The sequence below is a fragment of the Paralichthys olivaceus genome, chromosome 14 (genome assembly GCF_024713975.1).
Source record: "Paralichthys olivaceus isolate ysfri-2021 chromosome 14, ASM2471397v2, whole genome shotgun sequence".
Classification (NCBI taxonomy): Eukaryota; Metazoa; Chordata; class Actinopteri; order Pleuronectiformes; family Paralichthyidae; genus Paralichthys; species Paralichthys olivaceus.
The window spans coordinates 14,713,231-14,836,239 of NC_091106.1; the positions used below are offsets into that span (position 1 = coordinate 14,713,231).

Consider the following 123,009-nt stretch of genomic DNA (forward strand, 5'->3'; position numbering starts at 1 on the left):
TTGGGACTTTGGTTTTGTATATTTGGATTTTTGGATTTATATTTGTTTGCACCTCAAGTTTGTTATATCCTGTTTTACTTTGACACTTCTTTCCTTGTGTCTCTGTCACTTTTTCTCAAGCATAATATTTGTGTATAAATAAATGGACAAAAACTCAAGTCAAAGAAAAAATACCACATTCGCTTTTTCTACTAGGGTAAGTATACTTGCTTTTAAATGTACTTTAAGTATTATAAGTAAAAGTACTTGCAGAGTGTATCCTATTCCCTGATGCAACAGTGTACTACATCATGATGACTCGGCCATGACCTCAAACAATAATGTGATGCAAATTTGCATTGTAAAAATGTAGTGGAGTAGAAAGAAAATATTTGCTTATATATGGAGGGTAGTAATAGTGATAAGTACCAGAAAATAAAACATGTTTGTGAAGTAGAGATGCATTAAAAATGTTCTTGAGTAGAGTAACAAAGTAAATGTACTTCATAACCTTCCACCACTGGTGGTTTCGCTCCTTCGTCGATTACCTGCCCCGACTTAATTAGCGTCTCCTCTAGTTCCTTTGTGTATTTAGTCCCTGTGTGTTTCTCTTACCTCAGGGCCACTTCGTCTCGTCAGTGTCTCTGTCAGTGTTCCAGCATTTTCCTAATGTTTATTCCTTCATGACCAAGTTTTGTTTTTCAATATCGCCCAAGCTTCAGAGTGTAATTTTGGAACCATTTGCCACCAACCTACTATACCTGTAGGTCAGAGTGAAAAACCTATTTCAAGACATGACAGACAGTTACTGTTTAAAACATAAGCTCAGAGTGGCTGTCATTTCATGTTTCATGCCTCAATCCGACAGAAAGCCGACCACCAGTACGAACTTTAGGTCAAGACCCACAAATCTATTTCATGAGCCCAAGTCCGGCACAACTCCTGAGCTAGACATATGTCGATGTGATTGGCATTGCTATGCATACAAATAGTCAATTTGCATGTTTTACATTATATCCTACTGTGAAATGAATGACCCTGAAGAAAATGTAGCCCCTGCAATAAATATTAAATGATTCTTTCTCACTGATTTGAATAGGTTGCCAGTCTAACACCACAGATGCCAGATTCTCCTGTATTCACAGTAAAACCAGGTGAAAAATGGGTCAGCCTCTAATCTCATAAGGAGAAGTTACACCTCAGAAAGCCCATGTCAGTATTTCAAGTTGTGTAGATGGATTAGACTACGTGTCGAGAGGCCCATCAATAATTAAGAGGAACCCAGAATATAAGCTGCTCCCTGTTGTGTAGTCAACTGTACTGGCACGAAGAAGAGGAGCCGGGATGTAGAGGAGAAGGGGATGAATGGTGAGAAGTGCTAATGAAATATGGATACCAGGGAGAAAAAGCAGTCAGGGAAGGTTAACAGGGAAATGCTCATTTTTTAATGATGCAATGAAAAACCTGACGTCAAGAATCAACATGGATTTTCCTCAGGAACCATATGCATTTCTTATATCTGGTCAAGGTCAGGTGTAGATACAATTACTGCATACTCTCTTCCTCTGTGGTGTCATTGCACAGTAAAGACAGCAGTATCATCTATCTATGCAGGGCTCATCATCATTCATTACGGGAGGAACGATTACATAAAGTCCTTCCCTGTGTGTGTATTTGTCGGAGAAGTAGAACACCTATGTAATCCCTGATGGCTGCTGTAACGTATGCATGATTTCACGCCTGCTGGGGCAGCTATTCCAAGAGCTGCAGCTATGATTAGCGTCCCAGCGGTGATGTTTCTTCCCGGCGCGGCTCAGCCCACAATCTAAAGACATCTGATGTGAAGACTTAACATAAAACCTGATCAAATACAGTCAGAGAGAATTGTGTTGTGAGTGCAGTGCTGGAGTTTACTGACCTCTACGACTTCCTGGGATACATCTGCTTTTTTGTAGTGTAGAGCAAGTCTGATCTTGAACGTGAACCCGTGCAATGATGAATATTTACTCAGTACTTCAGAAGACTAAAGGCACAAAGATACTCTTTGACTTTGCTTATATTAACTTGATATGAGTGCATTATAAGCCGCTCGAGTTGCTTTATGCCAAATGTTACATGCTCCGCCGAGCAAATGGCGGCGAAATTTCCACCGGCCTCCGTTGAAGCCCGGGCCACGATATTAAGATTTAACATCACTGCTGACATAGGTTGGAGGGGGGGGGGGGGGGAGAAGCTGTTTTGTATTCCCTCCAGCCCGGCTGAAAAACCAGCATCATACAAACTAGTGAAGAGAGTAGCACACTATCAATGGGCTGACTGGCCGACTGGCTCTGGCGTTCAGCTTCAAAGAACCGCCTGCAGGCATTGTTTCTAATATTGTCTCAGAGTCTGTGTTTTTCACAAAACTATTGATGCATGAGTGTCCTGGAAAAACAGAAGGGAAACATCAAAAGTGCTTTTGAAGTGCAGGGGTTTTTTGTCAGACCACAACTAAACGTTTCCATCTGAATCCTGTTTGGTACACAGCCGTCGTCTGAAGGAGATAAACATGCTTTTTATTTGGGATTATGCTTCTGTCTGGATGTTGTTTGGTATGATTGATTGGGCAGATACATGTAGAGATACGCTCTCCGTGCACATGTGCAAACCGGTACAATGTGTGAGAAAGATGGGGCAGAGCACCTCCTTCAGCGGCGGGATGAAACAGTCCACGTCTGGCACGTTAATCCTCAACCAAAACAACAGTGAAAAGTGGAGGAGATTTCTGGTTGTGTCACCACAGCTCGAGCAGTATGTGTATATTTCTCTCTCCTCCTACCTCTCCTTTCTTTTTCACATACTACCCTCATGCATGTATGCGTAGCATTATGTAACCCAGGGGCTGGGTGTTGCAATGAGGGTGTAAACAGCTGCAATGTCAGCGCTCACGTTATCAACACAACACAACACAACACAACAAAAGACCTGAGGCCCGTTGTGCATCAAAGACAGTGAGTGTGAGCAGGACTTGCATGGAAACATCTCAGTGAACCTTTCATACTCGACCTTTTCTGGTGGAGTTCCTATCACTGAATGCTTTTGATTTCTGTTTATTCTGACAAATGGGCCAAACAACAAAATTCTCCTCTCAATTTTGTACGTAAGTGAATTCCCTATACACAAATTAAACAGCAGAATATTATATTTTCATGAGAGAAACCACCCACCTAAAGTTCCTCTCTAGTTTTATTTTGGTTGTATGTTGAAACATTGGGAGATTTTCGTGTCTTTAAGTAATTAAAGGATTTCAAACTACGTCATTAATTAAGAAAAACCGAGCACATTTTTTCTTCAAGTGAATGCAGTACTATCCTGTATATTGAACTATAACTTTAACCCATTAACATAATAAAGATAAAATAAAAGATTTGCAATATTTCCAAATGGAGGAGAGTCTGTAGGCCTCCTACACGTGTCAGATAATAACTGTTTACACAGCTTCTGTGTAATTAAAACAATAACTAGAGAGGCACTCAGCAGAGAGCGTATCATAGTCAAGGCCCTGTAAATTCAATCAAGATGCACCAAATTTCACACATTCTTAAAAATATTCCATTAAAGTGCCTGTTTTTTTCATCAGGATGCCTGAATGATTTCCTTGGAAAGTGGCAAAAATGTTGAAAAAGTGATAATAAAATTCTGGATCTGCGCCCTGATGTGGATCTGCACCAAAATTAAATGGATTCTTCCCTGATCCACACCATTTCACTAAGTTACGTGGAAATCCGTTTTGTATGTTGTGTAATCTGTCTCACAAACAGACCAACAAACAAAAGGACATGGGTGAAAACAGAACCTCCTTGATGGAGGTAAATACCACAAATGCACATTAAACCCTGTTACACATATTACTGCTGTAGAAGACATTGTTAAACCCACATCATAGAGTTTAGATGATGCATCTGTAACTGTATAATCTGAGGCTTTTCTGATTAAAATAACTACAGCCAACCGCTGTTGCTGTGTTGTTTTTGTCGGCCTAATGCTCACAGAGAGAGGTAGACATGAGTGTCAGTGTTGCACTCTGGGAAATGACTGGTCTGTCACGCTCCGGTCGACTTCCATCTTTCATCCCCTCAGTCCACGCCATGTTGTTTTCTGACTGTCACTTCAGATTGGCCTCACAGCACAATAAGCCTCTGCTCATATCTAATTGGAGAGATGAGAGAGACCCATCTCGAGCCCCGTGGTGTCTCCGAATGCAGCTACTTAAGCACTTAGGAACTCATTAAACTCTCTGACACGCTCCTTTAGCTCCACCTGACATTTTCATATCAAGTATCATTAACAGAGCGAAGACAACAGTGTGTTACCAAAGGTAACAGGCCTGTTTCCTCCAGTGCACAAAGTCAGGTTCATAAAGAGGCCACGTCTCAGCTTAAATCTTTAAAAAATAAAATGCAACAAAGTGCAATGGAAACCTAAATAATACCTCAGGATGTAGTTTGAAGTTTCATTCTTTTAATTACCTTCACCAAGGAGGTTATGTTTTTCGTCTCTTTATTTGTTTGATAGTAAGTTTATGGAAAAGCTACTTGACGGATTATCATGAAACTTAGTGGAAAGATGTGGTATGGTCAGGGAAGAAGTGTTTTCTTTCTTTTAATACCTCCACTAAGGAGGTGACGTTTACATCTGCATTTGTTTGTTTGTTTGGAGGATTTTGCAAAAACCACTCAACTGACTTCTGCAAACATTTTGTGGAGGGGTAGGGAATGACCCAAGAAAGAACTCATCATGTATTTGGTTGCGGATCTGAATCAGGAGGCGGATTGCTTGATGCCTCAGGGAATGATTAATGGATTATGATGAAAGACAAGTTTTTGGGACTGAAATATACAAGTGCAGATCCAAATAAATGTGGTTTCATAAGACGACTGTTGGGCCTTGGCGGATGTATTATGTCATCTTGTCCACACCCTGATGACCATGTAGTGTCTCAGGAGTCTTTATGAATGGAAACAAAACTCAGTTAGATGAATTGAAGTATCTGTCTTTCCTCATTACTGCCACGTCTGAGATGGTTCAGGGAGATAGACGCTCCTTAGTGATCGACCTGTAAAGACTCACAGCTCCTCACTCTGCTTGTGTGCTGCCTTACCCCCCTTCGCTCTGTTTATCTTCTCTGGCTATGATGCTACAGTGAAGCTCAGAAAAAAATGCATATTCTTGAAAACCAGCTTTATTTCACTGTATTAAGGCCACATCTATACATCTGTTATTTGTCGAGTTGCTTTATTTTGAGCCCTGCAGCACCTCTTACCCTTTATTTGTCATGTCACAACGGGGCGTACCCACACACCACTCACACAAGAGGAGGCAGTTAGTGGGCTCCGGACACATTTGTCACTCTGGCAGGCAGGCTACCCGTTCTCTGGCCTGGTTTCTGCACTGGGGCCGGGGCATCTCCCCGTGTGTGCTGCCTAGTAACTGCCAGATCTAGACTGGGATTTATGCAAATTGGCAGGCAAGGGCTTGTGGGTCAGCAGCGATATGTGGAAGGACCATCACTGGCACACTGACAAAGGCAGTCAGCAGAACCAGGAACAATGTAAACACAATGATGACACTGAGAGAATGTATGGAAGATGCAATGAATTTTTGATATCAACACATAAATTACATTGAAATACACGCTGCAAGTACACTTACAATATACACTTGCAATAAGATGTAATGATGAAATAAATAATACATACTATTCATCTAAAAGTATCACACTGTAGGAATTTCTCTGAAGATTTGCAAGTAATCTATGCATTCATTTAAAATAAAATACTATGACGTGAAATGACATTAAAGCATCATTGAAAATTTAATTTTTAGCACTAAATACAAAGCAATATGAAATAAAATACATTTGTGCTTAACAAAATAAAACACAACCATATAAATGAAATGATAAAAGCAAAGTTAAAGCATTAAATAAAACTCACATATCATAAAGAACTGGCATGGGTCATTACTTTACTACATCAAATTTGTCATAACATTAAATTTCAACATAAACCAGTACAATCTCCAAACGTCCATAACTGCAGTATAAATTCTGAATATTACAAGTTAACCATCATGGCCAGACCTTTTTTCTCATTTCTCTCCGGAGCAAAACATCGAAGAAATATCAATCAATCACGGCTTCTGCCAACCTCTAGACTTGACTCTGTCCCAAGTGGATGTGTCACAATTGAACACCTGCTCACTGTCCCCCCCCCCCCCACACACACACACACTTTACATGATTACTTGTGTGCAATCTGGCCCCGTCCACCTGAACTTCTGGAGAGATATCACCAATCTGCAATCAAACATATTGGACGGCTGCATTCAGCGATCGTCGTGTCTGTCCCAGTGTCGCCAAGAAGAGCAGCATCCTCTCAGACAAGAAAACAAAGAAATAAACCACACACGTAACTCATCTCTGGGGATTAAAAGATATATGGATTAGTACATTTCATGGGACCCAAACATCACAGTTCTTCCTTTTATGGTTATGGGAGTGGTGCATGATGGGGCAGCTGTTTCTCATGGAGACATGGAGAGTCTGCAGGACACATACATGATGCACAAGCACATATCAGCAGTTACCCGTGATGTGCTTCCACACAGCCATGGTTTGGAATAAACTGTATGGGTTGTCAGGTTTGCAGCTGCTCTGTGTCCTCCTTCCCATCCACCCCCTGCTCTTCATCCCTTGCTACTACCACCGCCATCGCTCCCTTTACATCTTGCGCAGACCTCAAATTGTTCTTCTGTAGCTTTTTACTGCCTTCAGCCTTTAACCAGCGAGGAAACAATTTGTAGAAATGTGCGTTCCTTTCTGCTCACACATCTGCATCATATAAATCAAGGCATTCTTAGGATACTGCATTCATAAGAGTTTTGTGAGGTTACAGTGACATTGACATTTGGACTTCTGATTTGAATCATGGTGAATGTTTGTGCTGGATGTAATCAAATTCTACATGGGTGTTCCCGATATATCACGTCCATGAGAACATGAGGTCACTGTGACCTTGACTTTTGACCGCCAAAATCAGTTCAACTTTTGAGATCTCACGTTCACAAGAAGGGGATGTAAGGACAGATGGAAGTACAACCCAAAAACATAAACCCGAAGAAATGAAAAGGGACTCAAAAAAAGATTTACTCTATTGTCAAAAACTCCACTTGCCTCTAAGGAAATTCTTGTCTTATAATATCCATGGGTGAAAATAAACCAATATCAAATTTATTTTATATTTTTTCATGTTTAAAATGTATATAATGATTTTTAAAAAACTTTAGGAAGGCTTCCTGGTGGCCCATGAGCTAAGACGCCTCCGGCTCAATAATGACCAGCTTCCTTTGTGGCATGTCGTCCTTCATCTCACTCCCCTCTTTTCTGGTCAGCTCCCTGCTGTCCGTGAAACCTTTGGTGGAAAATATTTCAAAAAGAAAGTGTTTGTTGATATTTAAAAGGAGGCTGGTGCTCTGTGGTCTCTCAGATCCAGATGATCCAGGTGGTACGAAGTGCGAGGATGTGACATTGCCATCCGGTAACACAAACAGTTGGTCTTTCTATTTTAACGGCTGGGTGCTCGTGCTGCCTGGCTCAGTTTAATTAGTGTGAATACATTAGGTTCTGTGTGAGATCTCGCTACCTGGCAGGGACCGGAGCTGGGCAGGGACTGCACCAGCGGGCCCTGCTGTAATGACCCTGCCAGGCTGACACAACGCTCCCACCTGGGGGACCGCTGCGGCCTTCCAGTGACAGATGGAGGGCTGCTGAGACAGGGGAGCTGGGCTGGATTACTGGAGGCTAGCAGAGCGACCATTAGAGCAGCCCGTCTGCCAGCAAGCCAACATGCTTCTGTGTTGGCTCCACCTTCGCCTCATAAGTAATGTAATGGTCGACCAGACAAACTGCCAAATCACTAAGTACATGTTTACTCTGTCATCATTTTGCATCATTGGTTATGTTTGGAATTAGTTACATGTTGGGTAACTCAGGTTCAGTTATTGAGTCTGTGAAAACTTTTGCATCTGCACAAATATAGAATTTGACATTTTTATTTCATGGATCAAAAAAAGTAGCATGGATTACTAGTGGGCGATAACGGGGCATGTGGAGTAAATAAAATAATCCAGGATACGATGGCTGCCGTTTTGTGCATTTGGACCTGGAGTCTGCGTAGTAGTGATCAGAGGGAGGGAGGCGACACACATGCTGACCAATCAAAGAGTCAGTCTCAGCTGTCAATCATGACATCTCATTTCAGCCTATTTTATAGCATCATATAAATGAACTAAAATGAGCACATACATTAGTTTGATAAGAACTAATTCAAATGACAGAAACCATCTTTGACAAAAAATTGTTTAATGTGTGTTTTGATCCATGTCCCATCCTCAAACATGGAGTGGGGAGGGTTTATGACCTGTACTGCAGGCAGCCACCAGGTGGTGATCAAGACTCTTTGGCTTCACTTCTGGTGAGCTGTTTTGCATCTTTATTTACAGTGTACTGTTGCAACTGATCCACATGAAGACAGGATTTTGTAGTGAAAAAAAACTGATGGAAATATGCTTTAATGTCTATTTAATATGGTTCTGAAACACTGTAACAGCAGGGAAATACATTGTTCCACGAGACCTTTGAGATTTCACATCAGACTGGTTTTATATCCATCAAAACAAAAGAAGACATCTGACACATTCTGCGTCAGGAAACCAGTGACTTTTGACTTTGGACACGAGGGTGCGAGGCTGAATGGGATGGCTCTCTGTTCTGTTCTGACACGTCGATCAGAGGATTCATTTGAAGCCATCAGATCTCAGCCACGTGGGAAACTTTCCACCGTTGCCTCTGATGACCAGCGCTGCTCCTGAGGATCAGCAGGAAAACGAGCTCTTTGGTCTGGTTTGTGTTAGCGATATAATCGTTAATAAATGAAAGCTCTTCTATCGCACACCCCCAAGGCAAAGACTGGCGGCTGGCTGGGACTTCACTTGCGGTAGGAGAGCAAGGGGGAATGAATGTGACTGTTCTCATAAAAAAAAAGAGGGGGAAGAGGGATGGAGAGATTGGAAAGAGGGATTAAAGGCGGGAAGGAGGAGAAGAGAGGGAGAAGACACCACCCTTAATGTGCCTCGTCCATGTGCTGCACAGAAATGCTTGAATCTGACGTGGGACGATCGTGCTCAACCTCCTGAAGGTTGTACAAGCAATTACACCACTTAGGAGTCTTTGACGGGCAAGGTCGTATTGGCAAACAGACACGAGGAGCATTGTAATATATTCTATCCAACATGGACACTCTTAGCTGAGACTGTATCAATCTTATGAGTGTCACTCACCACCCTGCGTCCACAATGACCTGAAACCTGTGCAGGAATTCACGTTGTGCTAAATAGTTCAATTGATTTTACTTCTTTTTTCTTTACGTGTCAGTGATAGCATCCTCGCACGTACCATCGCAACTCCTTTATTCTTACCCTGAGGATGAGGGGGAAGCAAAAAAGCCAAATTTCAGCCAAACCCTCACCCAACAGAAGGGAGCTCCTCTGAGCCGATAACAAAAGCAGATGTGATGGGAGGACTCTGCCAGAAAGGGTTGATGTAACAGTTTGCTGGGTGTTTCTGGTATTCATTTCATTCACTCCATGCAAGCTGTGCTCTGTTGTCAGGGGAGCCGTTAGCTTGTGTGTGTGTGTGTGTGTGTGTGTGTGTGTGTGTGTGTGTGTGTGTGTGTGTGTGTGTGTGTGTGTGCATGTGCATGTGCAGAATGTGTGGAGGAACAGCGTGCACCTGAGCTCTTGGGTACCAAAAATGTGGTTGCCATGGACACAGGAGATTATTATAGGATGCACAACAGTTTCATCTGCGAGCATGCAGAAAACGGCCAAGTTAACATTAGTGGGAAGGAAAACTGTGCTCAAATTGAAGCCATTAAACTGCACTCATAGAAATGTTCTTCAATCAGTCAACGTGTATTCCCTGTTACCCTGGAATATCATTACTATACTTCTTCTAAATAAACTCAGTTCTACATAACAGACGTTCTCAATTTTTTCTAGGAGCCCCTACAAGACAGGAAATGTTCAGGGACCCCCCCCTCAAATATGCCGATGGCGCAGGTGAAAATACGAAATTTTGGATGTCTTGGCTTCATTTCTAGATTGTGACCCATCGTCCATCTTTATGGACAGTCTATGTGTGCAGCATGTTGCATGTGTTCTTGGGTGCAGCAAAAATCTGCCATTCATTTGTAAAGTGCGCTACACTTGTAATAAGATGAATGGGAGCAGGTTTGCATGTGACAGAGGGAAGATTATAAGCCTCAAATCACATGTTTACACTGATAAAGCCTCCTTCTGGTGTTCGGTCTCTGAGGATGCAGTGTAAGAGTGAGTGCTTCTGTAGCTTGATACACTTTTTGTTTCAATTGGATCCCCCTCTTCTCCCCCCCTCTTCCTCCTCCACAGCCAGTCGGCTTCAGAGAGGTGACAAACTATCCAGCTTGGCGCCAGAGTACAGAGTGTGTTCAGACGCTCTGCACCGTGGGGACAGATATATTAAAGTTAATGGCGTCAAATCTGGAACCTCTCCACTTTCCATACGGACCACTGACTCCCAAGTAAACACCCAGCAAGACCAAGAGAAGACGAGGTTCTTCCAGCCAACAGAGGGCGCTGTGTGATGTGTTTGGACGGTACAATATGTAGCTCTGAGGTCTGGAGGTGGAAGATACAGAGAGGGGGATAATTATATCTAATTAAACTTGATGCCATCTTTATCCACGGCCTCCCACACAATCCAGTGATGACTATAGGTGATCACAAGGCGTCTGGTGGGGAGGAATGACAGAAAATGTAGAATCAAAGCAACGTTTATGTTCATTCCAGAGATTATCTGGAGTCCATAAGCTTTGTGCTGCGTTGTCTTTTAAGTGATGTTCTCCAGTTTGAATTAGAAAATTGGCAGAGTTAATGTTCCACCTCAGCCTCAACAAGACACCTCCTTTATCCCCATCGTGGGTTTTACCTCCGTGCAGTCATTCCACTCAATCATCAGCCACTGGTTTCTAACAACCTTGCTCTTTCTCTCCGCGCCTCCATCCATCTCCTGCCTTCACCCCACCACCACCACCTCCCTCTCTTCATACACCTTCTCTCTGCTGGTACACACAGTGTAAGCGTGGGATGAGATTAGCCCAGTGTGTTAGACTCATGGGAGAACCTGCGAATATGCAGCAAAGACTCTTTCTTTCTTTCTTTCTTTCTTTCTTTTCTTTGTCCTGTTTGTAAGCAAGATTACAAAAATCAACTGAAGCTACTTCAGTAGTCACAGAGCATCTCTTGGGAGGTCGTCTTTAATTCTTGCATATTCAGTTTTGTGTGTTAGCTGCCCGCTGTGCAACACCGATATTAAAACTGCAGTAGTTTAAATGACTCGAAATATAGTTTTGCTGGGTCTCATCCACCGGACACTCAATATTGACATTCAGAGAAAGAGGTTCTCTGTCCTGAGCTCTCAGATGCAGATTCACAGGCTTTATTTGTGCCTGTGACACTTGACCACATGTTTTCATCTGTTTCTCTGTCCGTTAGTTAGCAGGATCACGCAATGCTACCTGACGGATTCCTATGTAACTTGGTGGAAGGTGGTGTGTGTGAGGGAAGAACCCATAAAAGCTTGGTGCTGCCATAGATCCAGGAATGTATTTTTCACCTTCTGTGAAGTTGCGAGAATGTTAACAGTTGTTGGTTGTCTCTATGAGATACATGATACACTGCTGACCGGTCCAGGGTGTACCCCTCCTCTTGCAGAATGTCAGCTGGGATTGGCACCAGCTCCCCCGTGACCCTCAAAAAAGGATAAGGGTTATAATAGATAGATGGATGGCTGGATATTTGAAGATGTGATCAGATTATTTCCCAAAACACTTGATAAATACATCACAGGCATAGATTGCTGCAACCGCACAGATCACATCATACTATAGATTGCTTGACACGTATCTTAAGTGTGTGTGTGTGTGTGTGTGTGTGTGTGTGTGTCTGTGGTTCATTCATTTTTCTGTAAACAGTGAGTACTACCTCCTCCCCACACTCTTAAACTCACAATCTAAAGCCATGAGGTCCCACTTCATGCTCACATAGAGCAGCTGGATGTAGGACAACAAGCTACTGCATGTACCTTCAGGGAACTATGCAGCTGTAGTAGCTCTGGTATCACAATGTCTGCCCCGGCCTTATTTGCACATTAATTGCCTGCTCTTAGTCCGTTGGTCTCATATTGTGTGGTAGACCCTGCCTGCATGCCCGTCCTGTTGTCTCCCTGCCCTCAAGACGTCCTTGGCGGAAAGTGTCTGCTCCGTGTGGATGTAATCCTGATGATACATGGTAAACTCCTGACCCGACTGTGCTGTGGCCTCTCTGTTAGATGCTATTACGTGGGCCTCTAATTGCTACTGACATTCATTTACCCACTAAGGCTATCACCTTCCCCATTACAGGACCGACTTCTGTCTCTGGGTTTTAGTGGACGCTGCAGAGGAGGGGTGGGTGGCTGGCGTTTGTGCATGTGTGGCGTACCAGAATCCATGCAAATGCCAACAACTGAGTGTAGGGTAAAGATAAATGGTGAGTGCAATTCTGCTGCTGTAACCAGCTCCACAGATACAGTTCATATACAGTAATCAAAGCAGGTTTTAAATTCCCTTCCACAAAGCCCCGCAGCTCCGTCCCCTGTGTGTTGTAAAGCAGGCACTGTTGTATAGGCAACCACTCACAATGACATGTATTCACTATATGTACAAGAGGGCCACAGCTTGATTACACAGGGACTTATCATCCCAGAACATGCCACAGACCCACCTGCACTCATTTATTAAAGCCGTGTAATATTGTTGTGTGTGTTAGAAGCACAGCAGCTATCACCGTGATGGGTTCATTCTTCATTATTATTGCCCAAGCCTTCCAAACACATTCTGCCATTTTCTTTGTGATTCCACGTTTTTGGAACCTGATCAAATCATAATGGGGAGCAGAAATATTACGGTTCCAGCATCTCCCAACTCGCCTATGTCATCATTGTTTTTAGCGGGGTTATTTAGGTTGGGTGGGGAGGGGGGGGTGGTCTTCTTAATGTTTGTGGGATATTAGGAAATGAGAATTAGAGCTGCTATCCGCTCAGGGTCAGCCCATGTCTGTTTGTGATCAAGGAAGAGGAGGATCTGCACAGCTTATCTGATGCTCTGATAAGGCAGCACGCAGGATGCAGGAACAAAAGAAAGAAATGAAGAAAGAGAGGGCGCATGCTACCGAACAGTGATCATGTCATAGATATGTACACCTCTTTGTAATTTTAATAATATCAATATTCTTTGAACATGGCTCATCCTTGCTAGAAATTGCTATAATGATGGTCACGGCATTGTTTATTGATTCTTTTACCTTTACTCCTCATGGCTTTACACCATTATTAAGACTAATGTTGAGGTAGAGTAGTTCTCTCTGGCTGGTGTTTATCCTCCTCCACCAGAAAAAAAAAATATTAGCCCCTAAACAGCAAGATATTTCCCTCAAGAGTTGATGGATACCAGAGCTAAAAGGAAGATGTGCAAGACTTGCTTTCATCAGGTGGCCAGACCTCATCTCCAAAACGAATGCTAGGTTGTTTGTATCTGTTGAATGTGTACATAACCAAGCGAGCTGGTGAAAACAAAAGAGCTTTTAAACAGCAGTATGTGTCCACCAGGATTTGGTGGAGACCAAAACAGAGCTGAAAGCAGGTAAAATACTTTTATTCAATGCAATGAAGCTATGAACAAGTTCACCAACTTAATATTTATATGTCAGTGCTGCTGTATATTAAGCTTGTTCCTTATTGATGTGTAAATATTGAGGATGACTTTTAATGTTAGTTTATTAGAAGGTGCCCTGAATTAATCACTGACTGACCAATTTTACAGACATGACAGCCCAGATGTTGATCTAATTTGTGACTTATAACTGATCTATGAACCATTAGTGAAACCATAAGTCACAGGTTATAAAGTCTTCATAAAAGTGCCATATAATAAAAGCTGTTCCTGTCTGATATAGGAACGCTCTAAAGAAAGCCTTCATCGCTGCTGAGCTTTGTCAGCATTTGATGCAATACTACACACATGAGAGCCTATGTATGTGCACTTCTCTAAGAGGGCTGTTTGAAGAGCAGCAGGTCAATACACATTCATAGGGAGTGCATTTCCCTGAATGCTTCAACAGTCCGCAAAGCCTCAGTGCCACTTTCCACCATATTCTATTTACCGCATTAATCCATCCCACGAAAGCGCCATTCTTCTGCTTGGAGAGAGAGGACACACACACACACACACACAGGAGAGGCCCACGCAGACACACATTTTCACAGCTTCAATGGCAGAAAATCCATAGCCCTTTCTGGGAGGAGGAATTCCATTAGATAATAGATATGGAATCCATCTCGATTCCCCACCTTATCTTCTCCCAGGGTGAGGGATCAATACTGGGGCTTCAGCTCAACTGCCAACAATAGCAGGAAATTGATGGGACAGAGTAAACAGCGCGCAGGGCCAGTAATGGCACTTTCTTGGCCACCTCTGCAATGCAAATAAGAGTTAATTGGGGAAAGGCTGCTTATAGTAATGAGGAAGAATGGGAGCCCATGTTGGGAGTTCATGAACTAACACATTGAGATTAAAGGGCATTGGTAGTTTTGGAAAATAATTGTAGAAATATACAATAATATTCATGTACAGTGATCCAGTTATCTGAACAAGTGGGTGTGTGCACATACAAAGTAATGGCATCTGATTTTCCAGAGTGACCGAGGTTTCCTGTTGGAGTTGTCAGGTGCTGTGTTTATGGAGCCTGTCGCCCGGCAACACATTCTAAACAGAATTAGGATATGAGGACAAGGGAGCAGCGACGAGGTGAGCGCAGGGTCAGGTGCTCCACAAGCTGTATAGATTCTGGCGTGCTGCTGACACCGCTTGCCGAGGGACAAGGGTGGTTCCTTCCTTGCACAAGGATGAGTCATTTTTTGTGTTTGTGCACCGCAGGTCCCGTGTGTGGCAACATGTGGGTGGGTGGTGGCTGGGAGGTTTACAGCTCACTGATCGCCGAGGTGCAGAGTCCAGTTCTTTCCTGAAATGTTTGCACAGCTAAAACACCAACCAGTGCGTCATAGCACACAGGGGTTTCAGAGTGGGAGCATGGAATGCATGAATGAAACTGCAAATATTTTCAACCTGTTTGGGAAAGTTGGGCTGAACACGAACGTCCTTATGTCTCCAGCAACTGGACCGTTAACTCAAACTAGACTTGGAAGCATTAAACTCTCTCTTTTTGTTGGGAGTAAAGTGACGTCTATCTTTCTTTATCAGCATCTACAGCCTTTGGGCTCCATGACTCTAGTTACTTATTCACTTACAGAGCACTTAGAGTAACTGTGAGTGACATGATGTTGAGCAGCATCTATGTAATTGCTTCGCATTCCCTAAGTAACCCTGTGTTCAGTGATTTCTACATGTGCTCGTACCCCCAACCCTCCTACCCCCACACCAGTACCCGTACGCAGCCAGCAGGTGGTGCTGTCTTCTGAGGTATCACCAATGTTTTCTTGGCTTTAAATTGTTTTAATCCATCCATCAGTAGTGGACACCTACACTGTCTGTCCAGCACAGAGATTAAAAAAGTAAACACTCACACATCACTGCTCTCGGCAAACCTCTCCGTGATTCGACGCTGCTCCACAATCAGCGGAGATGAAGTAGATGAATAGATGAGACCATTTTAGATAATTGTGATACACATGATTACAAGTTGTGAGCGACACGCCTTTCTCTCTGATCTCTGTGGTTGTCGACTGGTGCATTATCTGCGGGTAATAGAGTCAGATCTTCACAGACAAATCCCTTTAATGTCATCCCCAGCACCCAGGGGAGACCACCCTCATTGGGAGCAGGGTGGTGGGAGATAATTTCAACCCACACAATAGACCCATCTCCAAGACTGCCTTGTTAGATCCCTCCATTTCTTCATCTAAAAGACTTTCTCACTGTGTATGCGTGTGTGTATGTGTGAACATATTAAATGGACAATTGTACTATGTCTGAGCATTGCCACTCTGGGGAATTAAGGTCATGCTGTCATGCCTCTTGAATACTAACAACTCAAGATTGAAGCTTTCTTCTTTATGAACACATAATGGTGTAATCAGGCTCCTGATCAGACGGAGACGCAGCCAAACCCTCTGACAGAGACAGAATGTTCTCACAGACACAATTGCACAGTAAAACAAAAAAAAGGTCAGGATGTGATCTTTGCTTTTGATTGAGTGTTGGGCCTTTGTGGCGGGAGTCATCCCTGGCTTGCTCTGCGCCTCGCCGTCCTGCACGATGATGTCATCTGTGGGAAGGTATTTCTCTCAGACACAACCTGTCTGCTCCTGTCAGGGGGCCGCAGTAACTCGAGCCGCCTTGAAAGTCTGGGAGTGAGCGCCGGTCACTTGCAGACAAGGGCGTTATTTATTTTTTCTGGAAGAGATTCAATACCTCCTCCTGACGCTCTGAGCTCTGTCCTGAACTCTGAGGCACAAAACACTTGCACCCCCCCCCACCCCTCAAGAGACACACAGAAGGTTGTGATCTCAGTCACAGGAGTGCTTTGGAAAACTGGAGAGTGGTAGGTTGTATAACATGATTAGTGAATGTCTATAATCACAGAGATTATACAAGGATGTGTTTCTCTTGTTAAATTGCTAATAAGCAGACGTTGTTAGCATTATCTTGCAGTGCGATGGTGTTATGAATGTCCTCTTCCACTCTGCTGCCCTTCAGTTCTACTGTATGCATATGAAAGAAGTTAATTTAATTTTAACATGCCGTTCACTGAAAAAAGAAAATTGTTGGACCAACTTAACTTTAATTACTTCAGTTGGTTGCATACTAATTAATTAAGTTTATTTATATGAACACAATTGATAACTGTAACTTGGAACAACTTTTAATTGTAATTTGGTAAACAATTTTCTTTTTCTATTTATGCTCTGAAATTCACAATTGTAAACACGTAATGTTTTATCATGGTTATGATGCTCTCTGGATGTGTTTTTTTTCATGTTTTGAATATGAAGAACAGCAGATTTCTAGTTAAATTTGTCTGGTTACATATTCCAAACAATTACACAGAAAAAATATAGTAAAGTATAAAGTATTACATTTACATGTTTGTTTACAACATCCATCCATCATTCTTTGAGGGTCACAGGGGAGGGAAACTGGAGCCAATCCTAGTTGACATTGGACAAGAGGCAGAAACCCACCCACCCTGTGAGTTTAGGGTCTCAAATTAACCTAAACCCAATCTGCATATTTTTGCACTGTGGGAGGAAGCTGGAAAGAACCAGAAAACCTGTACAATACAAGATAAAATAACTTTTTATTAGTCCCACAATGGGGAAATTGGACATGTTACAGCAGCAAGACTCAAAATTTGTATCAGTAAGTAATAAGTAACATGCAATAAGTGTAAGGAATATGAAAAATATAGAAGAATATGAATGGAATTAAAACTAATATGTGCATTGTAAAAACAAGAAATAGATGTGCAGTGCGAGAATATGTACAGTGAATGGATTGAACATGAACCATTGTACACCAAGCGAGATCCATCCAGCTATGAGGCGACTGCACCACTCTACCTCCATGTTTACAACATACGTGACTCAGATTAGGTTGCATCAGAGGGTTAAAACCTGAGGAAACGATTGCTCCCAAAGCCCCACAAGTACATTTTATAACCCACAAATAATTATTTTATTCAGCTACAGTTTAACAAAAGGATTCAAGTACTTCAGTACAAGCAACAACGTCAACCATATCATGCTCAGAGTGTGCACAGTCTCCATGATCACTGAAAATGTTTTAATGCAGGAAACATTAAAACATACACAACAAAGGTTCAACCCCTTATTACTGTAAAAAAAAAAATCCAGATGCTGTTCACACCTGCAGCCATACACAACTGCAGTGAGCTTTCCATACAACTGCAACAACCCACAGTGTCTTTGGCCATTCAGCTTTTTTTCATATGATCTCTCTCCCCAAGATCAGCAAATACTGCTCAAGAATGTGTGTTTAAGAAATGAGTCACCTCGATCAGCATGTTGGGAGGCAGCAAGCCTGTTTAAAAAGCAGGAGAGCATGAGTCAGCATGGCAAGGATCAACACACATGAGAGCAGATGTCATAACAAAGTATTTCTATCTTTAAGAACCATCCAAACTTCGAGGGGGCTGCGATATCAAAATCCCTGTGCAGAAGGTTAAAGACACACTTTTAACTTATTTACTGCATCTTTATAGGAATGAGTTCAAAAAAAGGTTGAATGAAGATGAGTAACGTGCACATGAGCAGAAAACACTCCATGAGAGGTGATATTTAACATGCAACACTGCAAGAACTCATTCGCCTGAAAACATGCCTGTGCCAAAGCGTTCTGAGTTAGTGTGCAGCGATCGATTGGCTTAAAAGGTTATGCGAATCAATACAAAGTTGTTTTGGGCACCAGTGCTATTATATTAATGTCATCCTGAGAAATAGGCACTAGCTTAGGTGGCTTGTCGGGCGGCTTGTTTTCCTCTTTAACTCCAGTCTCAAGATCCTTGTTACAGTGCAACAGAAAGCTGTTTTATATGGCAGGTTTTGAAAAGGAATGTCACTTTCATCCTTGTATCAAGCTTTAAAGCAGTGGCAGGTAACATATTTTTGGCTTATTTTAGCAAAATTCAATAATAATCTTTCAGCATAATCTAAATCAAGTGATCTGAGAGAAAACTACTTCCTCTCAGCTCTCTTTTCAGTCTTAATGGTGGAAATGTGGCTTGTGACAGGAGACTTTGACTGATTGCAGGGGTGTTAGGAGAGAATGTGCTCGATTGGTTGTTCTACTCTTCAGTGGCGCGTGCACGTCATTAAGTCGAAAAGCCTGCAATGAATCAATTGAAGAAAATCCTTAAGGAAATGTGCCACAGTCCCCTTAGGAAACCATATTTAAATTCATTGGATTTATATTGAGATCTGCACCAAATTACCAGCACTCATTTCATCAAGATCCATGAAATACAATGTTAAAGGTTCAGTGTGTAAGATTTAGGTGAAAGGGAAACTTTTGGCAGAAATTTAATATAAAATAATCCTAGTGATGTTTTCACTAGTGTGTAAAAATCAAAATTGTATGAACTGTGTCTTTACCCTAAAATGGGCCGTTAACATTTAAATACTTTATATTTACATCCGGAGCAGGCAATCTCTATGGAGGCCGCCATGTTTTTAAAGTCATCAAAACTCGACAAACTAAACAACTTTTGAGTTTTTATGACAACTGAAGGCTCCCACAGGTTCTCTCTCATGTTTGGAAGGGGAGGGTGAGGTGAGGGGTGTTCAGCTGCAACATGAAACTTCACCACTAAATCCTAAACACTGACCCTTTAAAGAAAGTGAAAAAATGCTCTGAGATCAAGATGCACACTAATAACCTAATGGTTCTTTTCCGATCCATATTACATCCCTCCATTAAGTGTTTGCGTAATCCTACTAACAAACAAATGCAGACAAAACAGGAGCTCCATAGAAGACGTAAAAAGAGTCCAAAAGAAAAGTGAGACAATAAATGCAATGAAACATGGGTATTTTGTCACATGTGCAGATGAAGCCTGTGCATCTGTGTGGGAGAGGCCTCCTTCCCAAAGCGTTAGTACTAAGTGACCTGGGGATGAGACCCTGCAGCACAACGGGAAGCTAACCTGCAGAACTGAATAATGCGAGATGCTCTGTGACTAGTGAAGTAGCTCGTTGTGCAGTCAAGGATGACACAGAGGTTGAAGTGGTCACATATTTACTCGCCTCTCTCTCTCTCTCTCCCCATCCCTCTGGCACACGCTCCTCCCAAGGTCAGACACTGTGTTGCATAATAATCTGTTAAAACAAACAAAAAACCCCCAAAAAGAATCACACATATGCATCCACACTAACACGCAAACCGTGCCACAATGAGGCCAAGAAGAACCCAACTAAAAATAGCAGCATCACTGCAGCCATCACCCCCAAGCATCAGAACACCACTCCGCACTTCACATCTCATAACCGGAGAGTCCTGCGTCAGATGCAGCCAAGACTTCCTCAACTCAACGTTGACCCAGAGTTACACATGCTTTACTGAGCATAAGCAGCTATGAAGAAATGTGCGCTTTATATCTTCTTTATTTCTACCAGTGGCATGGAAACATCCTGTGACACCCATGTGTTAAAGCACGAAATCTCCTCAGCCTGCACCTTCCCCTGGCTTTTCTCTCCTTTCTTCCTTTCTTCCCTTCCTTCACTACCCCTCCACCACCCTCTTCTTCACCTCCCTCCCATGGCCTCGGGGAGCTGTTAGCTATCTGAATGCTGGCACTCTATTGTGAGCACTCATTGATTGCCTCTGTGCTCCCCACAGCCAGTCGGGCCAGTCAGCATGGGGGCCCGGCTGTCTGCGTTATCTGCCACCGCTCCGTCGACATACGCTGCAGAAAAAACAGAAGAAAAATGGAGAAAACATTCAAGAGAGAGAAACAGTGTGTGTGTGTGAGAGAGAGAGCGAGAGAGCACTTATAAAAGGCTGTCCGAGCTTCCACAAGCCAGCAGTCCTCTCATCTGTTTTCTGTCCCTCTCTCCGTCTCTCTCACTCTCAGCTCCTTGTTCTTCTCGCAGCCAGAGACAATCAATGGTGTACTCAAGCAGACTTCTCTCGTCCTCTTTTAAAATAGTGCTCTTCTGGCTTTTCTCTGCAGGAGGTGATCCATTTACTGCCCCACATCTTCTCCGCCTGTCCCAAATATTAACTCTCCCATCAGTCACCCGCTCAATCAGTTTGATCAGCTCGCACACACAAAAGTCACTGTTTTTTGGGGGGGGGTAGATTCAGTGTTCATTTAACTCAATCACAACAAGCTATTGATCATGTGCTCATACTGCAGTTGGGCCATCAACTCATGGTTAGGGCTGGAATGATACGTCTATTAAGCAATTTGTCAATTGAAAGAAAATGGTCAAAACCCCTTTTTATTTTGTCACATTATAGATCTCTAATAGTTTGTTTTTACACAATGCAACCACTTATATCATCACATTAGTTTCTAAATAAAAATGAAGAGGTCACCGTGTTAATCCTTGTTTGCCATTGTAGTCATTAACTTAACAGTCTTGTTGAGCAGGGTCAGAAAAGAGAATTGCACCAAATGAAATTGGGTTTTTCTTTCTTTTTTCAGTTTTTCTTGGTCCTTGGTCTTTTTTTCTTCTTTAGTAGACTCAAAAGAAATCACTGAATCAAAAACCGATCTTTCCAAAGATATTGTGAACGTCATTAAAGATGGTGGCTGCAGCTACATTTTCTGATTCATTCTGGTCAACGAGGGATGATACGGTGTAGCTTCTTAACATTAGATTTTTTGGTCACATCATAAATCTTAAACTTAAGATGGTTTCTATGTTTATCTTTGATCACCATTATATTCACCACTGTCCTGCCCAGGGTCAGAAAAACCTATATACACAAAATGAAATGTTCTTTTCCTCTTCCTGATCCTTCCCTCAGTGTGAGAGAAGAATCAGTCAGTGGCTCAGTCACTCTCTGTTTGATGTTGGAACTAGTAAACAAGCATCACACCTCGGTGTGAATGGGAGAGCTGATGTCAGCACTACTGAAAGTCTCCCTCCATCATGTAGCTACATGAAGCCCCAGCAGCATCCATCACTCCCCCTGCTGCCTCTGCAGAGAGAAGCCTTGTCACAAGCAGAAAGCCCACAGCAAGGTGGCCGAGAGAAACACACATCATCCCGTGTTCCAACACAAGTTGTGAGCCAAGTCTAGCCTTCATCATCCCTGATGTTTTAATGGTCTGAACAAACAAATCATATGTTAATTTGATCCAGTCCAACACAATGCAATATGTATTAACCTTGTCAGAACACGCTTTACTGAGACTTTTCTTTGTTCTCTCTGATGCATACACTCAGCTCTTTGAAATACTACTCGTATGAAATCATACACAGAGCCAATTCAAGCAGAAGTCACCTCACCTACAATCCATCCATCTTGTTGGCAGCCATCTGGCCGTATTATTTTGGAGAAGCTCGCCATGAAAACGATGACTTCTGACCACGAGCCATTCTTTGAACTGGAGAGTGTCAGAATGACCCGACACAGCTGCAGGACCCTGTGACTGCATCAACAGGCCTTGTCACCTTTAGATGGTATTAAACAATAACTTGATGGATGATGCGGAACAGATTAATATTATGATCAGGCTGAAACCTAAACGGCAAAATGCAACCGTAGATCTGCCTCTTGTTGACCCCAAGCTCGAACAGGGAACAGAAACCTACTTGGGTTCTGTTTAGTTGAAACAACTGACAAGAAGCCCTGAGGATTTTAGGAAGTCCCTGCATATCGGACGAGTCTCAAGTGAATCCCAGTGTCAACATCAGTAACAGAAGCAGTGTCAGGACAAAGACACGGGTCATCTCAACAAAATATTTTCAGAAAATAAAAAGAAAGAAAGTCAGATCATGAGCTACAGTTAACAGCTTTGGGACATTGACTGCTCACCCAATCTCCATCTAAGAAACGGGCCCCCTCGAAAATAAAAATGAGTGACTGCCAGAGCTGGGGATGTCACTAGTCACAATTGTCCCCATCAGTGTGGTTAGCTGCTTCAACCAGGGGGCTGGGGTGTCCTTGAGACACAGTGATAGAGACACACACACACCCCACCCACCCCCACGCTGCTGATACCCTGTTCAGGCTCCCACTGCATCAGTGTCAGGAGCCCTGCAGGCAGGAAGCTAAAAGGATGGCAGCCCCTTCCTTCCCATCATACAGGGAGAGAGGCCGGCTGGGCCAGGAGCCACTGACAGGAATTTGACCCCTGGACTGACGACATTGTGTGAAGGGAAATTGTGAATTACCTGTCAGCAGACCTGATCTTGTCACCTCTACTGACAATCCTATAGGCCTATCTAAAATGATAAGCCACAGGAAGTAAGGTACTGTATCTGTAAAGTGCACACACGAAGGTTTGTTTTTCCTGTCTTTTATTACGCTTTATTTATAGTGGCTTTATGTAATTATTTAATTTAATTTGATTTTCATGGTTGCACAAAATAAAAACAGTGTAGACATGGTGTGTGCAGCCACAGCATGAGGAGTGAGTGATTCTATCTGATGCACTGAGAGCTGAGCTGAGCCGCCCTCCCTCTGGGCAGTTCAGCCTTGCCTGACTAGGAAGAGAGAGGGGAGTGTGTGTGTGTGTGTGTGTGTGTGTGTGTGTGTGTGTGTGTGTGTGTGTGTGTGTGTGTGTGTGTGTGTGTGTGTGTGTGTGTGTGTGTGTGTGTGTCGGGAGGAGAGACATTGTTCCTTGACGTCACCGCTCAGCCCAGCCTGCTCTCAAACACGTCTTTGTTATTCCGAGGCTTCCACCGGAGACCGGCCACCCGCAAAACACGGAGCACCTCTGCCGGAGCTGCTGGAGCGGAGCGGGGTGGTGGAGGGGGAGGGCAGGCTGCACAGGTTCAGAGACACACACACACACACACACACACACACACACACACACACGCACGCACACAAGAATAATATTAAGAGTTGAATCAGAATGACAATAATCATATATAATCCATAATCTAATACAAATAACCAGCCACAATTTGCATTAGGTGTTGCATTAGAAAGAATTTGCAATATTGTAATAACACTAGATAGATAAACTTAAAGATATGTAATCAAATACTTTGGAAGCATTTTAATAACAATTTTGAAAAGTGAAAATCTGTGAAAATTGTATTTTCACCGTTTTCAGATATTATAAATTACTACATAAATATTAAAACATCTTCATTAACATAATGAAAATAATACCTTTGTGGCCCTTTATTATTGCCACTGTGTTAATACTGTAAACCTACTCATAATGTATTTTATATTTTACAATAAATATGTTTTACTATATATACTCACACAATATATATTTATTATATTGTTATAATGTATTTATAACACATCTAACTGTACTGTTGAATTCATTTAATGTTTACACTCCCTGTAACCAGCAAGTAAACTCAACAATAAGCTGCTGCTGAATGAACCGGTATAACTACTGGTTCTACTACACTGAGACAACACCTCTGTGATGATGACATAGAACCAGACAATAGTCGGGGCCTCTGCTGTTGCCGTTAGCAGCCAATTAGCGCGCAGTTCCACCTTTCACGCTCCGGCGTCCTTCCGCTTCCGCGTTCCTGGAGCTCCGGTGCGTGTTTTGTGCGCGGCCCCGCAGCTCCGCTCTCCGTGGTAAGTGAATAGCCAGTGTAATCTGACACTTCAACTTGCGGAGCTCCACGGTAGTTGATTCAGTCACTGACTCGCACCGTCTCCGGGGCTCTCGCGTCGGTCTTTGTGGAGTGGAGGCAGCGGCGGAGCAGAGGAGCGCAGCAGCGGCGGAAACACGAGGCTCTCTGGAGGAACAATACGCGGATTTTGCCACCGAGGTCCGAGCTGAAAGTAAGTTTGGAGAGCGGTTATGTGGCTGTGTTGTCGCTGTTGTGAAGCGGGGTTCGGACGCTGCTCGATGACTGGGGGGGGGGGGGGTGGACACACACATACACACACACACACACACACTACCTGCTAACAATAGGCTGACCCCTGAGGAACCTCCAGCAGCCGCTGGTGAACTCGTGTCCGGGGCTGGCTGGCTGGTTGGTCGCTGGAGGTGGAGGCTCAGATTCCGGCTGCCCGAGCGGTAGCGCAGCGTAATATCCCGCCGTGTGTGTGTGCGGCACATCCCGCGGCTCTGGAGCCGAGAGTCGGTGCGCGTGTGTGCAGGTTCACTTCCACAGGGGTATGTCCGCATGTCGTGGAGACACCGGGCGGGATTGTGGTGATCGTGTTTGTGCGTGGATGTGGAACAGCTGATGGAACAGCCTCCACACGGAGCGCTAAACTGAGAATGTATGTCACTTAGCTAACAGTCAGCAGTGTGTCTGGGCTTGTTGACTCCCCTCCAAGCCTGTTACCTACCTGTTGTAATGCAATTAGCAGGCACGTCCATTTGTTGCCCTGTCAGACAACACCATGCAGCACCGCTTCAATGACATTCCCCTCCTGGCTGATGACTGATAACACTCGATTGTGTTGATTGGATCCTCTCAGAGATCAGTGGCTCCCCCAATGAATGGGAGTCAAGTAAAGTTTTGCTTTCTCAATGCATATGTGGATATTTCTGTCAATGCTGCAGCAGTGTACCTGCAGGGTAACCTCCACTGCATCCCTGCAAACATTCCAGCTCACACATCTGGATTCTTTGACATGAAACGCTCCCCCCTGATGGAGTCCAGCAGTGCCACATTGGAGTCTCCCTGCAGCTGAGGGGTGGTGGTGAGCTGCTCCACTCAACTGCAGCCTACTTCTGCCATTAAGAAAGTCTGGCAGACCATCCCCGTTAAATTCCTCCCGTCTGGATGTGAGGCCAGTCGGGGCAGAGCACACCAGAAAAGGGGGCTCCTGGCGGGACGAGGAGGTGGAGAAGGAGGAGGAGGAGGCTGTCATTTTTTTGTGCCCTGCACCAGGAAACTTCTGGAGGGGGCGAAGAAGAGCCTCGTAAGGTGCTGAAGTGCGAAGAAGCCGTGATTAGGTGCAGATCAGCAATGCTTTGTTATTGTTTATTTGATTTTTCTGAATCCTAAAAAATGTTCAACAACATCAATAACCTGTCCCCAATCTCTCTTTATGTGTTGCGCTATGCTGTTAACTTCAGGTGAGCAATAAGAAAAAGGACATTTTGGCATCAGCCACCCTAAAAATCCCCATTCCCTAAGAGACATGACACATTCTCAACTCAAATTAAACATCACAGGCTCAACACAGTAAGTATTTATTGCAGTAGTATTGCATTGGATTGCAGGTGTCCATGTTTTTGTGTCCACTCCCTATATGGGATGTATTGGGTGCACCCTCCAATGTCTCCTTTCTCGGTAATTTAAAACGGTGATGTAATGAAATTGTTTCAGCAGCAACACTTGTCAGCCGCGCCACATTAATTAGTGCTCTTCGACTATTTTTTTTTCTCCCTCGTTCCTCCCCCCCCTTTCTAAAGAACCAGAGCAAATGTGAAGTCATCTCAGCAAAGCATGAAAAGAAGGCACGCATGTTCAGAGTAGGTTACCTGATAAATTGTGAAAGAAGGAGGGCGAGGAATTAAAGCCATCTGCAACTGTTAGAAACTTGGAAGTGTGTGTTGTTTGTGTGCATGTGTGTGTATGTGTGTGAGTTTTCTTTCCTTCTGTTGTCCCTCCTGGGGCCTCTCTGCAAAAAAAGCCAGCCGGCCAGCCGGCCGGGCTGTGAGACAAGACAGAAAGAGTGTCTGATTCACTAAACAGGCTAAAGGCTCTGGTAGACACACATTGAAATCAAATTTGGGTGATTTCAAAGGCTGTCTAACACGGTGCTGGGTGCAAATGAGAGTGCACATTCACAGAGACAGGGTTGTCTAAGGCCTCTGTGCCATAATGTGGAGGGGATGATGCCGGTAAAGTGAAATCTCAAACAGAGACAGACGCCGTTTTCAGACATGAACTCCGGAGAATGTCTGCACAACTGTTCCAACTTTCTTTGGCGTTTGCCTTTCACATATAAAGAAGGCAGCAGAAGATTCTCCGCTCAGACGTGCACAACAACACAGACATTTCTGGAGCATCCAGGTGAAGGATGGCACAGCATAAAGGAGACAGCACATGACGTATGAATTCCTATGAGGAGATCACGTTTTTTTGTTTACAGCCTCACCAGCGTGGGCCCAAATCACAAAAATCTTGTTGTCTTTCCAAGTCAACATCTTTTTTTTCTGCATCCTCTACATTTCTGGCACCTCTTTTTCCTCCTGAAATATTTGTTTTCTTGTTGTACCTTTCAGTTTTGTGTCTGTCGAGTTTTACAAAGGTCATCAACGTGCCCATTCCTGCTTTACGCTGGCTCACTCGGATATTATTCTGACGTTTTACCTGGGGGCAGGCAGGAGAAACTCTGGATAATGTCCACAGCAACTGACACAGACACTTACGTTCTCACATACCTCAGGAGAAAGTCAGGAGAATATCTGGAGTTCATTGCATGTCTGAAAACAGCGACAGCACATCCTTTGGCAGTCGTACAAGCTGCACCTAAACATGAGGAAGAATATACTTAAGTTTCTTAAAGCCAACACTTATTGAAACAGAAAGGACAATGGACCTTATTGGGTATTTGAATCTGTTTTCTCATAACTTCCCATCTCTCTCTCACTATTCAGTCATTGTTAAAAGGATCAGGCTGCAACAAGTTATATGAAAAATTCTGTTTCTAACACCTGCAGCTATTATTCCCAGACAGCGGAGAGGTGGCGATGTTCACCTTAACTCTGCACCTCTGAACCTCTGCAAGATGCAGCGAGCTAAGACTGATTAAAAGTATGGAAACAACTAATTACTGGTGTCTGAGTAATTAGCTTTTTGTTACTCAGCAATTTAACAAGTTGCCGCTGTTTACTGTGTGCTGGCACAGCTGCAGCCTGCTAAGTGTTTAAAACCTGGCGAACACTAATCAATGTTATGACAGCCCTGACATTTCATCTAACTGTTGGTTTGAGAAGTGCTGGGAAACACTTCTTGCCGCCTGTTCGCCTGACAAGGATTCTTGTAGACTGGTGTCTCGCCGTCAGCCCGAGCCCACCTACTCATGTCCCGAGCAAAAGTCAGCCTTTCTTTCTCTCTCTTGCTCTCTCCGTCTCACTTGCGGTTCGACTTGGCAGCACATCTCATCTAGACTGAGCCTTTGTTTTTCAAAGTGCCTATTTTAGTCTTTTAATAAGGAAAACTTGTGTTGCCTCGGAGCATTTTAAAGCCTAATTTTTGAGAGTCGGGGCTTAGAGGGAGTTACATCTTAAACGGTACAGTTTGAGCTGAGGTTGTGCCCTCGTGTCAGACATATAACTACTTCCTAAACGGTGTTGTAATTCTACCCATAAGTCTTCAGCTAAAACTCTCTTCAAGTTAAAACCTGGTAATTGCAGTGTAAGTAATACAGAGAAAATGAAGCGCGCAGCAGATGTAACTCATCCTGCATGCTGGATGACTGTGCATGACATCAGTTTTGGTGTGGAGAGCCAAAAGTGGACCAACATGAGGCGCAGGGATAAGAAAACCTCAATACCACACGCTTCTCACCGCCGTCCTTCATGCTGCAAACCTTAGGCGCTGCGGTTCTGGTTGCGGTTGAAGCACGGCTCGTTTTAAACTCCATAGGTGGCTGAGACTGTCAGGAGACTCACTGCTGAGTCTTTAGCGCACGTCTTTCAAAACTCTGAACTCTGGATATTCTTCTGAAAATATCTGGAGGTGCTGTGTGTGAGAACTGTCCGAGTCAGTATCTCCGGGGGTTTTCCCGCCGGCCACTAAAATTCCATATAATGCCTGAGTGAGCCCATGTGAGAACACAGCATGAAAATGTCAGGAGAATTCACCACCAAAAATTGAAAAAATAAAGAATAGAAATATCTCCGTTTGGGGAAAAAAATGGTCCCATACGTGTAAAAGACTCAGGGGAAGATGTGAACTTGGAAAGCCAACGAGATTCTAGAGGTTTTGGTGACAAATTATGACGCTGTAAATAAAAAAGGTAATTTACGTAGTGGAATGTACGTCATGACTTGCCTCCTCTATGCTCTACCAAGGCGCCACTCCTCATTTGAACACTTTGGAGATTTTCCTGTTGCTGTGACCACGTCTCACCTGGACAATCTACGACTGCGTTTTTCATGCGTGTACGGCAAAGTCAGGAGTATGTCCAGAACCATATGAGTTTGTCTGAAAAATGCTTTAAAGTGAGGCATCTAACCTCAAGTAGCAACAGACAGTGTTGTTTGGCAACCCACAGTAGCTAAAGCTGTGGTGTGTGAAACAGGTTGGCACTGTCAAGGTTTTGCATTCACTGCCAGTTGTTGTGTTGTTGACAATAATCTGGTTAAATTGTGTAAAACAGGCCAAACATCAGCTTAGTTCCTGTTTCCGTGGAGCTCTTTCTTTAACCTTGAGCTCTCCCAACGTCAAGAAAACGCAGTCTTCTAAATGTTTTTTTTTTTTTCCTGAGTCGAGAGAGTGAAGCGGAGTGCAGAGTGGGAGAGTGAAGAGTGAAGTTGCTGGCCCACCTCTGTCACCGTCTCATGCATGTTTGATTTGATGTTCTTTGAGAAATGAGCGCAGGGGACGTCACAATGGCCCATGTCCTGTTCCCATCCGCCGAGAGGCTGTGGGCCCTTGAATCATAAATGACACCCGGCCTCACCGGGAACAATATGAGCGTCGGAGCCCGCACAGGAAGAACAAAATGTTCCCTCCATCCATCCATCCATTCGCCCACCGTTGCCGCCTGCACTCAAGATTTCTCACCATCGCAAGCAATTACCCTCACTTTTTTTTTTTACTGCTGATGAAATCCTCACAGAGCTGGTCTCAGCTGTAAGATGGTGAGGCAGCGAGAAGAAGGGGTAGAGATAGAGAGAAAAAGAGATAGTATGTGTCTGAGTGAGTGGCGTTGGCGTGTGTCTGTTTGGCATATAAATCCTGTTTAAGCTAAACAAACTCATTGTTCTCATCCTGCAACTGCCGTGGTCTGTGTGTGTGTTGTGTGCTCTCTCCCTCCCTCCTCGTCTCTCTCCCTCTCCTTTGAGTTGTAAGTACAGTCACTAATTAGTCCCCTCTCCCTCCTCATGCTGGGTCAGTGGGTTTACGGTTTCAGTACTGATCTGCAGTGTTTGCCTTGTATCTCCTGATACTGGTGCGTGCCTGCAAGCCAGAACACCGATGTCTGCAGCCACCTCAGGAGAGGGCTGCACACCTTACACAAGTGTCCCACATGGGTTCACTTGCCAGACATCCCTCTCAGAAGTCAGGGCGGCGCTCTGGCTCGCTCTCCTGCAGCGTGTGCAGCACTTGACTTCGTGCCAGCTGTTGGAACAACCAGTCCGCCAGAGAAGTGCGCCTGTTGGGTTGAGTCAATAAGTTAAAACCTGTTATGTGCTCAGACAACAGCAGTGTGTTTTAAAGGGGATTCCAGATTATGCAGGCTAATTTTACATACACTTCACGTACCCTCTACGCAGCGTGATGCTAATCCTCCTCGCTTATAGCCTGTAATGGATCTTTTTGTAAAGATAACATGCTTTGTTTATTATATCATTTTCGCTATAAACAGCCTCTTGTCTAGTCGGCACTCAGAGTACAGGGTGATGCTGATTTTCCAGTGGAGGTTGTGTGGGAGACAGAGAGTGATGGCAGAGATTCTCTGAAGGCGGCCGAATTGTCTCCAACACGGCCTCCAGGGATGCATACGTCCTTGTTTTGTGACAAAGTAAATTAACTAGGATTTAGTAATGCAAAGGGACAGCATTTATTCTTTGCCTGCGATGTCACTCATGAAGAAGGAGCCGCGTGGTATCTGCTCTCGGATAATGCTCATTCTTTGACATGCATTGAGGACAAATGGGGAAATGTAGGCAATATGGAGCAGTAGTTCTAATTTGTCTTTGCTGGAAAATTAAAAAAGATATTTCCTTTTGCAAACTAGATCATGTTTTACCTTGTTTTTCTTTTTTTCTGTTGATAAATCCAGTTGTGGTTGTTATGGAGAGCCCCCCCAAATCATAAAGGCATAAAATCCTGAGGTCCACTGCCCTACTAAGACGGCTTTCTTGCCGCTTCTTCGACACTGCTCAGTGACAGAAAAAGTCTATTACCGTGTGCAACGTGTTTGCCCGATTGGTGCCCTCCCCTTGGTTTTGACACCGGTGGTTGGGCCAGCCGCTTTCCCAGGGTTCTAAGGACTGACATCCCTTTCATTTTCCCGCCTGGGCGGCTCAGATAAAGGGGCATATTTTAAACCTTCTGTGTGGATACACCAACTATAAAGAGAGATGGGGCTGGCGGGCCGGGGCCGAGCTGCAGCATTAACTTCAGAGAGAGGGAGAGAAAGAGAGAGGGATGGAGAGAGTAGGAGGGAGGGGTGATGATCTAGAGTGAAACAAATAAAGAAGCAAAGAATTTTAAAGTCCACTTCATTAAACGGCGATCTCAGCAATTTATAATATATGGTTGGAAGTGCTATAACTGGCTGCAGACCTGACTTTGCAAATATCACAAGCACTTATTTGCAGTCGTGCCTGAGACGACCCATCTCTCTCCGCTTTATTCCCGAGTTGTTACAGGGAAGGCAATGTGTTTCACCACTTTCCTCTAATCTACCCCTGTTGCAAGTGCGTCCTCCCAGCAAGCCAAAGCCACGTCGTTTATTATATCAGTAATGAGACCACGCTAATCATGTGTATTCCGGAGACAGCGATGATACACTGCTTGGTGCTTGCCAGGGATCGGCCTCTAAACAATGTTTATCATTGTCTCCCAGGGCTCTTTAATTATCTGGCAAACATTATTGACAAAACAACAAGGGCTCCTGTGTTTTATGATTTTAAAGGCTGCTGGGTTGCTATACGCTGATAAGTATTTATTATAAACAAAAAAATTTACTTCATTTTAAGCATTATAGTGCAAATCTTTGGCGTCCAGTGTCGTTTACTGAATATGTTTTGCAGAAATTCTTAGAAATGATTGAGGAGCACAAGATGAGGAAGAGGCTGTTGATTTGATCACGTCCTAATTTGTTATAATAACTTAACACTTCTTTAGTCAGAGTAAATTGTCTGGTGTAAATGAGTTCTAAATGTGTCCACTCCTATCCCAACAACCACCATAACTCTATATTACATACATTAGTTGTTACACAGCTTAGCGGTATTGCTTTCACAGTCATCCTGTAACCTTTACTTGGTCGCCCGGTGGGAGCTGAGTGGCATGTGTTGACATTGTTAAAGATACACGTGAGGACATCACACGGTTCATGTCTGGCTCATATTTTTGGAGCGGTGGGTGGGGGTGGAGGGGGGAGACAGTTTGCCATGCCGCAGCCCTGACTCCGCACTTAAGACTGTTGCTCAGTGTCCCACTAATACGTGTCTAAGTGGAGGAAGCCAATATCTAACTCCGCGCTGGTTAGCGGCGGTCAGCAGCAACAGACGTGGCTCTGAAATATGAATTAGGGCCAACACTCCCACCCACCCACACACACACACACACTCACACACTCACACACCCTCTGCGTCTTCTCCTTGTCATGTCTCTACAACCATGTCTCCCCTGATAGCAAATCAACATGATTGTATAACAAGAGAGGGGGTGTTTCTCTGTGATGGTTGCATGAAGTCACCTTTGTGGTGCCGTTTGTTTGTGTGGGTGCATGTAGCCATGAAATGTGTGAGTGTGCATGTGTGTGAGGGGGAGAGGGAGGTGGGGGTAGTAGCAGTGGTGGTGGCTTGGGGTGAGGTCCTGCCCTGATTTTCTCTGGAATTCCTTTGTTTTTGGAAGCCAGAAAGGGGGAAAATGAATCCGCGTAGCCCGGGGGTCTCTGCTCCTTGAGAATTCTCCACACACATCCCTCAGAACAGCCAAGGTGTTTTTCACCTTCTAGGAAAAAAAGGAGATGGAGGAAAAAATAATGACTGCACCAGGCCGAAGCATCTCAGGCCCGGAGGGACCGATGCTACTCAAACATACATTTACTCCATAGTCCAGGGTGATGGAATTGAAAGTCAAATGTAGATCCTGTCACTCAGGGCACAAAAGATATCCCCTGATTATTATAAATGTAAATCAAACAGAGAAGCTGCTTTCTTTTCTGTTTTCTATTTTTTTTCTATTTCAAAACTATTAACAATAAAATACATGGTGCTATAGTCGTTTTCCTCCTTTTTAATGAAGCTCCTCTGCAGTTGAATATGTGCTTTTATAGAGTTTCATGGCAGGTGGAAGGTGCAAGGCCGATGTAGAGACGTTGTCAGGTGCTCTCCTGCGAGCTAAAAATTTCACGTCACATTCACGGCTCATTAAATCTGATAAACCTCGGGTAATGGTGTTACAAACTGCACAAAGGTATCTCCGTTTACCCTGCGCCACAAGTTTTCCATGACCAGATCCTTATCTTGAGGCGGGGGGCTGCTGCCTTAAGTAACTAACAACTTCCACAAAGCAGAGCGTTTCCCTCCCTGTTTTTTTTTTGGGGGGGGCGTGAATAGGCTTTAGTTGCCTCCTTCTATTGAGCCGGTTGTATTATTCGCTGTCCCCTGGAACAGGCAGGAGGGGGCGGGGTGGAGGTGGCAGTGTATAGGAGCAGGGGTGAGGAGGTCTGGTCACGTGAGCAATAATAGTCTTCGTGCTGGTCCCTTTCAGGCTGTCACAGTAAATCTGTTTGACTTGTCACTTTCTAAATCATTACGAAGGCTAAAAGCCTCTCTATTGGATTGTGGTGGAAGGGGGGAGGCAGCAGGTTTCCTTTGTGCCGTCTTGACGATGATGATAATCAAGTTTGTTTCTGGGCATCCTGCTGCGCTGCTATAATTAGCTCCTTTTCTTCTCGTCTCTCATCTTCTTTTTTGCATGTTGCTCCTCAAAGTGGAGTGGCAGAGTCGTTGTGCGGGAGGTCATATGTTGAGTTATGTGCAGAGGCATCAATGGCTTGTAAACACTCTCTCCCTTAGTTTCATCAGCCCTATCTATTGTAGATTCAGACGCAAAGCTTGTGTGTTTTTCTCCCTCATTCACAAGTTCATTATTTAGTGTGCAACAGCCTCCTGGTTTGAAAGAAGAGAGACTAATGGTGATTTAGTGCATGCAAGGTCTCCTGTTCCTCCCTCTAGGTCAGTCAGGGTGAGAGTCGCAGCTTGAGGTATGTCTTAACTTGCCGTGTCACTTTCTGACCAAACTGGTTGCTGTCTGACAGAAACATGACAGAGCAGATCTTGTCCCTCCGACGAAACCCGGCGTGACGTCTGACATCCAAGGGCTGAACTCTCCTGTTCCCCTCTCCGCTTTCAGTTTTTTTCCTCTTCCTCTCTAGTCTCGGTTTTCTTTCCCTCCTCTCCTTTTCCGTCCCATCCATCTTCTCCTCTCTCACTCCCTTCTGCTTCTCCCCCCCTACCCTCCTCTCTCTCTTCCCTTCTTTGGTGTGTGCCAGCAGCACTCATGCCTGGAACAGAACGCCGGGGCAGACATCTGTCGCGCAGTGTCCCCGATCTGATCTGTGGCTCGAAGCATCGGGGTCACAAAGAGTAGCAGCCGCCAATCCAGACATTTGAGAGCTCCATCGCTACATTTTGGTCTTTTTTTGTGTCTCTATGTTTCTGTCTTTCTCATTAAAATTCACATAGCACTCAGCCGCAGTGCTTGCAGACACACAACACACACACCATGGTATTAAGCTAGTTGTTGTCTCTTTGTGGAGCATCTGTCTTTTGGACTGTGTATGTCAAACTGAGCTGGCAGTGTCTTGTCTCTCAGATAAAGCTCTTCCTTAGACTCACAGGTGCAGAGAGCAGAGTGAAATGTGGGCTTTATCAGCCTGTTCATCAGCTGAATGATGTGCAGTTGACGTGAAAGAAGGATTTTGACAGTTAAACTGGATTTTGTCTTTGTGCCTGGGGCATTTTTATTAATGACAATACCAATGACAGAATAAATAAAAGGCTGTTTAGTGCGGCTGTTCAGTTGTGTTAAAAAAACGGTAAACTCTGGATTGACACACTCAGCGTCTGCCAAGTTTCACAACTTCACATAACTTTTTGAGAAATGAATGTCTGTGTATTGATCACGCTAAGTTTTCGGTGGTGCAGTGGCTTTACCTCAAAACAGGAGAGTTAAACGTAGACAGGCAAAAGCAGAGGCGTTAATGGAAAATATGAAATTGGACAATTAAAACACAGTTCCAGTGTTTTTGCATCTTGTAACAGATTAACTACAAATCTCCTCCACTGACTCTACATGTTTGAACATTTGCAGACTGATTTTCTACCCTCTAGGTGGCTTTTGTCTTTATCAATTTCACAAAATTCAAAAATGTAATGCAGTGATTTGAAACTAAAGCTAATCAATCAAATTGCATTGAGTATTTAGTTTCCCTTAAGGTGTGTAATCTGAATGTTGTGATGCAGCTGACAGGAGAAAGTAAAAACTCCCTCCGGGGCATTTGAGGAGGTTCGACATCTGAGATCTGAGAGGAACACTTATCAAGCAAGAAACAACTCAACTCACATGCTCCTTTTCACATCAGTGTTCACTCACTTGTCGTTCTGATTTGATTTCCTGACAACACAGCTAGTCAAAGCAGTGCTTTGTCTTTCTTTTTTCTTTTTCAGCTTTCGACTGTCAGTTTTTTGATACTGGAGAGATTTGAAAATTGTTCCTGCCTCCTCACCTCCATTAGTGCCACACATAGCAGACTCTGTGATGGATTATCTACCTAATATAAGCTTCAGTGCTCTACAAGTTGATTTTCAAGTTGAATTTAATGGAAACCAAATGCCGTGTGAAAGCTTGGAAATGAGCCTGACACTTTTTTGAAAAAACAGTTGATTATAAATGGGTTTAACACTAGACTGTATGGAAAGTTAGACAGCGCATCTCCACTTCCTCCCAGTATCCAGTAATGAAACCAAAATATAAAATGCTGCCATCTTAAAACAATGACGTTACTAAAGCCCAATTCATGCTTCTGCATCATAGGTATGCACGTAGCCTAAGCAAAGGGTCCGAGCATTCATTGTTGTGCGTTGATGTGTTTGTGAGTAGCGCTGCAATAACACAGCTGAAACGTCAGTGCTGGGAGAGTTACTACGCTTCATTGTTTAGTGTCTTCCAGTTTCTGTTCTGCTTATTTACAAATTCTCTGGCTTCTGTTTACTCAAAAAAATGCCGAGTGTTACTAAGCAGATCACGTTGAAGTAGGAGCTGATAGATTTTGAAGAGCAATAATTTATTTTGGAACTGCAATGAAGAAAAGAAAGATGGCGGTGAGTCTGCTGGAAACTACCTAAAGTGACACTATCTTTTTTTATTTGACATGTATTTTGACTTTTTTTATGGAGGAGGCAGGATTTATGACCTGTACTGCAGCCAGCTGTGGTTTCACTTCATTGGGACTGTCATTTCATACATGTTTACATACAAACTATTGGTTCAACACATGGAACCACTAATTGTCTGTTCATCAATCTTAACTGCCCTTGTGTTTTCACTTGATTCAGTATTTGCTTTTAGAGACTTGAGCTCATTCACTTATTGGAATTTTTGAGTTAACTGTTTTCCGGGCAATGGCACCAGAAAAATGACATCCCCGTTCTTAACTCAAAGCTCATTTGTTGTGCAGAGAGGCAGCACGTCAATAAACCTTTGAGTCACTTAAAAAACTGCGGCTGTGGGCAGAGATTCAGAGATCTACAAATGAACAGGTATGGTCCTTTTAAGATAAAGTAGACCCATTTGATTAAGTCAAAGCCTTGGGTGCACTCAACCTTTACAAACCTCCTGAGTCACTCTATGTGAAGCTGCTTTGATTCAGCTCATCTTACATGAGTCAGCAGCATCTCAAAGTAAAAGGCTGTATAGCATGTGTGACGAGGAGATTATGACGCCAGTCCCCATTCAAACTGAACACTTTGACATCTGTTTACTTGAGATGAAAATCAGGCTGTGAAGAGATAAATGGGGGACGTTGCTTTCAGAATTATCTTTTTAAAAAGATAATTGACCCTTTGACATTTGGTTGGCAGGAATGTAAATGCTCTTACAAGTGCAGGTAATATTCAAAATACATGTTTACATACTGTCTTTTGATATACTGTACACACACACAGTGTAGACTAGACTTTTTGTGCTGGATTAGGATTAGAACATCTCGTATGACCAGACAAACTCTTGGCCAATGTACACTGAGTTTTAAGACATAAAAAAAACTGGCTAGCTGCAAATTTCAGATAACATTCACTGAGCAAATATTAGCTGGCTGGCTCTGTGCATTAATTCTGTTCACTTACAGTAGCATAGCCAAGGCTCACACTGTATAAATCACTCTTTCATAGTTTCATGTCGGTGCTCAATAACTCCCATTCACCTCCATATATCTCCCTTTACTCTGTAAAGTGTCTCATTAGTGACTTGAACATCTTCCACACATACTTTTATAGCTTTTATAGGCCCTTGTTTTAAATGAAGTAAACCTGGAACTAAGAGACGTATTCATTGTTGTTAATTCTTCCTTTTAATCCTATTGCTATAACTTTGCTGATCACCAGGCCAAGATGTAAATTTCCAATACTTAAGTTTATGATTGAACTGGGAAAAAGGAGTTACACATTAGCTTATAAATGTTGAACATCAGCACGTCAGCAGTGGAATTGTAAGCATGTTATATAATACACTGTCGCAATGCTAAACTGGAATGACCCACAGTAGGGTGCATAACCCATCCTTTAGTTTTTGCGTAATCTTAGTTACAAATTAAAATAAAACCAGCCAAGAAACAGAAAGAGTAGCAAACATAACCTCCTAGGTTGAGGTAAAAAAGGAAGTGGTGTGATAGTGGTGTTTTTTTGGAATCTGCACCAAATTTTACACACATAAAAATCATCCCTCTAAAAATATTTCAATCAGGATCTGGAAATTATTTTGTGAAGAAATGTAGAAAAAAAAATTGTCACTAGGTTGTTATTCTGCAATGTTGAAGAAAGAGACAAATATACTCTTGCATCTGCCCCTTCTGAAACAAAAGTATCCCTCTACCAAGTTTGGTGGAAATTGGTTCAGCAGTTTTTTTATAATCCAGACACGGATGAAAACACAACCTCCTTGGCAAAGGTAATACATTCTCTGTCAATCAAGTAATCTATTGGCCGACTACTCATTTCAGAACTTGAGTATGTGTGAGCATGTCTTGTTCATGTTCAAATAAAAGCAGAGCCTTGTGTCCTAAACCCTGAAGCTTCCTGCTCTCCCTCTCTCTTTTAGACTTTTTTTTTTTCACTTGAGCTCTTGAGGAAAGAAGTTTCTCCAGAATCCACTTAGTGTCCTCATGTGCCTGTTATGCAGCAGCTTGGAAAAGGTGTTTTATACCTGATGACAGGCAAGGTCAGGCCAGTTAAACAGGATGGTGTGAGTGCATACGTGAAGGGGTGGGGGGTGGTAAGTTGTGGTGGTGAGAGAGAGAAAGTGCCACTGCAGCTCAAATGGTGTGCGACCGGCTCCTCAGCTGAGGCTACAAATCAAACAGAACCGAGCCGCCGCTGGCTCTCCGCCATGACACAGATTACTAGCACACAGAAGATTGTAAAAACCATCTTGATGGGTAATTAGGAGTACTCTTTCATTTTTTTTGCTATCACTTAGCTGCTGTACTCACGTAGCCCAGTAGGTGTGTGTGTATGTGGCATCTGTAGTTGTGGTATCGTTGGAAAAGATGTTGCAGCGATAAAGCTACATTTTGCACAATGCAACCACAGCTGGGTGGTGAACTTTGAGATTGAAAGATCTTTGCTGATCCCTTAAAGTCAGACCGGAGAAGTGAACTCTTGCTGACTCTGCTGTGTGTGTTTGTGCGTTTGTGCGTCTTTACGTGCAGGTACAGCTCTGTATGTAACCTTGTGCTTGTTTTTAAAGGGTAGCAGGCAGCAGCGTTGCGGCTCTTTGTGAGTGTCGCTGATGCACGTCGTGTCCTGTATGACTTTGGCCAGGCAGGCCTTGCAGCTTCATGGAGCGGAGCGGGCTGGAATAGATACACCGAGCTTTAAACAGATCTGCTTATATACAGCAAAAGAGAGAGGGAAACTAGGAAAAAAAAACGCTGGCTGGCAGGCTGTTTCTCCCCTCTCTGATTTCAACATTTAGAATTTTCCCATTAACCCCCATCAGTCACATGAAGACCTCCACTAAAATGCCTATTTTTACACCTAATGCCGTGCACAATTTTGCAATTTGCGCTGTTATTATCCTAATTTGCACAAGTGAAAAAAGAGAGAAAAGAAAAAAGCAAATTGTATGCCCCTTTGATTAAGTGGGATGTTTGAATGTGGGTCCTCCACCTTCAAGAGAGATTTGATACTTGAGGGGTTGAAGTGTTTTTGATGGAAACTCCATTAATGATTGATAACAGGAGGAGAGCGGTTAAAAATCTCCCTGCTCCAGCACCATCAATAATTAAAAGCTCTCTCCTTGCATTTTGGTGGCACATAACATATCAGTCATCGTCTTGAAATCTTGCGTTGATCTGTCGAAGGAATTAGGGCTTTGTTTTGATTTTTTAAATCTCATAGTCTTCTTGCATGTGGTGCTTTTTAAAGGTGTTATTTGCAACAGATTACAACTGAAAGCATTGGGTTGGTGCTGTTGTCTGCTCTCATTAAATAATAATAATAAAATGAAATGGTTTAAAGTCTTTTAAGACATGCATTATCACATGATTATGTTTTCTTAATATGAAAATATATCTTGGTGTAGATTGAGGGTTTTGATACAGCTCAGTAAATGCAACAAACTGATGTGCACTATTAGACAAACTTAACACAACCTTTAACACTTCTTCTTCCCTGCAGCCTCTGGTCCTGCTGGATTTGCGCTCTCCTACATATCAGGACTTGATCTTGAGATTAGCGTGTGCCACACAATATCTAATTTAATAGCTGGAATGATTCAGCCGGGGTTTGTGGTGGAAAATCTCACACACACGCCACACGTCAAGTATGATGCTGAGGCACTGAGTGGATGGTTTGAAGTGATGCTGGAGATTCTTGTCAGCCAGTGTATGAGTGCGTGTCAGCGTGGCAGTGCAAGTTCTCCGGAGCTGAGTGCTGATTTGAGCCGCACGGAGACGAGCTGACAGGCCTGCAGGCTTCTCTGTGTCATCACCAAGGTTTCCTTCAGTCCGTGCAGAAGGAATTCTCTCAGAAAGCACGGCTCTACTTCCACACAGGAGACCTGATTAAGTCTTTATACTTGCATGTGGCAGCCACTGAGCTGCGCGTCCGGCAACTCTGCTCAAAGTGCTGCGAGGCTCCTTTGAGGCACGCAAGACCCAAAGTTTTCATGGCGCCCCAAGTGGTTGTGTAGTCGTTGTGAAGGTAATGATGCTGGCTCACATGCACGCAGAGAATGCCTGAAAGTGCTTCTATTTGATAAATCTGCAGTTTTTTTATTTCTTGGCATCCCTCTCATTTGCTGGTGTCAATTTTCAAGTTATTCATTGACTAAAAATGGAGCCTCACAGTACAGTGTCAGTAACAACAACCTATTTATTGAAGACAAGCTGAGAAAAATGCTCCATTAGATATGAAAAGTATATCGAGCTGGAGGGATGAATAGATAGTAATGACAGTAAATGAAAAGGAAGAAGCGTTAAGTGATAGCTGTTGTTATCTGTGCCCTGATCAGTGCGTCTCATCATGGCAGTGAGGCACTGCCTGCTGCCCGTCTTGTGTCAACAGTGGTGTATTTACATAAGCCGTTTCCTGTCGGCTGCAGCTTCTGTCCTGAGAGTGCCAGGAGCTGTGATGGCGAGGCGGCGTGATTAGATTTACAGATGGAGATTAATGCGAACAGAAGTAATAGCACAAAGGCATAAATCACGGAGAAGAGGGTGGAAGCACTGTGCTTGACCTTTTGAATGGTGATAATGATGCCAGAGTCAGAGGGGCTGCAGTGCCAGCGTGCCTGAGTTTGGACAACGCTGTCATAAATGCAGTGTGTGAACGCGTGTGTACTAAATGTTAATAGGTGGGGCGGGCTCCACTGGAGTGCATTTGGATGAAAGTGGCAGCATGCGCCAATGTGTTGGAACATTGCATGTGACAAAGCGCAGGAAATGAATAGCTGCACTCAGAGTCTCTGCACACGCGGCGACAGGCTGATACCTACAGCTCAGGGTCTTTCTTTAAGTGGGAAGTGAAACCCATCTGCCTGCCTGTCTGTTTGTCCGTCTCCCTGTCTGTCCTTGCAACTGCAGAGCATCAGCAGGGTTATTAGAAGAGCCCCATGGCTGCCACTGATAAGGCTCGTATAGGTGCCGCCACTGACAGCGCTGCCTGCCTGCCTGCGTGGCAAACACAAGTGGCCTGGCCGGGGGATTACTGCCTGCTGCCATTTCTGCTGATGCCTTTCTTTATGTTATCCTCTCCAGTCAGATGTGCCGCATTTGAATAACTTGGCTGATGTTGTATAAATGGAACTCCTTGAAAAAAATCTCCACCTGCATACAAATGAAGGCACGTGGACAGAACACTCACATAACCGCACATTTAGACTTTCTCGGTTTATTAGTCCCCCCTTCTCTTTTTCTTTCCTTCCTGCGACTGGTTATTTACATGCTCTGTCACTTACTGGGAGGAGTGATGCTGATGGGTTAGGAGGCTCACTAATCCACTCTGCCGCTGTCATTAGAGAGAAGCAAACAGACTATTACCACCACCTCCTCCTCCTCCATTCTTTCTGCTCGTCATAAGCCTGCCTGAACCTCACACACACTTGCACATGCACACGCACGCAGCTGTGATGGAGAGTGCCTCTTGTTTCTTTAGCGCTGCTGAGTGGAGCCCTGCTTTGGTAATTGATCCTGTTTGGTACATGGGGAGGGGAGCAAAGAGAGGGAGAGAAGGAGAGAGGGAGGCCCTAAGTGTTGTCAGTTTGCTGCATTAATTTTTCAACCGTGGCCAGTGAGGCTGGAGGGACGGAGGAGGGGCCCACCGCAGTGCTCACTCACAGGAACCATACTGTACCTGATGCCGTTTTTTGCTGCTGTGTGCTCTGTCTCTCCACGCTCACTGTTGGTTGCTGCCACTTCCACAATTGGCTCCTGTCTGTGAGACTCGATCATGACCCCACTCAGTACCCCCAGCTTCTGCCTCCTGCCGATGACAGATTTATTTTCCTCCATCTCCTCTTCTACTGTGCAAAATAACCTAAATACACCTTCTGGTGGTTGTTTGATTTCTCTCTGTCTGGGTGTTTGTGCCGTCTCATGGTGTACAGTATGTCCGGCTGATAATAGACAGACCTCACTCTGTGCGTTTTGATCCCAGCTCTGGTCGCTGACTCACTGATGATGTCACCGAGCAGAGACAGAGAAGTGGGCATAAAGAGGAAGTTTTTTTCCCTGTGCTATACTTGTAGGACAACTTGCTGTCACTACCTCTGTGTTCTTCACATTTCTTTCCTGTGAACTGTGTCAAAATACTCTCAAGCTATTATTAGCATCAGTGTTATCAGTCCGCCAGTCAGCGGCTGGAAACTGAACCGTCTCTGTCCATCAGAGCCACGTTCACAAACGCTTCCATGAGTCACTAAGAGGTGCTCACAGCCACAGAGGACGTCACTGCTGACATTTGTTGCAAAGATGAGTCACAATTTCTTGCTCTTATTCAATACTTCCTAAGCAATTTAAGTATGACACATTTCATTTAGCATCCCTAATGCTAGCCCTCTGCTGGGGGATGTAAAGTGGCCAGGCTCCTTTCAGACGCCATGCAATGTATCTAAAATGCTTTGTGATGATGCAGAATGTGAAGCACACAGTGGGAGGGAGCTGCCTGGAGGCCATGCAGGAGTTAAGTCATGATCACTGGAGTTACAGGACAGGATGGGTCACATGCAGAGGACAAATCTCCCTATGGGGATTAATACACTCTTACTTCACTTTACTTGGCAAACACCACACGTTGTCACATCCAAAAGATGACTTTAAGACCAGAGAGTCTATCTCTAAAACTTTACAGCCACCCTAACTACCATACATTTCACATTGTTCTCTAAAAGTTTCGCATCTGGATGGAAATAAACAATGAATCAAAAATAGAAACTTACTTACAGTGCTTTGGTATTGGACTTGATAAAGGTTGGGATTCAGATTCAGCAGAGGTTGAGATATCCCAAGTTATAGTCCATTGTAAAAAGTCAAGCACTAAAGCCAATGGACCCAACATTACCCACTATCCAACCCCTTTGTAGTATCCACAACTTTCACATGCCCCAAAAATCTATGATAATGTCAATAAGACTCTTAGGTGACAAGAACTCTCAACCTATTTAGAAATCACTGCACCACATCATATGCTGTTTTCACATGGCACATTTTTCTGAAACTTTCCAGAGGGGCAGAATGTCAGTTGCTCTGGGCATTTTCTGGAACTTATCCTCCCAGTCCCCCTAGTGAAATGTCGGACAGACTTCAAACTGGAAGAATACTAATATTTTAGTATAAAAAAGGTGCCATATAGTAGAATATGCCAACAATGATGTCAACTTGGAAAGGCAATGAGATTTGAGAGCTTTTGGCAAAAAGGACCGATACCAGTGTTATGTGTAAACAAAAACACGTTGGAATTATGTCATGTCCTGCCTCCTGCATGCTCTACCCTGGTGCCACTCCTTGACCGAAGGTTCCAGAAATGTTCCTGTTGTGGACATTTGACCGAAAACGATCTCCTATACAATATAGAAATGGTCTGGACCCAATTTTTCGAGTTCATGTCTGAAAGCTATATTTTAGAATATTTGATGTGAATTTTATTCTCTAAACCTGACCATTTAACCATAACATGACGACATGCCAGACTCTGACAAAAGGCAGAGCTTGGCCCGAGATCAAACGTGTGATTTACACCCTTTGTTAGGTCACACAGGTGAGAGTCCTCCCTTTTCCTTCCTCTGTATAGTCCCGTCCAACAGGTGTGTTTTCTCTCTCAGGTCTGATTCCCCCTCCACCACCGTCCCGCCTGCTTAGCTAGCCAGGACAGGCCTTCTTCCACTCTAAAACCATGATTGCATTCTTGAGCTATTCCACCCCCTCCTTCAGAACAAGAGCCCTCCACATCTCTCTCCCTTTCAAGTAGAGGCTGCTAGCCGTGTTCCCCACTTTGAAGATGTAATCTTGGAAAACACAGAGACATCTCTGGGATTATCTTAAATGTCTTCAGTATGTCAACAGCCTAGCCCTGTAGCAGCGTGGCGCTGGCTGTTTAAGGGGTCGGCTATGATGACAGCCAAGGAAAATGCCGCACCACAGAGGTAATAACAGGGTCAAGCCGCTGACTCCATTCAGGGCCAAACTCCCACTGTTCAAACTGGATGATAACAGGCACAATGAAATGATGTATTTCCACATGGGGCAGGGCTGTGTTTACAATTGAAGATAATAGCAGCCAATGGAGGGTTCATAACAGCAGGGGTTGGTAGGTGAGTTCATTTATGTCATGGCATTGTTATCAAAATGTCCAAATGTAATGTGTGTAACACCTTAATACACAATAAGGTGAGAACCATCACTGAATAGTCACAGGAGGGAGAGTTACTACACCAAACTAGAGACACATAAGTGGGCACTCCTTGAAAAGGATCTTGACTTTGTAATTATATCAGATGTTATCGGGAGGAGATTTTAGGAAGGGTAAGTGCTCAGAAACTAAATCAGAGAGAGTAGCTGCCTAGGGAACACGTTGTTATCATAATTACCTGCTGAGCGATGACTGCAGAACCGGTGTTGATGTTGACGCCGAGCTGCCCTCTCCTCTATCCGACAAGGCTGTCTTATGTGGGTTGCTGCCTGCCTCTACATCTCTTTGTGCTCTATTCTATGTGTGTTTTCTTTTCTTTTTTTCCACCCCTCTCTTTTCAGCCAGGAACACAGACGGCACGGCCAAAAAACGCAAATATTGTTTTGGTGAGATATGGCTGGGAGATTGGCGGGGTGGACTTGCGTCAGTGTGTACGTGCGGGTGCTGGCAGGCTCTGGGGTTGCTCCCTGGGAGCTGAGGCGAACTGGAGACCTCATCTTCTCTGTATCAAACTACACCATGCTCCTGCTGGTGCACACAGGCATTCCTGCATGTTTTTTTTTATTACCAATGATCTGTTTGAATGAAACGCAACCCTAGTGTCCTCACCGTTGGCATTTAAACAGGAGGAAATAACAGATGATGATATCAGAATGGGGGAGAATGACGGAGAGGGAGGAGGCCACTCAGCGAGGAGAAACACTTGACCTGTTTGTTTTGGGAAAATGGTATTCCTCTGCTAATTTCCTCCTGATAAGTATCTGACAGCTAATAGTAAAGTGTTTTATCTTGGCTAGCAGGGAAATGGCTTCTCTTGCTCACAGCGCCAATCGATTCCAGAGACTCTGCTGCTTTAAATTGCATTCTCTGGTTTTTAGAGTTCTTCTATTTGCATCGAGGTAATCAATTACATATATTAGCCTCCTGCTTTTAGCTTAACATGGACTTTGTCCTTCCTTCCCCTCGCCCCCTTTCTCCTTACCTCTGCTGCAAACACTGGCTCCTTCCTCTTCCAGCTAACATCATTGACTGCTGTTTGCCATGTTGGGGGGCATTGATTTTTACTGCTCTGCCTCTCTCTCTGGTTTAACAGTTGATGAGTTGTGTTAAGATGCCCAGGGACAGCCCTGCCTGTTTTAAGGAGATGAGGTTGGGTTTTATAGCCCTGCTGCTTCCTCAGCCTTGGATGATAAGGTGTGTGTATGTGTGTATTGTCTGCGAGTGTGTGCATGAGAGCGAGTCCGCCTGTATGAGTTGAGAAGCCGCTTGAGACTAGGATTCCCCCCAGGAAGCTAAAGTAAACCTTGTGGTATTAAGGGCTTTTAACAAGCAAACTTGGGGCTTTGTCATCTCCAGCATTTGAATCACTTTAAAGAATTTGTGCAGAAAATCGGGTTATCTCTGTCAATGAACAGCCACTTGATCAGATATGATTATCAGGACTGAAGTGTTAAGTGTAAAACCAGGCGTGATTAGGAAACGAGGGAGACAGACGAATGGCTCGGGTGGTTGACGTAGGATTTAGATTCAGAGGTGACAGCAGGTTTTAGTCTCTCAGAGGCACCTATAACCCCCCACAGCCCCCCCACGCACACAAACAACACACTCTAAAGTCATGGATACAGACACAAACCTCATTTAACACGATTAGTTTCTTTGAGGATTTTACGGCAGCCTCTTATATCCGGGATGAAAGAGTTCTCACTTCTGACAGGAGGGAAGGGAAAGGGGGGAAAAGCTGGTGTCTGCAGAAGCCAGTATGACACACTCAGCTTTCACTGCAATATTCACCACATTATTAAGGAACACATTTCTTTGTGCCATGTTGCTCTCAACACCATCTGTAGTGTGCAACTCAAGTGGTAGCAATTTTCTTGTAGTCTTCGCCTGCTCATGCAGTATTACAAGTGAAACTCAATTGCAGATCTGCGCTCCATGTTCTAGTGCGTTTAGTTTCTCATAAACGTTTGCATTCTTCAGTGATTGCTTCCCGGCGGTTTCCAATATGCAGAAATGCACTGCCATCTCAGTATTTAGCTCTCTCTGGCTTTGATGCCATTTCGGAGAAAGCATTTGCCCAGTATTGCTTGTGAAATGGAATCCAATCTAATATATGCGGTAATAAAACCATGTTGTTTAATATCTACAGTATATATATTTTTTAGCAATCTTAAGAAAACTAAACGTCTATCTATTGTGCAGTTCCAAGAAGAAAAAATATGCAATGAAATAATGAAAACCAACTGAAAAAAGGTACAATTATAGATTATTATGAACTTGATGTATAAGAAACATAACTAGAATCGGCACTCAGAGAGCAAAAATCTCACTGAGCCCAACAGTCCACTTATGAAACCACATTTAAATTAAAACAGACCCAGATGTTTATTCTGCACCAAACTGCACTGATCATAAGTATCAGTCCCTTAAACAAGCCTGATTTTGAATTCTTTTTTTAAAGTCCTGGATCCGCACTTGAATAGGTTCAACACTCCTCCACAAAAGTCCATGGAAATCGGTTGAGTAACTTTTGCGTAGTCCTGCTAACTAACAAACAAATAAAGACTTCCTCCTTGGTGGGGTAATGAAATTAATGAAACAATTCAAAATGATTCAATGTTATAAACTTGTTATAAACATGTTATAAAAATGTATAACCAACCTGTGATGTTATAATATCTTTCTTAAACCCCTCATCTCTACACTCATGCCGCACACTCACTTTTAGGAGTGTCCATCGGTGCATGTTATAGCCGGGTAATATCAACCTAATAGGCTTACCTGTCAGCGCCTTATGCGATGTAGACCCTGTAAATCACATTTGTCCACGACACCTGCTCGCCTCCCTGCGTATTTATGGGTTTCTCCTCCGCCCTGTCCTCTTCTTTTTTGGCGTCAGTCCAAAATCAACCCCCTCTTCCCACAGTATTTTCCTCAGTGCGCTCCCTTCCCCTCATGGATTAAATGAGTGAATGAGCAGGTGTTAAGACGTATGGGGGGGCCCCATTCAATCCATGCTCCCCATCTGTTTAAACCATCCACTGGTTGTCGTCTGAATATCAACAGGATATATTTTCAGTTTTGATTTGAGATGCTCACAGACGCAATAAAACAATTCACCTGTAAAATGGTCATAGTTCCTTCCAATGAAACTGATTTCACTTCCCTGTTGTTTTGTGTCAGGTAGGTTCCTCATTGACTGTGTTCCACTGGCCAGAAGTTCTTCAACTCAACAGTCTCATACTCATAATGTTGGTGTCACATTAGAAGATGTTGAGCTCAAGAACGCAATTCAAAAAGGTTTTAATTACTCAACAGCAGTGCATGACTGATACATTGGTTGATGGATAGAAATCAGCCCATATGAGACTTTCACACACATATCAGTATCAGCATTTGTTTGACGATATGCAGTGATATGTCATTTTATAGAATAAACATAAAACATGTGGAGAAGACCTGTATCTAAGTTTATGTTATTAAAGCTAGGATTGGTGGGCCTGGAAAAGCTAGCAACAGCAGGCTCCACTTGGAAAATGTCAAACCGTTAACCGTTCAAAGTAACGGCCCCAAAACAAGCAAACGTTCACTGCCTGAAAACCTCTAGGAGCCAACTTTTCTGTGATTTTTTTTTTTCTTCACTAAGTTCTGGCTGTCATGTCTGAATCATTTCATGCCCCCAAAAACCATATTGGTGAGGCGGTCACAAAAAGTTATTTTAACTTCATGAAGTTCTCGTAGTGAACACATTGCCCACACATGTAGAAACATAAGCATTGATTTGGAGTCATGTTTGTGTCGCCTGGCATGTTCACTTTAAGCTCTGTTTTTTGCCTCCGTTAATGCCTGACAGAAACAACTGGCTTTGTAACTTCTCTATGCTCCACCATGTTCATCAGTACCAGCTCTAATTTAGTCCCTGATGTGATGTTTGGTGGTGGGCAGGTAACATGCAGTGGCCTTATCACAGCTGTTTTGCAAAAAGAGCTGACAGGGAATGAAATTAATGAGTGTGATCATCTGAACCAAAACAGTAAATCTGAACACCAACCAAACTGAAGTGCTTTGAGTTAGAGTTGCAATGTGCTTGTATAGGCCAATCCTAAAACCAGTGTGTGTGTGTTCTAGGCTTATACGCTGGATTTGTATCAGCCTGTAAAGGGCGCAGCGAAGCAGTGAGGAGAAACTAAGAGAGGTGTATTAAGGCAGTGAATCTCACTGCTCTGTGTGTAATGGACTCAGGATGAGGGCTGACCAAGCGTCAGGCTGCTGATAACCTTTAGGAAGGACATTGTTCCTGAGCAGTGGGGGATAGGGTCATGTGGGGGGGATATACAGAACTGCTGCAGTATACAGGAGGCACGGTGATGTGATGGGTGCTGCAGTTGTTCATAGGTTCATTGACTCTGGGGCAGGGTTAGGAGGCAGAGTAAATGGGGCAGTATAGCAAACTCCCTCATGGGTCCCTGCATGCATTTTTCAGCACCGGGATGTATTTCTCAGTGATACATTTGTCCTCTGTCTGAACCAGGTTCTCCCTGGCATTCCATTAAAAGAAATTTAACAGGCTTTTTTTCTTGTGTATTCTTTCCCTCAGATCACCGCTACAGGAGGAGGGGTCAGCGAGGGACCGCGTGTGAGGAATACATGAAGGGTGGGTTGGGGGAGGGGGCGGCCACCACAGCGGCAGTACCACCAAGGTCAAAGTTCACACAGGTAAACATATTTTAATTCTAATCCACTGCTCAGTGATTGTGTGCACCCTTTGGTTCCACCCTGGCTTCACCCTGGCTTCACTATCACCCTGACATGGTGCAGGGGTAGTAATGTGGCTGGTTTTGATTGGAACCTCCTCGGCTGGCGGCAGGGGAGGAACTGGGAACGGAGCAGTGTGCAGCTGCAGTTTACGAGGGGCTGTGCAGGATCCTGTTTGGCTCTGTTTTTTAAAAAAAACCTTGCCAATTCCTGGTGAGAACCCTGCAGCCAGTGTCAATACTTGGAGAAACGATCAAAAACGATCACGCTATGTTTCAATGGCTATTTGTTTCCAAAACACTTGCTTTTTGTTTTACAATGGACAAATACAGGACTAATACAGGAGATAATACGCAAAAAGATTCATGCACTCAAAATGCAAGTCCAACTTGCCCATTGGGAAAATTGCTAATATGTATTTGCGTGCTTTGTTAGGGGGTTTCAAATGCTAAAGTCATGCACAAGTGAACAATAACCTGTTTTTCTAGCTCTGTGTTGCATCCTGGTACAGTTGTGTCACATATTATAATAATTTGGCAGTAAATTGGATCAGCACTGCTCTGTCCAAATGAAAACGTGATACTTCAAAGAGCAAGAGCTTATTGTGAGTTAATTGTGGATCAAATTTAAAGGTCAAGTGAACGTGCACCTTAATTTTTTACTGATGACATTTTTTTTTCTGCCAGAACCAGAAAGGTTTGTTTCATTTTCTGCTTGCCTTTCTTCGTGAATTCTTTGCTACCAGGGATTATAAAGTAAATAAATAATAAAGTGCTGGTTAATCTTCCTTAGTGCAGCGCATGTCTGTGTGTACGCTGAGCAATGGCACCGCCTGGGGAACATCTGCCTCAAACACACACACACACACACACACACACACACACGTATATGCAGACGGGCACTGACACATACTGTACACACATGCACGACGAGCAGGGATCAGCCAAAGCGATTAGCACATGGACGTCAGAGCACAGAATGCGACAGGTTTAACACACGTAGAAACACACATGCGCCAACCATCGACTGAGTGACAAGAGCTGCAGACAGAACGCGGCTGCAGAATGTGATGGCACACGACTGCAGACACATGAAAGTATAGGAAGACAAGTTTTGCCGCACTTCTCTGCTGCTGTCAGACGTTATTCATCTCATATCTGTTCTTTTTTTTTCGTTCCTCTCCTCTCACATTAACACATACACAGAGTGTTCCAGTGGTTGATCAAACAACTGTGCAATTGAGGCAGAATTTGGCCAGACAGAGAGCCAGGATTAGTAATGTGGAGCTCTGCTGGCTTAATTTGTTTAGAAAGCCTATCATTGCTGCAAACATGCTACAGACTCTTGCCGTTTACAGAGGAATATTTTCCCCTGCAGCTTTAATTGGATGCATTTTTAATGTTAGTGCCACATAGTGTGGTCACTGTTGACACTAAACACTGTGTCCATTGTGAGGGGACGGAGTTGAGATTTAGGAGAGAGGAAGAGTTTGTGTGTGTCTGAGCGTGCAGTGGTCGGGTGATGTTGTGTCCACACTACATGTGAAATTTATAGCTCTGCGTCACAGGGCTACAGCTTAGCTACGGAGCTTACGCACGTAGCCGCAGTAGCTGATATGTACGGGGGGAAAACAGAGCTTTTAGAAATCAATGACGTAAACTCCGGCCAGACATGGTGCCACGGAGCACCAAGGTTATTAGAGCAACTCAGTGTGGCCTACTCTGTTGTCACATAAATTTAGTCATAATGTAATACAAGCCTAGAATCTGTATTTTTTGCTCATTAAATAGTGATGTGAGTGAAGTCTGAGAGCATGAGTTACTCAGCTGATGCTCAGGAGAAGGACCGGGCTCTTTCTGATCAGAATCTGATCAAAAATCTGAGTTAACATGGACATTGTATAAATATTGGATTCGGTTCGATCGCACTTTATTTTCAGAATCTCTTCTGAAATTTGTCTTGCATCCCAAGACGTCCATTGCCTCACACAAACATGTAATTACACAACAGAACCAAAAAAAGATTTCAACAAACATTCTACACAAACAGATGACATTGCATCTGATATTTAAAAACAAGTAGCTGTAGTGCAATTTCTTTAAAATTCAGTGCTTTGACTACACCGCAACACTAAGGGCTACTTAGAGCTCAAACTCAGATTTAACAGTTTCACAGACTGAGGAACAAAAGAGTTCTTCAGTCTGTTAAGGGTTTGACTGCGCTGCATGACATTATTAGATAAAGCAAGAAAAAGCCTTAGTTTTCGTTTCTGTATTTATTACTTTCTATTATGTGTCAATCAACTTTATTCTTTATTTGTCCATCCATTCTTTCCATGGTTTTCTCAATCACCGGTGCGCTTTTATGTTATACTGTATGTTTGTGACGGAGAAAAGGTGAGAGACGTAGACAAGATAGAATGAGAGAGTATAATCAAGACCAATTCTCTGAGGAGTTTCACCTCAGGGTGCTGCAGCTTAGGTGACTGTGATGATATTCAAAAGAGAGGAATGTGTATTTTTATCCTTGCTGGTGATATTCATTTTGGTTATTGTCTTACAGCTCCTTTTTTCTAACACACACACACACACACACAAGCCGGCCTTTTTTTTTTGAATTGTGCGCTGCGAGAGGCATCTCACAAACAAGCAAAGGTATAAAATGGTGAGAGTGGGAGGATGAGAGAGAACATTGTCTTCTCTTTTCCAGCTTAGGGACAGCGCAAAACAGGTTGTGTGAGGATACTTGCCATCCTTAACAACTTCTAACGCTGCCTCAGGGCCACCTCGACTTCTGTGATGAGAGTTGTGTTGTGCAGAGGAGTTGAAGTAGTTGCAACATGTTAGTCAGCGTCAGATGGCATTCCAGGTAGCCTGTAAGTCCCCAGAGTAACACAATTACATGTTTTGAAATCATTAATGCAAGATCTTAGCTGAATCACTTATAAGGGTGATTTTAGATGGTTTTTCCTGTTTGTACAATTACGAGTCATTACATCGAATAAGGAACATACCACAATACCAGGACATATCAAGTGTTACCTGGCTTTGTGTGTCTTTGTTTGGGAAATTGTAGTTTCATACAACTTGGGTCTTTTTCTCGTCTTACTCTGGTTCTTATTCTGTTGTCAAAGTATATCTGAGAGATTGACAGAGAGAGGGTGACAAAGAGGGGCGGAGGGAATCAATGCACAGCACACAGCTCTACAATGAAGCAACAGCACATAACTCTACTATAAAGCTCTTATATGTTATTGTGAGATGTGCACATATTTTTTCGGTTCAGTTTTAAGAAGGAATAATATTGTGGTGGGCAAACTCTATGTGTGGAAAACATATGCAGTATAATGTAGTTGTTTAGCTGAACATGTAAGCAAGAGTTTGTCTTGCCTGGTCTGACTTGGTTTTACCGAAACTGTCTTCCCTGTTCCCTGATCTCACTACACAGCCAGCATTAAGTTATCATAACTAAAACAGAAAAAATGAGAATCAGACCAGATAAGCCGTAATTTTCCTTTAAATGTCTTCAAATGTTGATGTAATGTGAAATGACATCACTCCGGTCGACCGGCATCTTTGTGCGCCAGTTGGTCTATGATGTTATCCATCACTGGATCTCTCTGTCTGGTATCGTCAATTACCCAGAGGAAAAAAACATTAGGGGCCTGAATGGGACACGGAGCAGTGGCAGGCCTGACATGGCTGTGCTATATGATTACACAACCTGTTGGCTGTCCGCCTGTCAAGTGTCTCCCAGTGCTGATGAATGGCTGCAATATGCCGCGCATCACAACACCACGCCATACACTCATTAATGGCTTCTCATAATGCCCAGGACGTTCCTCCAATACCGTGACAGGATTCACAGAGGGAAGGAGAGAGAAGGGGGTGGTAGTTGTAGTGCGAGAGTGAGACTGAGAAATGGTGTTCGTGAATAGCCCACCTTGTTTCCTTGTCGCCATTCAAGGCAGTAAACAAAAGAAACATGGTGTCCTGATTTGAATAATTTCACACACATAGTGTGGCAAGATGCCAGCATCACAGTCGCATGTAACTCCTAATGAACAAAGGATGGCAGACATAGGGAGAGAGACGAAACAACAGTGCAGGGAAATGTAAGAATTATGATTTTTGTAAGTGCGACACGTATGTTTCTCAATGAGATGCACACTTGTCCATCTGTGGCTTATTTGCATAGATGATCAGAAACGTGGCGTGCACACCAGTGTGTAGGAACGTGACAATAGAGATGCTCGAAGAAAGGAGATGGAATCTGTCATCTGTCGGATGCCATGGGAAGCTTAGTTGATTGCTCATTCTCTTGCTGAATTAGAAGACATGCTACCCAAGATCCTCCACACTACTTGATACACAGCTTTAACAAACAGATCTGATTCTCATAGAGACACTGCTGCGAGAGGTTTCGAAATAAAAGGGTGCGGAAAGAGCTATTTTGTAAGGAGGGGAGATACTGTGTGTGTTTACCACTCGGTGTGAAGTAGTTTCTCACAAAGGGTCGGTGTCAGAGAGGTTATCTAAAACCTACATGACCCCAGGCCACATTAGTTTGGGTGTTTATGGCTCTGTTAGACTTTTAGTGTCGAAGCATCAGCCACATTGCAGGAGCTCCATTGATAAGCACATTCTTTCTCTGGATTTGACAGGTCTGTTCTCAGTATACTGTGCCTCAGCTTTGTCTTGTCATATATTTTACGTTGTCGCACATTAAAGTCAGTATTTTTATAGATAGCTCGCCAGCGTTTTCAGGCTTGACGCTGCGGAGGAAAGAACTGAGCAGTGCCGCACCTGCAGTGTGTGTGCGCGAGAGAGACAATCTGTCTGTATAGTTCTCCATCTGTGTGTGCCTGTGTTGCTGCATTTGCTCCTTCTCACAGCGTGAGTTTCTCAGTTTGAAATGCAACACCTGCAGATGTGTCTTGTAAACTGCAGCCCCCAGCTTCTCTTCCATTCAGAGGAGGCCACTAAAACAAAGCAATTAAAGTAGCTCTCTAGATGGAGCGAAGATTTGGTGCACGGGTGTGTCTGGCAGTGCACGAGTGTGTGTGAGTGATTATATGCCGTTCTCATGCCACAGTCTTTAAATTGAACTGTGAAGAGATCGACTTTCCTGCAGGGAAGATAACAGCTCTGTGCCAATCACAACATTAGCAGTTCTGTCAAATTCTTGTCTGTTTGAATATGGAGGTCAGAGGTCACTGACAACCTGTCGGCGCTGAGCAGATTTATGCAACATGCACTCACACATACACTCACATGCACACGAAGACACACAGGCCAGTTTTTGGAGCAGCGTGTTAAAGCAGAGGTTTCTTGTTGCTGCTGATCTGAGTTCTTTCAGCTACAGATACCAGAGCCGCAGTTATTTCTCCACTCGGCTGCCTGACCCTCTTAATTGAAAACGTCTGTGGCTGAGTAACAGAGAGCTAAACAGACAGAGAGAGGGAGAACAGATTCTTGTGTGAAAAAGAAGTAGTGAAGAGAAAGTAAGACAAAACGACAGAGCAAAGAACTAAACCTGTGCAGGCCGACACTGACCAAGTGGACGATCAACAGTTGGCCTTGTGAAAGCCGAACCTCCTTCTCACCCCTCCTCCCTCTACCTCCTCATTTCTGGCCATGAGCCAAACAGAGCCAAACACAATGTCCTCAGTGTAGGTGTAGCTTTTCAACATGGTGTAAAGTAACTGCAAGAAAGAGAGAAAAACGAGGGAACTGCCACTCTGACCAGAGAGAGAAACTGCAGGAAGGAGAATCAAACCAGAGGGTTGGGAAGGGGAGCAGTAAGCTCAGTGACAGCTGCATGTATGGTGTAGTGGCTGACGGTCAGTCCGTCTGTCAGAGCAGATATTTCTGTCTGTTTAGTGCTGCCTTACTGGCTGCCAGAGACACTCCTCATGTCATCGCTGGGTGCCTGCTGTCACTGGCTAAAAAGGAGAGGTGGAGTGTGTGTGTGTGAGCGAGAGTGACAGAGAGAAACTCCAACAGCTGTCTTGAAAGCTCCAGCACTCTGTCAGTACGTCTTGAATCTTTCCCCTAATGCCTCCTCTGTAAGACAGCGTTTCAGTCGGCTCTTTGGTCAAACGTCCACTTTTCTGTGTTAAAGGAAATCATCAGGTCTTTGCAAAACATGTGTCCTTTTGAATGCAATGTTAAGCTACATTGTTTTATAACAAAATGTTTTTTAATTCCCAGAATGCATCTGTATGCACTCAAGTGTTGACTGATAGAAGTCCACTTGTGTTTTCTCAGAAAACTTGTGGCAGCTGTAATGAATAGATGTGGTGGCAGGCAGGTGAGTCTTGTCAGTTGTGTGTAGGAGGTAATAATTTACATGAAATATAGAATACAAATAGAACACTGTTTTAATTTTCCTGGGTCAACTGAATGTGAGTGTGGGTGGCTCACAGCGAGACGGTGCAGAGCTGAAAATCACTGAGTTCAGTCGGTGGTTGTTCATCTTAAATAGTTGGAAAAATAAATGTGACCAGTCTCTTCAGTGAATCTTGAAGAGCTACCAAAATGGGCAATTCAAGGTCCAGTGTGTAAGATTTAGGTGAAAGGGATCTATTGGCAGAAATTGAATTTTAAATTATCCTATATGTTTTCCCTAGTGTGTAATAATCATCTAAATTGTGAGAATTGTTATTTTCTTTATATTTAAATACTTTATATAAACCTTGGGAGGGGGTCCTCTCTACAGAGGCCGCCATGTTTTTTTACAGTTGCCCAAACTGGACAAACTAAACACAGTAGCTGTTGTAACCCTGCCTGTTTGGAATGGGCTGTTGGGAACGCTGGTTGCAGTTTGACCTGCAGTAATCGAGCCATGGCAAGTAAAGACCAGCTGCAGAACTCCGTCCACAGAACTCTGAAGCTGCACCACCCCTGCTGCACAAAGAGCTGTTCACCAGTTTATTCAAAGTTCAATGAAGCACAACTTAGGATGCAGAACCCCAATCATTGCTGTTGTTGTGAACACATCGATTGTAGTGATCAGCAACGTCACTTACGTTGATGAGTCTCAGTCGCCACTGCTACAGCGCACTGGTTCCCTGTTTATTCAAAGTTTATTCATATTGAACATATCGTGTGTCCGAATTTGTCACTGCACTTTCTTAGGCCCTTAACGATACAAATGCCGAGTGCAAAGCCAATAAGATGGACGGTTCTCGAGAAGTGCGAGCCGCAGATTTCTGGAATTACTCAGTAGATATTAGTCATAACAGCTGCTATGGTTTAAGATAAAGCAGAGAAACTATTAGCATGAAGCACGTGGATGATGTCTTCCATTTTCATGAACAATGGACCACTCTTTCATCATTTGTTCCTTTAAACCATTGCTAATATGGTGTATTTTTTTTTTCTCTAATTGCTGCTCGCCATTGACTGTTTGATTGCAATCATCTGTTGTTGGAGCGCTGTCGTCTGATTACAAACATGTGTTTTTCGCTAAACGAGACGGCCATGGAGTGAGGTAATGGAATATAAAATATATAAATAAATAAATTAGGAGTATTCGCAAGGCACTGGGCTGCACAGTGGCTCTGTGGTTATCATGGAAGGTTCAGGGCTTGCACACAAAAGGTGGCTAGAGATGCTCAGTGGGACATTTGAACGTCCTCATGGGGTCAGCAGGAGAAAGTCTTCTCTTTTCGTGCTCTGGTTTTAATGTAGCCTGGATGAAACAGTGACTATAAAGTGAGTTATGTGAATTTGCACAACGCTGAACCGGATAAGTTGTTATAACACCTCAGATTTAAAGTTCTTCAGATATCTCAACTCAACTTTTACTTTTTACTGGATCTCTCAACAAGATAACAATAGGAAGCAGGGTCACTTAATTCTCCAGTTTGTAATTCCCAGCTTGGAAAACCCCTGATTTTAGCAGTGGTATGAGCTTTCACAGTGACGGTGCCTATAATTTTGCGGCGGCCAGGACAACATTAGTCCAACTTTAGATTCTGTGCTGTCAGTGTCCGCTTCCCCTGACTCTTCCGGTGCCCTGACAGCCCTGTAACCACACACTGGTGTTTATGTTCTTTAGGTTAACACGGTTATCTCCGTACGTAACGAGAGCCCTCAACTTACACGGGCACTTGGCATACGAGTGTGGTTGAGCACATGTGTTGATGTGTGTGTGTGTGTGAGTGCAGCTGCAGGACCCGTCTCTTCCCCCCCCTGCTGCTCTCTCTCTCTCTCTAGAAAGAGCTGTAGGGACTTGCCAGTATTTTTATTCCCTCTGGAGGCATTTCCGTGCGCTAACAAAGCCCGGCCTGCGTGATGAAACAGAGAGGAAGCTGCTTTTGTGAAGGGAGCAGCCTATTTTGATAAGCGTGTGAGCGTGTGAGCGTGTGAGCGTGTGTACGCGTGTGCTCGTGTGTGTGTGTGTGTGTGTGCGTGTGCGTGTGCGTCACTGACCCCGGGTAACAGTTTTGTGCATGCAAATTTACTTTTGAGCACTTCGGGTTGCTCCAGGCTCTTGTTTGCTGATGAACCTAGGATGTGAACAAGCTTACTCTGTTTCCCATTCAGAAAACAAAGTTACCTCCTGTTTGCCTCTAATTAACTGGTATAATTCTTAGCTTGTTGGATTGGCCAGTGTTTTTTTATGAGGCTTGTTAACCACTGGCCTTTCACAGTTTTCACTTCCTCTGTAGCCATTACTGAAGGGAAATGTGCACTCCAACACAGGTCACAATTCTCCAGGGTGTCTGGCTCTGGGAGGGAACCAAATTGAACCAATAAGTAGAAAATTGTCTCCTTTTTTTACAGTTCACTAGAACTAATAGTAGAACATGCACTCGTTGCCCCCATGTCTGTAATGAATAAATAACACAGATGTAAATCATATCCACCTTTGTTTTTTTTTGGGGTTCAGTGCATGAGTATTAATTTTTTTCCTCACTGCTGCTGGATACTGTTCTTCTAGTTGGTGGTTTCCAGAAATAACTCCCGGGTTTTGGCAAGAGCTTGAGGTTGAAGCTCACACGAGACATCCTTTTTTCTTTCTGATTTGAGGTCATGATACAGCCACCGAAAATTGCAAAAGGGTTTTTCTTTTTTCCCCTAATGGGGGCAAAAGCAGAGCAACTGCCGGATCGCAGAAGCCGAGATTTTCTCTTGGGATGTCGACAGAGTCAGCGTCCTGCGGGTTGACAGCTAGGGCCCTGTGACACACGCTCATGCCCATAAACAGGGATTTGGCCCTCCGGAGAAAATAACCTCGATAATTACTGGGTGCATATGGACCTGCCCACAGCAGGAGGGGAAGGAGGAGGAGACAGGGGTTGACTGAGAAGGAGAAAGAGAGGGAGAGGAAGAGAGAGCCACATCCGCTGGTGCATTCCTCCTTGCTGTGTCATACTGGTGCCGAGTTTCCCCCTCAGTTTGCACGGAGATTTCCACGAGACAGAGGGTGCAAGGGGCTATTGACGCGACGCTCGGGGCTGCAGACGCTGACATAAAAAGTTTAACAAGCAACATATTCACTGACTCCCTATGGTAACAAAAAGACAACAAGACTGTTTGAAGAGTAAACATGAGAGGATTGTTAGACAATAGTGAAAAAGGACATCTGTAGACATATGGAAGTGGTGATAAAGCGTAGAAAAGTAAAGACTTGGTGACTTGAGAGTGGATGCACTCGAAGATTTCAACCCTCGTCTCCCACTCTCTCTCTCTCTCTCTCTCTATATATATATATATATTTATATGTGTATATATATATGTGTGTATATATATCTCCCTCTCTGCCCTTGTCACGTGGCCTCATTGGTCTGGCTGAATTGGCATTATTACAGCAGCCAGGGCTGAATGTCTGTGGTTGGCTCGCCGCCCGTCTGCTTGCCTGTCATTCAGCTGGTTAAAGAGGCCTTGTTGAACCGCTGCACTGTGCCTGGCTACTACAGGGCCATTCATGCCCGTAACGGCAGAAACAGCCAAGTCCTGTCATCAGCGCCAGCTAGCACATACCAATTTACTACTGGAAATGACAAGGTCATTTTGCTTGGTAAGCACAGTTTTCCCCCCTCGAGCAACCTCGTAACCCGTTTCTCAAAGTTTGGATTACATCTCAGAGAATGAGACGCTGCTCTCTAACAGAACGTCTTTAGACAAACACAGTGTTCACTGTTCACGTCTCAGATATGTTCTCTCTCTCTGTTGCATGTACGCCGCCTACATTGTGTTTAAAGTGAAACAGACTGATCTTTTCCCCAAGGAATTATACAACAACAGCACAAAACAACAAAACACATCATTTGCGCTGCCTCGGTGCTGGAAATCGCAGAAAGAAGTCTTGGAAATAAAACAGTGTTGTCACTCTCAGGGAGTTTTTCGCCCCCCCTCTTTCGTCAGTTGCTCTGTGTGCCTTTGGCTAATGGTGGCTCATCCTGTCACAGATGACCTGTGCCTTAGTGAACCGTTCTCTGTCCTCCTCTCAGTCCCAGTGTGACACACAGAGTGAGGACATGCATGAGAGCCATGACTTCATCCTGCGCTCTCCCTCCTTTCTCCACTTCGCCTCTTCCCTTGCGCTCGCCTCCTACTCCACTTTCTGTCCCTCTCTCATCCTCCTTTCCCTCTCTTGTCCTTTTTGTCTTCCTTTCCACCCCGTGCTCTGTCTGCAGTCCTAACATCTTCCTGCTATGATTAGCAGTAGTGTTTTTTTTCCCCAGCCAGTGTAATGTCTAGAGCCTCCTGTGTCCTTGGAAAGCAGCCTAATAAGCTCAGACACACACTGCTGTCTCTGCTCTCCACAGGCCTATTCTCCAGTGTCACCCTGCGCACACTGAGGTAAACAAAGACTGCCACACACGGACTGTACACACGCTATCCTGGTGTGCTAATAGACCGGCGTTGCAGCCTGCCGAGGACAGCTTTGACGCTAGCTTGCTAACGTTGACCTTCCGTATGCCAATCACAATAAATCTGCTCCCTGATTTGAATACGGGAGGAAAACAGTGTAAATTGAAAGCAGAAATCCCCCTGGTGTGAGACAAGATGAGCATCTGAATAAATTATTCAGATGGCAGCCTCTTTCCTGCATGATTCTTGCCTTCTGCTACGTTTAATGGCATCTGTGATGACGCCCATTGGAGATTAATCCAGATGTAAGACGTGTGTGTGTATCTGTGTGTGTGTCTGTGCTTACATTTGCGTGTGTGTTTCTGTCTCTCTGTGTGTGTGGCCTTCTCACCCTTCTTCTCATGCATCCCGTTATGTCGTGTGATGGGGAAACAAAGCCCCGACAGGGGAATTTATTTCTTCTCTGGAGAGGGCTGTAAATAAACAACAAGTGAATCAATGCCTCCATTTGGTTTTTTTCTCTGATAATTCTGCCTGTGTCGTGCGGCGGTGTGACAGTATTTTGCGAGCCAGCGGAGCTCTCTGCAGCCATATTTCCTCTCGGCGAGAGTGAGAAAACATGCCACACTGGCCTCATGTTTCATTACTGGGCATCAGTAAATTACCGCATGCTTTTTTATATCACTCACTGCAGCTGATTTAGAGCCATGATGGAGCCTTAGTGTGAGTGGGAAAAAGCACCAGCATTGAATATCATGCTTTAGAACTATTCAGTCTACTACACACACACACACACAAACACACAGGAATAGGAAACACAGGTGCAATTTAATAGCAAAAATCCACAGCAGGTCCTGTGGTGAATGTGTTTCACTCTATGTGAGCACCATTGATTTGCTGCAAAAGGACGACCTTCCCTTACACAATCACAAATGTTTGAGTTAAAATATTCTACTGTGTCTCATGTTATTATCATATTAAAGGTGTAAAAAGTATGTTCCTACACATTTTTTTATTCGAGATGATGAATTCAGCAAGAGAACACATTTTATCGCTTACTGTCATTAGCTCTTTTACATGCAGATATTCCACTAGAAGGTTATATGTCCACCTGTTTGTGTTTGTTTGTGACCAGGATTATACAAAAACTGCTGGTCAGGTTTCCTCAAAACTTTGTGGAAGGGTGGGACATGAGGCAAGAAAGAACCTATTCAATTTTGGCACAGATCTGGATAAAGGGGCAGGAACAAGAATCTTTTAATGTTGCAAGATTTCTGGACATTTTAACCAATAGACTGATATTTGTGAGTGAGTGCAATTTAGTGCGACTTCATTGAATGTCAGGGGACTGTTGGTCCAAGATGAAGCACCACTCTAGTTTATTTACTTGTTAGTTAGCAGGATTACACAAAAACCACTGCATGGATTAGCACAAAACTTGGTGGAAGGAACCCATTAAATTTCGATGCAAATGTAGATCAGTGGGCGGACCCAGGATGTTTTCCAACATTTTCGTCGACTCTGATTGAATAATTAATGGATCCTGATCAGAAAAATCAGCCAGGTATTTGTCATTGTGTTCAATTTGGTGATAATAAAAATCCACTTCTAGTAAAATGTGGTTTTATAAGGGGACTGTTGGGCCTTTCTACAGTTTTATTCAGCTTCTGCCTCCTGCCCTAAACAATTCAGGTGAATTTTGTTTGTGCAATAGTGACATTTACAACATTGCGCTGTTATTGATGTTTCTGATACTCTGCCTTTACAGCCAAATCATTTTTTATATCATGGAAACTATAAACACTTCTATAATCTCAGGGACAGACGTTTTATAACCTTTACAAAATGAATAAATTAATTATGTTGGTGAGGTGAATCAACGCTCTTAACTGGAGGAATTGCATTTCTGTGGTCGTCAGTAATAATAATGAGCAGAGCAGAGGTGGCAGAAAATATGAGGGGAGTTACTTGTATTAGCCATGGTTGGATGACTAATAGGAGCAGTGAATAATGGTGTGAGCGGCGTGATCCCTCTTCTTTCGGAATAAAGGTAACCTCCCAGTGTGTAAACCTTGATTAGGAGCAATCGTTCAGCTAATGCTGCTGTTGGTAATGCCAACATGACTGCACATAAGAGACTCTAATGAGCGCTGGTTTACCATAGGGTTCTTTTGTGCTCAAGTACCCTTCTCTATATCCCATATCCAAGTGTGAAATTACAATATCAGATCATATTTAGTTAATTAAACCCATATGACTAATTTAATTTGACTCAAATATGGGGGGGAAATGAATAAATCATGGAGGCGTATTTAGCCAGCTAGTGCTGGTGTTAACAGTAATTAAATGTGGGGGAATCTGTAGCCTGTGAAGATAGCTCAAGTCTCTCCTGCTGTACGAGTATACACGTGGAGAAATAAAAACACAAATGTGAGTCAGACTGTTTTGCGAAGCAGTCTATCAGAATATTAATGAAAATGATGTGGGAGTTTCAAATGCAGAAATGAGCGAAAAAGAGTTTAATATGGAGTCCTGTAGTGTAAGCTAGTGTATTAATAGTCAGCGAGTGGTCTTCCCATTAGTAGATCTGCACGGTGTAGTTAAAGACGATCCAGAAGCGAGAGAAAGAAACATTCCTCCATGATTACAGCCCGGAGAGTTCAAAGACGGCTGCTTCTGCAGCGAGACGGGTGCAAAACATTCACAAAGGGAAGATGAGGAAATCAACTCGTATTTGTCATTTAAGCGTTTTACATTTCATATTTGGCGGGGATTAGAGATGCACATTCTCCCACAGCTCTGTCAGCCCTTGTTATGTGCCTCCAATCTGTCAGATGCACGACAGGGGTGCTTTATTACATCTTGATAAATGATGCCACCTGAGTCTTGTTTTCCTATCACTAAAAAGCACAGTTTTGTCACACTCCCTGATGTGTGCTGTGTTTCTGTATTGTTTCATTTTAGACTCGCCTCTGTGATTGATGAGGATTAAGAAGCAGATTTTGCCTAATAGGAAACACAGGAACGTACTCATCCACCACACTGGTAAGAATCCTGATATAGAACCCATGTCTTCCTCGGCTCATGCCGGAATACAGATTTCCTTCAGCTTGATTTTGTGAGATAAGATGGCTGCAGTTTGGTTTCAGTTTTTCTTTGCATCATACGAGCCATTTAACACACAGGCAGTGGCAGATCTAGGATTTTTCTAAATTGGGGGCCATATAAGAGCTGCAGTTTACACAGAGGGGCCAATTATATTTTCAACATCCTTTCACAATTCCTGATTCAGTAAGGTCAACATTAAAGTCCTTGTATGTGTTCTGTTGGCTCTTTATCTTTGAGCAAAACCACACATTATTGGGTATATGCTAAAAACATTTTTTCCGAGAAGCACATTGTGTACTTCAAAAAAGCTATTGAAAATATAAATTCCTAACAAATTCTCATATTTATTTTTAGTATTGCAGGTAAGTGACTAGTTTGTTTTTAAGTCTACAGCACAGATAGGGGCACTTCTTCAGGGGCCATTGGGATACCAGTGTGGGCCAGTTCCCCCCTGCCCCTCCCCCGTACATAATGTCCTGGGACATAATGCACTTTAATTATTTCATATAACAACCCAGAAATAAGACTGTGTGCTGTCAAAAACTCAAAGTGAAGAAAGTCCTCTTATTTTCCCATGACACTGAAATCGATACAACACTGTCTCTTATTGGGATATTTTCGTAGAACAATGCTGGACCACAGACACGCCAGGACATGCTGAATTAATTGCCACAAGAGGTTGACCGCCATTGTTTTGAATGAAAGCATGTTTACGTAATGATTTAAATGGATGGGGCTGGGATGTTGTGCATGATGGCGTTTTCTCTTTACACGTCACACACCTGGAGTTTTTCAGGTAACAAGGCGGTCGGTCTCATGACCACATTTTCACATGTATGCCACAGCAGCCATATTAACATCTGATTTACGCTGTCCCAAGGGTGTGAAACCTGGACAGCAGTGAAAGCAGTGTGTTTGTTACCATGTGTGGCCATTGATCCGCCTCTACCAATACTAATATCAATCTCTGAGAGGAGGACAACTATTCCCCAGATACCCGTCCTCCTGTCATTTGCTTTCTTCTGGACTGCATTACACAGGTCTATTTGATGCAAAAACATGCATGAATACTGTGTTCAATTAGCCTCTGAACAGTATGAATATTATGTATTCATTTATCCCTCAGACTGCATGAATAATAACAGTTCATTTAAACCTCGCCTGAGAAGAAACACTCCATCGACTTCATCACAGTGTCAATAACCTTTGACTGGTGTGATGCATGATGTAATTGGGGTTAGTGCAGATGAGAGGGAACATCAAACTCATAATGATCCCAACACATTGAGGCAAAAAAGAAGAGCTTGTCCTTCTGCTTTTGTTTGCGGGGACTGAGCAAAAAAAATGTCAACACTGTAGTTTGTACTCATGTGAAACGGCATCAAAGTGCTGGAAGGTGAATAATTTTTGGTGGCATCTGCACATTCTGCAATATGCTAATGAGCAAAGCTGCAAAAGCCAGATTGCCAGGAGAAAGAAGGGTAGATGGAGGGAGGAAAAAAAATAGGGAGGGAGTAGAAAGGAGAGAAACAGACGGAGGCTGGTGTAAATTATGGATGCAACCTGCGATTTCCAAGAGGAAAAGAAAGGCAGAGAGAAACCTCAAGTCATGCATATCAGATTACGCATTTACCACATTTTCTTATCATGGTCCGTGAGCAAACTCGTATACAATCTGGCCTCAGTGTATGTGTGTGTGTGTGTGTGTTTTGAGAGAGAGAAAGCACTTATACATTCATCCATGTCGAGTCGTGTGGAGCTGCGTTGTGCTGTCAAGCGTTCTCTGAACTTGATATCACGTGTGTCTGAAGCCATGTTAAGTCGGACTGCACTATTGTGTTGCCATGTTTTGTATTTGTGTCTCCATGTGCGTGTGTCTGCAGTCACATGGTCCCTTATAGTTCACACATATCATTCGAGCATTCAGCGCACATGTGGACACAGTGGGAAAATCTGTCTCACACTGTGGATATTTATATATGACATTGTTTAATTTGTCTAATAATACATGGAACCCTGAGTTTTCAGTTTTCTCTTGTTAAAACAAGCCTTTCTCTCATTATGTATTTTTGCCAACCTGAGCAATTCTAAGTAAGTAAAGTTGAGTAAACGTGAGTGTTCGTGTCCCACCACCACATCCCACCCTTGTGTGCCAGTCCCCTAACAGCCTGTGTGAATAATGGATCCATTCTTGAGTCATGTCTGTGACTGGGGCCCGTGCAGATGTGTGGTTTCCCCACCAGAGGTGGAGGTGGAGGAGACGGGAGGGGCTGGTGGTCTGGAAATAGCTGTGCCTGAGCTTGGAGCACCTTAGGTGGGCCTCTGTGCCAGCCTCACCTTCCTTTACATGCTCACAATAAAAGTGCCATTCTGCTTATGAACCTGGTGCATATTGTTCACTCGTTTATCCAAATTAGAATGAAAAGAAAATGCGGTTTAACTCTCCTTATTCAGCTTTGGTGAGCTAAGTGATCCCCTCAAAGATGGAGGGAAAATAAGAAAAGGGCTGCGTTTTCTAAGAATTGGACCAGAGCCATGTTAAACGAGGAGTGTCTGAGCCCGAGATCTAGCCTGCATGTAAATGTGTGTTAATGTGCAAAGTAGGTCATTTATTTGGAGCAGGGACAGCCATAGTGTGTCTCTCTCTGGAGCGATGTCAGTGCAGGGAATCATTTCATAAGCAGACACTTTGCTGCGTTTGGTGAGCCGCGCCAGGGATTTACATACACAGATATTTTGTTTATATGTCAAGCTGAAACCCTAATATACCAGAGGGGGAGGAGGGGGGGTACTGAAGGTGAAAATGGCTGTGGTCAATCCAGAGACAGCATCAGTAACCACAACCAGAGATAGCAGCCTAAAAATCATACAAAATCAGATTACCGAACAAACAGCTAAGAGGATTAGTTCTGATCTCTCTCTCTCTCTCTCTTTTTCCATCAGACGGACATTAAATCTGCAATCTGTAAAATCCCTTCAAATGATTTTCTATTTTACGTGGCAGCCCTCATTTTCTGGTCACATGCTTGCAGCAGAGCTCTTTCTGCTCCCAGTGAACTCTGCCCTTTTGTTCTGCCTTGAGGCCTGTAGAAATTGCTTTGCTAAACACAGTATCATATCGGGTCTTTTAAAAATATCTTCACGGGGTACAACACGGATCTGACCTCCAATCAGAGGCAGCACTGCTGGCTGTTAAGCCCCATAATGTTATAATAACGTGTTCCACCCGGTGCACTTGCTGTGAGAAACAAAGCAGTGTGGAGAGAGATGCCTGTGGGTCCACGATCGTCGCTTAAACAAGCAGACCGGCACAGACCTAATTAATAGAAAACATGATATATGGAAGGGAATAATTACACCTCGTCCCTGGCTCAGAGATCAAAAATGTTGCTGCATTTCTTAGAATTAATATCAGGAATGATTGTTGGTTTACAAGGAATCAGTGGCAGTACAGTATGTTCTCTGGGAGAAAAAAGACTGTAGATTAATTTGGTTAATATTTCATAAAGCTTACAAAGGCAGAGGGCATTTGAGGCTTTTCAGATTATTTGTTCTCAGCCAATATTACACACCACGACTGAGCCGCTGCGCCACTGTGCTGCTAAAGTCTACAGCTCTCGAGCACAATGCCAAGACAAGGCACTTGCCGTTCAAAGTGTTTGTCTGTGATAGCATTGTTTGTGAAATGGGAGCTGCTCAGATGTACGGCTCCTTTTCCTTTTGCCCGTGATCAGATTCAAAGGGGCCAGCGCAAGCACAGCCATCGTATCGTTGTGATAACCGCTTACAGATCAGTATTAATATCCTCACTGGTGCTCTTTGATATCGACTGATTCATTTTGAATCTGCGCTCGCCTCCACACGCACACACCTCGAACTAAACACAAAAGTCAGCGTCCTGACAGTTTGACAAACTGACAGTCCCGCTCTCAATCAGTCCCTCCGCCTCCTGCTCGCTCTCGCTGATAGAGCTGTATATTGTTACCAACAAGACTATAATCAACGCAAACCTAATCAAATCACTTCTCCGACAAGCAGCCTTAGCTGCCGGGCCTCCACAGAAAACATATTTCAGATCAAGAGGCAGGCCGCTTGTATAGTAGCCCGCACTGTAAGCAGCCGCTGCATGAAATGTCAGGAGAAGTAGGATTATTTTCGAAAATGTCACTGACGGCATAATAGCTCAGTAGAAGAGTGTCTCATGCTATGTTTCTATCTCATGTCTGCAGGTGCGATAGGCGACTCTCTGTGAGTCTTTCTGAGCGCGCAGCACTAAAAGCCACTGTACACAAATGTGAAAACAAGTCGGATACAGATTCTGTTGATGTGTATGCAATTGGCAGAGTGCGCAAGCCATTGAGTGTACCATTAAAGACTGTGTGTGTTTTAGATCTGCACAAACAAATGCACATCTCCAAACCTCCTCATTACTGACGGCAGGAAAGCTGCACTGGGCAATGGGACAACTTGTGTGTGCATCTGTGAGTGTGCCTCCGTGTATCTGTTTGCACCATGCGCCAAATTCAGGCGAGGATCCCCCCCCAAGATTGGTTAACCAAGTTGGCTGCCTGTCCGCATCGCCACAGAGTGTGCAGTTGCTCTGGCCTCTGTTTCGTTTAGTGGCTCCCACGCTCTTGTACTTGTGCCATGGAGATGCACACACAGACACCTGCATGAGAGTGACAAAGTCAGAGAGAGAGGAAGAAATGAGAAGTTACCAATTAAGCTCCTCAGACAGATCTGCCAACAGACATCACACTGTTGTTGTGTGTTTGTGTTGGACAAGTGGTAAGGGGGTGTTTGACTGCAGTGGCAGTCTTTAACCTTATATCATAGCAAGTCCGTTTTTCAGGTTTTTAAACTCATTACAGTGAGTTGTCACTAACCTGCTGTCAATTATCGGTTCAACATAAATTATTGTAACAGTGTATTTTCTTGTATGCATCTTCCTTCTACTCAGTTCTACCATTTAAATAACTTGAAAGATTCAAATTATAATATGTAAAGATTCTTCATTAAAATTACAAATACAACCATCGTGGATCACAGTTATTCATTGTCATCATTGTCATCAATAAAACTTGATAGATTGATTAGCACATAAGTCATGTCAGGTAGATTTTCATTGGCAAAGCTGAAGACAAAAACAACTCCCATGATCCCACACTGCTTCACAATCTCATCAAAGTAAAAACATAGTTTACATCTAAGTGTCCCTGAAATTGTTTACACTGTAAACTCACACAAAAATATCCTAAAATCCTTGCTGTATGCGAACATGCTGATATATAGATTTGTAGATTTATAAACACTAATATAGAAAAGCACATTGAGTCCTCATATTTGCAAGTTAAATGACTTAAATTTATTGATTATCAAAGTTATTTGATAAAGATATTTTATAATCTATTAACTGTTTAAACAGGAAAACTGACTTTTTTGTCTGTGACCAGTAACTATAAGACAGAGAGGCTCTCACTGTTCTGCCAAACGAAGCCTCCTCCACTGCTCTGTGCTCACGCGGTGAAACAAAAGGCTAGTTGGGCCAAATCACGACTGACATCATTGGCAACAGCTGCGGGCTGCGTGCGCTGTGTCTACACGTGCGTGTGCACGTCGCTGTGTGTTTACGTCTGTGCGTGCATGTGTTTGTGTCTGTCAAGATGAGGTGACCTGATTGCTCAGCTGAGCAGCGAAGGGAAGACCCAGCCTCGTGTTGTCGGGAGTCGCCCCAATGAAAACCACCACAATAGACCTCAGAGCACCCTGGCCCCGGCAGCCCCTCCTCCTCCTCGTCAGAGTCCCTCTGTGTTTTTGTGTTTGCGCCACCCCCAACCCCCCCGACCATGCCAAAGCAGATTTGGAGATGAAAAATGATCCACCACTGGCCGTGCACTGCTGTATCAGCTCCCAGCTATAGAGAGGTGGGTCAGGCCAAATCCTGTTTAAAGAGCCTTTATCCTTGTTGCTGTAAAGATGGACCCAGTAAAAACTGGACCTCTCCTCTTGTTTGCTCCACCATAGTTGGTTCACGTTGGTTTAACAGCAGTGTTCTGGTCTGATTCCATTAATAATTTCCATGTTCAGTGCATACTATTTTTCATTTTATATGAAAAAGGGAACCAAAGAACTTTTTTACAGCTTGATGTGGGTGTTTTTTACTTAACCAGCTACAGGGGCTGACAGTCTGTAAAACCTGCAATGAAACACGTCTCGCTCTGCCTTGAGGAGCTGTTAACCCACTTGAAATGAGCTGAATTTGTTTAGGTTTCTCTGCAAACCTTTTACTTTTACATGATGGACCTAAAACATGTTTGGAGTGGCTATTCTTTTCAGAGGGTACACTTTTAGAGGACAGGCAGATTTTGAAACCTTTTCAGCACGAATATGATCCCATTTAAAGACATTAACCATCTAATGCGATGACTAGTAGCAGCTGATGTGTACAAACATATGGTGGCAGATATTAGTGTTGGCCTTCAGAAAACAATATCAAGCAGTGTATTAGGAGCATTAAAAGGTGGGTGGCCTCATCATTCACCTCTCACAGTATGAACACATAAAGTGCCTTCACTTCTAATACACACAAACGCACAAACAGAAATGGCCCCCGCACCCCCTGGGGCCTCACCTCAGTGGCCCTGTGGCGAACCGTGTGTTTGTGTGTGAGGCTTAATAACCTTACTAGAGCCATCCCACCCCCCGCTGCTCCCTGTTATTACCCCCTCCCCTGCAACCTTTCTGTTTTGTCCAGAGGAAGGAAAAGAGATAGGATGGACCTCTAGCAGCACCTTGGGGGGAGGCTGTAATTCCTGCAGGGTTGGAATGGTGAAGGTAAGGAGAGCGGGGGGGGGGGGGGAGCAGGGAGAGAGAAAGCAAAGAATGCAGTGGTATTGATGCAGCACAGATATCGTGAAGGATTAGTGGATGCACAATGTGCTCGGAGATGCTGTCCCTGCATCCACAATAGCCCGGTGGTGAAGTGGCTCCTCTTAATGAACTGTGAAAAGGAAAAGGAGATGCTGGTATACACATCCACACAAAGACTTGTCATTTATACTGCACATAGGGTGCTTCTATCCTTCACCTAATCTGTCCATCCGACCTACCATTTGTCCTTGTAGCAGAAGAGTACACCTTCTAGTTTTAATACCTGAATTTTAACAATACTAAAATGTTCAATCCTTTATTTCAAGTGATAGTTGAGGTTGATATTGTGCTGCCGCTCTTTGGACCCCCAAAATCCTCACTGTGTTAATGGAAGAATAAGTAGAGAAAAGCTGGAATTAGAGTAAATGAGTGTGTGTGAATCTGTGAATGTGACTCACAGAGTGGAGTGCCATAATAATGCAGCCTATTAACGGTTTTCTACATAAAGAGACCAAAAATAACAACCGATTTATTGTAGAAGTGTTTCCTTTTAGCCAAAGCCTGTGCCATAGATTTCAGTTGTTGAATTCATAAAACAATTTTAAAAAAAGAGGAAGTTTATATCCATCCCCTGTTGCACCAGTCTGCTGTAAATACTGAAGAACCGAATGTGTGATCACCATCAAATGCTCTATTTAATTCTGCTTGACTGACGTTTGTCAAAAACTACAATGTCTTTTTTTTAAAGTGAAGTATATATTCAGGTCAGCTTTTTAGAGGTTTATGTCAGTAGGAGAGAAGTACGAAACATTGAGAGACATATTGTTGGCTGTTGTCTTTTTACTGTCTATACAAAAAGTATACTGCGACAAGATGTCAACATGTTTTTGTAAAAGGCACTTTTTGTATATTTTCTTTGAACAAAACGTCTCAGTACACTTGGCATTTCATGTAGTTCGTCCTTTTTGTGTTTTTCAGATTTCTATCTCTCATAATCACTGTTGAAGTTTTTTCACCCACTCAAAGCTACACATATGAGCACATGCATACAGGAAGACAGATGCAGTCAAATGTTTTTTTTCAATGGATCATGCACTGGAAACAAAGTTAGTGTCACTTTCTTCCTCCGCCTCCCCCTCCTTTCTCCACTTTACTCTCGACTCTTGTCCTTCCTCTCACAAAACCTCGACATATCTGCTGGAGAAACATGAGCACCGGTTCTTACTGCTTTTCTTTTGTTGCTCTCTACAGACACGCACACACACCACTGCAGCAGATACAATAGACCCAGTCTTTGTCATATCTGCTGCTCATGTTGAGAAATACTTGCTTAAGTTGTTAAGTGTTTGTGTGTATGAGGAAATTCATGCACAGGACTCACTTGAATGTTGTTGTGTGTCATTGAGAGCAGCTTTCTGTGCCTGTTGAATTGTTTGTGTACTTGGTGTGTACTGGTGCGTGTCTGTGTAGACTGAACAGGTGTTTCTTATTGCATGTGACCTGCGTGTTTCTACTGCACATATGTCTCTGTGCGTTTTGTTTGGGCTGGTGTGTGCGTGTGTGTGCGTGTGTGTGTGTGTGTTTGAGTCCACATGCGCCAGTGAGGAATCCAGTGGGTGAGGTGTCTGTCTGGTTTCACATGGAAACCAAAAGGCTCAGATTTCTGCAGGGGTCATCTGTCCTGCTCCACGGGTCTCATGGGGTTAAAGTTCACTGTGCGGAGCTATGGTGAGGGAAGGACCGGTTCGACTGGGCTACACACACAACACACGCAAGGGCAAATTTACATTTCTTGTCATTTTCCCACTTCTTGTTTTAGAAAAACAAGTTTACAATGAATTCACTACGTGTCTTTACACCCTCGTGAATGCCATTCAGAAACAGCATAAGGTTACAAATGAAATAACCCACATTCCACCATGCTTGTTCTCACATCATGACAAATCGTCCCAGGGCTGCAACTGCCAATTATTGTCATTATAGGATTAATCAGCTGGTTATTTTCTAAATTGACCAAGAAATCATTTTGCCAGAGTGTCCCAGAGTGCATAGGGGATCATATACGACATAGGAAAGGAATGGAAGGACCTGGACCCTGCAAATATTATAAATAAAACATGGAAATCGGAAAAATGTTTAGTGGCTATGTTATTTTTTTATCAGTGGAAGTCATCAGTGTAAAGTATACGAGACAAAATGACTGAAAACAGATGCTTCCAGATCCATGTCTGCAGCATTTACTTCAATGCATCTTTTAGTTTTAATCTTTTCACAAATAAATTGACACATAATAAATGTGCCTCATATAAAAAAGTTATTTGCACATGATGTGCAAGCCTCCAACGTCTGAACAAACACGTCCTCTGAAGACTTGTAGGCTTCAAGAATTTGTGAAAACTCTTAACAATCGGACATTCTGGTGTGTCTGAAAAACAAAAGAGCAGTGACACTGAATGTTACATAAAGCACGTTTGTCTTTTTCTGTCAGTCGTTCTCGCCGCTTGTTTTCTTCCATTCGAACCCCCAACCCCCCCCAACCCCCCACCCTCCCTGTGGCTTTCCTTCTCTACCTCTCCTATACAGGAACTGGCCAATTTCCTGAGCCTGTTTTTCCATTTTGCTTCCCTGTGCGTGTATCCATCACATGGCTGTGTTTCTGTGTTCCTCTGCGGCTGCCTGTTCATCATCCTCTGTCTCTGACGGGCTCTCAGCAAACAGCTAAACATGTCACAGCAGTTTAATTTCATTGGGAGCAAAGCTGGTTTGTGAGTGAGTGTGCTCGGTGGACTTTTGAATCAGTTTGTGACTTTTTCAGCGCGATGCTCTGAGATCAAACACTTTTGTGGACATAGTGTCGACACTTTTGTGATGAAGAGATCTGTTTTTAAGGGCAGCCAGTGAAGTTCTTGACCAATTGTAGCGCTATGTAGTAATAGTCTTTACAAATGGTTACAGCTTTGTTTGGTTGTTCGTTTTTAGCACATGCACATGGTTAGCACGATAGACGTTCCTACCAACTGTTTCTCAATATCCCACTGATCTACAGAAAGGCATGTTGGTTATAAACTTGCAAGAAAGAAAATGTTTTAAACGTAATGGAAATACAAAAAGTCTTTTTGTATTTTTTAGCCTTAGATTGACTTAATTTGGGATTAAAAATGCAATTTAAGGACAAATAAAGCTAATGAAAAATTTAAATTCTGTGTTTGCCTGTTGGTTCAGTGGGTCAACAACGAATTTTGACAAATTATGACAACACTCAACCTTGCAACCAACATTGGAGCATCACTTATCTACCTTATATGAAAACGTGTGTCTGTCTTTCTTCCACAGCTCTGCAATGATAAGCCACTGAGATCTTAAAAAATTGAATTTTCAAATATCCTCCAACATCACCACTGACTATTTCTGCTGATGATTTCTCATAACAGGATTGTGAACTTGCTGGTACATACTTTTTATTCATCAACCATTGAGCACAAATGGTCAAATGAGTTTGTTGAAAATAATAATTTGCCCAGACTAACTGTCAAAGACTGAACTGAAGCTGTTGTAGTCAAGTAATGTTATTTTCTCTGTGTCTCATTGAAACAAACATGAGATGAACTGTCATATTTGTCTTCATGCTCTTCTAATGTCCACTTGTCCGGCCGAGGCAGTGCTTTGATCAGATTTCCCCGGTGTCCCCACACCAAGCCATCCTCAAACAGAATAGCCTTGCAAATATTTTTCCTATCTAGATTGCGGCAATTACTTTTCCACATAAAGTTCATTTAGTGCCTGCTGTCCCACGTGTGTGTGTGTGTGTGTGTGTGTGTGTGTGTGTGTGTGTGTGTGTGTGTGTGTGTGTGTGTGTGTGTGTGTGTGTGTGTGTGTGTGTGTGTGTGTGTGTGTGTGTGTGTGTGTGTGTGTGTGCGTGCGTGCGTGCGTGCGTGCGTGCGTGCGTGCGTGCGTGTGTGGCTATTGCTGCCTTGGTTGATGAGGGAGATCCTTATTGCCCCCGGCACAGTGGCTCATGAAAATCAATGTTTGATTTGCTGGCTACTTGATAAAGGATTTAATGCTGAAACATGCCCCCACCCTCTGCTGCCCTACTCACAGTAAAGAAATTGCCTTATTGAATCCATTTGCTCATTTTGCCTTCATTTAGGCTTGTGTTTGCAAAGTGGTGGTATTTGCCCTCAATCGTGTGTGTGTGTGAGAATGTGGCGGCAGGTAATAAGATCGCTGTGATTACCTGACAGGCCTTGTGTCCACTCACTGCTTACAACTAATGTGTGTGTTTGTGTGTGTGTGTGTGTGTGTGTGAGTGCACTGTCCAGAGACAACCACCCCCCACCCCTCTCACCGGTGCTGCCTGCTCTCGGTGTGTGTATCGACCAGACTCTGCAATGGAGAAACGCCTGCCCAGCACACAAAATCAATGGCTGCTGTTTTCTCTCCTCCAACGGCCTCCTGTTATCTGCAATGAATACAAAGCACGTATTGTAGCACACAGGACACACTCATACACCTCATCTTTATGTCCACTCCCCTTACACCGCTGTGTGTTCGCTCACACAGCAAACCCACAGGAGATTGCGCTAAATTACAAGTCAGTTACTCTTAATTGGAAGAAATATGGCCCTCGCCGTGTGTGTTGTCTCATTCGGAGCATGTTTACAGCCGAGTCTTCTGTCACCTAACGAGACATGAGTGAGACCTCCACGGCTGCAGCTTTCATCGGACGGCAAAGTTTATTATTTCTCCTGCTATATACGCCCAGCTGCGCCAGCAAATCAAACAAGGCAGCCGCAAGTGTGAATGAAACATCATCCGTCTTCCATTGTGTTGAGAAGCATTAGCAAAGTGCCCAACAAGTGTTTGTTTAGCAAGAGGGCCGTCCACTTCATTTCAGGTACGGGGATAAGATCAAGCCTATTTCAGCCATCATGCAAGTCTCTCTCTATCGCTCCCTCCCCCTCCCTCTGTCACTGTTTAACTCTTTCTTTCTCGCTGTCTATCTGTCTGTCAGGGATTATAGGTGGCGGTGGGAGGAGAGGGCAGGTGGCAGATTAGCGGCGGCTGTCCGGCGGATCCTTCTGCCTGCCGTCAGAAAATAGAATTCATTTGTGTGATCCAGATGCTTATGCTCTGCTCTCTGCATCTCTGTGTGTGTGTGTGTGTGTGTTTGTTTGTTTGTTTGTTTGTTTGTTTGTTTGTGTGTGTGTGTGTGTGTGTGTGTGTGTGTGTGTGTGTGTGTGTGTGTGTGTGTTGCTCAGTCAGAGGAGAGGATTGGCCTCTGGGCTGGGGGGTGGGGGTGTTTGGTGGTGGAGGTGGGGGCTCGCTCACATCTGCTTGGCAGCTTTTGTGCTCACATCAAAGAGAACGGCCACGGCCTGATGACTACGTAACCCTGTTTAACCACACTGACATGTGTACCAACATATGTACAGAGCACACACTGCAGGTCTGGATGAAGCCATTCATTTCTAAAACACTTTAGCATTAACAGCTAATTACTTTCCAGTTTAGAATAAAACTTTCGAGACACTGAAGTAGTCACCATGGGTGGAGAGCGGCAACTCTTGTTTTTTACTTCTATTTCTATCACTTCTCCTCTTCTGAAGTTAGCATGCTAACCAGCTAACCCCATCCCATCTTGTAATACCACTTTACGATAGTGAGTCACTGCATAAATCTGAGTCTGCCCTCAGTCCATCATGAGAAGAGGAAGCACAGCTATCCAGTGTATACACCAAACTCTGGACACATAGCACCTTTAAGGTATAAGCTGCTTGAAAGATGCACCATCCATCCTGGCTTGTGGTGCTGTAGGGTCATTGAACCACACAGCTTTCTTGGTACCGAACAGTAGAACAGTAGTATTGAGTATTGCTGTCTACGGTGACAATAGCTGAAAGTCATATTTTAGCAGTTTCAGACAGCATGCAGTAGTTGTACAGTTTGTGCTCAGACAGTATTTTAGAGGTTTAGCTTCTTTTGTTGACTTCTAAATGATTTTGTAAAAAAAAAAGGTCTCTTCTCCCGACATAATTTGCTTATTTTCAATATTTATTATTACTGTAATGGAACATTTTGGATTTGCAGTTGCAGTAGATTTGTACGTCTTCAACAAGCACTTTGAAGCTGTCTCTGTGTGTTCGGTACAAGTGGGATGGCTATCATGACATTTCCTAGACTGAACTATTTGTCAATAATAAAAATGATCATTACCTGGAACCTGAGTGGAGAGAAGACAGACACGTGTTCGGGTCACTACAGAGGGGAGTTGGGTCCTCTGTTGTGGCCGGCTATACTTCATGCATTCACGATGAGAGCAGGGTTGATGGATGGACCCAGACTGGAGATCTCACAGTGTGCTTCGGAGCAGGATGCTGGAGGAGGTCTGTGTAGTCCCCGAAGGAAGTACTGTAGGAGGGAGGGAGGGGAGACGGAGAGCGGCAAAAAAAGACCTGTCATTAATCAAACTCCCTCCACCTGCCACCTCTCCTCTCTGCCTCCTGTCCGCTCTTTATCCCTCCTGCCACAAGTCTTTAATTCCCCCCACTTATACATAACCACTTTTTGTTCTTCGTCCAAGTGCAGTCCTCTGTTGTAAGCAGCCCTTTCAGCGTGCATGCTGTAGCGTACTCACTCCCAAACATCACTTTGGGAGGTGTTTAATGCTATTACGAGGTGGCAGCCCAGGCACTATGCCCTCCAACAAGGAGAGATGGACTCATGCCGGGGCTAAACACAACTTAGTTTTCTTAATTCACTTAAACTCGAATGCTTCTGCTCCGCGCCACCAGCCTCTTAACTTCCTGCTCTGCGCAGCCCTGTAATGCCCGTCTGAGACTGGGTTGCTCGTTTTGTTGCTTTGGGGTCAACAAGAACATTACGAGGTGCTTTGACAAGTCAGAAGTCTTGGCCGGAACGTGTGTGTGTGTGTGTGTGTTTTATTCACTAACTGTACTTCCTCACAGCGTCTGGCTGGGGAGGTTTGACCTTTGGCCTAAGTTTATCAGCTGTGAATTTGGTTTAAAGGCTTTAGATCCCAGTTCCCAGTGTGTGATTTAGGAGGTTAACCAGTTACTGGTGAGATTCACTCTTAGCACTCTCAGATCCACAGTGTCAAGTCTTTCCTCTCTGACCCTCTTATGAAGGACTGACCTGGATGCCTTAAAGCCTCGACCGTTGCCATGGTAATTTAATCCAAATCTTTATTGAATGCTGTTTTTTATTTTTATACACATGGGTTACTACAAAGACATCATATAACCAATTAAGTAAGAAATATTAATCATGTATTGTTGATTATACATCAACATCAACCTTGTCCCTGTCCACTTAAGGTACTGGTCAAACAAGCTTCAAAGCCCCAAAGTAATATTGGAGACACCCTACTCTACAGACACAAAAACTGTATACTTGCAGCAATGACTGTTAGTCTTTAATTGCAGTTTTTATTAATTCATAATCCTTCTGTATCTGTAGTGATAAATATCTTGTTGAAAAAAAGCTTTAAATTTAACTTCATGCTCTCTCCCAGTAATATACAATTGATCCAGATCCAATGACATTTATACAGCAATTATGTAACAAACGACTAATAACATTAACAAGAGAAGCCTGAACAGAGGATTAATTAAATGTATCTGTGTCTCCCTCGGCTCACCCTTCTCCATAAACATCAGCATTTCACTGTTTCTTCCTTATCTGCAATCTCTTGTCTATATATTAAATGAGCAACAGTGTGGGCTCATTAAAAATGCATGCTGAGCATTGAGCTTAGGAGACCAATTATCCCACCTAGCTCCTTTACAATGGCTGATAATAAAAGCCCCTGCAGTCGGCTGCTCCCTGATTGCTTCCCCGTTTCAGCCATTCACCCCTCACCTTTTCTCCCTCCCTCCCTCTCCCCTCCTCCTCTCGTCTCCCACCCCAGCTGCCTGTTGTCTTTGCAGCAGGTCATCAGTAAACAGGCTTTTCCGTGGATTTGATGGAGTGCAGTGTTTTTGATCTGTTGGGATTTGTGTGTGTGTGTGTTTGTATGCTGCCGTGCTCTGCAGGTGGCAGTGGACAGTGGCATTACAGAGAGAGACAGACATTTAAGTACACACACAGACGGAAACACACGCAACCTTGTGGCACCACAAGTGCACAAATGGGCTCACATGAGTAAACATATAGATGAGACTGTTCCCGCTCACATATTGCCATCATGCTTTTTGACAGCAGCGTCTTGAAGAACAGAGAGCCTGGAGCGCAGAGGCTGTTTCCCGCCACATGCTGTAGATCAAATATGGATGCGTGTGGGAAGCTACTGCATCACTGGAGCAACTTAAACCACAGAAACGGGCAACCTGCTCCAAAAAAGCCTGCCATCACTATGGAACTACAGCTACAACCCCCATGTTTGTGGTGGCTGATTCCCTTTAGGGTTAAACACGGGTAGTTCTCACATTAGACAAGTAAACAATCTGAGAATATCTGGTGATGTGATGCAGTTTCTTTGTAGCTTATGTTTAGGTTTGTTTGAAAATATATACATGAGCACATATGGCTAGCAGCCACTGCCCCTGCTGCACTTCAAACAGCAGAGAGCTGATGGATAATAAATTCCGGCCCAGCACTGTCACACAAAGGATGAAGGAACTCACTCAGGGCTGAAATGTTTAGTCCATCTATCAATCAGCCAAGAGACCAAAATTTAATCAACAGCTTTGATACTCAATTAATCATTAATCGCTAAGTTGTCTGTCTCTGCTGCCTGCTCCCCATCTCTGCTTGAAGCCAGGCAGAATCTGAACCATCAGCTGTTTAATTGCATTGTGGGTAATGTACAGCAGCCTCCATTTTTGTTAAGGCTGGCTCTAATGCAGTGATTTTCACTTTTAGTTACTGTGACAACAATGTTAAATCAATATATTTAGACTCCTTCAGTAAAAACAAAACAATTACGGACAGATTAATTGACAGTGGAAATAATCATCAGTCTTACTTTAATGTGTCATTTTAATTGGCCACAAAACCTGTCAGGTCCAGAAGCCAGATTTGATTTGATGTGTTTGCTGGCTGAGGAAAACCTTCCTCCACTCCCTGTAGGTGTTGTTAAAATCCAACTGACTTCATTAATAGTCTGATCTGGATGTAATTAAGAACGAGGGGAGAGAGAGGAAGAGAGAAGGAGAAGAGGAGAAGATTCTCCTCCCAGCGTTCTTTTTTAGAACTCCTCCTTCACCGGTGTTGACAGGCCTGGGCAGAGAAAACACAGGAGAGGAGTATGAGGAGGTCAGTGGAGTGAGATTTTGATGAATCTTGACCATTTTTTAATATCGTCTTCTCTTAACAGGCATCTCCATGAGAAAGGTCTATTACAGCTGGAAAACACTGTGTTCTGAAATGTTTTGGCTCATTTGTCCATGATTGTGTTATCTGAAACACACCCATGCACACGCACACAAGAACGCACACAAGCAGGCACACACTCTGTTTATGCGGCACTGGGTGAAAACATAAATTGGAGACAACGTTCCGCGTCTGCAGGGCTTGGAAGAGGGTTTGGGCTCGGAAAGCTGGCTTTCCTCTCAGGAAGTGTTGTTCCTCACCGCTCTCCATAAACACTGGAAAAGAGACCCAAAGAAAATGTCCCAGACTCACTATTTCCACTGTAAACACACAGACATACAGATATTATACTGCGCCCAGCTCTCTCTATTTCTCCCATATGTGTCTCATTGCTGAAGGCTGTATATTTTCCCAAAGCAGCGTAAAATATTCCAGTGTGTTAGCACACTTAGAGTCTTGACCTGTGCAGATCTGATCTTCATATTTAAGGCTTCTAACAGTGATTTTGAACGCAGATCAGAGTCGTGCTCAGTTCAGTTTTTGCAAACCAGTACCCTCAAAAAAGCTGTGTACCGGACCTGACTTGTCACGTGCAATTATCTCCCGCTATGCAAACCGTCACCCGTGATTACACACAGGCCACAAAAACAGTCTCTTACACCAAATGGGTTATGGCCTTCATCTCCTTCCGTTATCGTGGTTTAGTTGCGTTCTTGGAAAAGCTTGTGGCTATTGAAACCTAATACTATTTGGCACTATTCACGAGTAGCAAAGGCATTGAGAAACATTCCACCACAGCTATTTATGTCTGAATATGATCCATTTGGAAGCATTAGCTAGTTTACTGTTGGTAGTGACAGTTATCCTTGCAGAGGTGAAGGAGTTAAAGGTTTGGTAGGTTTATGTAATGAAACTAATTCTTGCATCATTTGATTTTCTGATTTCTTCAGGAAAAAAACAAACATATTTAGGTTCTCACCTGCTGCTTTCCCACATTAAGTTCATTTTTACACGTGCCTGTACATACCTCAATTTACACAACTTTTTTACAGGTTCTCCGATACCCGACCTGGTGCAGGACTCTGAAAACGTCCCCTTTAACTTACACCGAGAGACGAACGTTCAAGACTCACTCAAACTCTTTCTCTCTCTTTCACATCCAAAGATTTTATTACAACACCGTTTTCATTAGAAATGAACCACTAAAAAAATCATGATTTTCTTGTTTATCTTGAACCTTTGGGTGGAAATGCTGCTGTGGTGCAACCGAATCCTCTTTCAGAGCAGAGTAATTGTAACTTTTCAGCCCCTAACAAGTGGTTGGATTGTAGGTCCCTTCGTGCACTGTGCAAGTTAATAAATCTACACCAGCGAGGGAGAGAAAGCAAGCTCCCTCCATCAATTTTAGTTGTCATGGCATTTATTTCCGCGCTGGAGCATTATGCTGTGAAAATATCATCGCTAAGTCCCAAAAACCGCAAATAAGACTTGAAATGTTCACAGTTTATCATTGTCAGCGCTCGGATTTGACAACAGGGAGCAGGACTGTGTAATCTATCACAAACAAGTTGTCTGCTGTGATTTCATTGCTGTTGTTTTCTTTAAACAGCAAAGTCCCATCTCCACCTGTCAATCAATTTTTTGCACTGAGATGACACCGCAGATGCCAAAGAAAAAGAGGTAGCTGCAGATGATGTGCTTTGTTGCAACACCCGCCACACTTTACCTTTTGCTGCTGTTCTCTCCTCTGTGGTTGATAATAAAAACAAAAAAAACCACACAGCTCACTTTACCACCCAGACGGCTTACACGCCACCTAATCTGTGCGTGTGCAAGTGTGTAGAGAGTGAGAGAGGCAGAGCGAAGGAGTGTCAAAGAGAGAGAGAGGTTAGAAACCCTTTTTTATTATATTTCCTCCGCAGTGAAAGAGGAGGCAAGATGGACACTCCATATCTCCCCGCTGCGCCAGAAAACTCATCTAAATGGAAAACACATTGTCTTCATTATTTTGCGAGAGCTGAAAGAACAGGGTTGTCATGGTAACAGCCATCTGAGTGAGCGCAAGCAGGCGGCCAAGGGGCTGGTTTTAGGGCCAGAGGATAGGGAGAGAGAAAGAGAGAGAGAGGAGAGGAAGAGGAGGTGGGATGGAGGGGAACAAGGAGTTCAGAAGGGGTTGGGGGGGTGGAAAGAACTGACAGGGGACTGAGATGAAGAGGGTGGAGATGGGAGGAAGACAATAGAGGTGGCGGGAAGAAAAATAGGAAATTGTGGGGTGAAACGGACAGAGAGGGGAAAGAGATCAGCGGGTGTGATGGAGAGAAGACGGAGAGGAGGAAAAAAAGAGAGCAAAGGGTTCGTGAGAGGAAGCGGGGAGTGCCTTTTCCACTGGAGCCAGACAGTGCAAATGGCCAGTTAGTGGCTCTCAGAGAACAGTTCAGAGGCCCTTATTAATTTCAAGGGGGCAGCATGATAGTAGATTTAACATCTTAGGAAATCTCCTCCAACTGTGACTCCCTGCTGCCCCACTGGTGCTCACTCTGTGTGTGTGCATGCGTGCGTGTACGTGCAACTGCATGAGAGTGCACACTGATGCATAGTCGAGGGAAGAGCGATGTTCGCCTGTTGAGCTAACATTAGAGCAACCCGGTTCTTCGGTAAACACGTTGAGTGAGAGGGCCGACAGTCTTTGCTCCAGCGCTGATCGACAACCTGTCTGCTGCCATCTTTATTAGTTGCTCCCTCCGAACGCCCAGTGGCAGTGGCGAGCCAAACACCATCACGCCCCTTCATCTAATATTTACCCCCTCCTGAATCTACAACGTGAAGTAAGGCCACATCAAATAAAACCAAGTGCCAAGGCGATATCTAATCCAGTCCAATCCTTCTCCTTGTCAGCTTCATTCTCTTGCCTTTCTGATGCTCGGCGGATTTTCATGATGCTCCTGTCAGTTTAGCATCAACTTGAGGATTAGGGCTGTTGCCGCGGAGAAAGGGACCTAGATGATTGTTTATTTACAAGTTGTTTCCCTCTCCTCCGTTATATAGCCAGTGGCGATAATGTGTCGAAGGCCTGACATGACACCATTTTGACAGCCGTTGGGCGATTAAGGAAATTAAAGTAATTGCCTATAAGTCTTTGTCGTGTAAATACTTACAACCTTCCCCTCGAGCATTTGGCTTGGCTCTGACATCCGTTGGGATCTGACATCCAACCTTGCGAGTCTTCAACGGAGCCGTATCATTATCATTATTGTTTGTGGTTTGAAAACAGGCTGGAACTGAAGGAGCCAAAACACACTGTCAGATTAGATTGATTCATCACAGATGATGCCTTTGTAGAAGTCCCAGTTGTTTTTTCGCAAATAGTTCACCATCATCTGCACTTCATTACATATTCAGTTTTTTTCTGTTGGGGTCAATCCTCAATATTTCCCACCAGCTAGCGTGAGGTGTTTTTCTTCAGAGGAACATCCAGGACCAGTGAAAGTAAACATTTAGGAGCCATCAGAGGTTCACGGGATCTCTCAGCACTGGGGCCGTTTGGGAAATTCTGTTTGTTTTTTCTCCTTCAGATGTGCAATCATGGTCAAGGGAGGAGCGAGGGCTGTGGCTTGTGATTGACCAGCACTTAGAGGAAGAGACAGCATGCACTCGCTCGGCTGTTTGGCTGCTCATGGCTGGCTGGCTGCGTGGCTGCCTGTAGTCTTAGTGATTCATGTCACACTGTAATTGGTTTACCTGCTCCCTGTGTGTCTGTGCTCTGAGAGGACCAAAACAAATTACCCAGGGATGACCTCTCGCCATCTCCCTCTCTCTCTCTCCCTGCATGTCTCTCTCTCCCCCTGCCTTCCACTACATGTGTGAGTGTTTTTCTCTCTCCCCCATCTATTTGTCTGTCTCCGTTCCCTCCAAGATACCTTGAGTCTCACAGGAGGAGCCACAGTGGAGTTACATTGTCGACAGAAAGAGCAGAAATGCTCACAGGAAGGGGTTTTTCTTTTTCCGTCTGCAATGTCAAACATTTTGACGTTAGAAAAGCCTGTAGGATGGACTGTGTAACGATACCCACTGGCCGAGTGCTTTACAACACTAAAAGCGTGTTTGGTGAAAGCACATTAGCCCTTCAATGCTGTTTTTGCACTCGCTGTGCCAAATAGTACCTGTGTGGATTGGTCCTTCAGTGAATAAAACTGGCGTTCTGTGTACACCATTAGGCTGTTTCATTTTCACAGCAAGCAGATGTTTTGTGTTCTCCACTGCTCACTCACACATACACAGACACACACACAAACACATAGACACAGCAAGATGAATGAGCACATCATTCTCCTCTCTATACCCACATAGAAGGTCTCGCTGTCTCTAAGGTTATTTAGCTGTTAGAGTGAAAATCCACTGTCAAAGGATTCACTTGGAGTGTGCAAAAGCGATTTGTTTTAATTGTACATTGGTTTTTAGACTGTTGTATGTTATAGTGTCTTTGAACAAACCCCATATTTTTGCACCAATTCTGCTTACTGTTGGCAGATTGGTGGAGACATCAATTACTACTCCCCACTTTTTTTTCAGCAGCAAGGATGTGGTGTTTTTTTAAACAGCATTTCTTCCCTTACTATCACTTGAAACCTAATAACATACCAGGCACATGATGGACTTTAATCCTACAATTCAATAACATGTTATTCTAACACGTAAAAAGATTCCCGGCCAAAAAAATATCGTCGATAGATGGCATCATCACAGCATCAAACACGGTTGCAGGAAGAACTAATGAGGAAGTGTTGCATCATTATTGCATGGAGCTGGAGGCAGGCAGTTGTGAAGGTTGAGGAAGCAGCTTTCTCTCCCCAAAACTCACAACAAGAAAACAAATCTATTTGTGATCTGATGCCAAAATCTTGTCTGCTCTCATTGTGTGCCTTTAGCTACTTTTCCTCTGGTTTAGATTACGAGACATCCTTTGTGCATTTGATTTCCTCAGTGTTGTGTGCTGTTGATCAGTTTCATGTTAACTGAATGAGCAAGGCCACAATTTTTTCATTTAATTTTATGAAGCAGTCCTTACACAGCTGAGGAAAAACCTTTGTTTGCAACTAGTCTTTCAATTATTGGCATATTCTGTTCAGTACTGTCCTGGTTGCACTGTATGTGTTATTTCACACTGATTTTAGCATGAGTTTTAATTGGAAATGCTTAGGAATATTTTTTTTCTCATTGGTTAATTGGATTTGCTCCATGAAGGATCAGAGGGAGAAATAAAGGGTGTTCGGCAGGAGCTGCAGCACTGTAGGACGTTTTGTTCCACCAAGTACAGAGAAGCTGGGCTGCTTGGTTTCTTTTGTGAGGATTGTGCTTTTATGAGTCAAAGACGAGGGGTGTGGAGGACAGACTGGCACAAATATATTTTTGCTCACTCTAATGACACCAATACTATTTCATGGTTTACTGAGCAGATTGAATCACACTCACTCTTTGTAAGTCTCGCTCTCTTCCCCCTGTTTTTTTTTTTCTGTTTCTCCTCCCTGCGCACACTTCATCACTCTCTCCTCACATAGACCATTACACGCACATTCATATGCCACCGTGCATAGATGTGTTACACTCACCCCGGCGGATGTTGTTTAATTGCATTTGGGTCAGCAGTTTGCCGGTGCTGAAACCGAAGGACATGGAATTTGTCAGTTTACCCATTCAGCAGTCACAGGGGGCGGTGTGTGAGCTAACAGCTCGGCTGGAGTCAGGCCCATAAGGTTAGCTTTACACAAGCCTGTCAGACTGCACTGTCAATCATTCTCCTCTCATCTCCCTAGATACTCTGTATTCTTCTTAAAACATTTCACACTGCTGCTATCCTACTTAAAAGAGCTTATAAGATTTGGGCACTTTTTCCATTGAATGGGCTCTGATGGTCTTGTACAGTGATGAAGGTTACACACCAGCCTTGACCCACACACACACACACACACACACACACACACACACACACACACACACACACACACACACTGGCTTCATCCCTTTTTCATCACGAGTGATGGGATCTTGACAGTGGAACATCGTGCATGGCAGCCAGGACATACAATCATCCCCAGCTGGTATTCATAGTCCAACTGCAATTGGAACATTCTATGGAATAAGGAGTTCATTCATTCATCATGTGATGCTCAAGCTCTGCTCTGCTCATGCATGACCTGATTTCGTGTCTTGTGTTGAGCCCATGCAAAGGTTTGATATTTAGCTAAAGACAGGACTGAACCGTTGACTTGACTCGGCAGACGTTCCCCATTAGAACACAATGACACCGAGGGCCCATGATTGAGTGCAGTGACTCCAGTCCACTTGGTGGTGGTAATGCACGCCAACAAAAGTGAAATAAGTGCTGGTGCTGCCAATTCCTGAGTGCAATATTTGGCCCTTAGTTGCAAAATTTTTCACGAACCTCAAAGATTTGATTATGTCAAATATCACGATATCCTGTGTTTTTTTCCGTCCCATTCTGGTGAAAGCAATATCTCAAGGGAACGCCTCCAAATTCTTTGTTTAAATTTACTCCACTGATTGGTCAAAGTTTTGGTCGTCAAAGGTCAAGCTCACTGTGACCTCTCAAAATAGGTTTTTGGCCATAACTCATACATTCATACTCAATTATGACAACAAAACACAAATTATATAACTCTGGACAGACATGAATGTAAGCTGCTACCTGATTGGTTGGTGGAGTCAAACAATCACAATAGGCTAATTCAAATGTCTGTTTTCTATTAATTTAAATTTAACACCATGGAACTTTTGACATTTTGGTCTCTGAAAAGTCGTGATAAAGAATTTTCTGTATTTCTTGCAAGAGTTAAACAATGAAAAATCACTGGATAGTCGTGCAGTCCTATTATCTTGTGTAAGTATGCACTTGCCATGTAAAAGCATTATTTACTGTATCTCTGAAAGGTTGTTACAGTACTTATATCAAGGTATTCAGTTTCATTATTCTAATATTTACATCTTTAAATGTTGCCCAACCCTTAAATAAACCTAAATGTGCATTGCTGTTAAGTTAAGAGAGGACACATCTGTGCTTAGTGAGTACACAGTGCTCTTTTTTGATCTCACACATCGAGTGGTGAAATAATCAGCCCCACCCGCGGGTATCTGGTGGCGCATACCTGCAATACTCCATAACTGAAGCTCCATATTTATAGACAGCAACAGAGCGGCTCATATGTCCCCACATCCCAGCTGTTTGCATTGCAGTGTTGGGTGTCACATAGCTGCCCCGTGCTCCTGCGGTTGTCACATTAAAACAGAAGATAAACAAACAGCAACGTTTAGAGCTTATTTTCTTCTTCCCAGCCCCTGGGAGAAGTCATTTCATATTTTTTATAGAGGCTGGTGGGCATGAGGCTGTGCAAGAGGGTTGAGTTTTATAAAGGCTGGAGGGAGTGATATGTCTAATAGTTGGCTTTGCTGAGAGCGAGAAGGAGAGAGGAGGGGAGAGATTAGTGGAGGAGAGGATCAGAAGGAAGTCTATAAAATAATGCAAAGAACAAAACAAAGTGAAAAGACCGAGGTGTGATGATGGAAGTAGGTTTGTAAAAAAAAAAAAAAAAATGAAAAGAAAGAAGAGGGCAAAGTGGAGAGCACCAGAAAAATAAAGGCAATGAGAGGAAAAACAGACTGTGTGTGGCTATGTGAGTTTGCCACTAGAGATAATGGTGTGTGTACATATGCGAAAGAGAGAGAGAGAGAGGGTTGGTGGCTTTTTACAGACACACTGAGCACAGAGATTGTGGGAGGGAGAGAGAGAGAGGCCAGCACAGCTGAGTGGTGTTGATTGGCCTGTTTGAAAACACATGAACTGCAGACAGAGAGAAAGAGGGGGAGAGAGAGAGAGAGAAGCTCGATGCATGGGAGAAAGTGTCGCTCTGTGCCGTGCCACGCTGCAGCCCAAACCACATTAGAGCAAATGAATCCATTCCACCTCCTGTTATGGCAGCTCCCGCACGGGGCCCCAGGAAGGAGGAGGACGATGAGGGAGGGAGGGAGGAAGAGTGGCAGCAGGGTTGAGATATGAGGGAAGGGGAGAAGAAAATGATAGAATAGAAAATGGAAGGTGGTGGAAAGTAGCTGCATGCTGGGTGGCTCTAATGATGTCTGAGGGCTACAGAAAAGGGGAGCAAAAAAAAGGACATAGCAGTGAGAGAAAGAAAATCTGTGGCCATATAACTGAAGACGAGGAGGAGGAGAAGAGAAGTTCCCCCGCTGTGTCGCAGAGCAGGAGTAATGGACCTGTTTTCCTTTAACAGACTGAATAATGAACTTAGTTTGTGGTCAGACTTCACCTGGTTGCTTCTGTATATTACCGTGCATTGCCCACTGTACAGTTTACCACACAGGATAGGCTCAGGATGCCAAAATGAAGCATCACCAGGAAATATATTCTTTTGTGCAATATTGCATGGAAATTCAAAATTGTTTAACATTTATACACAGAATATACTTCTGGCCTTAAGGGCCCTTTAAACTCATTCAAACCACAGCATAACTTCAAAAATGTAGTTTTAGCAGGATCATATTCACAATTGGCTGTTGCTCCAGTAATTAATTAATTATGAGTGAGATATAGAGTCTGTAATGATAAAAAAAATCCTGTTCTCAAATCATACAATCTCTCTCCTAATGGACGACAATTCTGCTGCCTCAGAACATGTGCTCAGACTTCCCCTCAAAGATATGGGTTAGGGTTAGGGTTAGGGTTATATCGCAGGTCAAAGTTCACCAAAGTTGAACTCGACGCAAAGTGGCGCTGAGATTTGCCTCGTTGGAGGAAGCAAATGTTTTATTCGCCCCCTTGCTCGCAAAGATTGGAAGTGCACAGGAGGTTAAGGTTCGCCACTGATACTTTGACGTCTGTGGCTGAGACCTGATGCTACATATTTGCTTTCTTCCTCAACCAATGAAAACGCAGCGTAGCCCAACATGATGCAGATTAGCAGAAATCTGTTGGTGACATGTAACGAGTTTGGGAAAAGCTGAGAAAAGTTTGTGCCAAGGACTAAATAAAAATAAAAAAGCAAGGCAATGGCTCCTAAAACAAAACCCCCTTTGATTATGGGAGAGAATTGTGATCTCAATTCTAAGCATAAAATCACTATTTTTATACAAATTTTTTCCTTAATTTTGCAGCCCTGTTTAACACGTTATTTTGTTGGTTTAGGGAAATATCAGATGTTACATATCTGATTCCAGCCCTGCACTTAATGCACTCCGATACAATACTCAGTAAAAGCCACTGCTTCCATGCAACCCCCACTACCTTCACATCCACAAAGCAAGCTGCTCTTGACAAAGGTAGTAGTCATTTGTCTGAAATGAGAAATCACTCATGCTATGAGTGATCATATGCTGCGTGTTTGTGCATGAATAAGTGGTTGTGTGTGTGTGTGTGTGTGTGTTGCTGATAATGAAGATAATTTCAGCACTTTTTTCCTTCTTTCTCTCTGTGTCTCTTTTCCCCACTGAGGCTGGTCCTTCTTGCCCCCTTCCTGCCATACTCCACTGCTTTTCATATTACTGTGCTTTTGATTCTGAGCACTTATTTCTTGCCCCACTTCCCCCAGCTTGTTTTTTCGCTGCAAAGTGATAAGGAAGAAAACTGAGTGTGTGTGTGTGTTTGTGTGAGAGAGAGACAGACGCTTCATTGGATGTTTGTATTATTTGTGGTTTGCAACTCCTCCATGATTCATAGCAGTACCCTCCCACTGCTGTTTAAATGGAGGTTGTAATATGTGTGGCATAATTGGATGTGTAATCCGTTGCTTAGCACCTCTGGTTAGCAGTGTTGAGTGAAGCTGATTAAGATGTTTGCAAGACAATAAAGATGAAGGGGGCCCATTTTCAGGGTGTGCATGCTCCAACAACACTACTAGCCCCTTAAAGTCTGAAACATGGAATGAAAAGATGGAACTCCAGAAGCCAGAATTTGTAAAAGAAAAAAGGCAGAGATATCAAAATGGTTTCACTTGTTTCACTTGTTTCCCTTGCGATGTTGAGTGGACAGAAAATCGTGTTTTATTTTGATGCTAAACAGAAAGAGGTGAGAATGGGGCAAGAGGAGGGCTCCTGCCATGTTTCCACCAAAGCATAGTCTGTTATGCAACACATTTTTTCCCCCTGAGTGGTGGGGGGGTGTGGTGCTGGAAACGTCTGGACAGACATTCAGTCAGTCAGTCAGTCATTCAGTCACTCAGTCAGTTGGGCAGACTCACTTCTTATCTCTGTTACAACTCAGTCGTACTCAACCTGGCCCGGCCAGTTGCACGTCTGTCTCATTCATTTTCCTTTCCAAACCAGAGGGCCCAGCTTTTCATCAACTAACAAAAGCGCTGCCCATTTGTGAGAGGAGGAGGGGTGGGTGTGTATATGTGTGTGTATATGTATGTATGTATGTGTGTGTGTGTTGGACTTGGGTGAAATCACAACAGAGGGGGAAAAAAAAAAGAGGAGATTCTTTTGCTACTACAGGCAGCTATCTCCTCCCTCCTGCGTGGTCTTGGCTGCGGGTGTGTTGTTGGGACAGCAGGAAGGGGAGCTGGAGGAGAAACGTTAATCAATAGCCACAAGGTCAGATGGCCAGCGCCGGGCCTGTGCTGGAGCGTGCCCTGTTAGCGGTCCGTGGAGCTGCTGGCTGCTGAGGGGGATTTGTAGCACTTGTCAGGGCTTTAAGGAGCCCTCTCTAGACCACTCGCTCTGGGTGTGTGTGTGTGTGTGTGTGTGTGTGTGTGTGTGTGTGTGAGAGAAACATGCTGGTTAGCTGCAGGAGAGGGAGACATCTACTGGACACTGGGAGAAACCGCAGCACAGAGAGAATGAGGCCACCCAAATTTGTGGTCCCATTATGTGCAGTCAAAGTGTGCCCTGCATGATGTACATTTTTGTAGGCAGCTGCTGCAGTATAAAGTCTGTACGTTTACTGCCCGCCATTTGACCACATTTAAGCCAGAATCTCCCCTCACCCATACAAGCAACGTAGCCACTGATATTTAAGACTTTGTAAGTGCACTCCAGGTAATTCTACTCCGGTAATGAATACGCTTGGAGGATTAGTAATACACTCCTATTCTCCAAATGTGTCTTTGAAGTTTTACCTTTACGCTTAGTTAAAGTGAAGAATTCAAGCTTTTGTGTTTATATGCCCTTATGTGTGTGTGTGTGTGTGTGTGTGTAAGAGACTGAAATAAGAGTGTGCATATTTGCTATAGTCTTTCTAAGATAAGCTTACCACACTGAGCATTACACAGGAAAACTCCCCGGCTGAGCTCTGCGCTTCCATCGTATTTCTTCTCTCGCTCTGTTTCTCACAGCGGGTGATCTTGGGGGACCCTTTATCAGTACTGAACAGCTTTCCAGAGCCCTGCCCCCCCTCCTCTCACACCCACCTGTGGTTCCTCAGTTCGCCTTTTGTGCGGAGGAATCTGAGGCCGACCAACACCGATGCAGATGAGCGCAGAGGGACGGAGGCCGCGCTGGCAGGCCAGCACGATACCTATTAATCCAGCCCTAATCCATTTCTCCGAGATGGTCAGAGTGGTGGTGAGCACAGGGTTTATTGCTGCCCACCAGAACAAGATATGCACAGGAAGAAAGAGAAGCGATAAAGTTGAGTCTTATCTCTGGTTAGATGTGGGCATGAATTAGTTGTCTATGCCACGCTGATAACTTTGCCGTGAGCTGGTGCTTCTTTTAAAGACTGATAACAGCGGACCTCCTTTCTTGGTTGCAGCAAGTGTTTTGGGGATTTTTCTCCCACTGCTAATGTAAAGCAAAAGTTTCAGTTGCATCATGTTTCCATTCGTCTTTCGCGGCGCTGCTGTGGAAAATCTCAGTTTCGTGCATTTGCCAAAAAAAATGTGCTCCAGGCAGAACAAGCCCTTGGATGAGTCACCACATAAACAAGCTGGCTTCTCTTTTTGAGAATTTGTCAAACTGCTAAAATGCCGTTTGAAATTCATAGGCTACAAACTCTTCACATTGGTGACCTGACAGAAACCTGTTCTAACAGATGTGCCTCTTCTCCTCCTCCTTTTCTTTCACAGGGTAAAGAATTTTTAATGGCGTTCCGGTAGAGACATCAAGATGAACACGTTACCATCAATGGACCGGCACATCCAGCAGACCAATGACAGGCTGCAGTGCATCAAACAGGTGTGTATAAAGACCTTATAGTCATCCTTTAACCTCTGTCAGTAACGTGCAGACATGGATGTTAGAGACAAAGAAGAATATGAATTTACTTTGCATTTCCTCTCCTTTCTTAAACTCTCTCTCCTCTCAGCACCTTATATGGGCATCACTTTTTCTGGCCATTAGCTCCAGTCACACAGATCATGTTGCACCGGGTCATAGAGAGAAAGAGGGAGAGAGAAGGAGGCAAATCTGGCAGCGAACAAGCAACTTCAAAGAGACTTGCAACATAACAGACTCCATTTCTCTCTTTTCCCCCTCCTTCTCCTCCTTGTCCTCGTCCTGCCTTCCCTTACATCACGTTCCTGAGCCTTGACGTATGCCGGCCCTTGTTGTGGTTTTGCTTAAAAGCTTCCTTGACTGCCAGCTTTCAGGAGAGAGACATCTCGCAGTCAAGATACAGAACGAAAGACACAGTCAGTCAGACAGACGAACATCACCCAAGGCTACTGGCTCTGTCTGTGATTAATAGTATATGAAAACTCACCGGCTGGTTGGCTGGCTGTGGGCTTATTTGTTTATGCTACGTCGGTGTGATCCTTAATATCGCTTAACATCCATATGACACCGTGTCCTACTGGGAATGTTCAGGCTTTGAGCCGACGATTATGAGGTGACACATTCCTTTTTCTTCTGTGCCTTCTCTTAAATCCCCACCCCACTCCCACCTGAACTCCTGGGCATCCTATATATTAACCTTCACCTCAAAAAGCTCTCGTTGCCTTCTTTTTTTTACTTGGATTGCACAAAGGAAAGTGCTACACATCAAAATCTTGCATAGTTATATTTCAAAAATGTCAGCTCTTCTCACTCCAATAAAATGCTACGCTTCTCACTCCTCAGAGCCTCCTCAATTACTTTCTCAGGCGTCACTGATGAGCCCTTAATAGCCAGAGTTAAAACATCTAGCTCAATAAACGCACTAATTGTAGATTGGTTTATATACTTCTCAGCTCTGGCTGTAATAGAGCTTGTAGTAAAGCAGACTTCAAAGCAACGGAGTCAGTCTGCGAGCTTGGTGCTCGTGGCGGCTCTGCCAGCAGGGTGTTGTTTTGGTTTTGGGAAAGCCACTGGCAGAGAGCCAGGTGTTCTGCTGTTATTCACGCAGCCAGGTAGGCACTGAGCGGCCTGATCCTTGGCTGCTCTGAGAGAAAGGGAGGGGGATAAGTCGGTCCATCATCTCACAGAGGATAGTCTGTCAGACGTCTGGCTCTTTGTCTGCTGAAACCCCATCACTGCTGCTGCCGCCGAGTTTTCTCCCTCCCTCCACGTTCCCCGTTCTTGTCCTCATCCAACCCTGAACAGCAACAACAAAAAGAACGGCTCCATCCTCCTCCCAAAACTCAACAGAGCTATTTCGCTCTGCTGCCCCCCCCCCCCCCACACACACACACACACACATCAGAGTCGAGGTTGTCAGGCAGAGTCGGTGGCGAGCGCTGCGGCAGGAGGAGCTGTGAGTTCAGATCTAGACAGACAGCCCCTGCTGTGCTAGTTCTGATTCCTCTCGCGCTGGAGGGTGATACGCCTCCCATCAAGCAGCAATGATGCCAGATTATATCACTCATATAGAACAGGCTCCTCTTCTCCCTCTCATTCAACAAGAGCATCTCTCACTTTCTCTTACTCTCCCTGCTTGTCTTCATCACCAGTCAGAGCCCCTGTGAGAGTCTGCAGCTAACTCCATAATGGCTAATCTTCACATCACAAAAGATGAGTCACTCAAGGCCTCTCTTGATGCTCATGATATCATTGGAAGCTCTCAGAGATTTTCTCTGTGGGCGGGTACCAGGCCTGGCGCAAAGGGCTCTGTTCGCACCGACGAGCCCCTTTTGTCAGAAGCCACAGAAAAGCAGCCCCCTTTTAAAAACGCTCACCTCTGCTGCCCCCTAAAGACAATAGCTCTACCTTCTCCGCAATAACACACAAAACAAGATGCTTCAGCTCCAGATGAGAATAATAAATGCTTTCAAGTGGACTCAGTCTCGCCGACTGAACGAGCTGCAGCTCTGCGCCATTTCAGAGCTATTAACCTCCTGAGCTGCGAAGAAAAGGAGCCCAATTTTAAAACCGCTTATTGTGTCCTGCCAGCTTGAGTAGCCTTCAGACACTGGGAAGAAAAGACTCAACTGTTTCAGGCCTCAGTGAACAAGCGAGAGAGACAGACACAGAGGCTGAAAGAGATTAGACAACACACCAACGGCACGTATTGAGTCTGCACACATAGCTGCCAGGACCAAGGTTGTTTTCTTTGTGCACAGCCAGTGGACCTCTGGAGCCGCTGCTCTGTTACATTCTGCAAACAGGCTGTGAATGAGGGAAGAGAGAGGAGGAGGATTGGAGGGAAAGATTTGGTTGCCGTGTGGGTCATGGGGGTGAGGACTGGGTTTTGCCAAGAGAGATTAACAAGAAACACTGGCATCATTGTTGATATGGGTGTGATCTTCTTCCCACAATGCAGCAGAGCTCGGTGTGGGCGTACATGGGAAGGAGTCAAGGTCCTTACAGGGTTGTGCTGAAACACAAGGCATTAAATCAAGGCAGTTTGGTGGGAGAGCGCGAGGCTGCAAAACTATTTGGTTTCAGTGTTTTTCCAATTTGTACTGAATGTGAAGAAAAAAACAACACTCATTATTTCCCATTGTCTCTAATGGAAGTCTCTTTTTCTCTCCGTTTGCACAGCACTTACAGAACCCGGCCAACTTCCACTCAGCGGCCACAGAGCTGCTCGACTGGTGTGGAGATCCCCGGGCCTTCCAGCGACCTTTCGAGCAAAGTCTCATGGGATGTCTGACGGTACGCAAACATCAATTATGGTTTTTGTTGGGTTTTTCAGGTACTTTTTAAGAGGCTGGAGCAAAACAATAATTAGATTTGGATACTTTGGAAAACACAGGGGAAAAAACGATGGGCGTGTTTGTCCACTTTTGAAGCGTTTGGCCACCTTTTCAGATACTGCAGGTTATCACAGAATGTGTAATATTCTAAACAAGATTAATGTCGTATTTAAATTGACATTCAGCATTTGTTTATGCCTTTTTCCGCTCTCTAGTAGCAGGGTATAGGGAAGGTTTATTCAAGGCAGCTGCTCAGGCCGTCAGGGGCCAGTGACACAGGTTAAAGTCCTTGTTGCCCGCTGCTTCACTACACTTTGTGCTTTACACACACACACTCAACAAGAGGCTTGCACAAGACCTCGGGTAGCTAGTCACCTCTGGCTAACGTCTTTCAGTTCACCACTTACCACGCATCGATTTGGACACAGGGCCAGAGAGCTTGCTTGCACCAGGTGTGAGAAACACACACACACACACACACATACACACACACTCAAATAGAGTGACACAAGGCTTCTTTGGAGCAGAGCATTGCAAGTTCCACGTGTTTGTCGCTGCGATGAGTCTCTGAAACACTGAAGGAACATTGTCCCCAGCTGAGGTGGTAGCGTGAGCAAACAAATAAATGCTCATTAATGTGTAAATCACAATAAAAGCCTCTTAAAGGATGATGAACAGCTATACAATGGGGCCCACCACTGAGCTCCGTCACAGCATGGGGCCGCCTCCATCAGCCAAATTGTTTCATCAGACTCTGAGAGCAAGCAGCTTCTTATCTAGGGAGAATTACATTGAAGTGCAACAAGTCCATTCTCGTAAGGATTTTGTTAACTTGCTGGGGAAATTTAAACATGACATTGCATCTTTTGGAATCACAGCCCCACAAGATTTGTCAAAGCGGAGTGAAACTAAAAGCGGTTCTCATGTCGATACGTCTGTTCCCTCTGGCATGTCGAACACGCGGAGGTCATTCTTCAGTCCCTGAAGGAGTATCAGCTCCAGAGCAAAGAAAAGATGACATAACTGAGCCAATGTGTTCTCAGAATCTGTCATGCCCCCCCACCCTGTCCCCCTTTAGAAGCTGAAAGCTCACGTCCCCTTCTCCAAAAATGTTATCTTGTTAACAATAAGCTCAGCAAATAATAAAAACAGATCCACTGGCAAATTCATAGGCATAAAAAAGGTTCAACAGCGTCATCAAACTCTTTAATGGTTTATGTGCCATTTAATGGTTTATGTGCCCCCCCCCCCCCCCCCCCCCCCCCCCCCCCGCAGTGTCTTGATGCATCCCCCCCGTTTAAGAAGCACCAAACTAAGCTGTCAGTGCTCTACTATTAGCTCTGCCTGCTTGGCAATCTGTGGGTTTTTCTTCTTTCTTCATGCATCCTGTATCAAGAGTGTGGGTGATGTCAGTGCACACAGACATCCGCATTATGTCTGTCTCCCGTCCCACAGTTTTCTAAAAAAATCACCCACGTAACTCACTAGGGGCTGTCTGTCTTTCACATACAGCCAATTCAACCGCCAAGCAGAAATAAAAATTACAGAACTGCGGCTTTTCTCTTTACTTAAGCAAACAAACAAGAATGTGAATGGCCCAGTAACCCTAACCCCAACTCTTCAGCACCTCTTGCAGCACTGAGTTTTATATTGACAGCAAAATGGGCCTGGATGCACATCCTCAGAGGGAGATTAAGAAAGAAAAAAACAGCTTTTGAGGTAAAACACTGTCAAATCCATGTTAAATCTATGTTAGCCTCTGTAGCTGGCTGTCTGCCTCATACAAACTGTCGGGCAGACTCAGTCACGCAGGAATTAAACGATCGACAACAGCGCGATTTAAGCATTTGTCAGAATACTCATTGTTTGCATAACAGGGTAAATGTTGAATTAATCCCTGGAATGACATCCTTTGCAATCAAATAAATATAATGCGATTCTCTGGAACTGTACAGTTTCATATCACCATCTGTTGATTAAACTAAACCTTATTTATTAGTGTATTTTCCATAGTGTTTCTTTCTGCACTCTAGCAGCCTTATTACCTGTGACAGAGGCACGTTATCACTGTGTAGCTGGCTCTCTAAAAGCCACCCTGGCTGACCTTGTTAACGCTAATGTGTGTTTTAGGTCAGCGAGAGCAGAGGAGATGTCATCTGTTAGCAGATAAAAGCAGAGGGGTTTCCCCTCCTTGTAATGATTTACCCCTTTCTTCTGAGTCCTGTCTAACATCACTCAGTCTCTCCTACACCACATACGTTAGAGTCCGGGAGGTTCCTGCTTCACGTCCCGTAAACCTTCAGCCTCCTTTTGAAGTCATTAACACAAAAAGCATCGTTAAAGTCTTACAGCCGGGGACTGGTCTTTCTCAAAAACTGAAATGCAAAAGAGGACACTTCTCCTTGAGACTTCTTCTCCTCCTGCCTTCCCTACACTCCAGTTTGGCTGAAAATTACATTAGCCCTGTAGCTATTTCCACACTTATATGGTCTGCAAGTGTAATTGAACCTACAACCTTTTGGTCAGGAGACAAACTCTGTTCACTCCGGGGCCACAGTGGGGCGTGTTTGAGGATAACCTTTCAGAGGCTCTGCTCGGTCTGCAGAGCGGCTGTGGTTTGACTCACTCACCTCTCTTGGAGGCTGATGCAGTCATCAGAGTCGTCCTGACTGTGGATCAGTGGAGCGCTCCAGACTACAGACTCCACATTAATCTTAGTGTGTGTGTGTGTGTGTGTGTGTGTGTGTGTGTGTGCGTGTGTGTGCGTGTCTGTCTGAAGATAAATGAAGTTTCATGATAGCAGTGGCTCAGAATATTAACACAGTTAAGAAAGTGAAAGGACTACGATGCCTTAACTATGGCTCACTGTTTATTTAGCATTTATTCTTCAATTGAGAAATCAATATTTTATGATATTGCATCAGAAAGTCATCCATCCATTATCTGTACTGCTTATCCTCTGAGTGTCGCAGGAGAAGCTGGAGCCAATTGTATGAAAAAGTGTTATTTATTAAAGAAATATAGACTTGTTAACTAATTGATTTGTAGATTCACAGAATATCATCTGCAAATACTGATGGATAACTTCATTAATTTTACAAACAAATTATGTCAAGTTTCGAATTCTTAAATTTGATTGTTTCTGTCGCCTGTGCCGAGGAGGTTATTTTTTTCATTGTTGTATGATTGTGTGTCTGTTTGATATTTAGCCGCATTACACAAAAACCACTTGACATAATTCCACAAAACACTGTGGAAGGGGGTAGTACGGTTCAGTTCAGGGATGACCATATTCAATTTTGGTGCAGATGCATCACCTTCTTTAAAATTGTGGGACAGGATATTTTCATACATTTCTTTGGGAATGATTCAAAGATCTAGATGAAAAAAAAACAGGCACATTTGGGGAAATATTATTTATGAGTGTGTGAAATTCGGTGCAGCTTGCAGCAACCTGCTTATTCACTCTTCTGAGTGCTTTTCTAGTTTTAGTTTTGTTTTATCATATATTACAATAAACTGAATTCAATAAACTGAATTCACGAGTAATTTTTTCACTTATAGACAAAACAATTGACCTCGAAAATCTTCAGCAGATCTATAAACAATGAAAATAACTGACTGTTGCGGGTAGTGCGTTAATCTCTCACTTTTATGTTGCACTATGTGAATCTACTGAAGATAAACTCTCTCCCTTAACTTCAAAAAGAGCTGCAACTGCTTTAACCTTGTGCTCATAATGATGTAATTAAAATGATGCAATGATTAAAAACACTTTACATAATGCTGAACCAATTAGAGCCGGAAGGACAGCAGCGATTCTCATGATCTGCTGTTCTTTTCCCAGGTGGTGAGTCGCGTTGCTGCGCAGCAGGGGTACGACTTGGACTTGGGCTACAGGTTGCTGGCCGTGTGTGCAGCCAACAGGGACAAATTCACCCCCAAATCTGCAGGTAAGACGCTGTTGTTTCTCTGACATGGCAGCAGATGCATGCTTGTACATCATCCCATTCACCGCTGTTGACTTGCAAAACAACACAAAGCTCCATTGTTCCTCATGCTGCAATTACTCACTTTTTCATTTCGTAGAATTTAAACACATCACCGTGTGGTGTGAAGTCACGATCAGGTCAGGAGAGTGGCCATTCTACTACTCTGCTCAGGATGTGACTGCACAATGAAGCTGATTATTATGTTCTAAGCAATGTTGGGATATTTTCTTGGTATTGCCAATGAATCTCATAATTAAACTCACTCACAATTTAATTAGCTATTTGCTTTGTTCAGTAAAAAACAAGTGTCAGTTAAAGTTTACTTGAATGTGTGGCTTGGAAATGTTAGATTTCTACAAATGGCTGCAGCCACAGACATCACGCAGAAAGCCCATAGAGCATTATAATGTCAGATATTTTTAGTCCCCATGAAACATTAATGTGCTATTGAGATGAGCTGTCTGGGTGGTAGCCTCACAAAAACAGTCTGCTCGACAGTCTCCCTGCACAAACCCACACTCGTATGTACAGTCTACATGGACTTACAAAAACAAGAGCGAGGGCGAGCCCTAATGTTGTCCTCGGACATTTATCTATCAAATCCAATCCCCTCCCTCAATCCATACCTCCTCTTCCTGCCTCATGCAGTGCAGGGGTGGCCTGTTCTCGTGCATTTGTCAAAGTGAAACGTGCAGAGAGAGAAAGAAAGAGATGGATGGCTGGAGAGGTGTTGCTGACATGTACTGGACCGCTCACTCTGCCCCAACAGAGCTGTAGCATCCCATCAGGCCACAGATAAACCTTTTGTTTGGCAGTTACATAAGTGGATGCAGCGAGAGGCAAATATTTTGATTCCACTGTCTGATTTTCTTTGTTTCTCAAACATGGCGGACATGTCAGTGTTTCATAACGGGAAGAGCAGTGACAGGGCTGACAGTAACAGTTCTGAAATATTATCCCATAATTCCTCATATGAGCTGCAGGGTGTTGCAACTGAATATACAGACGGCAGAAATATATCACTTTCTTCTGCTCATAATGCTCCTATGATATAAACGTTTGCTTGAACTGAATATCCTCTTTCAGTCGTGGTGGGAAGTGTCTTGTTGGGAGGAACTTAAGTGGGCAGACAGACGTCAGTGTAGAATATTGATTGCTGTATTTCTCTCTCTGTCTGTGTTCCTGTGTTGAGATAATGTGATTGTTGTCCAGGCATGGCTCGTGCTGGCTGGCCGTCTGGGCCCGGCTGACAGTCAGAATCATCTGCAGGGGCCGCTGATGGTTCTGGGATCTAATAGAAGACAGAACTGGGTTTCAAGGAAGAGCTGTTTACGCACCGTGGACAAATGGGAAATGTGGTGTAATTATGCATGTTGGAGTTGAGGGAGGGAGGGAGGGAGGGAGGGGGTATACGATGCGGGCAGTCATCAAATGAGAAAGGCAGTCAGGCTGTCGGGGTGGGAGGCAGATGTGACTCAGGGTGGGTCTCGCTCAGTGAGCATCCGTCTTACCTCCCTTGCAAGGACGTCTGTCTGAGGAAGCAGACATGAGGGCGACAGAGGAGACATGAAGCACACTTGAACCCTAGATGCTCATTCAAATGCATCAACAGAGCAACAGAGAGGCCTTTACTGCTCTGTTATCTCCGCCCATATGCTCATATTTGTGTATCCTCCCTGTCATTTTGTGTGTGCGCAGGCATGAATGTGTGTCTTAATAGTGCAGCCACAGCACAATCTTCTGACAGCCTGCGCGGCGACAGAGGGCCGCAAATCTGACACCTGAGAGCCCAGATAAGGGCCGAGGAGTCTGGGATGCTCTCTGCAGGCTCCTCTGGGGGAAGAGGCAGACTCTTTAAGTCTATGGATCAATCACGCTGACGCTTTCCTTCAGAGCATCATCTAAAGAGGAAATTGATAAAGCAATCAAGTGTGTTTTACTCACTACAACAAATCCAAAATCCTCTCAAGCTAACGTAGGTGGCAAGTGACTAGTGAGTCTTTAAATAAAGTAATGTGTGACTCATTTCAATCATTTGTTGAACATGAGCAGATTTATGTTTATTTAAAAATACCTTTTTTTTCTGAAGACCCCAAAGAAGCTCCTGGAGAATTAATATACATACATTACAGATACATTTCCCACATTAAATTTACAGTTAAATCTTGTATTTATGACTTTTTGCAAGAACGAGAACTCGTGAAAAAAACTGCCGCTGCCCACACTTGCACTTCTCCTGTTTTAAAAGTGCACGCTGCCATCCTGTGAGACTCGTCGAGTGAAGTGCAGAGATTTTCAGCAACAGCAGGCCGCTGCTGATGAGCTGTCTGGAGATTGTGACCCTGCAGTGAGGCCTGGAGGATTAGTTTGCTGCTCTAATCTGGAATCAGCTAGTGAAGAGACTTATCTGCTGTTAGGCGAACTAGCATTAGCACTGTTAACTCTCCGAGCCAGGGAGGATACACAGAATTAATGCTGTTAGCACACTTACAATGTTGTGTTTAGTTTACTCTAGAGCATATTCCTGATAATAGATTTATGTGTAGCCTCTCCTCCAAATGCTGTGTTTTAAAATCTATCGTCCGTTCATGAATCTTCTTAGAGTTTTATGTTTTTCCTTCCAATAATCTGTAGTCTGGTGCTCACAGGCTTCCAGCTGAGAGGTTCATTAGATAATAGGTGTGCCGCTGCCCCACAAACACTCAACACAACCCTGATAGACTCTGAGTTCTCTGGCTACTGTGTTCATCAGACAACAAATCAGATTAGTAGAATAATCTGCCGAGGGTTTAACAGTTTCCTTCCTCAGTGAATCTGCCATCAAGTTCACAACAGCTTGTTGTCTCTGAGAATAAACCCACAAAATCACCATTGACAACTTCTCCACTTCTTTCTCACCTCTTCTACGTGTTGACGTGCCCTCTTTTTTCACATTTTAATTAAATGAAAGTAAATCTCAGGGTAGTTTTGAAAGTGTATTATGTTTCAACATGACTTGACGCACTCTGTATGAGAGGCAACCGCTTCTTGGCAGTGAGCACTATTTTCTAAGAACCCGACTGTAATGTTTTAAGTCAGAAGCAGGTTGCGGCTTGTTGCTCCTGCAGTCTCACTCAGAAATAAAAATTCAGTAATGTGCACTGGCATGGCATGTTGTTGGAATCCATACAGGAGGTTAAGCTCGACTGATGAATAGTTGTTGTGGTTTCAAAAAGCAGGTAACATCTTTATCTACATGAGATAATTGTGTTGTGGGGTTTTTCCTACGTAAGAGCAGGTTCTTACTTTTCAGCTGAAAAACAATTGGGGAAATATGATTGAAAAGATAGTTTCTAGAGGGTCGGTAAATTCCCCACTGACACCGCACACACACACACACACACACACACACACACACACACACACACACACACACACACACACACACCCCCTCACACTTTCATCAGTAAAAAAAGAGAGAGTCACAGCTCTGTCAGTCAACACAGTGCAAAGTAGTGTTTGAAATGTGGAAAAACATTCACACTGCTGTGTCAACAATGACAGAAAACTTCCAGGGTGTGGCTGTAACTCACCCTGTGTGCTGTAAAACACACACACACACATACAGTTGTGTCTCCAGGACTTCATTACTTTACATTGACTTGTTTTGATATCCTGTGGACTTACTCTAAACTTAACCAGAAGAACTTTTGGTCATTAGGTCAGTCTGTGATCCTCATTATATCCACTGGTCCTGCCTTAAATCAGTGTTTATGCTGGAAAAGTTCCTAAAGAATGAGTGTACACACACACGCTCACACTCACACAGCTCACGAAAACTACCTCACCAACCCACAACTTTCATAATTCAGGGAGCAGTGCAAGTGAATGAACAGCTGTAAATAAGAACCCCCATCAGACCATGTGTAGATTCATCCCTGCAGTGTGTAAGTGCCTGTACACACACACACTACAACAGTCTGACATGCCGTCCACTTATCTGTCTCAGTTTACTTTCACCTGATTGATTTTCTCACCCCCATCTCTTGCTTCCATCTTTGAGCTGTGTGTGTAGAACCAGAGGAAAGTGGAATGTGTATGGCATCCCTTTTTGTTACTGACCCAATCAACCTTACAGACTTTTATATTTAATTACTGCTGAGTAAGAGCAGCGTGCTGAATTATTAACAGGAAGCAGCGGTTTATTTTTAGAAGGCAGGCCTCTCCTCTGACACTCTCCAGTGGTTTGCGTTAGATGATGAAATCCCGTTGCAACCCCCCCCCCCCCCCCCCCCCAAACTACCCTCAGAAGTTCACTACTAAGTTTGTAGAAATAAAGTGCATGGGGGAGATGCTTATTAGGATCAGTGCATTTGTTGTCTCTGGCTGATTGGGTCCTTTATCACCCACTACTTAATTGGTTTGGTTTGCACAGTTGCAAGTAAATTCAGTTCGCTGATGTCCCAGCTGAGGCGGCAGTGCAGTTGTTCTCCAAACACAGAAGACTTTGTTCTTGTCAAAACTGGGTGAGCAAATGATTTTAAATCCTGCTTTTGTTCAGGGTTGACTGATCTGGCAACCCACACCTCAGGACTCAACCACCGTCGCCCTCCCCCCATCCTCCCCACAGGGGCTTTCTGACACACCCTTTTCATGTTCTCTCCCTGCCCAACAATGCCTCTGTTGTGTCTGTTTGAAATATGCGTGGGATATTTGTGAAGCTGTCGATGACTGAGCGTTGTCAGTCAATGACAACTTCCCCGCCTCTGCTGTCACAAGGCCAGTGGTTTCCCCCCCCGCACACTCTTCGGCTTCAGCTCAACATTTGGGTGAGGATAGACAGAATTATGACAGCTTTCCCTGCGTTGTCTTTCTCCTCCGTTTTAGGTTAGAGGCAGACGAAGAGAGGATGAACTCAGATTCACCCTCCAACTGTCTCCTCTTTAATTCAGTTGCACTCAAATATTCTGCTCGTCTCTGGTGTGTCTTGTTAATTTGATTTTACAAAGTGGCCTCTGATGAAGACGGGGGAAACGTTGTCAGGTTAGATGTCCTGCAGTGAGGAATCCCCCTCGCTGATGAAGCTGATAACTTATCTAACTTTTTCAGAAAATGTGATCTTAACATTTTTTTCTCCCACTTCCTCTCTCATGCATCGGCTTCCAGTCAGCCTGCACATAGCACATCAAGCTCCACCCATTTGTGGAAGTTGTCAGATTGTTTTTTCTGCCTCTATTGTTTTTTTGTGCCCTCCCTGACAAATGGCAGTGGCATTGCTGGATCGTGCATGTGTGAATGTGTGTTGCACTGTCTCACAGCTCAGAGAAAGCAGGGCAATGGAGCGCTAGACAGACTAAGCTGAACCCATCAATACCAGCACCTCACAGCTGAGGTGAGAAGCACTGGAATATCTTGCCCTCTCTATATCTCTGCTCCTGTTTGTCTGCGTCAGCTCGCTGTCTTTATCTCTTCCCCCTCATCCTGCCTCCTCCTTGGCTGTCTCCTCCGCTCCCTCTGTCTATTTCTCTCTCCCTCCCTCCCACCCAATCCCCCCGCTGTCTCGAGAGTGTGTTGGAGCCGGTAGCAGGTACAGCAGGAGCCCATTAGTGCGGAGCCCCTGCTCTGATTGGATAAGCCGGAGAAACCGGGAGACTGCCTCTGAATAATTGATGTGCATTGTGCAGACGCTGGACAGGGGGAAAAGACAGATCAGAGAGCAAAGGGAGGAGGATGAGAGTGAGCAAAAGGAAAAGGGAGAGAAAGACGGGAGAGGGGAGAGGAAGTGAGGGAGAAAGAAGAGTGAGCGGAGTAAGGGATACGTGGAGGGAGTGAGAGTGATAAGGTGCAGGCAGGAGCCTTGGAAGCAAGGAAAGCTTCAGGAGTTGCCGCCGGCCTCTGCGGGAACAGGAGCATTTGTGACACTTGAGTCTTTTCTCTGCACTATGAAGGGAATGAGATGAGATGTGCAGGGACTTTGCTTGGCTCTGGGTAAGTATTAGTGTGTGAGAGTGTGTGTGTGTGTGTTTGTGTGGTCTAAGTATTACAGTATAACTCGTGTAGTGGATACCTAAATCTTGTTTGCACAGTCAGTTTAAGGGTATTTGTCTCCATAATGGGAGCAAAAAACAAGTCACTGGGTTCTGGTTAGGTTTAGCGTGTTTGACAAGTATAGACCTGGTGAAGGTTTGACTTCGTCTTCAGTAAATTGATGTCAGTCAATGCCGTGTGTGTGTGTGTGTGTGTGTGTGTGTGTGTGTGTGTGTGTGTGTGTTTCCATTTGTTTATCTCTGCTATTTGATTGTGTATAAATGCATGGGGAGAAGTCAGGTGTGAATGAAGGTCAACCCAACAGTTTATTCAGGTCTATGATGATACAGTAAGTAGTTTTATATATAAATTAGTTAAAACATTAAACTCAGAACTTATCTGTCTGTATCAACTGTAATTTAGGCCACATGGGTTTCTGTGTTGTCTGGTTTGCTGCGGCCATTGACCACTCACTCACTCAAGACAGGATCAGGACAGATCAGCTGACCACACGTTGACCTACATGCTGTTCTCTCATAGGCTTATTTTGAGTGGGTTTTTTTGTCTGTGTGCAGTGTGTACAAGCACACATCCATAGTAGGACTCATTGATTCTTTTTTTTGTCATATTAATATGAGCTTTACATAGGTTATCGAGACTAGGGGGGGAAATAAATTGGAAACAATTCTTAGGATATTGTTATCAAAGCTTTATGACAAAGAAATTAAATTTAGGCTGGTTTTTAAAAGTTTTAACCAAAAACTTTATCATAAACAACTTTGAATAAAATAAAATAAAATACAAAGAAATATATAAAACGTGAATTATTTTTAGTTTTTACTTAAAATGCATTTTTTATCCTGAAAAACAAAAGTTTTCTAATTGATATAAACATAAAAGCTGATACCGATATGACTGTGAAAGGCAACTATAGGCTATTGGACAACGTCAGTTTCTAATCAAGACCAGGCATTGAAATGGTTAACTTTGAGGTTTAGGTTGATATTAATTTAAGTTATTTTGAGGGAGTAATTTCTGAAAACAATGTGAAATGAATCTTTAGCTCACACAAAGGAAGAAGAACAAAGCTGGTTTTGTCAGTTTACATTTAGTTTGTCATTATGCAAATATGCAAATGTGAAAATGACCTGCAAACACATTTCCACCGTTGTCGTTGAATGAAGCCTGGTGAGGCACCATCGCACATTCTACAACTTCCCCCAGTTAATGACGTCGAAAGGAGCATGAATCCACGTTGCTGCTAAGAGTGCACGTGTATGTGCAGTTATATCTGTACGTCTGGAGAAGATGACCCACTTTTCCAGTGTGGATTCTTTTTTAAGTTGATGACCAGCTCTTGGACCCAGAGCCTGTCTGCCTGTCTCAGTCATTAGAGGAGATGAATGGGGGAGGATGGGTGAGTGTAGTCATGGAAGGACAATGCAGTTAGATCAGTGCACAGACAGGCCTCTCCTTTTTTTTTTTGTTAAAAGTATTAAAACCACCTTAAAACTGACCACGTCATTAGAAAGTGCAGTTGCAAACAATCACAGAAACCTCCATTGACCAAGAGCAGAAAATACTACAGAGAAACATGGCTTCCAGCGAACTGCAGCACTTCCTGTTCGCCTGGGCAGGGTGTTAACCGCCCGAACCATCTGCATCCTCAATCTCACAGCCACACGCAGCCGCTGTAACCTTTCTCCTTTCTCTCTGGCTCCCAACGCTCTCTTTTGTATTGCTTACTTTACACAGTTCTGTGACCTCCTGTGACTTCACTTGGAGTACTTCCCATCAGGCAGTTCAGTGACTCATTCATGGCATTTGACTCTGAACTGTACGTGTGTGGCGTGCGTCTGTTTCTGCACTTTGTTTCTGCTTTTTTCTCTTTCCTGTGAATCATTGCCATGCTTGTCATCCTTCCCCCCTCTGAATGAGAGCGAGTGTCCGAGCGTAGCTGTATTAGATTTGTCGCTTTGAGAATTGAGAGCAGAATTTCTCTGTGGACAAACTGATGTCAAGTATTGTTAGCAGTGAGGGTGGAGCTCTTTGCGCCCCGGGCGATACAGGATGTGTTTTAGAAAACACTCATAAAAAGTGTTTTGCCGTGTTAATCACTTCCATGTCTATTCTGCACGTCAGTCAAAATGTTTTGACATCTTCGCGTGGCCTCTTCTCTAGAAATGATTCATTTTATCTAAATCACCTGCACCACAGCCATCACTTTTTAAATCGCTGTCTTTATATCATAAAATAAAAAAAAAAACAGGAAATCGTATTTCTTAAACCCCTCTGAATTCTTGATTATGTTTTTCACCCTGGTGATTTCATTGAAGGAACGACAGTGCGAGATGAAAAGAGACATTGTGGAAGTTGAGACAAATAGCATGTCTCGTTATAATTAGGCTATGTGATATTTACTAGTCCCCCTGAAGTGGCACGGAGCTGTGCACTGCAGATAAGAGCAGTTCATTCACAGCTCGCCGTTCTCCGATGTTTCTCCCTTTGCCGTCTTGTGAAGTGCTTTACTGTATAAGCACATCTTCACAAAGCCAAGACGCCGACTTGTTTACTTGCTGACACAGACCTCAGTGTCCTTATTTATTACTTTGCTTTTCTTTTTTTTCCCCAACACATGCTTGTGTCCACATACCTGTTTGTTTCCCTGTTTACCTTTACATGCATTTAAGCGCAGCTGTGCCTATTTGCTGTGTGACTAAGATGTGCATAATGGCCGTGTGATCGTATGTAGGATCATTGTGAGCGCTGTGACAGCTCTCCTATACACATATGGAAGGTTGTGACCCCTGCAGGCTTAGCACTGTAAGCAGGGCGCATTGACTCACAGAGCGTCTGACGCAGACACATCGGTCACCTGAAATTCAGACTCAAGCTGAGAAGTAGGTCAAATCCATAGGTGCTGTAACTCCTGTCATAGCAAATGTACCCGAAGCAAATCTGCAGTGCTGGGTAATGTCACTCGATACAGGATACAAAAAATGTAACATTAAGTGGTGAACAGAGGAAGCAGTTTAAGATTTAAAAGTGCTTTCCCAGATAAATAAGTTTGGGAAAACATAAAAGACCGGTTTTGGAAACGGACATTAAATAATATACAAAGGAAATGAGCTTAGCATCCTAATGCTCATCCTTTGTTGTCCTTGACCCCTTATATAACAGCACATGAACTGAGAGTATCTGACTACTGAGAATGAGCATTTCCAGCTGCTATAAATACAATGCTAAGAAATGTTAATCTCTGTAGTGATTGAGATTGAGTTTGTTGTTTTGTTTGTTTCTCTTGTGGCCACATGTGCACATTTCCTCCCAGAGCGCCGACATTTTGCATTTTCAGCCAGATGTAGCCGTCCGTCGTTCTGCATCATGTTTGGTGTTCATGCTGATTCTCAATAACTCTGCCCCGTTTAAAAATGTGCAATTTGAACCCCCACAGAAACCAGCACCTGCAGGAGATGTCAGAGTGACTCAGGTAGAGCTATACCCTCAACTTCTGGGCTGCACCATCTCTCTGGCTTGTGACCCACACACATCCTCATGGGGAGGGGCAGGGGGTTGGCCCTCTCCTTCCATCTCCATCTCTATCCTCTGTCTCGCATCCTTCCATCCATCCTCTCTCTCCCCCCCCCACGTCCCCATGTCTGGTGCACTGCCAGAGGATGCGGATGCAATTCTGTCAAACCAAGCAGATGAGAAGACAAAACAAAATTATAGAAAATTAGAAAAGTCAGATGAAATCTAAAAAAAAAAAAGACTCAAAACAAGTGATTTTAATTTGCAGGCTGTCTCACATTAAAGGCCTGTTTTTGGTTGAGTGTGATTTCTGACACAGAGCTGTCTCTCTGCAGGGCATGTTTGAGTTGTTCTGCCTCCAAGCTGTTGAGACTAAAGCCCATTTGATATGCTCTTCTCCTGGAAGAAGTTTGCTGAACAGAAAGGGGGCAGGATGGGGGATATCATCGACTGCTTAAATGGCTTTCATTACACTTCTGCAAAAAGCATGACTTTTTTTTATTTCACAGGGTTTTATATCCCATCCATATTTGTCTTTTGCATAATAATTTGTACCCACAGAGCACAAACCTACCTGCCAGCGTTTTACCGTCCTCCGTCTTTGATATCTATTGTAAATTGCTTCTTTTTTTTATCATCCCACACATTGTCTCAGAAGGCTTCTGTGTCCAGTGCTACAGTTTTCATGCTCAGAACGTGTAGTTGATTCTCTTTTGAGTGTGTTATGATCAACAAAACTCAGGTAGAGCTGCATGCACCATGTCTCTATCAGAGCCTTGCGTGACCAGTGTTGATACAGAATATGGCAGAACAGCCAGATTGCACCATAGACTGTATACAAAGATGGACGATGCGTCTCCACTTCCACCCACTATCCAGAAATTAAACCAAATCACACAAACGCTGCCATCTTGTACAGAAGACCTTGTTTAGTGCTAGTGTTTGCGCAGTGGCAGTAAGTGGATGGAGCTGCGGTAGCGAGGTCACAACGATGCACACACTCGACCAATCCCGAGTCAGTCTCACCAGTTTTTAAAAAATAATGTAAAATGTCTACAAACATAAAAGATAAAGATATAGTTGTGTGGAGATATTTCAACATTCATACAGATTAGATTCAGTTATCTATTCATTTAGTGGGTGTCTCATATCCATGTTCCATTTTTTCCAGTTCTTTTTATCCATTCTCAGAGGGAATGTCAACTTCTTTGTAACTAAAATGCTATTGACCATTTCCAGACACTGTCGCTGTTTTTGAGAATTTAGTCCTTAGTCAAATATACATCCTCTCTCATCACAACATGATACATCACCGGGCAGGTGTTCGGTATTTCCTGAAAAAGTTTTTCTACAACAATGGTTTTAACATTTTCCCTGTTTAGTCATATTTCTGTGCAGCTCTAGAAACTGTGTGCAGCCTCACATGCTCCCACACAGCCCCCAGCCGCGTTGTTGTTGCAGCAAATCACCTGCTTTTTATTTTGGGTGTTTATTAAAAAAATTCATGTTGAATTCTTCCAGCAGAATAATAGTGGATTCGTGGATGTACATGTGTACGTGTTTGTGCCTCACACATTTCAGACCATTCCTTGCTTTTAAACTCTTGCTTCTCATTTTGCTTTAATGTGGAGTGTTGACTCCCTCCCGCTTTGTTCCAAAGGCTTGTTCAAAAGCAGAGACCCCCTCTGCTTGTTTCCATCCACAATCTTATTATTTAAAGCTTCATCTGGTTCTGATCTTATCTCAAATGTAAAGTCTCTAAATAGCAAGTATCTAAAAACATCTTTGTGCTTGAGACCATATTTTTTAAATTTTGGAAGCTCATTAATTCTCTGTTTTCTGAAACTCCACAGATTGCCATTGTTCTTTTTTGTGCCCATTCTTTGAACTCCCCTGGCTTTAACTTTGAGTTACATGCAAACCACCCCAGTGTGCATTCCTTCTCTTTTTATCTTTGAACTGTAGCATTTCATCTTTCTAGTGTAAATGCTACTATTGGATCTATAACGTGTCTTAAAGGCCCCTGTCTCCCACCAACATCTGAGTGTGGTAACCCTGTATCTCCATCCTTTCCATCTCTTTCCCTCATGATTCATAGTCAGGTCTGCACCAACAAGCCAGGGCTCTGAGATGAGACTCAGTGATATGTCACTCTGCTAGATGGCAACAACGTGAAGTGAGATGATGTTACCCAGGACAACACTAGATGACATCTACGCAATGTGAAAAGTTCACTTATTCGCTTATGTTTAAGTTTTGTCATAATGTGCACAAAGCATACTGTATAACCACATTTGTGTTCCCGTATGTTGTCCTGGCTTGGTGAGCTCCGCTGCCTTTTTCTCGCAGAGGTTGTTGTTAGCTAGAATATTTAGTTTTGGTTGCAAGAGAAAATTAAAATTGAAATTTCTATTTCAGTGGGAGGAAGTTTTTGCGTCACTGGCACCCATATTCTGAATATTATGGCTTCATTTCTGAATAGCAGGAGGAAGTGGAGACTTGCAGTCTATGGTTTAGACCAGTTGCTAGGTAAAGCTAAAATTACACCTTTCTATGTGGTCATAAAACAGGTTTTGTTCACTGGTTCACATCTGCTGCTGACTTGCATCTCCACTGAAAGAGATGAGTTTGATCTGCCTTGCAAAAGTGCACAGAAGTTCTGCAAAGGTTTCTCAGTTACCTCCCTGAACGTGACGCACCAGTGTGGTGGATGTGTGGTCTCCACGTGTAAATAATATCAGGTGTTAATAAACAGTGTGTTCACCATCGCGCAGCTATAAGTGAATTAAATTTGGAAATAGATAGTTGGCAGTCTGTCACGATTTTAACTGGCTAATGATATGCTCGCTAGCAGAAGGCTTGCACCACACAGACACACACACACAGATGCTTGCACACACGCGGCACTGTCAGAGTTCATCGCAATTAGCTTTGGGGTTTCCTTGTAAAAGAGGACTCGTACACACACTCTGTCATTAGTTAATGGGCCTTGCAGCCTGTTACCATGGCTCTCTCTCCCTCCCTGCTGCTCCCAGAGGGGCGGAGGTGAGGTGAGAACGAGCCAGGGCTCCTGCTATCAGTCAGCCATACAGCAGTAAATACAGCCCGAGTGAGGAGGGCCCATATGTCTCCGGGCATTGCTCCATAAAAAGCCACAGCTTCTAAGAAATGGAGCTGCTCACGGAGGGTTCAGGAGAGGTCGTGAAATCAGCTTACAGTGACTTCTGCCCCCGCTCTGCTGGTAGAGGACGGAGCAGACCACTTGTTAGCGAGAGTCCCAAAACACCACAACACTGAAGCTTCACACAACAAGGCTGTAGTGTTACTGTAGTCTGTAGACATTACTCACCCTGAGCTGTAGCTGTATATTTGAGGTTATTTCTCCTCTCACACAGTCATGATTGTGCCTCTGTTTGCAGTTCACAGGTGAGATTAGTCCACACAAAGTCAGTTAGTGGATTTCTACGGGATCAACAGCAGCTTCTCATGAACTGTAGCTCTCTTTAACTGTCTCCAAACATGAAAAAATTGCTGAGTAACATGAGTGAAACGTTAATACATTTTCTCATCCATGAGCATGATTTGAGTCACGTCAGGTAGATTTTCATGAGTAATAATGGTGAAGACAACAACTCCCACACTGTCTCACAATGCATCAAACCAGGTCCTTTGATATTATTTGGATTGTGAGACTCCGACACCTGAAGTTTCATCTTTTACGTTTTAAAGACTCCAATGTTATTTGTGTGTTTACAGGCTCCTTCAGTTATAGTTACTATCTAATTTTGGGGATTTTCTAGGTTATCAGGAAGAAAAACAAATGACGTAGATCACCGATAACTCCTACTCCTCAGTGCTGGCACCTATTGGGCAACACGTCTACTTTCTTACACAACAGTCAACTCTCATGTCAACACATTATCAGAATGAGCTGCTACTTGATCCTCGAGTGTTTAGGCTAAGTCAGGCTAATCTCACCATTTAACATTCAAACTGCACACAGAGACACGAGAAAACCATTGATCCTGCTGCATGTGATTAGAAGAGCTGGTCTAATTTCTCTTTGAGAATTTGCTCGTCATGAAGGGAAGTTGTTTTATGATGTTGTAAATGAACCTCAGCATAGACAGTCAGAGGATTTGGCTCATATACTTTGCACTCACTATCACATATCGTGCTCATATATCTTTTTTTACAGTCTGCATATAGTTTTAATAAGCGTTGTGGACCTTCCCTGTGACTGTGGAGGCTGCTGATGTCGAAGCCAAGTCAAAGAGGTTAAAGCTTTAGTGTGAATTAAACCGGAATAAATGGAAAGATGAGAGAGGTGGGGCCATGTATGGAGTCCATGCTTTTGCGTTAAATGTTTTTGTTGGCTGGATTCCATTGGTGAAGTTACAAAAAAACCCAATAACAGTATAGACAGATGGATCAGCAAAGCATTTAAGTTGTCAACTGTAAACATAAGACGAACTGAGAGGAATGTGGGTGTGTGCAGTTTGTGAGAAGGGTATTTACGCACACTGAACTGAAGAGATGAAGTGAGAGAAGTGCGGCGGCGTAGTTGCAGGTGTGCGATGGTGTTGGCAGGGGTGAAAACAAGGTCACGCACTCTGTAGTAAACTTGCTAAATTTGCACGATACCCAGAGCGGGTACCCCAATCTATTATGAATGACTTCTGCCTCGGTAGCTTGTTAGATTCAGTGGCTTGTGGCCGCACTGATACAACAAAGTCTCCACCGCTCTCTCTCTTTCCATCGTCTGCTTCCCTCTCTCTTCCTCTTCCTCTTCCTCCCTCCGACTGACTCCATCACTTGTGCTCGGAGCTGATCTTTAGGTCTAAATGGTGGGTTGCCAGTGGAGGAGACAGTCCCTCTGTGTGGAGGTGGTGATTTAGTGGGGAGATAAGCTCTGTGTAATGGCAGGGTGGAATAATTCCTCTTTAACTAGGAGGCTTGGCGCTCTCCACCCTCCAGAGGAAAACGTCACCACTCCTCTTTTTCTCCCCCCCTCTTTCTTTCACTTGCTTGGTAAACAAACACTTGTCAGATCCGATTCCTCACTCAGATAATATAAGACATTGTTAGCTCCATCACATCATGTCATATATCAAATTGTCCATGTCATAGATGGGGCACTTAAACCATGTTTTTTCCTCACATACATTTGTTGGGGGTTTTTTTGGTTTTAAATCCTCATCATTCATTGTGCAAGATTTTCAACCTTTTCATAAACTCCACATCCTGAAATCCCAAACCTGCATAACTATCCCAAACTATATAGTGCTTCCAAAAATCTGGTGTATCTGGGTCTACAAAGCCAGAAATAGCATCTTAAATTATTTAATTAAGTCTGAACACTATAACCTTTGTTTTTTTTAAACTGAAGCTTGACTAAACAACTTTCTACTCCCTGCTATTTATTTGAATAAGACAACTCTGATTGATTTAAGAAAGACAAGGCACCGGGGGGGGGGGGGGGGGGGGGGGGAATAAATAAACAGGAGTCTCATTAGCACCAGAAAGAAATATCTAAACCTTGTCTTTATTGAGAGGATGAGAAGGCTGCACAGTCCTGAGAGATTTGAGAGGACGTGTAATGATGAATAAAGTGGTGGTGTTGAGAGGAGGAGATTAATGACAGGACAGTTTCTCACTTGTTATCATTAAACCGTATCATTGTGTGTCTGTCTGTCTGACATGCTTCATTTCAGTCTGTCCCTCTCTGTGATAGATCTCAGGTTTTCACTGCAGGAGGAGATGGTCTGGTCTGTAACTGTTGTGCAATCCACACTCAAATAAGCAATGTAGGTTTGTTGAGTTAGGCTGCCTCCTTGAGGCTGTAGCAGTAACCTCAGGCTGAATGGCTCTGGATACAATAAACAATTCAGTTTACTGCGCTGACCCAAATCTATTCTAGATAGAGATGTTGTTTTCTACGTGACCATTCGCACATGGAAACTTCAACATGCACATGATGTACCATAAGTACACAGTGCATTTCCATATGTGTGTGTTTGTGTGTTTGCTGAGAAGAGACTGATGCGTGTGCATATGTGTGTGTGTCTGTGTGTTTTCCTTGCAGCCCTGCTGTCGTCGTGGTGCGAGGAGCTGGGTCGTCTCCTCCTGCTGCGTCACCAGAAGAACAGGCAGAACGAACCGCAGGGAAAAGTCCCCATGCAGCCCAGCATGAGCAGCATGAAGCCCGGCCTCACACACAGGTCAGTGGGGCGTCTCCGAGACATCTCCTGTCACATGAGCCAAGACTGGGCTTTTCTTACAGTCAAAATTACATTTCATCTCCCCGATGAGATTCTGCTTTTTCCTGGAGTTATAATACATCCTCATTGGAAAAAATTTGGTTAATAATGCTGTGTCCTATGTTTCCCAACTGAACGCAGCAAACATCTGATACATCTTATGCTTTTAATTTACTTTCTTTTTATTTAAATATTATTATTATCATAATACTTAATACTGAGTTCCCTGGATTGATGCTCCAGCAAACATTCATGAGTTTTATTGAAGGCTGGGACATGACACAAGTAAGAAGACTTATTTAGGATCTTGATCAGGGGGCAGAGACAGGATAAAAACAAATTGCAAATATTTCTCAACATTTCTGTCGATTTCTCATAAATAAATTCACGGATCACGATGAATAAAAGATATATATGTGTGAAACGTGGTGCCGCTTGGCAATAGAGCAAATAGGAAAGAAAGTGGTCAAGATGTTTTCTTTGTCTCTATAGTTTCAGATGATTCCTTCTCCACAACCTAATATTCACTCAGTTAAGGTGCAGTAGTGGCTCAGTCTTTGCTGGGGGATTATCTTGACTTATTTAACACACACGCCAAGGCACTGAGGATTTTCTGAAGTTTGGAGAAGAGCCAGAAAGTCTTTTTGAGTGGAGCTGCTGTGATTTGGGGTTGGTGGGACGAGCCAACAGGGAAGTGAGCTGTGAGTTTTTGGAGAACATTGTGTGCTCATACCTCTCGCACGCTCTCTCTCTCTAAGAAACCCTGGAGTTAGCCAACAGTCCTGTTTGCCTCTGCTGAGGATCTTGGGATAATGTTTTGCCTTTATGAGGAAATATTGAACATGCCGTCCATTCCAAAAGTGAACCTCATGAGCAAAAACAAGCTGCTCTCCAAAAACAGCAGTCCCTCCCACTCCACTGGCCATTTGCCTCCCCCCATGAGGACTGAGCTTGTTTATTATATGTTAGAAACTGTCGGAATTTTGCCCTGTTATTTGTTTTGGATGTTAATACTTCACATTCCATTTGCACTCTACCGATTCATATCCAAAGACATTTTTAACAAAGAAATAATTTAATCATAATTAACTTATACTGGTGAGTGTGGGCACGTGTCAGCTTATCTCACTGTGCAGCCATCAGCAGACATCCTCGCTTTCAAACTGAACGCCAAACATGTCAAATTGCCCAACATTTTGGCAAGAAGAATTCTCACATTATTCACATTTTTGGACGGATATTCGCCTCCTGGTGGCTTTCTCTGGACTCTTTTCCTGGCCAAATAGAAACTTAAAGAGACACCAAGCTCATGTTTGTGTTTTGATCTACTTTCCAGTGATGGATCCTTTCCCTATGACTCTGTCCCCTGGCAACAAAACACCAACCAGCCCCCTGGGTCGCTGTCAGTGGTGACAACGGTGTGGGGCGTGACCAATACGTCACAGAGCCAGGTATGTCCGTGCAACAACAGCATCCACAGTCAGTGCTTGACTCACAAGGTTTGTCTTCTTTGTTTGTATAAAAACCTAATGGATGTTGTTTTCTCTGTATGATGCTTTGTTAAATCCAGGTGCTGGGTAACCCGATGGTAAACAGCAATAACCCCATGAATCCTGGGGGGAACCCTATGGGATCAGGTATGTCTGCCAGCGCAGCAGGACTCAACTCACCTCAGTTCAGTGCTCAGCAGCAACAGTTCCCAAACAAAGTCGGCTCCAACCAAGCGTACATGCAGCAGGGCATGTACGGCAGGCCTGGCTACCCTGGTGGTCCTGGGGGATACAGCGGAAGGTGAGACACTCGATAATAGTCTTAATTCATATATAAATCAAGCAATACAATCTACTATAATGATTCAAAAATGTAATCTGTTTTCTTACAGTTATTCCGGAGGCCCAAACCCTCCTCCAGGAGGTATGGGAATGACCTCCCACACACGTCCTCCTGGTGACTTCACGCAGCCAGCTGCCGCTGCTGCAGCAGCTGCTGTCGCTGCGGCTGCTGCTACGGCAACGGCCACAGCAACAGCCACGGTAGCAGCTCTGCAGGAAACCCAGAATAAAGATATGAACCAGTATGGACAGGTACAAAACACACCTGCTGACATGTCTACAGCTGCACACATTTACCAAAAGAGACTGTAAAACACAAATATACACATTAACCTATCATCCAGCCACCTGCTGTGGACACAGAACAATCATGTTAAATGCTTAAACCATCTGTTTTGCCTCCAGATGTGTTCATCGTTCCAAATGGGCCCCGCTCAGGCCTACAACAGCCAGTTCATGAACCAGCCAGGCCCACGAGGGCCCCCTGGAGGCATGAATCCAGCCAGCATGGGATCAGCCATGAGCAACCCCAACATGAGTGGTCCTCCCATGGGCATGAACCAGGCTCGAACCCCAGGCATGGGGCCCTTTGGAGCTCACGGCCAGAGGATGCCACAGCAGGGGTATCCTGGAGGACCTCGACAGGGTGTGCCCCTGCCGGGGATGAAGAGGTCGTATCCTGGGGAGGTGAGTGTAAAGCATTGGCCTGGATATTTGTGTCTGTAGCACCTGAAATATGTGTTTACATTTCTTTCACTTCCACTCTCCAGGCAAGTTACGCAGCTCAGCAATACGGGCCAAACAGTCAGTTCCCGCCACAGCAGGGGCAGTACCCATCATCGAATGCCTCCAGGCCGCTGCCGTCTCCTAACTACCCCAGCCAGAGGATGCCAGGGCAGCAGAGCCAGGGACAGTACCCACCTGGGATGCCCATGGCCCAGTATTATAAGGTCTGTTGTGTCACACCATTCATCCATCTGTCCAATTTCTTATGGCAAATTTTGTGAGAAACTTAAATGGTTTATGTCTAATAAAACTATCAAATTATTAAATCATTAAATTCCTTTACAGCAAGAGCCCTTCAATGGTCAGAGCACCAACTTCTCTGGAGGTGGTTACTCCTACGGTCAAGGAAACGGGGTATGTTTTCACATCATACCCAAAAACAAGTTCCATTTGTTAACTAGCATGCTAAGATCTTTGGTTCAGTCATGAATGAGTTGCTTTTATACAGTTATTTTCGTTATGTACTTTCTTGCCTTTCACAGCCTCCCAGGCCCGGTAACTACCCCCACTCTCCTGTCCCTGGAAACCCCACACCTCCCATGACCCCAGGAAGTAGCATTCCTCCGTACCTGTCGCCAAACCAGGATGTGAAACCCCCATTTCCACCCGACATGAAACCAAATATGACAGCACTTCCGCCCCCTCCAAGTGAGTACACCAGCACTAGTGAAACAACTGGACCATTTCCGGCATTTTATCTGAAACACTGTGAGACCTTGACCTCCCCTGTTTTTCTCTGACCTCCAGGTAACCCCAACGAAGAGCTGCGGCTGACATTCCCCGTCAGGGATGGAGTGGTGCTAGAGCCGTTCCGCCTTGAGCACAACCTGGCTGTCAGTAACCACGTCTTCCACCTTCGACCCTCCGTCCACCAGACCCTCATGTGGAGGTTGGCCCACCACCCTGACTTTTGACTAATGAATCTTTCATCGCTAACTTTTAAAATTATTTTATATGCATGAAGAAGTGCCCTGACTTGATGTTATAGACATATTATTATTTATTTTTTTAGCAAACTCTTTGTTTTAAAAATATCGCTATTAACCACTGACTCTCTCATCCTGTTACTCCTACAGGTCAGACCTTGAGCTGCAGTTTAAGTGCTACCACCACGAAGACAGGCAGATGAACACCAACTGGCCTGCCTCCGTCCAGGTCAGCGTCAATGCCACGCCTCTCACCATTGAGCGGGGAGACAACAAAACCTCCCACAAAGCCCTGCACCTGAAGCACGTATGCCAACCTGGGAGAAACACCATCCAGATTACAGTCACCGCCTGCTGCTGCGTGAGTGCACACGCTCAACATGACAGAAAACTTCCAACAGGACAGAAAGTGTCATTATTTTTTTCTGAAACATCCACTCAGAAGATTTTTACTACATACAGTAGATGTGTGGACTAGACTTGGATGTTAGAAGATGGATTCATTTTTTCATCTTCTCGTGTTGCTTTGCAGTCCCACCTGTTTGTGCTGCAGCTGGTCCACAGACCATCTGTGCGCTCCGTCCTCCAGGGGCTCCTGAAGAAGAGGCTCCTTCCTGCAGAACACTGCATCACCAAGGGTACGGCTCATTTTCTCTTTGTGTAGTTAATATGCATAAGCACATCTTAATTACACGGCCACAAAACCTGTCTCTCTTTACATCTTGCTTTAAAATATGTCTTGAGGCGCCCGTGTAAATGTTCACGCCTCATCTTCTTTGGTTCAGTTAAGAGGAACTTCAGCAGTGTGGCGGCCTCGGCAGGCAACACCACTCTCAATGGGGAAGATGGTGTGGAGCAGACGGCCATTAAAGTGTCGTTGAAATGTCCCATCACCTTCCGACGCATCCAGCTACCGGCGCGAGGGCACGACTGCAAACATGTCCAGGTCTGTTTTCGATTTAAAAAGGTTTTTTTTTTTTTTTATGAAAACCAGCATTGTGCATCACTGTAAATTCTAAAGTTGTGATGTTGTTCTCCACAGTGTTTTGATCTGGAGTCCTACTTACAGCTCAACTGTGAGCGGGGGACATGGCGGTGTCCTGTGTGCAAGTATGTGTCTAGATTTGAAGTTAGGATAACGAGTAAAAAAATGCCTCTTATAGATTTTATCTAATTATTTCTTGTCTCTTTTCAGTAAAACAGCATTATTAGAAGGTCTGGAGGTGGACCAGTACATGTGGGGAATCCTCAACGCCATACAAAAGTATGTTTCTTCTCTTTTACCAGCTGGATCCATCTTTAACTCGTTCAGATAATTTCACCAACAAAATGTTTTGTCTCCACCCCCAGCTCAGAGTTTGAAGAGGTCACTATAGACCCAACATGTAGCTGGAGACCTGTCCCCATCAAGTCCGAGCTTCACATCAAAGAGGACCCTGACGGACCGCTCACCAAGCGCTTCAAGACCATGAGCCCCAGTCAGATGACCATGCCCAATGTGATGGAGATGATCGCCCAGCTAGGGCCCGGCCCCGGACCTGGACCCGGCCCTGGACCTGGCCCTGGACCCGGTCCCTACCCTCCACACCCTAGTCAACATGCGAGCGGGAACGGTGGAGATTACCCAGGAGCAGGTACTAAAAAGCAGACAGAATCCTGCTGCGTTGATAAATAACAGGATATTCAGCTCAGTTGTCGGAAACTGTTTTTGCATTTTTACAACAGGAGCCATTGATATGTCTCTGGTGCATTGAAACAAAGAAACAGCCTCAAGGAGAGTTTTAATGCTGAACCTGTTTTAAAATGTTGTCAGCTCATCACTCTGATAAATGTTTCATAACATTAAAAAAAGTGTGTATCCTGTTATGTAACTTCTTTGAAAAGATAACTTTTTTTGTAAGTAAATCAATGATTCATGAAACAACGACGTCAACGAGACCAAACTGCAGTTAGCCTTTTGACAAAAAAACTAAATGTTGTGCTTTTATCCTTACAGGCAACAGTTACCACAGCCAAGGGCACTTTGACTTCCCTCATGGGAACTCCTCTGGTGGTGGAGTTGCAGGAGGAGGTGGAGGTGGTCCCCCTATGAATGACTTCATCCACGGCCCCCAGCTCTCGCACCCCCCGGATGGACATGGCGGCCTCCTCTCGCAGGACAAGCCCCTGAGCCACAGCATGAACGATGCAGTAAGTAAAGGTTTTAGAAATAGTTAAATGCTTATACAACTAGTTGGTTGAAATAAGGACTAATTATAGCGTTTATTGATCGACAGCTGAGTCATTTTGTCCTGTAGCTTAAATGTTTGCCTCAGTTTGTAGAAGAAAATGTGCCCCAGTGAAAAAAGAGGCTCAGATTTGGGACGTGAACAAGGTGCAGCCTGTGCCTCTAGCCAGCATGTGTGCTCAGTCATGCTCACATGCTCATGTCACCGTATAATGTTGCAGCTGTACATGTCTGCTGATCACAGCTTCCATTTAGAGGGCCTGTTCCATATTATTCACGCTGGAACTCATTTTGCTTTTCCTCTCCTTCTTCCCACGCAACACCTCCTTCCTCGTCCCTCCTCCCATCACGCTCTCTCCCTCTGCTCTCTTTTTCTCTCTCTCGCTATTTCTTCCGTCCTCCTCTTCCTTATTTTTCATCCTCCCTCCGTCCCACTCTCGCACCTTCCAGATGTCCCATCCCGATCAGTCCCATAGCTCCATGCAGCAGAGCTTGCATGCGTCTCCCCACCCCGGCAGCCAAACAGGGCCGCCCTTGCATCACGGCGGCCAGTCAGGGCAGCCCTTGCATCACGGCGGCCCGTCTTCGCAGCCGCATCGCCAGTCGCAGCCGCAGCCACCGCCACTGCCTCAGCAGGCCGGGCAGAACAGTCACCCCCACGGCGAGCTGAACTTTAACCCCTCCGCAGATGGGCAGATGGGTCAGGGAGCGCAGGATATGCCTGAACCCTCTCTGGATGTAAGTGTGTCGGCTTTGTGCGTCATAAGCTGCGTGTTACGAGCTAACGTCGTCTGCTGCAGCTGCTCTCATCTCTTTGCTGTGTGCTTGGTTTGTGTTTGACTCTCAGAGCAGCGATGTCTGTGTGTATGTGTAACTTCCACAGACACATGATTCAAAGCGTCAGAAAGTTGCATTTGTTTTCAGGTTGTGTAGATTTGCCTCTCATCCTCTCTCTCTGCCCTTCATCCACAGCTGCTTCCAGAGCTGGCGAACCCGGACGAGTTGCTATCGTACCTGGACCCCCCGGACCTCCCCGCCAACAGCAGCGACGACCTTCTCTCCCTCTTTGAGAACAACTAGCTCCTCCCCCTCCCAGTACGAACGCTCCTTCGCCTACAAGAGCGGTGACGTGTTTGACTGTCCGTCCACAGACACTTCACCCCCCCTCCTCCAAAAAGACACTTCAAGCAGCTTCCGATGCTCACACACACACACACACACACACACACACAAAGACACACACAGTGACAGTGTGGGAGGGGAGTCCGACGGAAGAAAAGAGGCACCTGTTTTGGGAACTCCTAACGGAGAACGCAGGAACGCCGCTCATCTCCGAGCCCCCCCCCCCTCTGTTTTTTGTTCCTCCTGTAAAGATTCCACGCACCAGTTCCATCGCCTCTGACTCGAAACACACACCATTTACAGCCATGTTTTGGCGGGCACTAAAATGATATTATATATATACATATATATGATATTTGTGACTTTTCAACTGAAAACTGTGCAGCTATAATCGTCTCGTGTGACAACACAGAGGAGAGCGGAGCCTTTGTGGGCTTCAGGAAAAGTGTTGTAGCTTTGTTTTAAAAATTTTTTTTTTTTTTTTTTTTTAAATTATAACTTTCCTTTTGTGAAAAAAAAGAAAAGTCCATGGGAAAAACATTGTCTTGTAAGAGTGTTTTTAACCTGTTTGAAATGTGTTCTTCCAAAACTTTGGCACATGCCATGCCCTTTGACCCCCCCAGACTTTCCTGTGTGTGTGTGTGTGTGTGTGTGTGTGTGTGTGTGTGTGTGTGTGTGTGTGTGTGTGTGTGTGTGTGTGGGTGTGTGTGTGTGTGTGTGTGTGTGTGTGTGTGTGTGTGTGTGTGTGTGTGGGTGTGTGTGTGTGTGTGTGGGTGTGTGTGTGTGAGAGAGAGTGTGAGAGAGAAAGTGAGAGAGAGTGTGAGAGAGAGTGTGAGAGAGAAAGTGAGAGAGAGTGTGAGAGAGAAAGTGAGAGAGAAAGTGAGAGAGAGTGCAAGATGAATAACTGGAACTCATCACAATCCCAGCACTGAAAGGATGAGCTTAAATGTCTTCCTGTGTCAACAGAGGAAAAAAGTGCGCACTGTGCAACGTTGTGTGTGTGAGTGTGTCGTTGTGTGTACACATATTTCTGTGTGTGTGTGTGTTTTATGTCTTCCCTTTTGTTTGCATGTGAGCGTTTGTGAAAGACGGCGGGGAGAGAAAGTTTGAGACGAGGGAGGGAAGAGAAACATCGACTCTCTCCACCCAGTCTGTAGCCGTTGTAACGTTTTCGCTTGTCCTCTCCGAACCCTGCATCGTTTTGTTCTCAAGTGCATGTGTGCCAACGGCTCCTGTTGTCTTAGTCCAGCCCAAACGTGCTTGATCAAATCATTTTTGCTCACGACTTGATATTTATTATTTTATTTTGTTTTTTAGCTGCTGTCCTTTTTCTAAACTGTGTTTTACGTTTTGTCCCACGTTGACATGAATCAGACACACGTCACCAAAGTTTTTCGTCATGGTTTCGACATCCTGCAGATCCTTTTAAATAGCTGTGTTTTATACAAACGTCTGCGTGATTGTACCGAGCTTCCTGTTTATTTCTTTTCTTTTCACATCTTATTGGGGAAAAACATTCTGCATGATCCAACAGTGTTTCCAGAGCTGTTGTAAATACCATTTGTGAATACTCCCTTTGTGAGTACTGTACAGTGCTGTACCTAATCTATTACTGCAACTACATGGTACTGTATGTCTGTCCAGTACTACACACACTCACAGACACACACACACACACAGAATCCCTTATAACTAATATTGTATCCGATTGATCCAAATGCACTCTCACTGGCCTTGTCCCCTGTGTATTGTGTAGTTTTTTCCCACTACCCTGTGACAAAGCATCAGCAAAAAAAGGAATTTTTGAATAATTCTGCAAGAAAGTTGTGATTAATTTTAGTTTTATTTCATACATGTATGTGTATATAAATGAGCAGGGGTTTTTTTTGTCTAAAATTCTGCAGCCTTGAGTTCCAAAATTCTCCAAATATGATTTAATATTATTGTTATTAGCACAAGTGACCTCGTCCTTTATTTAAAGTGAGAATGTGCAAACTGATTGTTTGGAGGCC

At 43.9% G+C, this 123,009-nt stretch overlaps 1 protein-coding gene across 3 annotated transcripts; it reads left to right on the top strand.

The window, feature by feature from the left end:
- The first annotated feature begins 24,351 nt into the window (after positions 1-24,351).
- zmiz1a (zinc finger, MIZ-type containing 1a) lies at positions 24,352-121,532 on the top strand. 3 transcript variants are annotated; one of them, XM_069538329.1, is made up of 25 exons: positions 24,373-24,626; positions 48,947-49,065; positions 62,895-62,975; positions 91,331-91,439; positions 94,161-94,274; positions 98,163-98,268; positions 107,768-107,803; positions 113,930-114,065; positions 115,441-115,555; positions 115,675-115,895; positions 115,987-116,188; positions 116,342-116,623; positions 116,707-116,886; positions 117,008-117,076; positions 117,205-117,370; positions 117,470-117,611; positions 117,799-118,009; positions 118,181-118,286; positions 118,434-118,594; positions 118,691-118,758; positions 118,844-118,912; positions 118,999-119,282; positions 119,645-119,838; positions 120,326-120,613; positions 120,848-121,532. In XM_069538329.1, the coding sequence occupies exons 4-25, from the start codon at positions 91,371-91,373 to the stop codon at positions 120,953-120,955; spliced, it is 3,327 nt and encodes a 1,108-aa protein (XP_069394430.1). In that variant the 5' UTR covers positions 24,373-24,626; positions 48,947-49,065; positions 62,895-62,975; positions 91,331-91,370; the 3' UTR covers positions 120,956-121,532. The 3 variants fall into 3 exon arrangements, with proteins under 3 accessions (XP_069394431.1, XP_069394430.1, XP_069394432.1); XM_069538331.1 differs by lacking the exon at positions 120,326-120,613; XM_069538330.1 differs by lacking the exons at positions 62,895-62,975; positions 107,768-107,803 and having other exon boundaries at positions 24,352-24,626.
- Positions 121,533-123,009: the final 1,477 nt, after the last annotated feature.

Excerpts from the sequence above, each read along its gene's own strand:
- zmiz1a (XM_069538329.1), top strand. The coding sequence starts at position 91,371 with ATGAACACGTTACCATCAATGGACCGGCACATCCAGCAGACCAATGAC. Across the intron at positions 115,896-115,986 it reads CCTGGGGGATACAGCGGAAG|TTATTCCGGAGGCCCAAACC; the intron begins GTGAGACACTCG and ends GTTTTCTTACAG. Across the intron at positions 116,887-117,007 it reads CCATGGCCCAGTATTATAAG|CAAGAGCCCTTCAATGGTCA; the intron begins GTCTGTTGTGTC and ends ATTCCTTTACAG.